The 144,179-nt window shown below is 46.0% G+C and overlaps 1 protein-coding gene and 2 long non-coding RNA genes across 10 annotated transcripts; 2 read left to right on the top strand and 1 right to left on the bottom strand.

Moving 5' to 3' along the window:
* The first annotated feature begins 41,335 nt into the window (after positions 1-41,335).
* On the top strand, positions 41,336-102,730 carry LOC127038623 (uncharacterized). Of its 8 annotated transcripts, XR_007770746.1 has the most exons (7): positions 41,336-44,088; positions 46,981-47,158; positions 54,070-54,173; positions 83,374-83,525; positions 90,364-90,606; positions 92,310-92,407; positions 94,293-95,372. It is a non-coding gene; the product is annotated as an uncharacterized LOC127038623 (long non-coding RNA). The 8 variants fall into 8 exon arrangements; XR_007770749.1 differs by lacking the exons at positions 92,310-92,407; positions 94,293-95,372 and adding an exon at positions 100,689-102,730 and having other exon boundaries at positions 41,337-44,088; XR_007770747.1 differs by lacking the exons at positions 90,364-90,606; positions 92,310-92,407 and having other exon boundaries at positions 41,344-44,088.
* LOC127038647 (uncharacterized) lies at positions 69,135-76,123 on the top strand. The gene is made up of 3 exons (XR_007770756.1): positions 69,135-69,635; positions 69,763-69,866; positions 75,827-76,123. It is a non-coding gene; the product is annotated as an uncharacterized LOC127038647 (long non-coding RNA).
* On the bottom strand, positions 75,577-132,330 carry MAP6 (microtubule associated protein 6). Its single transcript, XM_050930715.1, has 3 exons — positions 130,975-132,330; positions 77,385-77,598; positions 75,577-75,848 (listed from the first exon to the last, which is right to left on the bottom strand). Exons 1-3 carry the CDS (start codon positions 131,739-131,741, stop codon positions 75,648-75,650), a joined length of 1,182 nt encoding a protein of 393 aa, XP_050786672.1. The 5' UTR covers positions 131,742-132,330; the 3' UTR covers positions 75,577-75,647.
* Positions 132,331-144,179: the final 11,849 nt, after the last annotated feature.

The raw sequence follows: 144,179 nt of genomic DNA, 5'->3' as shown, positions 1-144,179 counted from the left end.
AGCATTTTTAACCACCAAATCCCCATGTTACGATTTCTTAAATGTGATGTAGAGTCTTTGAGCTCTGTTGGGGTATAAACCTGAGCATATACACAGAGAAGAAGAGAGTTCTGCAAATGACTAGCAAATAGAGATTGGGGCAGGTACTTGAGGTTTAACTGACAAATGTATACACCTCAGCACGCTCCAGAGGTCGTGTACTGCTCTCAATTCAAGTGCCTTACAGGCAGGTGTGTCCATCCTGAAATTCATAAATTAACCTGAAAGCACACCAGGCCCGATCCTGAACGGCTATAAATTAGTGCGTCTCTGCTGCTGTCCCGCTGAGACTCTGGCAGCTGTTTGCTGTGATATCTTTGTCAATGAATTGACAGATGGGAAGAGGGCGGCAGCTGACAGAATGTTTTCAAGGCTATTTGGTTTTAATGTATTTCTCCTGGAGAAAGAATTTGGTGTTCATTTTCCCCTGCCCCACCCCAGCTCGGCAGGCCCTACTCAGGACTAGCAAATTGAAGTCAACGTGTGGAAATGGAAGAGCCCAACTCCCTTTTAATGATGATTATTCATATTACAGTGGCTCTTAAGAGACCTCCACCTGCGGGGTCCCGTTGTGCTAGGTGCTGTACAGACCTATAGTCAGAGTGTCCTTGCTCTGAAGTGTTTGTCTTGCCTATATATGCTGTAAAGGAAGGCTCATTATCCCCATTTGATTAATGGGAAACTGAGGCACAGAGGAGTTCAGTGATTTGCCCACAGTTATCCTGGAAGGCTGTGATACACCAAGAAATAGAACCTGGCATAGGCACTGACTCCATAGGTACTCTGGGGCTGGAGCACCCACAGAAAAAAATAGTGGGTGCTCAACACCCATCAGCCACCCACCGTAGAGCTGGAGCGGGGGAGGGAAGAGGCAGAGCAGGGGTGGAGCCTTGGGGGAAGGGGCAGAGTGGGGGCAGGGCCTCAGGGCAGGGCGGAGCAGGGGTGGTGCACCCCGGGGAAAGCTGAAAGCCGGTGCCTGTGGAACCCAGCTTTCCTGACTCCCCGCCAGATATCTTACTCACAAGATTATTACTCTCACAAGTCATGCGTGATCATCCAAAATGCAATATTTAGCTGTCATGAGCAGAGACTGGCCTTTAGGGACTTAAACAGAATGCTGTTAAATCCAGGGCTGGAATGGCAGGGGAGCTGTGGAAGAGAGAGATGCCCTTGTGAAGAGAAATTAATTAGTGTCTGTAAAGATTTCGGCCCAAGATAGCGGACATCTTGTCGGCCCCGATTTCCAGCTTGGGTTGGGCTGAAATCATGCAAAAGCAGCTTGTGAAATGTTAGCCTGATTCAGTCTTTATTCCAGCCTAAATGTAATCTGGATCCAAATGCCACCACCTCTGCCCATTTCTTGTGCGGGTGGCTGGGTGGCAACGGGTATAATATGAGAACTGAAGTGAAAGAGCCCTTGCTTTTAAAATATTTACCATCTGAGCTCTGGTTTTATCCCTTTTAGTACAGAAACTAAGAGGTTTTCTGTGCCCTAGAAACAGCTAAACATGTTTCCCCTTGTGTATGTAAAATATTGATCATGGTATGTGCACATGCAGAAGAATTATTTACATTAGGTTAAAATATGGAGGGCACTTTTTGCGCGAGTGTGTGTGTGTGTGTGTGTGTGTGTGTGTGTGTGTGTACACGACTGTTTTCAGGTATTCGTTATCAGGGCCGGCTTTAGGAACTGTGGGACCCTTTTTTGAATACCTGGCAGCGGTCCAGGTCTTTGGCAACACTTTGGCAGTGGAGGGTCCTTCCCTTGCTCCGGGTCTTCTGTGAACCCCCACACCTCCGCTGAAATGCTGCCGAAGACCCGGACCGCCACCGGGTGAGTAAAAAAACCTAAAAAAATTAAAAAGACACCTAAGGTGTGGGGCCCTCTTAGGCTCAGGACCCGATTCTGGGAAATCGGGGGAATTGGCCTAAAGCCTGCCCTGTTCACTATCTGGGCCAGCTCAAGCATTTTTGCCGCCCCGAGCCGCGGAAAAATAAAGAAGCTGCGATCGGCAGCACTTCGGCAGCAGCTCCACTGCCACCGCTTCATTTTTCGGTGGCAATTCAGCAGCAGGTCCTTCCTTCCGAGAGGGACTGAGGGACCCGCCCCCGAATTGCTGCCAAAGAGCTGTAAGTGCTGCCCCTTTCCATTGGCCACCCTAAGCACCTGCTTGCTGAGCTGGTGCCTGGAGCTGGCCCTGTTTGCTATGTGATCCCATGGTTTTGTGCTAACGGAGCATGTCTAGGGAGTCAGGTTAAAGTGCTGTGTGGAACATGCAAGGTCAGCTCTAGGGATTTTGCTGCCCCAAGCACGGCAGGCAGGCTGCCTTAGGCAGCTTGCCTGCAGGAGGCCCCCTGTCCCGCTGATTCGGCAGCTTGCCTGCGGGAGGTCCACCGAAGCCGCGGGACCAGCGGACCCTCCGCAGGCATGCCGCCGAAGACAACCTGCCTGCCGTCCTCATAGCGACCGGCAGAGTGCCCCCCGTGGCTTGCCGCCCCAAGCATGTGCTTGGCGTGCTGGTGCTTGGAGCCGCCCCTGGGAACATGTGCAAAGTTTCATTTTGGAAAGGGGCCACTACACCAATCTCACAACACCCTGCTGAACTCAGCTAAAGGCCCGATCAGGTGACTGTGTAAACCTCTTTCATAAGCAGTCTTTGTGAGCAGACGGATGGCTGTGAATACAAAGGCTGTGCATGTGAGGACTGGGCCATCAGACTTTATTTATGGCTGATTTACACTCAATATTGGTTGTTTTTTTAAAACTAGGGCCCAGTCCTACACCTCCTGAAGCCATTGACTGCTGTGGGAACAGGGCTGAGCCCTGAAATAGTTCTCAGTTCAAACTGTGGCTCCAGAAGCTTGGGTCAATAGGCTGGTTTTTCAGATTTAGGTGCTAGTCCCATTTGTCAGCCTCATGGTGGGGACTGGGACTGGGGAATCCTTAAGAAATAGTCCCTGTGCCCTCCTTATAATCATCCAGTCTCCCACAACAGCTGCAAGAGCAAACTCTCATTCCATCCCTGCCTAGCCACAGCCCACAGAGAAAACCCCCAGTGATGATGGGTCTTCCCCTAGGTCTTTGAACCTCTCCTGCCTTTTCCTTACTCAGAGAAGGTTGCATATCTTCCTTTGCCCCTCCCCAACACTCTCTTCCCTATAGGAGAAGCTAGAGTATGATGCTGCCTTGGGGATAGAAAAAAACCATTTGGTGAGAATTCTTCTATGATATTGACTAAAAATGGTTAATGCCACTGAAAGTCACCAACCACAGCCTTTTCCACACAAGGGCATAGAAATCCATACCACAGAGCCGCAGCCTATCACTATATAAGAACATAAGAGTGGCCAGATCAAAGGTCCATCGAGCCCAGTATCCTGTCTACCGACAATGGCTAATGCCAGGTGCCCCAGAGGGAATGAACAGAACAGGTAATCATCAAGTGATCCCCTGTCACCCATTCCCAGCACCTGGCAAACAGGCTAGGGACACCATTCCTGCCCATCCTGGCTAATAGCTATTGATGGACCTATCATCCATGAACTTATCTAATTCTTGTTTTGCACCTTGTTATAGTTTTGGCCTTCACAACATCCTCTAGCAAAGAGTTCCACTGGTTGACTGTGCGCTGTGTGAGAAAATACTTCCTTTTGTTTGTTTTAAATCTGCTGCCTATTCATTTTATGTGGTGCCCTCTAGTTCTCGTGTTATGAGAAGGAGTAAATAACACTTCCTTATTTACTTTCTCTACACCAGTCGTGATTTTATAGACCTCTATCATGTCCCCCCTTAGTCATCTCTTTTCTAAGCTGCAAAGTCCCAGTCTTATTAATCTCTTCTTATATGGAAACTGTTCCATGCCCCTGATCATTTTTGTTGCCCTTTTCTGAACCTTTTCCAATTCCAATATATCTTTTTTTAGATGGGGTGACCCGATCTGCAAGCAGTATTCAAGATATGGGCATGCCATGGGTTTATATACAGGCAACATGATATTTTCTGTCTTATCCATCCCCTTCTTAATGATTCCCAACATTCTGTTTGCTTTTTTGACAGCCGCTGCACATTGAGCGGATGTTTTCAGACAACTATTCATGACTCCAGGATCTCTTTCTTAAGTGGTAACAGCTAATTTAGACCCCATCATTTTATATGTATAGTTGGGATTATATTTTCCAATGTGCATTACTTTGCATTTATTGACATTGAATTTCATCTGCCATTTTGTTCCCCAGTCACCCATTTTGAAGAGATCCTTTTGTAGCTCTTTGCAGTCTGCCTGGGACTTAACTATCTTGAGAAGTTTTGTATATAAGGAACAATCTTGGTAGGTTCACGTAGGCCAGCAGCTCTTGAGTGTAGGGTGTTTGTCCCACATTGCTGTGCGTTCAGTGGGTTCTAAATGCTGTAATCAATCTTGACAGGCTGCTGTGCGTGTCTGGGTTTGGTGCATGAAAATTAAGAACCTGACAACTCAGGAAAAGGAAGTTATTTATTTATAGTCAGTGGTGTAAATACTCTGCGTGGCCATTTGAGTTTCCTCAAACCAGTCTTCCTGTGGCCTTGCCTGCTACATGCCCCAGAGATCATTCCAATTTTCTGATACAGTATCTGAGCTTTGGCCTTCATCCATGGCAAAAAAAGATGACAAAAGATCGATTTTCTTCAGTTCTGTGTGCATTCCAATGGCACTTTAGCAAGACCTCATCTGCTGTCACTCGTGCCCTTGTTTTCACAGTACTCAGAGCCTCTGAATGTCAGACCCCTTTGTTACTGATTGGACTTCAGCTGAGATTCAGAAGTAAAATAAGTACTTCCCTAAATAGACAGCCACTTTAGCTATCTAGCTGTCCTAACCCAATATTATATCTCCCGATGAATCTAATCTAATCATACAATATGTGGCCCCAGTTCAGGAAAGCATCCCAATGCAGCAAATCACTTAAGCGTGGGCTTTATCCCACTGAAATCAACAGCAAAGCACCCAAGCCCAGATACTCAAAGCATTTAGGTCCCCTGTTGATATCCATGGGAGTCAGGAGTATAAATACCTTAAAGGAACAGAGCCCCTTTCACGATAATAGTGCAGGAACATGTCCTTTACAATTTATTCTGTACTTTCCAGTTTAGCTTTCATCTCTTTTTTTCAGGGAAAGTGCCAGTGTAATAGAAAAGATACTCTATTCCCTACCTCTGCTGCCAAAGAAAAATAAAAATCACTGTGTCTCTCTCCAATAAACAGTTTGTCACGAAGCTTGTTTTGTATGAACATTTGCAGAAAGTGAATTTTAGGCCAGCAGCCAGGTTTTGTTTAATACCAAGAAACAAATTTTCATTTTGTGACAAAACAAAATCCATTTGGGACAAAACCAGAAGTAGCTGAGAAACGTGAGGATGCCAGAGTTCAAACAGCCTTTCTTTCTTTGTTCACTTTGTAGTAGCCAAAAAAACAAAACCAAAAAAATGCCACCAATGGAAAGGAAAGGGTGCAAAAAAACATGAGGGTTACTACTGGAACTGTTTTAAAAAATAGTAATAATAATGAGCATTTTCAATTGGAAAAATTACCGTTTTTAGAAAATTATTTTTTCCCATTAAAATTTGTTGGCATTGTCAAACTTTTCATGGATGTATTTTTTGATTTTTTAAAATAAAATCCCTCCCCAAAATCTTTTAAAAGGGTCAATTTCAAACTAGAACAACTTTGAACTTTTGAATTATTTCCTAAAACTGGCTTTTCCTTTTCCACCATTCTCTCGTTTTAGCAATCGATTGGCAGTCCAGCAGTTAGCCACTTGAGGCCTGTGCACACCTCTGTGGCTTGTTTGCTTGTTCTTAACTGACATCACATTAAGATTAGAGGATAAATTCTTCAGGGCAGAAGAAAGCCTTCCTTTGGGGCTCCTGATTAAGGTCTGTGAACATTACTGCCACATGAATGTTAAATAACACAGTAAGAGGGTTACTATAGGCTGTAATTGATTTATAGCGGAAATAATGGGAGAAATGAGTTTTCCAGCATGAATTAACTGTGGCAAAGGTAGAGGGAATGGATGAACAGGAATGGGGCATCACTGGTGCCTCTTCTATCTTAACAAGGAATTTTCCAAGAAGTCTTTGGAAACAGATGTCACTATTTTGGTATCTCCAGTCAGTGAAGGAGGCTGATGTGTCTCTGTGGAGGATGGCAACTTAATGGAACTTTCAGCAGAAAGCCCAGCTTGGTAGCAGGACTTCACCACTGGAAGTATAGCTAAGGTACATATATATTGGTCCCCTTTACTATCTGGGCACCTCACAATCTATAAAGTTCTTATTCTCATAACATCCCTGAAAAATAGGGCAGTGCAGTTATCCCCATTACACTGTTGGGGAACTGAGGCACAGAGCGACTAAGTGACTTGCCCAAGCTCACACGGGGAAATCTGTTGCAAACCCAGGATTTTAACCCTGGTCCCCTACGTCCCAGTCTAGCACCTTACTCATCCTTCCTCTCTGCATGTGATAATGCCCAAAAGGGTGTGACTATTTGGGATAGCAACAAGTCATAACAAACCACAGAGATGATGGAAACAACTGAAATATGGTCTAAATGGCAGCATGCTAGGCTTTGAGTGGGGAAATATTGGGCTGTCTTCCATGTAGATCCCCAGCCATGAAAGGAATCCATCCCTTCTGTTCCTGGCTTCGCCGCTGGATTGCTCAGTGCTTCAGTTTCCCTGTCAGTAAAATGGGAATAATGGTGCCTACCTCCTTTGAGATCTGTGGATGAAATGTGCTGTGCACAAGTTAGGTATTCCTTATTGTCTATGAACACTCTACTTCCTGACTGCTTGGCTTTCGCTGATTGCTCTTCTTTGGTTTTATTCTGGTCTGTGAAGCTTTCCCAACATGTTTTGCTGGCTGCTGGCCTTCTAAACCTGGAAAAGGCAACTAGCTACAACAACTTTGGCCTGTTGTTGCATCCCATAGCAACTCTCTCCCTTCCAGCTGGTGAGCAACTAGCGTGTGGTGTCGGTTTTCCCCTGTCTTTGTCTCTCTCCTCCCAGAGGGGCTAACACATCTTTATAGATCTTCTCAGCCCCTTTCTAAGGTATTAAAGTTATTTTTGTGTGTGGTTAAACTGTCTGGGCCCGTGAAGGTTATTGGAGGCAAGGGGCGGGCTCTGAGAAGCCTCTCTTACAAGGCTCATGGGGTGGCCATTTGAGGTCATCAGGGGAGCAAGATGTCACCCTACCAAAGCCCTCAGTCCATTCCATAGCAGGAGAGAGAAGGATGGTGCTTTTCAAACCCTAGGACCTCTGCATGGGGTCTGGGGAGCAGCAGCATGGGAACTGGCAAACAAACCTTTGTTAATGGGCCAAAATAAGGCCTTGGCTATGCTTGTCTTTTAAGCCAATTTGTAACCTGATTGGCTCAAAACACACCTTGACCCAAAAGAGTTAATCCTTGGTACTGTATCCATGGCAACGGAGTGTGTTGCGTAGCTGCCAGGCATGCGATTGGCTTCCTTTAGCCTGCTGGCACACTGATTTGTTTGTCTGCAGCTTGTCCTTGGGCACATGCAGATGTCCCAGTGCGTCTGTTATGTGCTCCAGCCCTTCAGTTCTAGGAGCTGTAGTCACGGGGAGAATGACTAGGAGTGAACATGTGACCTGCAGGAAGCCAGATCGAAGGGTTCCTGTCTCTGCGGCAGAGAGGAGTGATTGAGGGCAGGGGGTGCTGGAACCATTTTTATAGTGGGGGGTGCTGATGATGGAAACCATGCATATATTTGGTGTGTGTTGTTACTATTTCAAGCCAGGGGGTGCGGCAGCACCCCTAGTTCCAGCAATGCTGATTGAGGGATGGGAAGGGCCTGAGATGGAATGCTGCATGTATTGGAGGCAGATGGCATCAGAGCCTTAATGTGTGGTACACCAAGGGCTGATGGATTGTAGCGGGGCCTGTGAGACTCTGCTCCAGGGGGTGAGAGAGAGAGAGAGAGGCCCAAGACTAAGGATTTAAAGGGACTTGTGAAGACCTATTTGTCCCTGGAAAGGCCAAAGGACTCTGTGTTGGGGGTTGAATAAACCAGACCCCATGAAGGAGATGTTGCTTGACCCACGCAGACATGTGCATTCGCTGGGGAGCCACGCTGGGGAATCTGAGACAGCGGCTGTGTTCCCTGTCACTGCAGCAGAGAGGGGACCCAGCATAGTTTAGTGATTCTTGCTTCCTATCAGCTCTCTCTGCAGTGAGACAGCTCAGATTGTATTGTCCCTCGTGCTGCTGCAGGTGGGGGGGTTCTCTGCACATGTCCTCTGGGCCCGCTTTCCCCTGCCTCCGGAGGCAGGGCCGGCTTTACTGTTTTCACCACCCCAAGCAGCGTGCCGCATTGCCGCCGTGGACGGTGGGGGGCAGTCCGTGTGCTGTTAGGGCGGCATGCGAGTTTCTGCGGTGGCGGCAATTCGGTGGCAGCTTCTGTCTTCAGCTGGAAGACCGAAGCTGCACCGCTGCGGACAGTTGAACATAGAAACTGCCGCTGAATTGCCACCGCTATGGAAATGCACCTGCTGCCCTAACGGCAGTGGGACTGCCACCGCCGTCCTCAGTGGCAATTTGGCGCACTGCTTGGGGGCAAAAACACAGGGACTGCCGCCCCTTGCAGATTGATGCCCCAAGCACCTGCTTGGAATGCTGGTGCCTGGAGATCTATCGGAGAGCTGCTCAGATTCTCCCTGAATGCCTGGGTAAAACCACCGTTGGGCAGCATGCCAGGCATGGATGCACAATAGGGTTGTGTTGTGAAAAAATGTTGTTTTGTGGAGTCAGGTGCAACAGCACAAGCAATCAGATGAGTGAGAGAATCTGGTGTGGTTACAAAATCACAATTTTACGTTCACTCTGGAAAGTGCCTTACACTTGTAAGCAGGGTCTGAAGGAGTGCTCCCCTGACAGCTAGCTGGCAGGGGGAGAGACTTTGGGTGTGTTTATGTAAATACAGTTTGCTCCTGCTCTGCTTTAGATATTCAGCACATAGAGCGGTGTCAAAGCAATCAGTTTTGTCTGGTGTTGGGTACAAATCACTTTAGTATTGAATGCAGGGGTAGTGAAATGCTGTTACCAAAATTATACCAAATTGTAATTTTTGCAGGAATACAGGGAAGCCGGACTGTGCTTAACCTGTACCAAATGAGAGGGTCACCTTCAGCTGAAAGAACCTCATTAAGCCAGGGGCTCAAATGTCAGGCCCTGTGAAAGTAAGAGGGGTCAAAACAGGTGTCCTAGCTAGGAAACTGCACATCCTCACTAAGGGAACTCCCTGGATTGGTTTAGTCTGTTTAAAGGCAGAGCTAAATGGGCTTTATTGGGAACCTCTTTGTTATTTTAAATGCTCAATCAGAGCTAAAAATCAGTTGTGGTGAGACTGGTTTTGCCCAGAGCTGAAAATCATGGAGAGCTGAAATCACTCAAGATGGGGCAGTGTTTCTCCCCCGCCTGCAAAGAGCTGAAAATCACTAAGAGACTGATGTGCAGAGGTCACAGCAGAGAGGCAGGTGGCAGCAGAAGGTGACTGGCAGCTCAGCAAGCAAAATGAGCAGCTGGTGAGGTGGCACAGCAACTGTGAGTGGGGTGCAGAGAAGGGATGGACACCTTAAAGGGACCTTTGGGTTGCTGGATTTAAGAACCTGAGGGGAAAAGGACACTGCCCAACCTACTTGGGGGTGCTCATAGTTTGTTTCTATACTCTGCGTGTGGTGTGTTCCCAAATTAACACACTTACCTCCCTCCTTTTATTAAAAGTTTCTTTTCTATACTCAGACTCTGTGCTTGCAAGTGGGGAAGTTTTGCCTTTCAGTGGTGCCCCTGGGTGGTGTGTAATTTTCCCAGGTTACTGGGTGGGGGTTCAAGATGGTTCTGTGTTGTATCAATGGAAAGGAACCCCTCGATATTGAACCTGGCCCTGGTTGCTGCTGGCTCTGCCTGGCAGAAGGGTTACACACTCATGAGCTGAGAAAAGAGGTGTCCAAAGTCCAGAGCCTACTACTACAGCATGGATGCATCTATAGCTGGTAGCACTGCTGGTGAGCCCAAGTGCTTGTCTAAAGCTCAAACCAGTGACCTATGGCCAAGGGGAGAGAGACTCTTCAGCTAACCTGTATTGCTTAACCCTTGCTTCTGGAAGAAAATTGGAATTACAAGCGAATGCAGGACCCACTAGAAGCAAGAGGATTCAATCAATTGTCTTTCTGTTCTCTCCCCCTTCTGGAGACAGCAAGCCAGCTACAGATTTGTTCTGACATGGACAAAATGTGACTTGAGTCTGCAGCCAATAATGGCTTTAAGGATTATATCACATCTCCACGCAGCATTTTCCTCTCTTAAGCTTCTTGAGTGGTGCTTGATTTATGGCTTCGCTTTCTCCTGTCAACAATACTAAACCATGTCCAGAGGAGCGGCGGCAGGCTAAGAACAATTAGGTGGCTCGCTGTATGCAGACAGCCAACTGCCTGAGCAGCTGGGGCACTCCAAAGATATCTGTGTTAGTGAAAAAGGGAATGAGGACTGAAATGGCCATATGAGCCACTATCAATATGGAAGACTGAAAAAAGAAAAACATAAACTGGAAAATACTTACGTATGTTTGGCTATTTTATCTCTATACCCAAATCTCCTCAGAGGTCCTTTTGGGAATGGCTCAACTGATTTCCTTCCGATTACACTGCTACCACACTACCTTATTGTTTGGCACATTTAGGGATTCCTATTTGATTTTCTTCTTTGTGGGAGTAGCTCTGCAAAGTGCTGAATGTTTCTGTGAGATGAGTACCCTCAGCTCCCACGGGCTTTGATTGGAGTTGAGGTTGCTTAGCACCACACCGGATCAAGCCCAGGTTCATGAATTCCCTGCTTTGCAGCCAGAAGCAACCGTCTCAGAGCTTTCCCTGTAATTAGTGCACTCTGGTTCCAGGAAATGACAACATTCAGTCAGCCAAAGTGGCAAATATTTTTTCTAAAATTAAATTCCATTTATGGCTACAGTCCAATGACTGAGAGACAGATCCTGCTCTCAGTTACACTGGTGTAAAAGTCTGGAGTAATTCCGTGGACCTCAAGCTATGGATTTACATCAGCCTTATTGATTTCAGAATCTGGCACTATGCATAAAATTCTCCAAAGTTCCTAAGTGACATAGGCTCCTAAATCTTACTGTGGGATTTAGGCACCTAAGGGTATGTCTACACAGCAAGCAGCAGCCAGCAGCTTTGAAGTGGAGTCATCCCTGAACTAGAGCCTGATTAAGCCACAGGTGGTGGTGAGTCATTCTTGTGCTAGGCTCCAGCCAATCTACTAGCCAGGAGCTGGGCTGGTGACTCTCAGGACAGGTATACAAGCCTCACAGGTGAGACAGCAGCTCAGTCTGCCCAGTGTCATGTTGTAACTTGGAACTTTTCCTTGCCTGAGAGTGGTGATGGATTTCACAGGCACTAGCCTGCTTCAGCCCGGCTCTGACTCCAGCCTTGTTCCCAGTCCTGCTCCAGCCTAGCCCCCAACCCAACCCTTGCTTTGTTCCCAACCTGCTCTCGACTCCTGGCCTGGCTTCTGTTGCACTGATCACTAGGCCAACTGCCACTGCTTCAACCACTGGACATGATCCTCCAAGTCTCAGCTTCTGACAGCAGCAGGGAGTCTGAGCCTGGTCCCCCCACCCCAGGCTTCAGAACCCGAGCTCCAGCCAGACAATCTACACAGCTATTTTTGGGGCTATAACATGAGCCCTCAAGCCCTGCTGTGCAGCCCCAGGTTCTGAGACTCACTGCCGCAGGCTGCTGCTTGAAATGTAGACATTTCCTAAGTGACTTAGGAGCTTTTGAAATTTTTCCTGTGTCTGATTATTCTCCTTCATATTTGCAATAGTCCTCAAAGACCCCAGTCAATATTGGGGGCCCTGTTGTGTTCGGTGCTGCATAAACACAAAGGCAGACAGTCCTTCCCTTGAGGATCTTGCAGTCTACAGTCTGAATCCTGCAACCGCTTTCATATGTGAGTTGTCTCTGCCATTGAACTCAATGGGACTATTCCCATGTGTAAAGTTTCTCAAATGCAGAAGAGTCTGGAGGGGGCATTGGGGCCGATGAAATTGATACCTTTCACAATTTGGTTAAAGAATCTTTTTGAGAAACAATCATGATCTCTTCCATTCATGAAAGTGCCAACAACAAATGATGTATGAACAAAGATTTATTGTTATTCCTCAGTCCAACCCGCCCAAAAGGAGCATTCTCTGGTTATTAAAGTAAGGACTGGTTCAGCCCTTAGATTTATTTGTAACTTGAAAGTGGTCAGACTGCAAAAGTCATGAAAATGCCAGCTGTGGTTAATAGCCTTTGAGACTGATTTATGGTTCTCCTTCTGAGACCTGAGGCAAGCGACTTCCAGCTGAAACAAGCTTAGCACAGCAACTTCCGGCTGGGCCAGAAGGTGGCTTACATGATAGGAGTGCTGTCTTGGATGCATCAGTGTCCTAGACGCCGATCATCACACACTGTATTCCATGTGAACAAACTCCTGTGTCCGTACAGGGTATGTCTACATTACAGCTGGGAGTGTGCAGAGTAAATGATAGCAATAGAAAGTCTTTGACAAGATCCCTCACCAAAGGCTCTTCAGCAAAGTAGACAGTCATGGGATAAAAGGAAAGATCCTCTCATGGCTCATTAACTGGTTAAAATATAGGGAACAAAGGGTAGGCATAAATGGTCCATTTTCACAATAGAGGGTCCCTCTCCTCCCTCTCCCTCTCCCTGTCCAGGATCTGTACTGGGACCTGTGCTGTTCAACATATTCATAGATCATCTGGAAAAAGGGGTAAACAGTGAGGTGGCAACATTTGCAGATGATACAAAATTACTCAAGATAGTTAAGTCCAAAGCAGCTTGCAAAGACTTGCAAAGGGATCTCACAAAACTGGGTGACTGGGCAAGAAAATGGCAGATGAAATTCAGTGTTGATAAATTAAAATAATTGGACACAGGTAAACATAATCCCAACTATACCTACAAAATGATGGGGTCTAAATTAGTTGTTACCACACAAGAAAGAGATCTTGAAGGCACCCTGGATAGCTCTCTGAAAACATCTGCACAATGTACATCATCAGTCAGAAAAAGTTAACTGATTGTTAGGAACCATTAGGAAAGGGATAGATAGTAAGATAGAAAAATATCATAATGCTAGTATATAAATCCATGGTACTCTCACAGCTTGAATACAGCATGCCGTTCTGGTTGCCCCATCTCAAAAAAGATATATTAGAACTGGAAAAAGTACAGTAAATGTAGAGGTATGGAACATCTTCCATATGAGAAGTTAAAAGGACGGGGACCGTTCAGCTTGGAAAAGAGATGACTAAGAGTGAATATAATAGAAATGTATAAAATCATGAATGGTGTGGAGAAAGTGAATAAGGAAATGTAATTTACCCCTTCACATAACACATTATTCCCTCGCAAGCATCTGGCACTAGCCACTGGGCTAGATGGACCATTAGTCTGACCCAGTATGGCTGTTCTTAAGTATTTTTATTAACATTACAAAATAATGTATGCCCCATTAGCCTTCTTCTTAGAAGCAGCTGATTTGTTTTGGCTTAAAACATTTCAGAAAAATTCAGCCTGAGCCAAACACCCAGCTTCAAAAATGTCAGCCCAAATGGTTAAAGTTTACCCAAGTTAAAACCACTGAAACAGGGTCTTATAATGGGGAGTGTCGGGCAATCTTAATAAGAGGCAGTGCCAACAGCCTTGCATAAGAACAGAAGAATGGCTGTACTGGATCAGATCAAAGGTCCATCTAGCCCAGTACCTGTCTACCAACAGTGACCAATGCCAGGAGCCCCAGAGGGAGTGAACGTAACAGGTAATGATCAAGTGATCTCTCTCCTGCCATCCATCTCCATCCTCTGACAAACAGAGGCTAGGGACACCATTCCTTACCCATCCTGGCTAATAGCCATTAATGGACTTAACCTCCATGAATTTATCCAGTTCTCTCTTAAATCCTGTTATAGTCCTAGCCTTCACAACCTCCTCAGGCAAGGAGTTCCACAGGTTGACTCTGTGCTGCATGAAGAAGAACTTCCTTTTATTTGTTTTAAACCTGCTGCCCATTAATTTCATTTGGTGACCCCTAGTTCTTACATTATGGGGATAAGTAAATAACTTTTCCTTATCCACTTTCTCCGCATCACTCATGATTTTATATACCTCTATCATATCCCCCCTTAGTCTTCTCTTTTCCAAGCTGAAAACTCCTAGCCTCTTTAATCCCTCCTCATATGGGACCCGTTCCAAACCCCTAATCATTTTAGTTGTCCTTCTCTGAACCTTTTCTAGTGCCAGTATAATAATAATATTATATATATAATAATGGGGTGAACAAAAAAATTCAGGCAACCCTAAATCTTGTGGTGTTTGTGGTCTGGATCCATATTTGGCCGGTTGAGCCTCTTTCTTGTTTATATTATATACGGTTACTAAAAGGAAAAAAGACAAAAATCATTCCAGTCACTTTTGAAATTCAGTGTGTAAGGGACTTGCTAATGGAAATATGTCCTAACAATTGAACTAGGATTCCCCCAAGCCTCAAAGTCGGTCTCCTCCCCAGTAGTAGAAAAATGAATATACTCTTTCCTGCAAGAAGCACACTTGCAGTAAATCAGCGTGTGCTGTTTTTAACCATGTTGAAGAGTTGTTCTCAGACATTTGCTAGCATTTCTGATGTGATTCTTCTATTGAGCTGAAGTCAGAATGAAAATTGGACACAGCAAGCAGCCACGTATTGAAATAAAAAAGCAGGCAGATTACACAGCCCATAGAAATTCATTAGTGAATCACGCTAGGTAGGAAATAGACATAATAAGGAAATGAGTCCTAATTATAATGTCATAGGAACCAATTCTGGTGTAATACATTTTAGCCAGCATCCCTAGGGGACAGACATTTGACTATTGGTTTTTGAATAGCGTCCTTCCTAATGAAGAAATAAACATGAGTGCCAGCTGGAAGTCGCTGCTGCCTTGGAAAGCTCACCATACCCTGGATTTCTGAGCTTCTAGTTGTAAACAGCCTCCTGAACTCTGCTGCATGCTCATCCGCTAGACGCCTGGAAATCTAACATAAGAAGCTCTTCCATTCATACCTCCAGGGTTAGCCCTGGGCACATGGGCCATTGTCCCCCTGCACAAGGTCTTGCACTTTGGAGGGTCCTTCTCTGCTGGATGTTTCCCCATTCAGTGGCTCAGAATGGCCTGGGGGGCCACTCATCTACCACTACTTTCAATCCTTCATGACAAGTGTCCTCAGCCCCACCCTCTATGCCAGGTGCTAGACCCGCCTGCCATGGGGAGCAGCCCCAAAGTGTGTAGGTGTTGAAAGTCTGCACAAGACTGCCCCCCTGCACAGTCCTCTGCAAATGCTCGGGCTGAACTCCTGTACCTCCGTCCAAGAAAGCTAATCCTTCAGCTCCTAGGCGTGCTGCACAAGTACCAGGGCGGGGGAGAGTGATTGCATAAGTAATGGACCTGTCCCGTCATCTCTAGCATCAGGATGAGTCTTTCATATCATCAAACAAAGAGTCTTTGGAAATAGCCTCAACCTTCTCGCGTTCAGATTTCTTGACCCTGGGTTGTGTCTATGACTTCGCTTAAGGCTGAATTGTAACCTAATGCTCTGCCCTGAGCAAGGGGCAACACGTACCTGCACTGCCCTACAAGCAGAGCACAGACCAAAGTCACACTGAGGTCTCTGCTACTCTATGGGGAAAGTAATCTGTGCCAGCCCTTTTCCTGGAATAGCTCACTGCCCTGCTCTGCAGGCTCAGCTGCAGCGGCTGAGGATAGGACTGCAGAGCCAAGATTCCACCCAATCCTTGCCCTGGCCTGTGGAGGAGAAGTCCTGGTCCAGCAGTGGCTGCTCTCCTCAGAAGCTCCTGCCTGCCCTACAGATACCACTGAAGGACAGTAAGGTCGCTCCTTATGGCCTTTCATTTCCCAGTGTTGGTGTGAAGCAAGGTCCATGATCCAGTCACTAACATTTACTGCCAACTGTTAGTTTGTTGGTGTTCCCTAACTGCACAATGTGACACTCTGTACCACAAAGCAGTACCCTAGAACCCTCATATCCACCACTGTCATATAATTGCAATATATTTTGTACAAAGTATGCCTTGTGAGGTATCATTTTAAGTGGCTTGATGTGTTAAAGTCCTGCTAACTACCAACACCACTGTAAAGTGCCAAAAACTAACTGCCTACACCTATAATTCTTACTGCAAAAAGACCCCTCCACATCAAAAGAATTCTCCTACTAATAATTAGCCTATTTCTCCTTCTAGCTCCACTGTGCCTTCTAAATAGCAAAAAAAGTACAAAATAAAGTGCTTGTAACCTCTCCCTTGTCCATTAACAAATTTACTGTGCCTTTAAATTTTTCTAAAAAAATCAAAACTATTGCAGGGTAATGTGCTGGTAACCTCTTCCCTGTAAAACGCTAAACCACAACTGTTTCAGAAACAAAAAGAACACTCACTCCACTAAAATTGCCAAAGTCCAAAAATTCCTAACTAAAAAAAAACATTAAAAACTAACCCTGGTAAAAAAAACAAAAAATCATACACTGGCAGAAAAAAAAATTTGTGAAACCCATGCTTAAAATTGTAATATTAATTAAATTTTGGGGTTTGTTCTACAGGCTGCGCCCTGTGTTTTAAATAAATCCTTCAGTATGTATTGCTCTTAAAATGACAGGTACACAGGCACCTTGTTGCCCCTGCCATCTCCCCTGTTACTCTTTAATACACTCCCTCCTAGGCTATTAATGTCAATGCCTCTTAAAAGTACCTAAAATTAGTTAAAGGTATACAACCAACAAATGTAATATAGTACTACACCAAAGACATATGTATTAAAATATCAATAAACTGTAATTAATACAACACTAGGGGCTGCCATTAAATTAGCACAACAAAGGGCCTGGGTTATTTCCTCTGGAAGAAGAGGAACCTAACCGGATCCCTATAAAATGGGGCCAATAGCGCAGCAGCCATTTAAAATATTATTAAAAGCCAAAAACATAATAAAAAATTGGGCCAACTAAAAAAGGCCACTGGCCTTATTTCTAAAGCTCAACTAACCCAAGTACAGGCTAGAATAGGTAAGTTACATGTTATTTCCACCCTTAGTTCTATAACCCAAAAGTTACTAACAAAAATAGTATTAAATATCACTAAGGCTAAAAAGGCATTGCAGTGGGATCTAGTATGTTTAAAAATTCAAAATTTCCTAAATAACCAGCTGATGGCTATTCAAAGTAATCTTAAGCACCAAACTTGGCCCACTGCCCTTACAAACACATCAAAAGTACCATCTAATCTGTGGTCATAAACACATATTTAAACACTTTCTGAGTGGAAGTGTGAACATCCACAGTGCTTCTTCCAAGCATTTAAACAAGTTGGGGGGGGGGGTGCTTCCACATACTAAATCCTAACGGGTCCATGGAGAGAATGCATGTAAAACTAAATTATTCACCAAAACATCTAAAAAATTAAACCACCTGGTATAGCTAACTAATTTATAGTCAGTGCCCCAATCCCTTAGTTGTCAAACAAACAAAATTCCATTCTTTGTCCGTGCGTTCATTCCTGGGTTGGGGTTAGCTAAACTAAAAAAAGCAGTTGTAAATATTTCTGCAAAGCTTAAAAAAGCGGCTAATGCATTAACAAACGCTTTTCAAAAGTTACAAAAAAAATTCATAAAGTAGCAAAACTGGCTTTGCAAAATAAACGTGTGCTAAATGCTATAAATGCTAAAATAAAAAAAACTTGTGCTTGCATCAGAAAAAAATGCTGTTTTTATGTTAATCATTCTGGCTTAATTAAACAAAATTTATAGGCTATTAAAATGCTGCTGTTATTTTTCATGCTGTATCTCTTAATCACACCTTTAATTTTAAAAACCTTCTCCCAGTCCTTGGGTCATGGCTTACTGGCCATTTCCTTTCAATTGTTAAATAAATTATTTTCTGCCTGTTCTTCCCATGTATTATTTAAATAGTAATACAATGTGCAAAATGTCTGTATAATGCTGTAACCAAAGGTTCTGCTGTCCGTAAAACAACTCAGTACCTGTCTCTTCAGCTTAATCGTAAATTACGTAACAGGCCTGGCAATCTGGGCTTGCCAGGCCCCCCCAAAAAATTGTAAAAGCTGGCTAACCCCCCTTAATAAATTACAAGCGGCCAGTAGGTGGGGGGGAAGTAAGTACTGTTCATAAACACAGTAGCTTGCATTTTTTCACTATCTCTTTTCCTCTGCCTCAAAGCAAAAAAATCCTGCTCCTAAGCAGTTAGTTCTACTTAAATAAAAAAAACATAAAACTTTACACTTACCAATCAAGTATTAACACGCAAGGGTCTTTGTCTAAATGTGTATAAAAGGTTTGTAAAATTTGTGTAAAACAAAGTCTTTTGTACCAAGGTACAGGCTCTCCTTTTTCTGCAAAATAAAGCATTTTTCCTTATCCCTGTCAGGCTGTTAATTGGCTCTCAACTAGGCAAACCCAATATTTCGGTAACATTCCCTAACTGCACACTGTGGCACTCTGTACCACAAAGCAGTACCCTAGAACCCTCATATCCACCACTGTCATATAATTGCGATATATTTTGTACAAAGTATGCCTTGTGAGGTACCATTTTAAGTGGCTTGATGTGTTAAACATTAATGTCCTGTTGAATTGTATGTGCTATTGTTGTATGTGACGTTACAAAGTTTTGCTATGTATGTATTACTGAAACATGCTGTGAGGTTGGGAACACTCACAGCCAGCCTTTCAGGTACAACAGTGGAGCAGCCAGATGTGCTGATGGCCCCCATTGAATGGAATCCATTCTCCCAGCAATCATGTCAGAGAGAGCACATATACAGTGGAGACTGGTTGAATAGCAAAAGATCTTTCCAGCAAGTAGGAAGAATCTATAAAGAAGGGAAGTGACATCATGACTTGGGTTCATTCCCCCCACAACTCAATATTGGGAAACACATCTGGAGAAGGTGGTCCCAGGCTGGAAGGCAGTTCCAGCCTGTGCATTGAAGATCTGTGACCTGTTAGTGCCATCTGCCAGGCTGAGACCCTGCGTGGTTCACATTGTTTAGTTCTTAGAATTTACTTTTATTTCTTAGATAACCAGCTTTGATCTCTATGCTTACTACTTATAATCACTTACTTAATCTGTAATTAATAAATCTGTTTTATATTTTACCTAATGCAGTGTGTTTTGATTGAAGGGCTTGGGATGGGAGTAGCAGACTGGGTAATGAACTTATACTGGTCAGGCTTCTGACCAGGGTAAGATGGTACAATTCTGCATGCAAGACTGGGGAGCTGGGAGGAACTGGCTGGAGCCTCTCTATTATTGGTTCATGAGTGGCTGGCAAAGCAGTCATGTCACTCAGTTGGGTGTGTCCCTGCCTGTGGATGTCTGTGTAAGTGCAGTAGGTCAGCAGCTTCCCAACAGCAGCACAGAATGAGAGGGATATCCCAGGTTGGTGGGACAGAGGGCTCAGTGGTCCCAAAGTCCAGATTGCACCCCTGGGATCCCGTCACACATACCCACTACTCCATCCCCCTCAACACAGGAACTGGTTTTAGACAGGCACGTTATGGAAAAACTGACCCTCATTAAATGAGAAGAAATCACATGATACTGCACCTTCTGGGAAGGCTTTCTGGATTGTACCGAGGAAGGCCAGGAGGCTGAGAAACTTGCCTTTCTCTCCTCTTTTGCACCAATATAAAATTAACCAGAATCAAAGTATCTAACCTCTAATGGTCTTGAATACTGTCGGAAGACAGGATACTTGGCTAAATGGTCTGACCCAGTATGGTCGTTCTTATGTTCCAACCTTCCCCTGGCCTGAACTAATACTTAGGAATCTTCAAAGCACTTTATAAGCACTAGCTGATAGACCCTCACAACATTGCAGTGAGGCTGGCAAGGATTAATATTCCCATTTTGCAGATGGGGAAACTGAAGCAACATGGGTAAGTGACTTTCCTCAGGTCACAAAAGGAGTCAGCATCATAAGAGGAGTTCTTGGCTCCTTGCCCTGTGCTTTAGCCCATGCATCTCCTTTCATTGCCCACAGCGCCCGTTAACTTTATCTGGAGTTGTGGGTGTTTTCCGTACCTCTGAAAAAAAGGCCCTTATAACCCAGCCACAGCCCAGGTCTAAGCTTGTATTTATAGAACAGAAACACAACAAGAGCTGTCCTTTTATAAGGGAGTTGCTAAATACCAAGCAATTCTTTGTGTCAGAGTAGCCTGAAGAGAATGAGGCTCTGCTGTTAAGGACTATATGCTGTTTTCCTGTTGACTGTATGGCATAAGCCTCTGTCTATACCATGCATCTAAGAGTGGCTGGATCAAATTGGGCTGTAACTGGATTGTGACAAGGCTGTGAGATTTGTGCTGTTTAACACTAGACAAACTGAGACTGGAAATAAGGTGTAAATTTTTAACAGTGAGAGTAGTTAACCTCCAGTACGATTTATCAAGGGTGGTGGTGGATTCTCCATCACTCACAATTTTAAAATCGAGATTGGATGTTTTTGTAAAAGAATATGATCTAGGCATTATTTTGGGGACATTCTATGACCTGTGTTATACAGGAGCTCAGCCTAGAGGCATGGCTACACTTGCAGATATAGAGCTCTGTGAGTTAAATCCGCCTTCGGAGAGCACAGTAGGGAAAAGGCAGCAGTCTGTCCATGCTGACAGCACACTGGCTTGGCCACGTTTGTGGCACTTGCAGTGGCATTGGGAGTGGTGCATTATGGGCAGCTATCCCAGCATGCAAGTGACTGCAACATGCTTTTCAAATGAGGGGAGGAGGGTGGAGTGCGACAGAGAGTGTGTTGTGTGTATGTGGGGGGAGAGAGAGTGGGTTTTTGTGGGGCTGAGAGTATGTCAGCATTCTGACTTGTAAGTTCAGACAGCAGCAGACTCCCCTTCCTCCCCTGTGCCCCTCTCTCTCACACAGCATTCCACAGTAATGGTTGCTTTGTCTCGGAGCAGATAAGCAGCTGGCTGTCAGAAACGGAGCTTTGAAAGGGTGGGGGGGACAGATAGCTCAGTGGTTTGAGCATTGGCCTGCTAAACCCAGGGTTGTGAGTTCAATCCTTAAGGGGGCCATTTAGGGATCTGAGACAAAAATCTTTCGGGGGATTTGTCCTGCTTTGACCAGGGGGTTGGACTAGATGACCTCCTGTGGTCCCTTCCAACCCTGATATTCTATGATTCTATATCCACATTCCTGCAGTCATTCAAAAACAATGACAAGAGTGGCCACTTGACTTAAGGGGATTGTGGGACATTTCCAGAGGCCAGTCAGAGCACAGAAATGCAACACCTCATTCACACTGACACCCAGGTGTTGTAGCCCAGGCACAGCAAACATCATTCCAAGGTGGAGTACCACCAGCAGCACTCTTGCTGCAGAGTCAGAGCACTCTACATGCCTTGCCAGTGTGGACAGACAGTGAGCTAGGACACCCAGCACTGCTTTAATATGCTGTAACTCAGGCCTGGTTTACACTACGCTGTTAAACCGATTTTAACAGCGTTAAATTGATTTAACACTGCACCCGTCCACACTACACTGCTCTTTATATCGATTTAAAGGGCTCTTTAAATCGATTTCTGTACTCCTACAAAACGAGAGGAGTAATGCTAAAATCAATATTACTATATCGGATTAGGGTTAGTGTGGACACAAATCGAAGTTATTGGCCTCATTATTTTACAGTAGCTACCCACAGTGCACCACTCCAGAAATCGACGCTAGCCTCGGACCATGGACGCACACCACCGAATTAATGTGCCTAGTGTGGACGCGCACAATCGACTTTATAATATCTGTTTTATAAAATCGGTTTAAGCTAATTCGAATTTATCCTGTAGTGTAGACGTAGCCTCACAAGAGTAGCCAAGCCCTAGATGATCACAATGGTCTATTTTGGCCTTAGAATCTATGTATTTTAGAAGACATCCTGTCTTAAAAGATATCTAGTACTGAAGCTCACTGTTGTAATGATTATTGTTTTGTTTCTGATATTTACAGGGCAGGGATTTGTGAACCTGTTAATATTTACTAAATAGTATTAAAAATATTAAAAATTTTACCTTATTTTCTATTTGATTTTTGCTGATTTCAGCTTCCAGGGATTAGATTTTTGTCTGTGTCACTGGAGAATCCTCTGGTACCAGAAATCTTTCCCTGTGTAGGAACTCAGATTTGGGATTTTAGTTTGTGCTCCTCATGAAAATAACCCAAAGTTTAGATCTCAGCTCTCACAAGGTCTGTTGGCAAAGGATTCAGATTTAGTCCTGCTGCTTGGGCCCATCTCAAATATTTGGCATTTTTTTCAGGTGTCTTATATTCTGAAACTCAACAGCTGATTCCGTCCATTGTTCTGGGAGAGGTGTGTTTCGCATTTCATTTAATTATGTGTCCTATGCAGTGTCTTCACTTCCTGGTTTTCATTATTGTTCAATTAACAGCAATTAGTACATTCAAATAACAGCAATTTACATTCCTACAGCATCATATACACATTTAATTGTTAAATATATTACACAAATGAAATAGATTGTCATAAAGGGCATCTAGTGGCTTTAGCACAGGATTAATTCCAGGGCTGACACCAATTCCTTCTGTGCCCTTGGCCAAGTCACTTTATCTCCTTTATGCCTTGGTTTCCCCACTGATAATATAGAGACAATAATACTTCCCCACATCACAGTAATATAATCAGGATTAATTAATGTCTACGTCTGTAAAGGGCTATATACATACTAAATATTATGTTTTAAAAAATTTCCAAGTGAATGTGTCTACATTTAGTCACTGCACTATATGCACGGAAAGGGAATTATCATGCATCTCAGGGATGGAAAACATCAGAGAATAAAAACAGTGTTCCAAAGAGTGGATCATGAGCCAAAGCAGTTTGTCACAGCCAGCCACAACCTGGTTAAATTCTTCCCATGCTGCCATTCTTCTCAATAGGTCCTTCCCCAACTAGTGCTTCCATCACTGTCATGCTCAAAGCAGAGGTTCACTGCTAGTGACACAGCCATCACTGACCTTATCGGGGCTCACCGCTCAGCAAGCCCTGCCTCTCCCCAGCTGGAGCAAATAGAAGAGCTGTGTCAGCCCACTCTGTGCCAGCCCTTTTTCCATGAAGATGCCCTCTTGGGCTGTGAAAGGTCAGCTCCCCTGTAAAGCTAATAGGGGCTGAAGTGATTAGAACATGTGATCACTCAGAGAGTCCCTGAGCATGTATTATTAACGAGCTCCTTTAGAAAGGAGAGGCAGGCAGCTAGGAGGGGGTGGTCCTAGGGGACATGCTGAGCAAGCCAGCCTGGTAGTATGATGAATGGGGGTCTCTTTCAGACCACACAGTTAAATACACTTTCCTTCTGGGGCTGGGTATGTGAGGGGGGCAGGCAGGAGAGAAAGAGGCATCACAGAATTTGCCATCCATACATTTAGCAATAGGTCCTTTGCCTTTTCAAGGCACGCTGGACAATACACTGAAGGGAGCATTGGCCCTTGAGGCTCCCATGAGCTAACAGACCTTTTCCCTAATTGCTAGGATGTGGCAGACAAGGGTAGGTTCCGTTTCCCTGGGGGGAGGAGGCGGGGTGATAATGGAGCCCCACAGGCTATGAATGTTATACTAGAGGGCTTCTCTTCTAGCTTTTCTATGATGTTGTTGCCTGCTTTGGAGGATTCCTTGCAGTGGCGTGCACGGTAGTGAGCAATCCTCCGGTAGCACATGTGCAAATAATGGAAAAGCCTCCAGAAAACAACTAGAACCAAAAGTCCCTAGCGCTGTTGTTTGTCATACCCCAATCTTAGAGAAATTTGAAGCAGTCTGCCCCCAGGGGGCACTGCTAGAATTCTGAAGGCCCCTGCTCCCCTCCCTTTATTATTTAGATTACATTAGCAGCTACAGGCCACAAATGGAAATGGAGTCCCTTTGAGCGCATAAGACTGCCCATGCTCGGTCAGACCATAGGTCGATCTTGCCCAGTATCCTGTTATTTGACTAGCCGGTGCCAAATACTTCAATACTTTCTTGTGAGTTTAAAGCCTGCTGCCTATTCATTTCATTGGATGACCCGTGGTTTTTGTGTGATGTGAAGGGGTAGTAACACTCCCTTATTTACTTTCTCGACACCACTCGTGATTTTGTAAAGTCTATCATATCCCCCATTAGCCGTCTCTTTTCTAAGCTGAACAGTAATTTTGCCTAAAATAGACCTGCTTCCATATTTCCAATCATTTTTGTTGCTCTTCTCTCTACTTTTTCCAATGCTGATATATCTGTTTTTTCAGATGGGGCAATTTGAACTGCACACAGTATTTATGGGCCTAGGATGGATTTATAAAATAGCATTATGATATTTTATGTCTTATTATCTATCCTTATTCTAATGGTTCCTAACATTGTTAGCTGTTTTGACTGCCATTGCACATTGAGCGGGTGATTTCAGAGAACTATCCAGGATGAGGCGAAGATCTCTTTCCTGAGTGGTGGTAGCTAATTTAGACCCCAGCATTTTGTAGATTTAATTAGGATTATGTTTTCCAATGTGCATTATTTTGGATAGCGATATAGAATTTCATCTGCCATTCATCTGTCACCCACTTTTGTGAGATCCCTTTGTAAGGCCATGTCTACATTTAAAACTCTGCAATGCTTAAATGAAGATGCTCCGATGCCAATGGGAGAGCGCGCTCCTGCCGGTACACAATGTCCTCTTTGGAAACAATAGGTGTACTGATGTACTCTAAAGAAGCTAAGATGGCCCATATATTCAAGAGAGGCTCTTAAGAAATTAGATCTAGAAGGCCTGAGTCTCCACTCTTACACCAGTGTAACTCCATTAACTTTAACTGAATTGTAAAAGCAGCAAAGAGTCCTGTGGCACCTTATAGACTAACAGACGTTTTGGAGCATGAGCTTTCATGGGTGAATACCCACTTCATCGGACACGGCTATCACTCTGATACTTTAATTGAATTATTCCTTATTTATACCTAAGTTAATATTTTATATAAGGATAGCCTAAATAGAAATTTATGAGTACTCTGAGGCCCTGACTGACGTAACCATAGTAATATAAGTCTGACCATTTATTCCTATGCTTTGTTTCCTATCTTTTAACCAGTTACTGATCCATGAGAGGACCTTCCCTCTTACCTACCCCATGACAGCTTATTTTGCTTAAGAGCTTCTGGTGAGGGACCTTGTCAAAGGCTTTCTGAAAATCCAAGTACACTATAGCCACTGGCTCACCTGTGTCCACGTGCTTCCGTGTCCACAGAGTTCTAATAGATTGAGGAGGTATGGTTTCCCTTTACAAAAGCCTCATTGGCTCTTCTTCAGTATATCGTGTTGATTTAGGTGTCTGAAACTGTAGTAAAGAAAGAATTTGCCTAGTACTGAAGTGAGACTTACTGGCCTATAATGGCCAGGATCTCCTCTGGAGCCTTTTAAAAAATATCAGCATTACATTAGCTGTGATCCAGTCATCTGCAATAGAGGTTTATTTAAGCGATAGGTTACTTACCACATTTAGTAGGAGGTTTCATATCTGAATTCCTTCAGAACTCTTGGGTGAATAGTACTGTTTAATTTATCAATTTGTTCCCAAACCTCCACTATCAGGAGAGCCGACAGCCTTTTTGGTGCCCTAGGTGGCAGAAGGTCCCACCCCCGAAATGGTGTCCCTGATGGAGGTGGCAGAAAGTCCCGCCCCCGAAATACCAACAATGACCGCAGCGGCCGAACATCCGGCCACCGTGGTCGCCACCCCCCAAATGTTAGCATCTTAGGCAACCGCCTAGGTCGTCTAATGGGTTGCGCCAGTCCTTTCCGCTATTGATACCTCAATTTAGCACAGGTCCTCACATTTGTCATTCTTTTGTTACATCCTCTGCAATGAAAACTGATGCAAAGAATTAATTTACCTTCTCCACAATGGCCTTGTCTTCCTTGAGTGCTCCTTCAGAATCCTGATTGTCTGGCAGGCTTCCTGGTTTTGATGTACTAAAACAAATTGCTGTTGGTTTTTGTGTCTTTTTCTAGTGGCTCTTCAAATTCTTTTTGTCCTGCTTAAATATACTTTTACACTTGACTTGCCAGAGTTTATGCTCCTTTCTATTTTCCTCAGTAGGATTTGACTTCCAATTCTTAAAGGATGTCTTTTTTCCCCTCTAACTGCCTCTCTTACGCTGTTGTTTAGTGATGGTGGCATTTTTGGGGTCTTCTTACTGCTTTATTTTTGTTTTATTTGGGGTATACACTTAATTTGAGCCTTTATTATGGTGTTTTTAAATACTCTCATGCAGCGTGACGGCATTTCAGTCTTGTGACGGTTCCTTTTAATTTCCATTTAACTAGTTTGCTCATTGTTGCCCCTTTTGTTCTTGGTTATTCCTGTGTTGAGAGAAGCAGGACTTTGTACATTCCTTGTAAATAAACAAGATTGCATCAAAGAAAATACCAGACTCCATCAATTTATATGTCCACTGGAACACTCCTAGGGCTCTGAATTTTGACTAGCTGTTCCGATCGAAAAGGAGCAAGACTGTATTGTTTGCTTGATCCAGACCACTCTCTATCAGCGACCCATCCTGCTGACCACCATTGTCTCACAGTTTCCTCATGCTCCCTCATCTGTCTCCACCTGCTGTGTCTTATTTTATTCTTCAGCTATAAGCTCTGTGGGGTGTTGCCTGATCTATTGATTATGGATTAATTATATTGATTATTTACAAATTCCCACTTGACCCTGTGGTGTTTGATTGGGTCTTGTCCCAAGATCAGGCCCAGTATTATTAGAATTCCTGTTTAATTAGGAACCATGACATGCACGGTTCCAACACTCACGCTTAGGAAAAAGCTTCTGTATCTGTAATACTTTTATTAACACAGTTAGCAAAGTTACAAACACCCCAACCTAACAAGGTAGGTAGAACTAATACAGAATGAGCTTGGCATGCATATACTCAGGCATCTCCCAAAGCACGCAGGCTGGGATACAGCTTTTCTAATGTGTTATGCTGATGGCACATTCATATTCAATGGGGGAGGGGATCAGCCTCTTTTCCTTTTTTGTAGTGCCTCACCTACTAACATTGGGGTGCCTTCTCCGATAGGTTATTCCGGCTTTTATCTCAAGTTCATTAGTGTATGTCCATTAGTTACCAAGGCATTCACATGGTCAGACATCTGCTGATGTCCCTAACTTAAAATATCCCAAGCTGGTATAAACTAGTACCTTGTGGTTAGTTCAGTCATTTCAACATTCTGTTTTGTGGTATCTAATGAGATAGTGTTAATGTTGGTTAGCTACCTGTACTTTTGGGGCCTTATGCTGTGAAGCTAACGATCCAGCCAACAGACCAAATTCGGTGATGAATCCTGGTCATGTGCCATCTGAGGTATGTTGCACACATGTTAAGAAGTTGTTCAGCTCAGCCATTGTCTTACAGGCCTTGAGGCCTGTAGGCATATTGCATTACTACTGTAATTTATACCTATGCATATACCCATGTACCTGTAGGCTATAAGCTACAGGGCAGGGACTGGCTTTTTGTTCTGTGTTTGTATAGCTCCTAGCACAATGGAGTCCTGGTTTGTGACTTGGGGCATCTAGGTGCTATTGTAATACAAATAATAATCATTGTCTTTTTTGCCAATAAAAATCTGTGAAGTTGGGGAAAGTTCGGACCCAGATCAAGAACTGAACCTCTCATCTTGGAGCCCTATCAGAACCCTTAGTCTAATTTTATTTCAGTTCCAAAAAGGAGATGAAACATTTGCTGTGATATAAATTGTTTGTGTATATGCCCTCCCCTGGAACACTGTGTTCGGTCCTGGTTGCCTTGTCTCAAGGCGGAGTAGAGCAGAAATAGAGAGGCAGGAAGGGTGACAAAAATGATTAGAGGTGGGAAAGACTTCTGTAGCAGGAGAGGTGAAAAAGAATGGGACTTTTTAGAGAGGGAGGGGATATAAAATCATGGATGAGAAAGAGCAGGTGAAGTGAGAGCTCCTATATGCTCTCTCTTATAACATAAAACAAAGGGATACTCTAGGAAACCTAGAAGCAATACATGTGTAGCTGTTAAAAAGGAAATATAGTTACGCAATGCATAGCGAGCCTGTGGAATTCATTGCCACAAGATACCACTGGGGCCAGGAATTTGGCAGGATTAAAAAAAGGACTGGTCACTTATCCAGCTCATGAGACCATCCACAGTTAAACTGGAGTGGGTACAAATAAGATAAGGTATTTAAATCCTCATGCTTCAGGGGATGAGCTGACTACTAATTGCTGGGATTCAGGAAGAAATTTATCCCGGGTGCAGGTTATTTCATGACTGTTCACTACAGGGATTCTTCATCTCCTTATGAAGCATTTGTCAGAGACATGAATGGATTAAATAGTCTACTAGTTTGCCTGAATTCGCAAAGGCCTTATGCTGAATGGCATTTGCCTGTCTGTGTGGAGGTAACCTGAATCTTTTGAATGCTCTCTCCGATCAATTCCAGAATTTCAGGGAATGTTCCAGCCCCAGCACCTCTGCAATTGTTTATAGATCAAAGGTCTGGTTGATGGCATCCATTAATGCCTTCACGCATAGCAATACCCTAGCTCATCTCTGCTTATCCTCCCAATAGCTTACCATGTTGACGCACTGTGTGACTTCTTTCCCAGACAGAAAAAAAAATGGAGGAAAGGGGATCACAGAGCCCCTGGCAGGGAGAGATTGGGGGAGGGGGGAATTGCAGAGAGTCTCTGAAAAAGAGAGAGACAGGAGGGTGGCACATGGGGAGCTTGGGGGAGGGGAGAATGGAGGGATGCAAGGAGCCGCAGGTGTGTGCGATGAGCCTGGCTGACAGAAACAAGAAAGCATATGACCCCCACCCCCCAATCTAATTGGCTATCACAGTAACAATGTTCCTGTAATGATGATACCTGCGTAGCACCCATTCGAGGCAGATGGGAATTAGCTCCATTTTACAGATGGATAAACTGAGGCACAGAGCCATTAAGTGATTTGTCAATAGTCCCATGGGACTTCTTTGCCACAGCCAGTAATAACATCCAGATCTCTACCCTAACCACGACATCATCCTTCTGCCACCAGCCCTTGAAGAGGAAAAAGCCTTATCCTTGGCTGAATCCACCTGCCATTTCCCTCTGTATTTCCTTCTCAGTCTGTGCCGCTGGAATGTTTGAGCTGGTGAGAGGTTAGGTGGCTCTGGATCTCACAGCTGTTGGTTTTAAAAACAGGAAGGAAAGCTGAAAAAGGCAGTGACGGGGAAAGTTGCAGGCAGTCACTTCCTCATCTGCCAGTTTCAAGCTCTGCACTATTAAGAAGCTTTAAGGATGTTTTAAAGTGTGTCATGGTTCAGAGCCAGCTCCTAGTTCACAAGGCAGCATAGCCTTGATTTCTGGCAGCTGGTGAGCTACAAGCCATTCATTGTACGGAGATGTTTATTGTGTCAGCCTGTTGCACTGCTATATGAATATGCAGATGTTTCACATAGGACAGTACTTCATAAATGCTCTGCGCAGTGCCGGGAGATGGGAACATGCTGAGCACTGTGACAGCTCTTTGGAATCTATGGTGTATCTTGGCAGTCTTAAAATGGGAAAAGGGGAGGGATGGTCCAATGGTTAGAAACATGAGTTAGTGCCTGGGGCTTGGAAGCTCTGGATTCAATTCTCTGTTCCTGTGTGACCTTGGGCCAGTTGATCTGTTCCCCATTTGCCCAATAAGGATAAGAGCACTTTCCTAGTTCCCTGGAGTGTTAGGTGGAAGAGATTGTGAGGTGCTCATGCTATGGTAACGAGGTCCATATAAGTACATTAGACAGATAGAAACCAGAGCTGTCCTCCCCCATTCCTAGTAGTGGGATCCTGCCTCCCAAGACCCTCAGAGTTCTTCAGCTCATTTGTCTGAGGCCCTCTAGCTTGTCAAAGTAAATCCTCCCACGTGTAGTAGCCTCTCTCTGGTTCAACGCTCTTGCCCCCATTCGGTGAACATGTGTGTGGTTTTCTGAGGGCTGAGAGGTTTAGCGGGTTGAACTCTGAAAGATGCAAGGGGCACTTCCTTAGTTAAATAGAAAGATATTGTCCAGTAAAGTGGGCTAGAAGCCCCTTGGGGCTGGCAGCCTGGCCCCTTTTGCTAGGCACTCAAAGTTGTCTCGTGCAGAAGCTCTAAATATTCTAAGGGTTTGTAGTGGGTTCAGGAGGGTGCGGAGAAAAAGTAAATTCTTTTACTTCAGAATTAAAGCAGAATGAGTCTGTGTAGGGAGGGTGACCTGACTGAAAGGTCATAGCCTATATGTGAACACCTCCAACCTTTGTTTGAGGTAGGAGGTGATCTAGTCCAGTCCCCTGCACCCATGGCAGGACTAAGTATTATCTAGACCCTCCCTGACAGGTGTTTGTCTAACATGCTCTTAAAAATCTCCAATGATGGAGATTTCACAACCTCCCTGGGCAATTTATTACAGTGCTTAACTATCGACAGGAAGTTTTTCCTAATGTCCAACCTAAACCACCCTTGCTGCAATTTAAGACCATTGCTTCTTGCCCTGTCCTCAGAAGTTAACAAGAACAATTTTTCACCCTCCTCCTTGTAACAGCCTTTTATATACTTGAAAACTATCATATCCCTCCTCAGTCTTCTCTTCTGCAGATTAAACAAATGCAATTGTTTCAATCTTCCCTCATAGGTCATGTTTTCTAGACCTTGAATCATTTTTGTTGCTTTTCTCTGGACTTTCTCCACTTTGTCCACATCTTTCCTGAAATGTGGTGCCCAAAACTGGACACAAAACTCCATCTGAGGCCTAATCAGCGCAGAGTAGAGCGGAAGAATTACATCTCGTGTTTGCTTACAACACTCCCACTAATACATCCCAGAATGATTGCTTTTTTTTGCAACAGCGTTACATTGTTGACTCATATTTAGCTTGTGATCCACTATGACCCCCCAGATCCCTTTCTGCAGTACTCCTTCCTAGGCAGTCACTTCCCATTCAGTATGTGTGCAACTGATTGTTCCTTCCTAAGTGGAGTACTCTGCATTTGTCCTTATTGAATTTCATCCTATTTACATCAGCCCATTTCTCCAGTTTGTCCAGATCATATTGAATTTTAATCCTATCCTCGAAAGCACTTGCAACTCCTCCCACCTTGGTATTGTCTGCAAACGTTGTAAGTGTCCTCTCTATGCCATTATTTAAATCATTGATGAAGATGTTGAACAGAAACAGACACAGAACTGATCCCTGCGGGACTCCACTTGATATGCATATTAATTTCCAGCTTCAGCTTTAAATCTTGCACTCCTCTCAGTGTATACTTTAATTCTGATCAATAAATATGTGACTGCAATTCCATCTCAAAGAGCTCCATGACTATGGAGTAGCTACCATCAAACTCCTTCTGCTCTTAATGGGGGTTCAGAGAAGAACAGGCAAATTCTGTGCTAGGAAAGTGTCATTTTCAATCCCTTCTCATACACTGATACTGGCCAGGAGCTGCCCAGCTGGGAGTAATGCTAGGGATAGGCCAACTGATTTTGACAGGAGAGATGGCTGGAAAAACCACAAAACGGCTTTTTGATTTGACTCCCCCTTGTGCCCCTTTTATCTGAACATGGTGCCTCCCAGGCTGTGTTCACACCAGTGCTTGGGAATCGGCTACTCTTCGTACAGATGTCACATGAACAAGATGACAGCATTTGCTATTCACCTTCTCTACTTTTACTGCTTTAAAAAGTTTCACTCTGCCGCTGAGAGGGCAGAAGCAATACCCTGTGATTTCACTGACCTGGCACCCTCTCTGTCTGGTGAACAGCAAATAGCAGCAGTGAAAGGTTTTTTACAGTTGGTGAAAATTCAAGTCTGTTCATGATCAATTCACAAGGAGAAAATGTGTTGGATATTTTACTTTATTGGCTGGGCGTCCATGTAGATTTGGTTTGAGACAAAGGCTCAGGGAAGGGGAATTGAAGCAACGTGCTTTTTTGGCAGGGGATCTGGCAGCAGATCTAGGAGAGGTCAGCACCGGTGTATGAAGGACCTGCTGCATTAGTGTTTGCTGGATTTTGCTTCATGCCTCGGATGTTATGTGTTTCTCAAGGAATAATTCCATTACTTTTAATTAGCACGTTACAAACACTGACTAATCCTCACAACAACTTTCCATGGAGCAGGTCAATAGTTATCCCAGAGCAGTTTTGCATTCCACAAACTGAAGGGGAGAGATTCAATATTTTGCCCAAGGTCACAAGGCGAGTCAGGGGATGGAATTCAGGTGTTTCTGGCTACCAGGCCTTAGACTTTGCGCCAAACTCAAAGTGAATCTGAACAAAACATTTCTGAGTTCTGAAGAAAGTTCCATTAAATTGGTGGGGGAGGGGGAACCCATGAAAATACATTTTGCACTGGTTCTGGCTAGGACGGAAACCAGAAATGGTAAGTATCAGAGGGATAGCCGTGTTACTCTGGATCGGTAAAAGCAACAAAGAAACCTGTGGCACCTTATAGACTAACAGACGTTTTGGAGCATGAGCTTTCGTGGGCGAATACCCACTTCGTCGGATGCATGTAGTGGAAATTTCCAGGGGCAGGTATATATATGCAAGCAACATATATATACTTGCCCCTGGAAATTTCCACTACATGCATCCGACGAAGTGGGTATTCGCCCACGAAAGCTCATGCTCCAAAACGTCTGTTAGTCTATAAGGTGCCACAGGTTTCTTTGCTGCTTTTGCAGAAATGCTAAGATGCCAGGAGACGGAGGCAATTCTTGTGGCATTTTTGGTGTTGCTAGAAGTACTGAACCTCTCGCAAGTGAGTCTGAGTTCTTTCAAGATTCCCAGCAACTTGTTGCAGACCTGAAGGGCTTGGGTCAGGTAAGGATCTGAATAAGGATCCAAGTGGAACTTTATCTTGTCAGAGCCAGGATTAGAACTAAGGAATTCCTGGCTCTCAGTCCTTCGCTCAGACAGAAATAAATTTTAGGAAGAATTTGTATGTGAAGAGGGCAGTGGGTTGGAGAACAGATTTAGGGCGGGCCGTGATGCCATAGCTGGTGTTTTTTCTTAAATCTCCATATCCTGGAGTCACATGAGAATCTCTGCCTTCATTTTTTAATAAAGGAAGGTTCTAGCCCTCTTGGTTGCAAAGAAGAGCTTAGAACCTGCACTGAGTGCACCCTAAAGGTTCCTAAACAAGAAATCAACTAAAAAGAAACCCATATTTTTATTTTTAAAAATCTGTCATGATTCTTTAGGGCAATATTATGATTTGAGGAGTGGGGTCTGACTCATGTTTTAGATTGGTAACACTGTGGGCAGTGTGGGCAGCATGGAAAGCATGCAAGTAGGAGAAATGGGCATTGGCTTTGCATTGCAAGGACAGTAGAGTGGGGAAGAAAACAGTGAAGGTCAGAGAACATATACAAATCACGAGAAATGTAGTAACGTGAGAAAACTCTTACCTTGTCCAGAATTAGGCAGAGCCAGAGCTGGGGCCTGGAATATTATCTCTTTCCACACACACACGCAGACACAGGTGGCAGCTGTCTCTCAGATCCTCACACACTTTCCAAGCAGGCGTTTGAAAGCAAACAGCAGCTGTTTCTAGACTGCCATTGTGATGTCACTCTGTTCTTCTCATGCCGTTACCACATTCTGCCTGTTGCTGTGACATCACGGCTGCCACCATAAGTGAAGCTGCCATCTTGAAATTAACCTTAAACTAGTGCAGGAAAAATACCCGCCTTTTGAAATAAACAGTGTGTACTTTAAACATGCCCTCCTTTTTTTAAACCCAGTTTTTCAGAAGAAAATCCCATCATTTTTAAATACAACGTTGGCAGAAAAGTCTTTTGCTGAGAAGTCAGTATACAGTATACAGCCTCGCTAGAACTGAATGAACACTCAGCGTGATTTTTTTAAATAAAGTTTATCATTTTCAATGGCATGGTATAAAGACCACAGTGCCCTCCGCATTCTAACGACAAAAAATGCTGGCATGAAGTCAAGGGCTCGTTACAGGGACATTTTAATGGTGCCAATGGGAAAACTAAGTTTTTTTAAAACTGTCTCTTCTTAAAGTTCCTAGGAGAAGCAAGCAGGGGCTACACCAGTTGGTATCCACTATTCCCTTGCTTAATAACTAAAATCAAATAGACCAGAAGTTCTCAAACTGTGGTCCGTGAGCTCCATTCAGGTGGTTCGTGGATAGTTCCCTCTAAGGTGCATGCCGGGGTGGCCACACATGAGAGAACAAAGGGCTGCCCACCTAATTAGTGGAGCTGTGCAGGCGTGGCTCCGCTAATTAGGTGCCTGGACCCTGGAGAAGACGCACATGTAAGGTGAGGTGGTGGCCTTGGGGGGAATAGGGGGTAGTTGGGAGGGGGCAATGGGCTGAGAAGAGGGATTGTGGGGAATTTGGGACGTGCAGGGCTGTGGCAGCCAGAGAAAGAGGTGAATTTCCCTAGCTCCAGGGCTGAGGCTGCCGGGGAGACAACCCCTTCCCTTCCCAGCCTCAGCTCGGGGGCTGCTGCGACGTGGGAGAGAGGGCACATCCATTGCATTAGGAAGGCAAGACTACTGATATTAAAATATGAGTTGTGTGCTTTTATTTGTAGAAGAAAAAAAGTAAATTATTATAAAGGGTTTTTTATATAGCACTTTTAGCCAAAGCACTTTTCAATAGTTAGCTAATGGTACAAACAACATTTGGAAAGATCATTAAGTGGTCCACTGAGACCCTCAGCAATTTTCAAGTGATCCATGAAGAAAAAAGTTTGAGAACCACTGAAATAGACATATTGGGGTAGATTTCCAAAAGGGGTCAGCTCCCATTTTTGTCCCTAAATAAGGGCCAGGCTTTCAAAAGGTCCAAGCGCCCATTGTGACCGTGATGGGCACCTGTTCCAAAGAACTCGTGAGTTCTTTTGAAAACCTGGCCACTTAATTTTGAGCTCAGATGGGAGTTGAGTTCTTTCGAAAATTCTCACCATCCAGGATGAATACAAAACATGAAACCCACAATAAATGCTACACATACTATCTGAAATCATTTGAAAAGATATAGTTATGAACCTTAGATCATCTTTAAAAAAAATACTTTTAGGTACCATCACTGCACCCTTCAGATTCAAAGCTAACTAGACTTTGTCTCTCTAAATTAGCAGTTAGTAAAGCAGGCCGATTGCCACTACTGATCATTTCTTCACCAGCGGGGCAGTGTATGTGAATGGTAATTCTGCAAATACTGATCTACATCCTTCACCAAGTTTCAGTGAAATAGGTTGATGAGTCTTGAAGTCAGAACAGTTGTTTGCCAAATTCCTGCTGCTGGGGTCTCTGTCTTACTAGGTCCTTTGACAGGTGATGACGATGCAGGAGAAGGAGGCAGAGATGTGTCCACTGGCCGTGAGATGAAACTTGGTGCCAAATGCTTTCAAAATCAGCATTAGTGTCAGGGGGATTGACGTAGTTTTCATACCAAACCGGCTGTTGTATCATCCCCAGGTGCAAGGGCCAAATGTTCACTCATGTGCAGCCACTTCATGTAGCCTGTGCAGAACTTTGACTAGAGCAGACATGCCACTTATGACCACACACATTCCTTGGGCTGCCCAGAATGCTTTTGGTGTGAGAGCAGCAAGGGCCATGGCAATGAACATGCTATTTCTAAAGGGCTGTTGGGATATGAGAGGGTAACAACATTAACTGCCTTTGCCACTTAGGGCAGGGGAACCACCAGGGGTTAATATAATCATCTGACCAATAGAGATCACTGGGGTGATAATCCACAACAGCATTTCATGCAGTGATTGGCCTTCTGGGTCCAGAGTGTGCAGTTGATAGTTGCCATCTGATGGTGGGTCAGTGACCTTTGTGAAATGAGTTAGAGGGAATCTCAGTTCAGTTCCCACTCCCTGTCATGTTTGCCATCATGTTTGCCTATCATGTTTGCCAAGGGGCTATCTACAGGGCAAGTGAAAGCATATCATGAGGTAGGCATACCTGCATTGGCTTTATCTTAGTTAGCATGGGTAACAATAGTAGTGCTGACATGGGCTAGCAACCAGAGTATGTACCCAGAAGTTCTGGTGGACTTGTATTCATGTGGCCAGGCTGAAACCTGTGCCACCAAGTCTACACTACTATTGTTACCTGTGCTGGCTAGATTAAACCATCACCCCTTCACATGCAGTGTGGTCATACTCTAACTTGTGCCTTGTGAGCTTCCTCAGCATGGCCAAGGATTGACTTGCCATGGAAAGTGGAAGACCCTTGGGATGGTCCTCCCAGGACAGGGTCTCTGTGGGCATAGAGAGGATTTCAGTTGGAAAGGCCGGCCTAGTGGCTAAAGATTCTGCATTGACTCTTAGGACATCTGGGTTAAACCCCAGACTTCGGCACAGGCTTTCTGTGTAGCCTTGGTAACATCACTTTATCTCTATGTGCCTCAATTCCCCAGCTGTAAAACAACGATAATGATATTTCCTTTCTCCCTCCCTTTGGTCTGCCTTATCTAATTAAAGTGTAAATTCCTTGGGGGAGGGACTGTTTCTTTTGCTAGGTGTTTCTACAATACCTAGTGCAAGAGGACCCAGCCTCAACTGGGACCTGTAGATGTTCTGCAATACAAATAATAATAATACTACATTAAATCCGAAACCTTTTACCAGCACTAAATCACAACACAGTCTTTTAAAAAATGGATCACACCCTTTTTAAGCAAAATGGTGGGTTGATGGCCACAGCTTTGAGCTTCAAGAGATTATCAAACCCGGTCCGTTTAAGTATCAAACCCTTCTGCACCTCTCCTGTGGCTGCTGGGCACAGTCTTGTTGGTGCTACTTGACAGCTGCCTTTGCTTTTTTAAAGGTATCATTTGTCCTCTAAAAAGCTTTATGTACAACAGAAAGAAAGACAGACAGACACACACACACACTCATTCCAAGAGGTGCCAAGCACTACTGCCACCTACTGACCACATTGGGAATTGCAGGTGTAACCCACACACTCCTGGGTGTGGTGCTCCGTCCCATCTAGTGGCACCAAGACCACTCAGGGTATGGCTACACTTACAGCTGTACAGCGCTGGGAGTTACAGCTGTCTTCGTACAGCTGTGTAGGGAAAGCGCTGGCCACACTGACAGCTACCAGTGCTGCAGTGTGGCCACATTTGCAGCATTTGCAGCGCTGTTGGGAGTGGTGCATTGTGGGCAGCTATCCCAGCGTTCAAGTGGCTGCAACGTGCTTTTCAAAAGAGGGGAGTGGAGTGGAGTGTGACAGGGAGCGTGGGGGAGACAGAGAGAGTGGATTTTTGGAGCTGACACTGTTCTCAGCTCCCTGCCTTGCAAGTTCTAAGGACTGGAAGATACACAGCACCAACCTTCAATCATTTTAAAAGTTTTGACCCCTTCCCCCACCCCTCTCTTATTCACTAACTGCAAATAGCCTTCAGACCAGATAAGCAGCTGCTTCAAAACAGACTCCGCCCTTCCCCCCCCCCCGCTGTGTTGCTTCTCTGCTCAAGCAAACTGTGAACATTCCAAAGGAATCCCCCTGCCTGCCTCTGCTCAAGCTAACGAGCTGTGTTTGTTTTTTAGATAAGCAGCCCCGGGAGCCCAGAGTTCACAACAAAACAGCAGAGTGGCTGAACAGGCATTCTGGGATACTTCCGAATACCTCGGAGGCCAATTACAGCGCTTTTGGTGGCCACACTTGCGGAGCAGCGCTGCATCACCAGCGCTGCAATCCTTATACCCCAGGCAGAGCAGGAGTACAGCCAGCGCTGCAGCCAGGGAGATGCAGCGTTGTATGTGCCTTGCAAGTGTGGACGGTGAGTAAGTTACAGCGGTGTAAACCCACCACCAGTGCTGCAACTCTCCAGTATAGCCATGGCCTTAGATTAAGGGTATGGCTACGCTTTGAAGTGTGAGTGTGGTCGCAGCGCCAGTGCTGGGAGAGAGCTCTCCCAGCGCTGCACGTAAACCACATCCTCTATGGGTGTAGCTTGCAGCGCTGAGAGCCGCGCTCCCAGCGCTGCAGCATTGATTACACTGAGGCTTTACAGCACTGTATCTTGCAGCGCTCGGGGGGTGTTTTTTCACACCCCTGAGCATGACAGTTGCAGCGCTGTAAAGTGCCAGTGTAGCCAAGGCCTTAAGACAGAGATTAATGAGTCTGCTCTACAGCCTTGAGAAACAGCCAGTTGGGTTTTAGCTCATGCAGTAAAGGCTCATGCATTTAGCTCCAGAAATCCCAGGTTCGATGCCAATGACCAGGGTCTGTTGGTGTTATACAGGCACTCGGTATCATTACGCATTAGACCATGAACACCAAGGAACCTATTTTTGAATTGTACATAACCATGGGAAGCAGAGCGATGCCAATGCGCACGCACCACATCCTGTGATCCAGCGCTTATTTTGATGCAACTGAGCGAAGCAGACGTAGACTCAAGTCACTCCCATTTTATCTTGCTCTGTACCTCTTTCAAAGCCTCATGAGGAACATCAATATATATCCACACACACACACACACACACACACACACACACACACACACACACACACACACACACACACACACACCCACCACCCAATAAAATAAGTCCTTGGAGCTGGTTAACAGCCCCAGAAAACCATCCCTGGAGATCGCTGCACCAAGGTTTTCAAAAGTGGCTAGTAATTTTGGTTGCCCAACTTGATACATCTTAGAGGTGTTTTTTGGAGGATGGGCACTCAGTGCTCTCTGAGGGTCCAGCCCCTTTAGGGTGTCACAGGTTGGGCACTCAGAAATGGTGGCCCACAAAATTCCTGCTTACTTTTGAAAACCTTATCTTATGTGTGGAAGGGGTACGGAATGGGCACCATTAACACCATCTTCCCCCTACTCACCCACTGTAGGATGCCCAGATATGTGAATTGGGAAATAAAACTGGACAAGGATTCTCAGGCAGTGAGTGTTAACTACAAGTAACTAATGAAATGAAAACAGCATCTGAAATCTCTCTCTGTCTATTCAGCTACTGTGGTATCCATGTGCTGTGTATAAAATTAGGTCCTGATTGTACTGCTGGGTCTGCCTGGCTGGCCCTCTGGACCTGCATGGAGCCCATGTGGCATACAGGTAGGCATGGAGGTCTGACAGTGGGGAGCCAATTGAGGGATTGAGAGAGGAGCCTGGGATGTTTTCTGTAAAAGCCACGCCCCCTCTCCCCCGCTGTGGGCCTTCGCTGCTGCGATTTAGAACGTGCTGTTTGACTTCTTTAAAGTGTACATGAACCCTTCTGCTCTGGCCAGGGCACCAATAATTAGAACAACTGCTCTGAAAGTTGCCAGACTGGCAGGGGATCGAATTCCAGAGCCCCGGGGCCTTCCTGGAGAGTGCCCTGCTTCCTGCACCCTGATACTTACAGCTAGGGCTTGGCAGCTTGAACAAGCCCCTGGGTCTCAGCTCCCATGGAATTGTGATGAGGATAGAAGTGGTCTCTACACTGTAGGAATTGCACCTGTTCAGTGTCCTGTCCCTGATGGGGGCCAGTACCCGAGGTGTCTGAGGGAAGGTCTAAGAAGCATTGTAGCAGTTATGGAATAACCCTGGATCACAGGTCCACCACTGGGATGATTTGTGTTTCCAGGGGTGCTAGAAGAGAAATCCTGCTCCCTTGAATGCAGGGACTGCGAATGGGCCAAATCCTCATGCAGGGGCACAGGGGAGGCCCCTAGCACCATGCCCTATCCTGTGCTAAGGCCAGGTACAGTCTTCTCCTAAACAGCCAGCCGCGTGCTCCCCAAGGTGGCGTGTCCCAGGAAGAGTATCCTGCAGCAATCCAGCCACAAGGTGGCAAAGCTCTGGATCACAGCAGAGACAGAGACGGAATGAAAACTGCCTCTTTATGTATTTAACTCTTGACATCAGGGCAATTGTAAGCCAAGTTTTCATCCAATACAATTTTAAACAGCAGAGCGAACCGCTAGCCCTCAGGGTCCAAGTTCTGTAATGGAAACACCAACTCTGCCATAATGATTTCGATAAATAAAACAGTGTATGAGCCTGGTAGAGTGCAAGCTGCTTTCACAAAAGGGATCGATGGATGTGCTTTGACACTGGAGGTACATTTGCAATAATATCACTTGCATTTCTGAAGTGCCTGGAGCACAGATCGGACTTAATCAACGTTCGTAGCAGCCTAAAAGTGTCAGTGAGTTTGGCTTCCCTTCTGAACATGTATAGTCTTCCGCCACGATTGTGTGTGTGCGTGTGTGTGTCTGTTAATGTGAAATGAAGGCAGTGCTTTGAGTGCCTCAGGGCCAGATCCTCAGTTGTTGTAAATCAGCAGAGCTCCACCGAGTTCATGCTGACTCACGCCAGCTGAAGATCTGGCCCTTAAATAGCTAATTATGTGGGGTGACATCAGAATGTCTTACGGACATCTTAAAAAGAGCCTGATGTTCTCCATGCTAACCTAATATGAGGTTACAAAATAAATAAAGAGCAGGGGTGGTTTCAGGCCTTATAAACCATATGAGCACAGGAATTCCCTGCAGGACCAGACCAGCTCTAATACCCTGTCTCTGTTAGTGATCAGTGAGCTGCTTCAGAAGAAGATGCAAAAAAAAACATTATAGTGAACACTTAAGGAATAATATACCTCTGGGACATTTCTTCCTAGATTTTGCCCTGAAGCATGAGCATTTATATCCATTGATTAAAAAGCAATCCTCCTGAATGTATGTAATATTACCGAGCTCGTCTATAATGCCTTCTTTCATCAGTAGATCTTAAAGCGCTTCACAAAGGCAGCCAGGATTCTTCATCATCCCAGTAAATGTAGAATCCTTTTTTAAGCCTAAAGAGCTCTTGGCCCCAATATGAGGTTCAGGGAACCCTAAAGTGGGCAGTTATGGAATACAATCCATAGGGGAAGCGTCTTCCTAAACCTTTCAATTATATCTTGCAGCATGGCTCTCAGTTTCGCCATCACAAATTAAGACATGTTAATCACCAGTGAAGTAATTATTGGGGTGTGTGTGTGAGAGAGAGAGAGAGAAAACAGAATCAGGGACTCCTTTAGTCACCAGATTCCGAGCTGCTTAGACACATTTGCTCCTAGTCTAGGAGGAAGGACTTGGTGATCAAAGGCAGTGTTTTTAGGGCATTTCTTGAGACTGGTCTTCTTGTGGTTAAGGCTAGACTGGCACTCAGGAGATCTGCCACAAACTCATGTGACCCTGGGCAAGTCATCTAGTCTCTCTGTGCCTCAGTTCCCCATCTGAAGAGTTGGAAGTTTTTCATAATATCTAACCAAATCTCCCTTGCAGCAGATTAAGCCCTTTACTTCTTGTCCTTCTCACCATCTTCTTTATAACAGTGCTTAATATATTTGAAGACTGTTATCTGGTTCCCCCCTCAGTCATCTTTCTTTTAGATCCAAGTTTAATATTTAGCTCTCTTTCTATAATAACTATAATCCCTACCACCAGCAAATAAAGGCTTAGGCTGGCATAAATTCCCCCAAGTAAAACATTCATGTTTAATACAAGAACTGCTAATCCTTTGAAAAATTACTGTTATGGGACTTGTGATTGTTGTGCATAGTTTCATGGCTCAGAAATGTATCATAGAATATCAGGGTTGGAAGGGACCTCAGGAGGTCATCTAGCCCAACCCCCTGCTCAAAGCAGGACCAATCCCCAAACATTGTACATTCCCCTTTCTTTCTCCAAGAATGCCAAGTAAGGAATTGCTAACCATAAATGTGTTCCGTCGAGAAACAAGGAAAATCAGTTACATTGATCTATCTGATTTAATGACTTCCATGAAAGATTAATAAAGTCCAGAATGTTATGCACTGTGAATAAAGCAACCAAAAGGTCTGGTAAGATTTCTCCTTTCCATTTGCAGAGTGAAATATCATAGGCAGTTCTTCCAAAAAGCTAGACAATACAAAATATTCAATATACTTTAAGATGGTTTAGGAAAGCACTCATGATTTTAGCTACAGATTTTATCTTGATTCTCATGATATTAGATGTTTCATAAATCCCCAGCTGCTGGAGTCATGTGATCAGGTGAAAATCTCAGCTTTTCATTTAAGAAAAGAGTAAAAAAGACTTAAAAATGTGACCTATGAGTGACCTGAGGGCTGGGGAAAAAAAGCCAAAGTTAAAAGCACCCAACATTTATTTATTTTGCTCATGTTTTTTAATCCAATTACAGGATTTTGGGGGGGGGGGGACTGTCTCATTATTTTTAAATGCTTGCAGTTGGCAGTGCTGGAACTTGCAAACTGGTTCTTTTCATCCAGCCCCAAGAAGCAATGGGCAAAGGATGAATCCAAGCCCAAACAGCTCCAAAGCTTTTGAGTGTTTGGATGTGGGATTTTAGTTCTGCTCAGCAAGGTGATAGTGGCTCAGCAACGTCACTTGGCTCTTGGATCTGATCGTCCCAGGTCTTTGGCTACTGTACAAAGTAACATATCAGTGCTGTTTTACACCAGCAGGGCATCTAGCTCTTTTCTGTTTATGGTTTAGCTCCTTGTGACTATGGAGGATTCCCACTCTAGAGTGCTTGGGATAAGGGTGCAAAATCGGGAATAACTGGCTAGGCAGTAGTACTTCAGAAAAGGGTCTGGGAGTGATAGTGGCTCACAAACAGAATGAACCAGCAGTTTGATTACTCACTTACTTAGCACTTAGTTCTGCCTGTGTCGCTGACACATTGGGCAGTCCAGTTCCTCCATACATTATGGTCACGCATTATATGTGATACTTTTTCCCAGATAATGCCAGTGCATTCAATATCCTTTGTCACTGTCTTCTGCCAGTTCTTCCATGGCCTTCCTCATTTTCTCTTTCCTCCCTCGGGTACCTAATTCAATGCTTGCTTAGCATGTCTCTCATCTTCTATATGGAGTACATGTCCCAACCACTGAGCTTCTTTCTTTGATGACATTGTCTGACATGTCCTGCTCTGTCAGCTCCCCTACTCTCACATTTTATATTTTGTCTTTCCCTGAAATGTGTAGTATCTTCCTCTGCCATCTGTGATGGGCGGCCTCCAATTTCTTTTTGTTAGTCACTGTCATCGGCCACGTCTCTGCTCTATAAGGTAGCATGCTCAATTCAGTCGCATGGCATAAACTGTCCTGGAGTTTGTTGTGGTGGGTGACCTTGTTTGACCAGATATTGTTCATGATTCCAAAAGTGGTATTTGCTTTTCCTATTTTCATATCTTTATCGCAGCCACCTTCAAAGGTCATCACCCTCCTTAGGTAGCAGAACTCTTCTACCTGTTCAATTTCTTTTCCAGCCATGTACACCTTTCGCTCTGTTGTCCTCTTTCTTATCTTCATAATCTAGGTGTTCGCTGCATTTACTTTGAATCCATTTTTTGCTGCTTTCTGTTCTCCCTCTGATGAAAGGGCAATCATTCCTGTTCCATGTCACGCTTCAACGTCATTGGCAAAGTCTAGGTCGTGTAACTTATCTCCGCTATCCCATTTTCCACCATCCACCAGGCCTTTTGTTGCCTGCTTCCTCACCCATGCTACTGGTAGCATAAAAAGAATTGGGGATAACCCACATCCTTGCCTAAACGCCAGTCATAATGTTGAACTTCTCCACCCAGGCCTGTATCTGATCTTACTGCCTATCTGCTTCCATGATATAAATTCATTATGTTAATCATTTTGGCTGATAGCCCATCGTTTCTAGCATGTGAAAGCTCCGGGGGGTGACAGAATTCCAGCAGAGGTACTCAAGGTGCAAGGTGAAATTCTAAATGAACAGTTAACAAAATATAGAAGAAAGAAGAAGTGCCACTAGCAGGAAAAGATGGTATCATCATGGCATTGCCAAAAAAGGGTGAGCTTACTCAGTGCACGGACAGAAGTGGTATTGTACTGCTATCCATCCCAGGCAAAGTATTGGATACTGTTATGCTGAACTGAATGAAGAAGGTGGTGCATGAAGTTATTACAAGAAGATTCTGGGTTCCATGCTGGTAGATCAGTTCGTGAACAGATATTCACTCTTTGTCAGATCATCAAATAAGCTCCTGCCATTTTAATTAACTTTATTGACTTCCGGAAAGCATTCAGTAGTGTCCACAGGGAATATTGGAGCTATTGCTAGAAGAACAATATGATGCTGCAGCGAAAAAGGCTAATATCATCCTGGGAGGCTAACAGGATGGTCATATATAAGAAGAGGGAAATAATTTTTCCACTCTGATTGGCGCTGATGAGGCCTCAGCTGGAGTATCCAGCTTGGGGCACCACATGTAAATGTGGAGAAATTGGAGAGTCCAGAGGAGAGCAACAAAAATGATAAGAGGTTTAGAGAACACGAGAGATGAGGAAAGGTTGAAAGAACTGGCCAGGGATAGTCTAGAGATGAGATGGCTGAGGGGGGACATGGTAACAGTCTTCAAATAATTAAAAGTTTGGCATAAAGAGACTGTACTCCATCAACTGTACTCCACCTCCAGTGAAGGTAGGACAAGAAGTAATGGGCTTAGTCTGCAATAAGGGAGATCTGGGTTACAAATTAAGAAAAACTTATTTAACTATAAGCCCAGTTAAACTGGAACAGGCTGAGTAGGGAACTTGTGAAATCCTTGTCACTGGAGGTTTTTAAGAGCTCGTTAGACCATCTCAGAAAGATGTTTATACTTGGTCCTGCTTCAGTGCAGGGGCCTGGACTAGGTGAGCTATTGAGGTCTCTTCCATCCTTACATTTCTATGATTCTGTAAAGGTACATTTTGTTTTTCACATCACATATATGAAGCACCCAAACATGCACTTACGTCCTTAAACTAACCCTTGACCATCCCATGGCGTTGTATTAATCTGGGCTCACAGCCCTGGCTGAGTAGCAGCAGCGTTCCCCCTCCATCCCCCCCAAAAAAAGGGCAGTGAAGCAGCACCAGTGAGGAGGAAGCTGCATGCAAGACCCCAGGGCTCCTATTAAAGAGAATGGCTCCTTCACTTTGAGTTACAGCAGTACAATTTTGTCTGACAGCATAGCGTTACCCAGGCTGATGGTTAGGTATGATAGACAGGGACTTCCAGGCATGAGATTCAGCATCAAATTTATGTCTCTCTGGGGGGGCGTGGAAATTAATCTCATGTTGGCAAGGCAGAAGCTGACAGACTGTAAACACAGTCAAAGCTGTCCTTTGACTTACAGTGAGTGTTAAGGATGCTGGTTCAGAGTTTCATTAAAAACTCCTTCAGCCACTAAGGGTAGAATCCACAAAGGTATTTTGCTGCCTAACTCCCATTGCAATAGCTGGTGCTTCAGAACCTGGCAGTTGTGACATCAGCACATGTTTGTCAAGGTTCCTTCCCCACTCTGAACTTTAGGGTACAAATGTGGGGACCTGCATGGACACTTCTAAGCTTAATTACTAGCTTAGATCTGGTAACACTGCCACCATCCAGAATTCCAGTGTCTGGAGCACTCTCTGTCCCCCCAAAACTTTCCCCTCCCTGGGTTGCCTTGAGGGACTTCACCAATTCCCTGGTGAACACAGATCCAAATCCCTTGGATCTTAAAACAAGGAGAAATTAACCCTCCCCCCTTCTTTCTCCCCCACCAATCCCTGGTGAGTCCAGATCCAATCCCCTTGGATCTTAAAACAAGGAAAAATCAATCAGGTTCTTAAAAAGAAAGCTTTTAATTAAAGAAAGAAAGGTAAAAATCATCTCTGTAAAATCAGGATGGAAAATACTTTACAGGGTAATCAGATTCATATAGCCCAGAGGAACCCCCTCTAGCCTTAGGTTCAAAGTTACAGCAAACAGAGGTAAAATCCTCTCAGCAAAAAAGGAACATTTACAAGTTGAGAAAACAAAAATAAGACTAACACGCCTTGCCTGGCTGTTACTTACAAGTTTGAAACATGAGAGACTGATTCAGAAAGATTTGGAGAGCCTGGATTGACGTCTGGTCCCTCTTAGTCCCAAGAGCAAACAACCCCCAAAACAAAGAGCACAAACAAAAGACTTCCCTCCACCAAGATTTGAAAGTATCTTGTCCCTCCATTGGTCCTCTGGTCAGGTGTCAGCCAGGTTAACTGAGCTTCTTAACCTTTTACAGGTAAAAGAGACATTAACCCTTAACTATCTGTTTATGACAGTGTTATTTAATCAGTGCCTGTTTGTCTTTTGTATGAGTATTTCACAACTATAGAAAATATCACCGCAAACATGTCCTGCTTTTTGCGCTCGGAAATCTGGTCACCGTAGCCTCCTCCCCCCACACCCCAGATCCTTGAGCCTTAGCTCCCATTATGTGCTCCAAACAGCTGGACTCTAAACCTCCCCCTCCCCACCACTTCTTGTGTTCCAGTGAACTGGGGACCTTGCAGCTGGCGTCTGCCATGCATTGCCCCACCATGACTGCCTATAGCACTGTTCTCCAAGCAGCCCAGCTGGCCAGTCTACATTTTAACAGTCTGACAAGCCATTCAATCAGTTCTGATTCCGCTAGTTGGGGGCATGGACATATACACACCGTCCAGTTCATGACTAGCACGGCAATTGCCTGGCCAGGGTTGGAACATGGCATTGAGGAGCCGGTTATTTTAGCCTGGCTCTAGCACTCCCAAGGCTGACGTTATGGACTCCCTGGCTTTGGCAGGCTGTGGAATGTGGTTGGATGCCTGTTGACTAGGAGCCATTGAATGCCCATCAGAAAGTAATGACTTTTACTCATGTCTTGTGATTTCTGCATTATGGGGCTACATCCAGAACTGAAGCCAGAAAACAAGCCATTTCCATTGTGATTCTGACCCAGACTCCAAACTACAGGGACAGGTTTTGGATCCAGGCATTAGAATTCAACCCACTCTCACTCCCAAAATTCCAATCAATGGGATCCAATTTGAGCTTCTCTTCTCGGCCTCTCACATGGAAACACTGTCCACAGGTAACCCCTCCCCTCCCAGCCCATCCCCACTGAAACATCTCAACAGACAAAAGCCATGTCCAAGATGGAAACTTCATCCTACATCATTAATAAACGCTAAATTATTGAGCAGCTTCATAAAAAATGAGATACATTTTACTTCACTAGAAACCCACATATGTTGCACAGACTGATTGTTACCAAATGAGAAGGCCTGCCCCTCATTAAATATATAGCAAAGTGGGGTAGAACATGAAAGATGCACGGCGATGGGAAGAGAAATAAGTGCTTTCACTCACAGCTGAGGGAGAGAAGTATAGAATAAGGAAAGGCAAAGAGATAAATTGGTCAAAGAAAGAAAGGGGAAATGAGAGGTAAAGAACTCAGGTTGGGCTTAAAGACATTAAAGTGACCAGGAGCATAAGTCCCATTGAAAGTCTTAGTTCACTTAGATAAGAAACATTTCCATTCTTTTGATTTTTTTAGACATTAGGGCCAGATTCTCAGTTGATGTAAATCAGCATTGGTGAAAATGGAGCAACATGTATTTACACCAGCTGGTTATCTGGCCCATAAGATGGCACTAAGGGGTGTAGTGAAAGTTGAGACCTACTCCAATTGAAAGATTCTTGGAGCAGCTAATCCTGGAATACACAAAGGGAGAGGCAATTATTGAGTTAGCCCTAAGTGGAGCACAGGATCTGGTCCAAGAGGTGAATACAGCTGAGCTCCTCGGCCATAATGACCTTAACGTAATTATATTTAACATCTTTGTGGGGGAATCCTGAAGATGCCCACCATAGTAGTAGTTAACTTCAGAAAGGGGAACTATGAAAAATGAGGATGCTTGTTAAACAAAAATTAAAAGAAACAGTCAAAAAAGTAAAATGCCTGCAAGCAGCATGGAAAATTTTTAAAAATACTATATTAGAGGCTCAAATTAAATGTATACTCAAATTAAAGAGAATAGTAAGAGGACCAAAAAGAGAAATGCCACCATGGTGAAACAACAGAGTAAAAGAGGCAGTTAGAGGAAAAAAGGCATCCTTTAAATAGTCCTACTGAGGAAAATAGAAAGGAGCCTAAACTCTGGCAAGTCAAATATAGAAGTATAATTAGGCAGGCCAAAAAATAATTTGAAGAGCAACTAACAAAAACTAACAGCAAAAAAAATGTTAAGCACATCAGAAGCAGGAAGCCTGCCAAACAGTCAGTGGGGACACTGGCCATACGATTTGCTAAAGGAGCACGCAAGGAAGACAAGGCCATTGCAGTGATGCTAAATGAAATCTTTGCATCAGTCTTCACTGCAGAGCATGTGAGAGAAATTCCCACACGTGAACCATTCTTACTGGGTGACAATCTGAGGAGCTGTCCCAGAGTGACGTGTCAGTAGAGGAGGTTTTGGAACAAATGGATAAATCAAACAGTAATAAGTCATCAGGACCAGATGGAATTCACCCAAGAGGTCTGAAGGATCTCAGATATGGAATTGCAGAGCTGTTAACTGTAGTATGCAACCTATCACTTAAATCAGATTCTGTACCAGATGACTGGAGGATAGCTAATGTGACACCTATTTTTAGAAAAGGCTCCAGAGGTGACTCTGGCAGTTACAGGCCAGTAAGCCTAACTTTAATGCCAGGCAAATTGATTGAAACCATAGTAAAGAACAGAATTATCAGACACTCTTAGATTAATACAATATATTCGGGGAGAGTCAACATAGTTTTTGTAAAGGGAAATCACACCTCACTAATCTACTAGAATTCTTTGAGAATGTCAACAAACATGTGGACAAGGGTGATCCAGAGGATATAGTGTACTTAGATTTTTCAGAAAGCCTTTGAAAAGGTCCATCACCAAATGCTCTTAAGCAAAGTAAGGTGCAATCGGATAAGAAAGAGGGTCCTCTCATGGATCAACTGGATAAAAGATAGGAAACAAAAAAATAGGAAAAACTGGTCAATTTTCACAGTGCAGAGTGGTAAATAGCAAGGTGTCTGAAGGATCTATACTGGGACCAGTGCTGCTCAAAATATTCATCAGTGATCTGGAAAAAGGGGTAAACAGAAAGGTGGCAAAGTTTGCAGATGATACAAATTACTGAAGATCGTTATGTCTGAAGAAGACTGCGAAGAATTACAAAGGGATTTCACAAAAGTGGATGAGTTGTCTTTTAACTTAGCTGTTACCACTCAAGAAACAGCTCTTGGAGTTATCCTGGATAGCTCTGTGAAAACATCCATTCAGTGTGGCACACAAGCAAAGTAATGACAGTAAATAACATAATACCACTATATAAATCCATGGTACAGCCCACACCTTGAATACTGCATGCAGTTCTAGTTGCCTCATCTAAAAAAAAACATATATTAGAATTTGAAAAGATACAGAGAAAGGCAACAAAAATGATTAAGGGTATGGAACAGTTTTTGTATAAGAGGAGCGTTAAGGTGTCACACCCCACTTTGAATTTCAGGGTACAGATGTGAGGACCTGCATGAGATAATACCTAAATTTGTTTACCAGCTTAGGTTAACAGTAAGCTGCCACCACCAAGCATGTTCCAAATCTTAGGGGAGAGCCACTTGGAACTCTGCCTTCCCCCAAATTATTTCCCCAGTCTTTATCCCTCTTTTTCTGGCAGGATTGAAACTGATTCACCTCCCACCAATTTCTGGAGAGCCCAGATCCAAAAAACCCTTGGATCTAAAAACAAGGAAAAATTAATCAGGTTCTTTAAAAGAATACTTTTAATTAAAGAAAAGAAAAAGGTGAAAGGAATACCTCTCTGAGATTAGCCTGCAAGTTACTCTCACAGACAACAGATTTAAAACACAGAGGATGTCCCTTTGGGCACCCTTAGTTCCACAAAGACATCCAATTTGATTCTCCCACTATGCAAAAACGAAGTTACAAAAGAAAATAAACATAATCTAATACATTTCTTCTCTAAACACTTATTACTTTTAAGAAATGTTAGATGGCTGATTCCTGGATCCTTTACTCTGGCACAAACTTTTCTGAACAAAGACTGATTTCCCTCCTCCTGCTTTGAAAACATCTTGTCCCCCGCCATTGTTTCCTCTAGTCAGGTGTCAGCTAGGCTATGTAAATGTCTTAACCCTTTACAGGTAAAAGAGGAATTAACTCTTAACTGTTTGTTTATAACAGAGAGATTAAAAACACTGGGACTACTCAGCTTGTAAAAGAGACAACCAAGAAGGGATATGGTAGAAGTCTATAAAAATCATGACTGGTGTGGAGAAAGTGAATAAGGAAGTGTTAATTGCCCCTTCACATAACACAAGAACCAGGGCTCACCTAATGAAATTATCAGGCATCAGGTTAAAACCAACATAAGGAAATATTTCTTCACACAATGCACAGTCAGCTTGTGGAACTCATTGCTAGGGGGTGGCATGAAGGCCAAAATTATAACTGGGTTCAAAAAAGAATTAGGTATGTTCATGGAGGATAGGTTCATCAATGGCTATTAGCCAAGATGGTCAGGGAGGCAACTGTATGTAGGGTGACCAGATGTCCCGATTTTATAGGGACAGTCCTGATTTTGGGGGCTTTTTCTTACATAGGCACCTATTAGCCTCCACCTCCTGTCCTGGTTTTTCACACTTGCTGTCTGGTCATCCTAACTGTATGCCTCTGACTGCCAGATGCTGGTATTGGACCACAGGGGATTGATCGCTTGAAGATTGCCTTGTTCTGTTTGTACAGCTGGCTATAGTTTAAAGAATCCTTATTGGGGTTGCAGGAAAAAAACATCCTGATGTATAAGAAGAATAGTAAATATGGCAGGCGACCAGCTTGGCTTAACAGTGAAATCCTTTCTGATCTTAAACGCAAAAAAGAAGCTTACAAGAAGTGGAAGATTGGACAAATGACCAGGGAAGAGTATAAAAATATTGCTCAGGCACGCAGGAGTGAAATCAGGAAGGCCAAATTACACTTGGAATTGCAGCTAGCAAGAGGTGTTAAGAGTAGCAAGAAGGGTTTCTTCAGGTATGTTAGCAACAAGAAGAAAGTCAAGGAAAGTGTGGGCCCCTTACTGAATGAGGAAGGCAACCTAGTGTCAGAGGATGTGGAAAAAGCTAATGTACTCAATGATTTTTTTTGCCTCCGTCTTCACAAACAAGGTCAGCTCCCAGACTGCTGCACTGGGCAGCACAGTATGGGGAGGAGGTGACCAGCCCTCTGTGGAGAAAGAAGTGGTTTGAGACTATTTAGAAAAACTGGAAGAGCCACAAGTCCATGGGGCCGGATGCTCTGCATCCAAGTGTGCTAAAGGAGTTGGCGGATATGATTGCAGAGCCATTGGCCATTATCTTTGAAAACTCATGGCGAACAGGGGAGGTCCCGGATGACTGGAAAAAGGCTAATGTAGTGCCCATCTTTGAAAAAGGGAAAGAGGAGGACCCGGGGAACTACAGGCCAGTCAGCCTCACCTCAGTCCCTGGAAAAATCATGGAGCAGGTCCTCAAGGAATAAATTCTGAAGAACTTAGAGGATAGGAAAGTGATCAGGAACAGTCAGCATGGATTCACCAAGGGCAAGTCATGCCTGACTAACCTAATTGTCTTCTATGACAAGATAACTGGCTCTGTGGATGAGGGGAAAGCAGTGGATGTGTTATTCCTTGACTTTAGCAAAGCTTTTGTTACGGTCTCCCACAGTATTCTTGCCAGCAAGTTAAAGAAGTATGGGCTGGATGATTGGACTATGAGGTGGATAGAAAGCTGGCTAGATCGTCGGGCTCAATGGGTAGTGATCAACGGCTCCATGTCTAGATGGCAGCCGGTTTCAAGTGGAGTGCCCCAAGGGTTGGTCCTGGGGCCAGTTTTGTTCAGTATGTTCATTAATGATCTGGAGGATGGTGTGGACTGCACTCTCAGCAAGTTTGCAGATGACACTAAACTGGGAGGACTGGTAGATATGCTTGAGGGTAGGGATAGGATACAGAGGGACCTAGACAAATTAGAGGATTGGGCCAAAAGAAACCTGATGAGGTTCAACAAGGACAAGTGCAGAGTCCTGCACTTAGGACGGAAGAATCCCATTCACTGTTACAGACTAGGGACTGAATGGCTAGGAAGCAGTTCTGCAGAAAAGGACCGAGGGGTTACAGTGGACGAGAAGCTGGATATGAGTCGACAGTGTGTCCTTGTTGCCAAGAAGGCTAACGGCATTTTGGGCTGTATAAGTAGGGGCATTGCCAGCAGATCGAGGGATGTGATTATTCTCCTCTATTCGACATCAGTGAGGCCTCATCTGGAGTACTGTGTCCAGTTTTGGGCCCCACACTACAAGAAGGATGTGGAAAAAATTGGAAAGAGTCCAGCGGAGGGATATTAGGAAAAACTTTTTCACTCAGAGAATGGTGAAGCACTGGAACGGGTTACCTAGTGAGGTGGTGGAATCTCCTTCCTTAGAGGTTTTTAAGGTCAGGCTTGATAAAGCCCTGGCTGGGATGATTTAGTTGGGAATTGGTCCTGCTTTGAGCAGGGGGTTGGACTAGATGACCTCCTGAGGTCCCTTTCAACCCTGATATTCTATGATTCTCTTTGAAACATCTGGCATTGGCCACTGTTGGAAGACAGGATACTGGGCTAGATAGACCATTGGTCTGACCCAGTATGGCCGTTCTTATGTTTTTATATAAAGCCTAACTATGGGAAAGTGGACAATAAACTATACCAATAAATAGTGATGGGAAAAGGTTCAAAAGAGAGATAGGCAGACTGAATTAGTCCAAACGAAATGTCCTATTGATAACTCAAGATATGTTTTAAGGTCATGTCTGGTAAACAAAAGAAGTGTGGGACTAGTAATCAATGAACAAAAATTGCTGTATCAGAAATTAGGCCTAACTGGTAGACAAAACAGCAAAGAGATGGGCTAGTCCACCTGTCACTCTCTTTTAGGTCCTTTAAAAAAAAAAGATCTTGAGGGAAGCTAATGCAACAATTGCTGACTGAAAGCAGGGGAAGGAGTGAGCTTGCTGCCATCCTCACTATCTTCTGGGACCCTAGGAGCCACCATGACATCCTTGGGCCTTCATTAGCCTGATTTTGAGGTATGTCTTGATCTGACTGGGACAAGAGCAGGCCCCAGATGACTTTGTCATCTCTCTCTGTTTCTCTCTCTCTCACACACACACACACCAGGGCTGCCCGCAGGGGGGAAGGGCAAGTGGGGCAATTTGCCCCCGGCCCCGGGCCCTGCAGAGGCCCTGCGAGCCCTGGCCTGGCAGCAGTCCGGGTCTTCAGTGGCGGGGGGGCCCTTCAGTGCTGCCAAAGACGTGAAGCGACTGAAGGGCCCCCCACCACCGAAATGCCCCGTGAGCCCTGGTCCAGTAGTGGTCTGGGTCTCTGGCAGGATTTCGGTGGCAGGGGGCTGTTCAGTCACTCCAGGTCTTTGGTGGCATTTCGGCAGCGGGAGGCCCTTCAGTGCTGCCAAAGATGCAAAGCAACTGAAGGGCCACCCGCTGCCAAAGACCCGGACCACCGGTTGAGTACAAGCGCCACAGCTCCTCTGCTTTGCCCCAGGCCCCCTGAATCCTCTGGGCGGCCCTGACACACACACACTCTTTCTCTCTCCTTTTCCTTCCCCACTTTATTTCTTCTCTTTCCTATTCTCCTCTTGCCGTCTGTCTAAGAGTCTGAAGACAGGATATCATGCAACATTGGTATAAACCTCTGACTAGAAAGAAGCAGCTAAAACCAATGCCCTAAACAGCCCAATGCTGGTACAAGTTTGCCAGATCTCAGGGTGACTGATAAAACTGTGTGCTGTGTTTTTCCCATAGTCACTTTGCAAGTAAAACTAAACAGCAGAGACAGAAGGTGCATTTTCTATATTTGCTGTTCTTTTCTTTACCCTTTTGTGTGTGTTTGTCATGTTTTGTCTTCTAGGAAACAGGATTGGACTGCAACAACAGCCCATCTTCACTACCTTCTCTTTCCTGTGAAAAGGCCAGTTATTACCATCTTTAATACCACCGCCAGTATTAAAACAGGTAAAAACAGGAGGGTTTGTTAGTTAGTTTGTTTGTTTTAAACCCTCTCTGCAGGGGAACAAGGGATCATAATGGTCCCTTCTGACCTATGAGTCTATGTTGTAAAAATGAAGGCCTTACAGAATACTTTATATTTCGTAGGCTCTAGCTCCTTTGCTTTCTTTTGTTTCTTTTAATAAAAGTTTGAAACGGTTTTAAATGATGTGTTTGCCATGGTATTACGCAGGATGAGGTCTCTGTATACCAAACCCTGTTAAAAACTGCTTAATGTTGGGTGGTTTATGGGTCATGTTAACACCTTTGACTCTTTGGCCCCATTTATTCCATCAAAATTAATACCACAGGGGCAAATTCAACTGATTTCAGTGGAGTTGCATCAGGGATGCCTTTCTCCCTGGACTCATAAGTGTGTCCGCCTTGACTCTGACTGAGAGGAAGATTTGTAGATGGTTGAAGGCTTTGTCTGTACTGTTTCCCCAGTCCCCAAGCTCTTTCAGTCATTAACACATTACATGGAAATAACCCAGAAGATTAGGCTTTTTACAACGCTAATCCCTCTTAATGCAGTTAGTACCTTTGGGGTGCAGCGAATTTACACTTCTCTGCAATGCCCTGTATGTGCCACTCACTGAAAACCAGTACGAAGCCTGAGAACTGCGGTAGCCCTGGGCCTGCCATAAAACCAGACGATAATCCAAGTTCAGAAATGGCCTTCCTTGTTTTCAGTCTGGCCATAGCTTTGTGCCATCCTATTGCTCCTCTTCACTGATCTATGACAGCTCTCCTTTCTGGTCCATTCCCATTACCCAGCCAGCATGAGCCCAAGAATCTTCACCCCTGCAGCCCATGCGTCTCTGTCGCTCTTCATCTGATTTCAGCTCTCAGCTGGAAAGATTTCTTTTTCTCTCTTTCCTCTAGCTTTTTCTTTTTTTAAACTCCCATTGTCTCTTCCTCTTCTAGGCTTGGCCATGTATGGGTTTTTTGTATTTTTCCCACCCTACAAAAGCTTTGACACTGCTATGTGTAAATAAATACCGCTGGTGTGTTGTAACACGCAGAAAGCATTTTGGGTATGAACGACACTGTGGAAAATAAAGTCCCATTGAATTGCTATTGCTGCTGAGAGTATGATTCTGGATCACTTGCTGGGATCATCTGGCTATATCTAACCCAATCAGCTTTGGCCCTCAGTGACACAGGCACTGGCATCCTCCTTTCCCCAGGGCTGCTCAACTCCTGCTCAGCCCCAGACCTCGCCCCTACTCCACCCTACCCCCAAGGCCCTGCCCCACCTCTTCCCAAATAGTTCTGCCCCCTCCCCCAGCACCTCCTGTACTCCCCGGAACAGCTGGTCGCAGCGGGTGGGAGGCACTGGGAGAGAGCAGGAGGAGTTGATTGGGGCCTATGCTCAGTGGCATCTCGGTCTCTCCTGTTCAAAAGCATACTCTTTAGTTTCCTAAGGGCTGACATCTTTTGGTCTAACTAAAGTCTTTGGGCTTAATGCAGAGGCAATTGGGTGAAATTTACCAGCCTATGTTGTACAGGAGGGCAGACCAGCTGATCCGATGGTCTCTTCTGGCCTTCAGTTAATCATGTTTATTATGGTCGTGCCTAAACACACCAGGAATGGGGCTGCATTGTGCTAGGGCCTGTAAAAACAATGTAACAGACAGTCCCTGACCAAAGAGTTTACAATCAGAATACTCGCAGCGGACCCAGGGTAGGGGAATGGAGCGTAACACACAAGCAGAATGAACAATATGATGGTGGCAAATGTCAGGTTAGTTCCATGATTTTGGGGTGGAGGGAGGGGACTCGGGAAGCAGGGAGTAGTTAGGAGGGGATAAGCTAAACAGAAAGAAATATGAAGCGAGCACAGCCAATACCAGTAGCAATAAGGAGACCAGAAACCAGTGCAACACAGAAATCATTAGCTGCTGTCTAACTAACCCAGGCTATTACATGTTTTTTTTTTTAAATGTGCACACCTCTGCACTAGCTAGAAGCCATGATGCCTTTACCGGAACTCTGATGCCGATTTTGCCTTTGTGAGTGGTTGGTGATCATTGATATCAATAGAGATGGGCTGGTTTGCACCAGGTGAGGCCTTGCCTTATCTCTTGGGTGATTTTCCCCACTGCTGTCCAAAGGTCTTACAAACTATTGAAAACATACTCTGTGATCACAGAGAAATGCATACGTGGTTTGTGGTTTTTTAAACACAGCAAAAAGCATCCTCAGTTCCTTTTCCTTGCATGATCCCATTTCACCTTCTTTGTATTTAATGACTCTTGATGGGTCTGAGGTGACAAATTGGGAGCGAGACCTGAATGGTGCCAGAACTCAGTGTGGTTCAGATCCAGGGTTTTGGCTTAGTCCTGTATAGAAACAGCTGCAATGATCTAGACTGAGATTTCCTCGAAGCTCCAAGGGTGTTTGCAGCTGGAGCTTTGCTGTGTGCCTATCTCTAGTAATTGTGTGATTATGGTAATTACACACAAAAAGATAATTTCTTAATCACGTGTAATGAACACCCTTCAGCTAGCAAGCTATGCACACGCTCATTCCTGCTATTAACAGGCTTTGAATCCACCTCCTTTTGTACTGACTCTGTCCTTCGTTACCGTACGCAGTTTCTCTGAGATGTTTTGTAATGGTTTGATGACTGGATTTAGTCTAATTTCTTCTTGGTTGTTACCTGACAAACCCTGTCATTACTAATCCTATGCTGTATTTTATCGTCTTAACAGGTGCTGGAATTTCCTAACATCCATTCCATTCCCTGTAACGAGAGTCACCAGATACCAAAAGCTTAAGGTTTATATTTAGCAAGTTCTGTAGCGCCAAGGCCATCTTTTTGTTCTGTGTCTGTACAGCGCAGAGCACCATGGGGTCTTGGTGCAGGAATAGGGCTTCTAGATATTATCACAGCACAAATAATAAACAATAGCAATAACTAAGGGTTTCCTCTTTAAAGGTCAAAAGGTCTGAATCTCTTATCGCATACACTGGTTTTATACTGGTGTGAAACTATTAACTACATGGGCGTTACTCCAGATTTACATTGGTGTGAAAGAGCAGAGGATCAGGCCCACAATCTTCCAAATCCACTTAGAAATATTTGGGACTTTCTTCAATGCTTTATCTTGGGCCACTTTTGAATCAGGTTCCTTCTGGTTTTGTACTCAGTCCACTGTAGGGGGGACATTGTTTTTGGGCTCCAGGAATGACTGCCCAGCTCTCTTCCTACCTTGCTAGAAATGGCTGCTTCATCTAATAGAGTCAGAAAAGAGAAGCAGGCCACCCTGGCCCAGAGTCTCAAAGCTAGTTAAGTGCCTAAATGCTTCTGAGGATCTGGTCCTTTATGCTTATAGTGACGACTCATTAAAGGTGAAATTCACCCCATGCACAGGGTCAGCCTAAGGCATAGGCACCGCTTAAGTCTTACCTGAAGGCTTAAAGGAGTAAAGTACAGCAGTCAAAAGTTTGTGTTAAAACAATGAATATTAGGTTTTTGCCTGAACAAAGTTTTTTGGGAAAAGTATCTGATCTTTGTGAAAAGTTGTGCTGTTTCATCAAATTAAAAAAAAAAAAAAAGACTACTGAAAGCAGAAAACTTCAGCCCAAACCCTATTTTTAGAAATTAGACAATTCCACTGCAATGCATCATGGGAGTTGTAGTTCATGTGCCTTATGTCCTCATTCATCTCTATGGGCTGGGGTTTCCAACTGGATGCATCTCCCATGATGCCCCAAAGTTATTTGACTCCTCTGATGTATTGTAGTATCTCACCAAGAGGGGACACTGTGGTGCATTATGGGAGATGTAGTCCCACCAAGATACATAGCCAATAGGGGAGAACTGGGGCATGGAACACCTGAACTACAACTCCCCTGAAGCACTATGGCAGCATTTCTCAAGTGAAATTTTTGGGTGTCACTTTTCTACTAAAAAAGGTTCACACTGCTTTAGTGTTTACGACTTGTGTTGGCCTTAAAAAGTATAAGATGCTCTTGACTGCAAAATAAAGGCAAGGGATTCTATCTTCCGACTGAATATTGTATACAGCAGGGATTCTCAAACCAAGGGTTGGGACTCCTCAGGGGGTCGCGCGTTATTATATGGGGAGGTCGAGAGCTGTTACCCTCCACCCCAAATCCTGCTTTGCTGCCAGCATTTGTAATGGAGTTAAATATATAAAAAAGTGTTTTTAATGCATAAGTGGGGGTCGCACTCAGAGGCTTGCTGTGTCACCAGTACAAAAGTCTGAGAACCCCTGGTATAGGGCCTGCTTAATCAAATGGCATCCAAATGTGGGTTTTTAAACATCAGTTAATAAATTATATTGCATCAATCCTCTGAGGATTTCAAAAAGAACTGCTGACCTTGTAAATTAGGCTCCTAGGATAAGCCTTAAAATCCAATGCACAAGTCTGTCTCTCACCAGCCAATATCAGCCACCGTACCTCAGTTGAAATCAGTGGCATTTCACTGGTGTAAGCGAAGGGAGCATCAGACCCGTGGGCTTTCCCTGCTCAACCAAATATAAATCCATCATGATCAAGTAAAATAAATGACGCTGACAGAAGTAATGTTTCAGTGACTGACGGGCAACAGAAGATCCCATTCCAAGTAGTTCACCATTTTTATTGTACGCCATAGGACTATACACGTTTCATGCAGGCTATGTGTTTGTCCCAGCTGCCACTCAGAATGAAGTGCTTCACTTCATGTGGGTGGGTCCTGGGCTAAGGTACTTGGTTCCTGGTCCGTAGTACCGGTGGCTTTATCGAGGGTCCTGCAAGCAGAAAAAGAGAGTCATTCCACAGCTGCTAGACTGAATCGGTGATCAAAGACCACAGAACATGCCCCCTCCCCTTGCCAATTGATATTGGCCTAGCAGTGAATCACTGCCTGGAGTGCATTCATTTATTATAAACACAATAAATAGTTTATACGTTCACTGTATTGATAATGGGCCTGATTCTGCTCTCATTTAGGGACTGATCTAAAGCTCATTGAAGTCAATGGGTGTCTTTCCATATACTTCACTGGGCTTTGGGTCAGGTCTGTGCCCTGGTTTTATTATACCTGTGCAGCTTGAATGACTTCAGCAGACTTGCCTTGGGTTTGGGCACAAACAGGATCAGGCCCAATGGGAAGCCACAAAACGGCTATGAAAAATGTTTGCCAATTGATTATAACCTGCATAGGAAGTCAAAGGGTGTCTCACTGTAAAATTGTATAACAGATAAGCAGTGTGTTTCCCTCAAAGCAAGCAATGAATGCTGGTGAATGCCCTGTAAAGTAAGGGAGCTGTGTGCAATAAATTAAGGGGTGACTCATCTGCCCTGAGCTTCTTAGGGACCCCTGAAGTGCTCAGATCCTGCCGTGTCAGTAAAATGATTGGCTTTACCAAACAGCAGCTGCCTGAAAAATACAGGCCAGGGTTTAGAGTGAGCAGATAGCAATGTGAAAAAGCGGGACACTTTCTTTTGGAGGTGGGGAAATGGGGGTATAGTTGCGTGTATAAGACAAAGTCCCTAATATCGGGACAGTCCCAATAGTATTGGGACGTCTGCTCATCCTCCCAGGATTCCACTCTGCCAACACCTTTCATGTGTAAATTCAGTGATCCAAGGGAGCTGATGCCACGTGGGTGGTGGGTGAAGCGTCCTCTGGGGGCTAGCTCTGTCCCCCGCTCTGCCCCAGGCCCCTCCCCATCCCCACTCAGCCCCCGCGCTGCTGCTCGCCACATCCCTCCTCTCCGCTAGCCCCCTCCTTGTGAGGGCTCCCCCTGCCTGCCTGCCACTGGCCACAACCCTCCTCACCCCCCCACCTCCCTTAAGACCCCCCTCCCCTGCCACCACTCGCTGCTTCCCTTCTCACCTCCCTGCTCCTGCATGACCCCCCTGCCCACCACATCCCTCCTCACCCCGGTGACACCCACCACTGTCCACCACTCATCACGTTCCCTCCTCATCCCCCTGCCACTGCGAGACCCCCTCTGCCCTCCATGTCCCTCCTCACCCCCCACCCCATCAAGACCCCCACCATGCAGCGCTTGTCTTGTCCCTGCCTCACCCCCCCACACACACACTCACCATTCGCTGTGTCCCTCCTCACCCCCCAGTTCCCACAGGGGAAGAGGTGGAGGAGAGGAGAGATGCAGCAAGCAACGGTAGCTGTGGGTGGTGGGGGCTTCGGAGAAGGGCGGAGCAGGGAGGGGAAGAGGCAGAGCGCAGGCAGGGCCACCATGGGCCAAGCGTCTAGCAGCGGGCCAGAGGTGGCTGTGCCAGGGGAGGTTTAGCCTCCCTGGCCTATTCTATCTGTCGTCCATGATGACAGATCCTGTTGGGGGTGGGACCCAGATGTTGGGCATTGGTATTAATTAGCACTCCACGGGGCTAGCTCCTCAGCTGGTGGAAATCGGCGTCATGAGACGCTGGGCCCATGTGCCAAGGAGGACAGTCCATGGAGACCATAGTCGGAGGTGCTACATGCCTGGGGTCAGTGCAGGTAGGGGATCCTGGAATCAGGGAGGATGGTGGGGGAACAACCTGAGGGAGATCAGGGCAGGAGTGGGGAAAGGAGGAGATCTGCGGGGTTGGCTTACAGCAGGTGAGAGCTGGAAGGAAAGGATTGATGGGGTCAGGAAGAGCAGTGGATGTGCTCCATGTTGATCAGTAAGGAAATGGAAAGGGGATTTCTGGGGCAGGGGAGGCGCATGAAAAGGGAGAGATGCAGTGGGTGGGAAGGGCTCTCTGAGGTCACAGAGGCAGAACGGAGATGCAGGTGGAATCCTGGCCAGATTTAAAATGGCTGCCGTCACATGGCGGTGGCGATTTAAAATATCTGGGAACTGCATTGCTCTTTTCAATGAGATTTATACGCAGGGTCTGGCCATATGTACAGACTGATGACAGTTGGGGCTTAAACGGCAGGGCCAATTTTGTGGCCAGCACCCTGTCCATGTGAGTCTAGGTACAGTAGTGTCTGCCCATCTGATCGAATCCAGTGCAATCCTGGTTTGCAGCCTGTGAGCGTGACTTTCCCTACAAGAGGCTATATGTGAGCTCAGCCTAGAGCCTGGACTGGGAGCTGCTCAGCTCGGGACAATCTCACTCATGTGTCCAGGGTTTATCTGACCTCCACACTGCCAGACTGGATTTTTCTCCCAGAACATATTGGCAGGGGCTTGTGGATACTTCCCCACCCCACGGAGCAGTCATGGTGCAGGGAGTGAGCTGGTAACACAACTGGCTTTCTGCAGAGGCAGGGGGTGCACAGTGAGAGAGATGGCCATAATTTGGGAGGAGGGTAGCCAAGAAGGAGGTGAGCCCAACACCTAAGGACAATGGAGTCAGTGCGAGTGTCAGGCCTACAGCAGCACTCCACCTGACCTAGTCACGTTAGGGCGCTGCACTGAGTGCCTTGGGGCATGTTTACACTGCAGCTAGGAGCCAGCCTCGGTCCACAGACTCCTGTTAACATGCTAAAAATTGCTGTGTAGACACATTGGCTTGTGCTGGGGCTCTGAAGCCAGGATTGAGGTTCAGAGCCTGAGCTCCAGTCCAAGGTGCACCATCAAAGCAATGTCTACACAGCAATGTTGAAGGTGCTCGCATGAGTCTGTGAACCCGGGCTGTGAGGCTTTCACCCAGACGCAGTGTAGACATACCACTGGAGGCCAAAGTCCTCTTGGCATAGAACAAGAACAGCAACGTAAGGTTCCCTGCATCGCCCTGTGCAAATATGCCTCAACCAGCAACACATAGGCAGGCTATTCATCTGTATTTAAACTGGACAGTCCTCTTTTTGGGTGATTTGTTCCTTGTCCAGTACTGAGATAAAACCAGACCTGGTTTTGTCCAGTATCAGATGGGGATGCCATTTTGAACAGGCCACGTCAATGGGGGGTGGAGTGGCGCACGCTTCAAAATGGTTCCTCTCTGTGTGGCATGACCTTGTCCACACTGTGCTTGTGAAAGCAGGCCAGCAGGGGCAAGGGTGTGCCGATGGGGCAGGCCTCTGCCATTCCCCAAAGTACCAGAATGCTCAGTATTCTGGGAATGTGTCAGCGGACACCCTAGCAATCCACACTAGGGATGAGAGGGCCTTTCAGTCTCCATGCTCCCATGCAGCACTCGTGCTGTGAACAGTTCTCCCCTAGGAGCTGAGCTGAGATCACCAGCTTCTTTCATGTAAGCCACTGAATGACCATGAGATGGGAATGTCCCAGCAGGCTATGCAGCAGCCTCCTGGAGGAGAAAAGGTCCACCACGCTCCTCATTGGCATCCTTCGTAAGAAACTGAAATAAGAATAATGGTGTGATAGTCATTTCAAATAAAGCTCATTCACAATGGGTGTTAAAATGGGGGAGGGAGACTGCATTAATTCCCCGTGAATTCCCTACTCAAGGAAGGACACAAGAAACAAAACATTCCCCCCCGCCATCCCCCATCTTCCAGCACACACAAAAAACCAACTGGATCATGTATAGTGGAATTGGGCAAAGTGAGTCAGGAAGGTGAAAGATCTACAGTCAGAACAAAGGGTGGTTTGAAAGAAAAGCCAGCTCCTGAAATAAAATTGTCTCAATTTATAGACTGTGTGTTAAAAATTCCTGTTGTCTCAGCCAGGCAAGGCACTTATCTGAAGTTCTTTGCACTCTCACGGCCTGTCTGTGACAACATATCGTCCAACAAAACTGGGGTCACGCCAAGTTTGCGGCAGAAATTAATGATGTGCTATGACAAGGTGACAGATCGGTGCTCTAAGGACGGGATGGATGCTACGCAGCAGCTCATAACTGGTTGCAGGTAGCTTGGGAAAGAGATCTGGCAAGAAATACAGGGGTTTAGTAGTGAATTAGCAGACGTCTTAACAACCGGCCAGCATTTAACAATAGACTGAGATACTGTATGTCACATACATAACCCCTAGCATGCTAACAGGAGGCTGTGGCCCCAGGCGGGGAGGCTGGTGCCCAGCTGCAGTATAGACATGGCCCAGGGCACTCAGTGCAGCGTCCTAAATTGACTGGGCTGGAGGGAGAGGTGCTGTGGGCCCACTGACTCCACTGTCCATAGGCGTAGGGCTCCCCCAGGGCCAGTGCAAGGATGTTTCGCGCCCTAGGCAAAACTTCCACCTTGCGCCCCCCACACGCCCCCACCCTGAGGCACCCCTCCCCTGCGGCAGCTCCCCACCTCCGCCCTGAGGTGGCCCCCCCCCGCCCCAGCTCACCCCTGCTCTGAGCTCGAGCACCCCGAGCACGCCATCGATGCGTCACTTCTCCCGCCTCCCGGGCTTGTAGCACCTAAGCTGATTGGCATCGCAAGCCTGGGAGGCGGGAGAAGTGAAGCAGCTCACCTCTGCCCCGCCTCCTCCCCGAGCACGCCATGGCTGCTTCACTGCTCTCGTCTCCCAGGCTTGCAGCGCCAATCAGCTTAGGTGCCGCAAGCCTGGGAGGTGGGAGAAGTGAAGCAGCGATGGCGTGCTTGGGGAGGAGGCGGGACAGGGGTGAGCTGGGGCGGGGAGTTCCCCTGCGTGCCACCCCCACCGCTTACTTGCTGCAGGCGGCCCTCCCCGCGCTTCCCTGCCCCAGCTCCCTCCACCTAAATGCCGGCAGCGACCGGGGCGGCCGAAGATCCAGGTGCCATGGTCGCTGCTGAAGAAAATGGCGCCTCCCAAATCCTGGTGTCCTAGGCAACCGCCTAGGTTGCCTAAATGGTTGCACCAGCCCTGGGCTCCCCTCCTTCCAAGTTATGGAACCCAGAGATAGGAGCCCACCTCCTGATTCTTACCCCTTATATCACCACTACGCTGGTGTCACACCAGTGGCGCTCCTCATCCTGGTTCGCACTGGTGTAAATGTGTTTAGAATGGGCCAGCTTGTCTGCTGGTGTATATGGGCATAGCTCCATTAAAGACAGTGGGCCAGATCCAGCGCTACGGGTTGGGCATGAACCTAGGAGGCAAAGGACCTCGCTTCTCATCCTAGCTCTGATGCTGACTCACTTTGGACAAGTCACTTAACCATTTGGTGCCTCAGTGTATTAGGGATATGAGATTTCGCCACCTTTGTGAAGTACTTTGAGATCTTCAGATGAAAAAAAGCTAGCTGCAAACTGCTATGATTTGTAACTAAGGTTTATCTTTGGTAAACAAGGACTCAGCTGCTAAGAATTCGTAATAAGGAGAAGTGCTGGTACCCAGCGCTTGCCAGAAAAAGAACCAGGGTGCATGAATGTTCTTGCTCCATTTGGGCACTGGAGTTTTTGTTCCTGGCGACTTCATCTCTGTGCATTCGTTTAACCTAAGGGCCTGAGCCTCAGCTGGTGCCAGTGGGCATAACTCCACTCCATTTACACCAGATGAAGATCTGCCCCTGAATTGCATATCATTAATTTGCCTAGACACCTGCTCTGTTCATGTCATCATGAACCTGGGGCGAGATTCACAACGTGGACTTAGCCATCTAATGCCTAGGCATCCTGCTGCCCAATGGAATCCTCAGCCCCAAGTTATGCACCCAGGCTCCCCATGGGCACAGTTAGGCACCTAAGAAAGGGATTCACAGAAAGCAGGATGCTGAGTGGGGAGCCACCTACGCTAGGCAGTAGGAAATGCCAAAGAGAGGAGCTGGGAGGCAGCACGCATGCAAGCCAGCCCATTATAGCCACCACCCTGTGGTTAGTCACTCACCGGGGAGGCAGAAAACTCGGGTTTAAGTCCCAGAACTAAATCAGGCATTCAAACCTGGATCTCCCACATTCCAGATGAGTCCCCTCACGATAGGGCATTGGGTAGCCTGGGACAGGCACATACTCCAGCCAGCCCCCTACGTGCCTGCTCCTGGCCCTTTGTGCAGGTGAGGAATGCTCTGAGCACCCCGACCGGGTCATGGCCCGCGGACGAGGTAAGTGGGGGAATGCCTAATCCGATCATTCTTTCAGGGCTCAGGCCTGACCCAGGGCTCGCAGCAGCATTGCGACAGCAGGACTGTCCTGGGCGGCTTTGTGGTTGCTCACCGGCAGAACTTTAGGCGCCTAGGGCCTACGGGGTTAGGTGTCAGCTGAGCGGTGGTTTTGTAAATGTCAGTGACACCTAAATGTTGGCCTCAGGTGCCTTAAGAGGCAGTTAGGTGCCCACGTCCCTTTGTGAATCTAGCCCTTGGTCACCTTTCTACTCCTCAATGAAAGATCCAGTGTTGTGGCATCTGCCGTGTTAGTCACTTCCCTGCATGTGTGTTCTCTTTTCTGAGACGCTGAGAGATAGAGGCAGTGTGGTCTGGTGGACTGAGCATGAAGATGGGCACTCTTAAGTTCCTAGTTTCAGCCAGAAGGGACCAGTATGGTCATCACGTCTGAGCTCCTGCCTGGCACAGACCCAAGAACCTCACCTGGGAAACTCTGCCTCAGGCCCATATCTTCTGGTTGAGCTAAATTCTAATTAAGTTAAATTGTAATCCCAGGTCGCCAAATGTCTTGCTGTGAGGCCTCACGTGCGTCACTTAGGCCTAGATCCTCAGGGTATTTAGATGCTTACCCCCCGTTAATTTCAGTGGGAGCTAGACAGCTAGATAGGTTCGAGGGGCTAGGCCTTAGCCTCTCTGTGGCTCACATGTAGAGTGGGGAGAGTAAAACCCTGCTTCCCTTGCCTCTTCTGAGAAGCGTGAGCATTAACTAGGTAATATTTCCAAGTGCTTTGTAAATACAGGGCCTCATGCCTTTGAGTCGCACCGATGGACTGAGCGCAGCTACAGACTGGTAAAGCACGAGGCGTGGGGGTGTTAGATCCTGACTCGCAGGGGATAGTCCACTACTCTGCTAGCAATCCCGTTGATTTCAATGCAGAGTCATTTAGTACTCAGTGCGAGGACAGCCCTGTATGAGCACTAACTAAGGGGAACAGATCTGTCCTTCATAGTGGCATGCCCCTCGCCACACATCCCTGCCTTCTCTCCCCTTCCAGCCTTCCAGCTCCCTGATGCACCTCATGCCATACATTATCTCTGGCTTGCTCCCATGGCTGCAGCTGGCACTGTATTATGATGTCACACAATAGTACAGTTCCTGAAGGAAACCTTTTCACTGGTGTCCCTCATCTGGTCATTTACTAACATGTTGCTCTTGCTCCATAGCTAACTGTGCCCAGTGATCCCACTGTATGCAATGGCAGGTCTCCAGCTGGAGATCATTAGGAGCAGAGTGTGGTGATGGGTAGCGAGTGCATATAAGCATTGCCACCCCCACCCTCTTTATAGAATATTTTGTTGTGGGATGCTGTAGGAACTGAGAAGCAAGGATTGAGCTGTGACTGTCAGTCTCAATGCAGTCCCGGTTCTGCCCCTCAAAAGGGCAGGCCAAAGATGAGTGGTGCAAACCAGAACAATCAGGCTGTCTTCCAGACAGACTGCAAACAGCCCTGTTGAAATCCACCCTTGAAATGTCTTCTGCTGCTGATCCAGCCTCTGCAGCTTCTTCTGGGAAAGAGGTCTGTTTTGATGTCCACTGATGCAGCTTTAGATGTGGCTTCTGCTGCTTTCTCTGTTCTGCTAGGAAAGGCTGTTGCATTGACATCTGCTGCTGTTGTGGCTTCTGCAGCATTCTCTGCCCTTCTGGGCTATGTGAGCTCTTTCCCAGCCTCCACAGCTCACGTGGCTGCAGTTTCATGAAAATCCAGGAGACCCCACGAATTCCTCTGCACAGAGCCCCATGTTCTGCCAGCAGCACCAGCGCTGCAAAGGCAGAAGATCACATTACAGCGCTGAAGAGGGAGGATGCCTGGGCAGAAGGCACAGGGCTGAGTGGGGTTCCCCACTGCTGTAAGAGAGAGGTGTGGGAAGGAGCAGAAACACAAGCACAGCAATCCTCAAAGGCTGCTATGATAGACATAGCAGTGAGGCCAACTGCTGCCCAGGCAACCAGGCCAGGCAGAAAGTGCTCTGGCAGACTGGAGACAAAGTGCTGAAGCTGTATCACAGACAGAGAGGGAAGCGGGGCCCTTGAGGGGTGAGGTATCATTGTTTATTCTCACCAGTTACATCGTGACGGACCTATCATCTCAGAGACGCCCCGATGAGCTCAACACTGCACACGAGATGGGCGCTCGGGGAGGGCGTAGGGACGCTGGAGAGATTCCTGTCAGAGGCAGGTTTTCAGAAGGGCTTTGAAGGAGAAGGCACTTAATGGATGGGAAGTGGGAGAGGTTTAAGGGTGAGGGAGGGGCTGCACGACAGCACCCCGCAAAACTGAGGGTGAGGGAAGAATGTGGAGGGGAATGAGAGAGGAGCAGAGAGAGCAAAGGGGGAAGCAATGTGCGATGACAGAGGGAGAGGAGATGGTGGTGACCTTTCACTTCTCTGAAGGGTGGCTGAGCCACACTCTGTCCTGAGAGGGTCCCAGGGTACCTACGCTTGTCTCAGTGAGAGGAGGTCACCACAGTCAGCTAGCAGGACTGGGGATTCAGGTGCAGTGTGACCAGCAGCTCCCCACTCAGCAGACGGTAGCACTGAAAGGCATCTTCAAAACAGCACATGCGCTGCCCTGTTCTGATCTGCAGCTGCCTCTCCCTGCCCTACCGGCCACACGGAAACACCTATTTCTGAGATGGAAAAGCACAGTGCAAAGCCCAGCCTTTTGGGATAATGTCAGCTCCCAGGACTTACATGGCCCTTTCAGCTCCACAGGGAACCCAGTGAATTTCAGTGTATGGGCAAGGGACCTACCCTAGTAGAATGGAGCAGGGCAACACACACATCCCATGCAATGGTGTCTTGCTGGCCATGGGCGATGTGAAGAAAGGCCACTACTACACAACAAGACACTCAGACAATTTGCTTTAAAAGCCGATGTGGGTGGGAGATCATGAGGTATCATGATGACAGCAAAGTAATTTCAAATCTCAACCAATGTTTATTGGAAATGCATCTTCTCTTTGCTGGCAAACATTCCTTCCAGCTGTTGCTTATGTTTACTTTGCCTTCGCCACTGTCTTCTGAGAGAGTACGGATATCTCCATCCTGTAGCTCACTCTATGCAGCAGCCTCTCCATAGAGCGAGCTGGCATTCGAGACACCCAAAGGTCCTTTCATTCTATGCACAGATTTGTCATGAGTCTCACGTGTCCTCCATCCTGGCATTCATTGGGTAGGTAGCTTTTCAAAAGGTAGCCTGCAACAGAAATCCATGTTGCTTACAAGGAATCTCCACACGTCACAATGAGCCACCAGTCATCAAATACCAGAGGTTTATTACCCCTTCCTGCAAACCTTTACTCGTGTGAGTAGTCCTAGTAATTTCAATAGATTTACTCACATGAGTAAGGATTTGTTTGATTGGGCCCTTAAACCCACAGTTAAATCAGACTTACCAAGTAGCTAGGTGACCAAGATCTGGCTGAGGTCTGACAGCTGGAAGCACCAGGGCATTTTGCTCCAGCACTGGGGATAATATTCTTAGCACTGAACACTAGCATATGTTCAAGTCCACACTTAGAAAAACATTTCTTGTTCCTGTATAGTTCTTTAGTTTCTGATGCTGCAGTTATTGAAAGAACACAATTATTTTTAGGACACTGGGAAACACCAGCAATGACAGAGACATGTGCCTTAACATTCCTGTTCTCTTTGACAGTCCACTGACCCAATATATCCTAATGCCTACAATATCGAGACACAAAAGACAGGACTCATCTCTGCAGGTGGCACGTCAGCCAGAGAGATATATTCTTGACTTACTTTGACTTTAACAGTCAGGAATTGTGACTTAATAGTTTAATTAATTTGACATTTTCAAAGATGATCTGGAGATTTAGACACGCAACTTGGAATATTTCAATCCAAAGCCATGTCTTAGCCAACCAGGGAATCTAAAAGTAGCCAATTGTGAAGGAAAATCTAGTGTATTTTGTCAGATTTTACCATTTTCTGACTGGCTAGCTACTGGTAGCTGAAGCCAACCTCAAACATTCGGTTTCTGATGATGTAATGAAGTAAAGTTGATCTTTGGTAGTTTTAATTTATACATTTCAATTTTTTTTAATCTTTTCTCCCCTAAATTCATATCCAACACTGTGCTCATTCTAGTGAGCATCTCCATCTTTTAAGTGATCTACAAAGTGTGACATCCCTTTTTAAATAACGCTTGTTCTCAAAGCTTTGTACCGACCGTCCCACAACACCCCTGTGAGACAGATCAATTGTGTCAGTAAGTGACTTGCTCCATGCTACACAGTGAGTCAGAGGCAGAACGAGGATTAGCCTCCCAAGAGTTCCTGGTGTCTAAGTCTATCTTCGATTCATTAGACCACACAGTCTCTTCAAAACGTATCATTCACGTGTATGTAGCGCTTGAAATTCGCAGCTAATTCTAAATCCTGTTTTCCAGCACTGAGCATGGTGGGTTCCTCCACGTTCTTGTTGGAATGCTAAGCAGAGGTGCTTAGTGATTGCATGGTAGGTCAGATCCAGTGCATAAATACGGGATGTATGAAAACAATTCTGATTAGCTCTCACAATTACCCACAAACACATCCAAATTGCATATGCTTAATGACACACGTTTTCCCTGTCTATCTACCAGATCTAGCTGGGTGCAAACGCCTCTGGAAATTAGAGCTGTGGCTGTGACACCCTCAGAGCAATTGAAATGTTTTACGACTGTATGGTTGTCATGCTTGACTACAGGTTGGTATGTGCATGTCTGTAAGAAGTCGCTGAGGCTAGAACAGGGTGTTGTTTTCAGCACTTGATGGAAATGGAATATATTTAGCAGATTGTTTGTAGACTAGGCATAGGTGTGAAATCTGGTAGGACATATGGTAGGTATAATGTCAATTTTTTTAACATGGGCCAGTTTCTCAGCTGATATGAATGAGCATAGCTCCACTGAAATCAATGGTGCTATGCCAAAAGACAAGAGCCAGAAATCTGGCCCAAGGATAGATGATTATCTCCAGTTGAGGATCTGGCCCAGTGTGTTAACGTAGCATTCATTAAATGAGAAATAGAGGTAATATTCAAGGCAGAAGCTTGCAGATCTGGATGAAAAAAGCTGCATTAAATTCTCTGGCTGTTCATAACTTGAAGTCAAAATATCACCCCTTCCCCTCGACCCTTCATCTTTTTTTCCCAGGTGGTAATCACATTTACATTACTATACACACCAATACTTTGCACTTACACAGAAAGTGTCATCCAAGGTGCTCAAAGTGCTTCATACTCAGTTAATCAAGCCCCTGAAGAACATCTTGGTGGTTGGGTATTATTAGCTTTAGATGAGTAAATTGAGGCACAAATAAATTAATCTGTGACTTGCCTGCAGTCTTACAGAGACAATCAGTGGCACGCAGAAACAGAACCCAGGAGTCTTGGATTCCTATCCACTGTTCAAAATAAGACCGCTCTTCCTCCCTCATGTATCCAATATAGTACATGTTCCAACATGGATTTTTAACCCTTTGTAGATTACCACTGAAAAATAGTCAGGCAAAACAAATGCACTATTTCCCCAGCAAGGATTCTATGGACTCTGGTCAAAAAATTGTTTGGCTTCATATAGACTGCCTGTGTAAGCCCCCTGTTGCTGGACATCTATGCATATGGGCCAGCTTGTGAATGAGCACCAACCCTACCCAACACATGGACATGATTGTTGGCAAGATATGATGCCAGCGCTGGTGTTGAGAGTAGGATTCTGAGTTTCCAGGCTTGTGGTTGAAGATGTGCCATTGCCAGTTCACCGCTGAGTAGCTTTCTTTTGATATGATCATGTCAGAGGACCCAGACTGTAAGTTTCTGCACTCAGGGCCTGATCTAAAATCCATTGATGGCAATGGAAAGACTACCAATTGACTTCAATGGGCTTTAAGTGGCTTTGTTGGAATGCCAGGTACAAGTGCCAATAACTCAGACATCATACTCTTGGCAGGCGCTCCTCTCCTCCTCTGCATTGGGCCATGTTTCTGCGGCCTGGCTGACTGTGATTCGAACAGCAGCAAGGAGCAGAGAATCTTGCCCAGTAGCCTCCTGCACGCAGGGGCATGGAGCAGGAGACCTTTGTTCAACACGGCACCGATTAGAAATAAAACCCAAACCACTTGCTCCATTCACATGCCTTCACTGTCCATCTTCATCTCTGCCAATGTTTAGCTCTCAGTTCATGCCTATGTGACTGCAGCAGACATCTGAAGAGAGCCAGAGTGCAGCATCTCACTGTTATCTTTGCAATATGAAACTCAGCACGGCTCTCCCAGTGTAAAACGCTGGAAAGGGTGCTTCCTTCACTTACTCAGCTATGCTTCTTAGCGAGAAAACAAGATCAAGAAGATGGTATTCGTCTTCAGCATTTATTTATCATTGAAAAAAAAACCCTTTGAGCAAGCAAAGATCACAAGCACGTCACAATCAATTGGCTATACATTAATCTGTTTGTTTTGTCATTCTCATACTAACAGCAAGAATGAAGTAGCACCAAGAGGTGGTGTGCTCAACACATTACAGAGACAATTTGTGATATGCAACCAAAGCCAGGCCACAAAATAGTAATTAGACACTTCTGATCTGCCTCCAAAAGGCAAGAGTACATGGGAGTCATGTATTTACAACAGAAACATTGCAGATGAGGAAGCGGATGATGGATTTTGCAAAGCAGTCAGAAAAAGAAGCCCGTTGGCATTTAGCACCATCTTGCAAAAGGGAGTGACAGCACAATAAGAAGACACAGTGAAAATAAGAAAGCAGGCAGTCAAAGCCATAGGAATTCTCACAAGGATAAAGCAAACACTTTTTAACCAGGAGAGCAAAACATATAGTAAGTTGGTAATGAAGTATAACTGCTTTTGTGGCAGTTGGAAACCCAAAATTACAGAATAAGTTCTTGCCAAATTAAAGCAACAAGCTTAGCATCCAACGTGGACTTGAATCAGCAAAGATCTCATCTCCTTTCTGATCAATGTTAAATTCACTATGTGGGTATAAGTCTGAGCAACGAGAAAGCAGGCAGAGGGCTATACACTGTCCTGAATCCACGCACACAGCTGACATCGGTAGGAGTTCCATCACAAACTAAGACAAGATGAGGCCCTTAGGACCAAATTCTGTGCTGATACACACCGCATGTAACCCAGCTGATGTCAGCAGGCTAGCATGGAGCGCAACTCACTGAAGAATTTGACCTTAAGACCTGATTTTATTATATCTCCTAATATTAATCCCCGGGCCAATCTATGCACTTCGATGCATGCCTGGGGCCCTCACTAGTGTGCACATCTAGAGACAAAATTGGGCCTATCCAAGGGACTTACTGCTAAATCTCCTAGGGCCCCATTTTAGTCCCATTGACTTCCAGTGGACTTGGCACTTAGTGAAGCATTAATATGGGTGCTAATGGGCAAAAATGTACGATGCTCTGCAATGAATGGGTACAATCTCTCTCGTGTGAAGGAGCCAGCGTTTCTGGCTATTGTAAACTATTTTCATGCTTCAGCTGCTCTGATGCTTCATCATCGTAACTGTTGCTATCCTCTACCTGAGATAAGAAGGTATGGTACGGAGGCGATGTCTACACTAGTACTTACGTCGGCAAACTTTTGTCGCTCAAGGGTGTGAAAAAAACACCTCCTGGAGTGAAATACGTTTTGCCAGCATAAGTGCTCGTATGCACAGCGCTGTGTCCGCAGGAGACACTCTCCCACCGACATAGCTACTGCCGCTCGTTGAGCTGGTTTTATTGTGTTGACAGGAGAGCGCTTTTCTATTGGTATCAGCTGTTCCAGTGGTTACAGCTGTGCCACTGTAAGCTTGTCAGTGTAGACATGGCCGGAGAAATGTAAAGGTGAATGGAGGCATCAGGTCAACAGGTCAAGAATCACAGAGTCTCTGAGGCTCAGCTCTCTGCGAAAAGTTAACAAACATCCGTTTTCATGCAAGGAACAGCGAGCTGCGTTATCTTTCATGAGTTCAATGAAACGCTTTGCTGAGCTACTCTGCACTTACAGAATGAACTGAGGTTTGCAGTTGCGCAACATCCATTCAATTTCTGAGCACTCGGAATAGCGATGACCATTATAGACAGTTTAGTGAGGTTCTCCATGAAGCATGCATGTCAAAAATGCATTACATTCGCAAACAGTTCCACAGTTTTACTTCCTGGAGGATTTCCCTGGTTTCCTCCTAAATATTGGAGGTATATGTATATATATATATATATTTTTTTTTTCCACATAAACATCCTGGTTAGTTCATACTACACAGTTCTAACACAGCTAAACTTGGAAATACACCACTGAATTCAGAACATGACACTTATTTATACTTAAAAGCTTTAGGCTGTTAGCACAAGGCAAACAGGACACATTACACAACACACTAAACTTTGTATGTATTCATTACTCAGGCCAGCAAAGTTTGCTATTTCCGTAGCATAGAACTTCCTTAATCTTTAGAAACCTTCTCTTACCCTTCCATTGTGGCATCCCTTTTAATTTTTCAGACATACCAAATGACAAACATTTAGATTCTGAAAACTGAAATCGCCACCTCCAGAAAAAAAAACAACAACAAACATCGTTGCAAGTATTTAATTGAAATCTAATATATTCTAGAAGCAAGATATTCCTTTTTCCAATACCACTACAGCAATATGGTTCTGGAGCTCTCGGCTTACATTTCCCCCAGTTGCTTTTGCCCAGTGAAATTTGCAACTTTAGCTATAGCAAAAAAGATCAACCAAGGCCAAACAGGCGTGATTCCTACAGCTGCTCTAGGGGTTTATTACCCAGGTGGTTCAATGTCTCAGGGTACGTCTAGACTACCCGCTGTATCGATTTCTCGGGGATTGATATATCGCATCTCATCTAGACACGATATATCGATCCCCGAAAGTGCTCTCGTCGACTCCGGAACTCTATCAACGCGAACGGCGGTAGCGGAGTTGAGAGGTGCAGCCATGGACGTCGATCTCGTGCCGTGAGGACGAGAGGTAAATCAATCTAAGATACTTCGACTTCAGCTATGCTGTTTACGTAGCTGAAGTTGCGTATCTTAGATCGACCCCCCCCAAGTGTAGACCAGCCCTCAGTTTCGTCAAGCAGAAACGAATCCTACAAGGTATTTAGCTCTCTTATCTCCTGCTGAATCTGTGAGCCAAATGCTGAGATCAGCACTCTGGGCCAGACCCGCAGCTGGTGTAAATCAATATAGCTCCATCAAGCTCAACTGAGCAATGCAATTGATGCCAGTTGGGAAACAGGCCTTCTGTGTTTACTGAGTCATGCTGACATTGGTGGGAATTTACTAGAGTAAGGACACAATAAACACTGAGTTGAGAGCTTGAGGATTTGGCCAAGTTGAAGGTTAGGGCTCCCAATAACTGTGTCATGGCTCCATTCGCACAATTATGAGCAACCATGACTTAACGTGCAGGTATATTTAAAACTATTGTGCTTGTGATAATTTCCTAGCAGCGTGTATGAAAATGCAATCAGAGCTAACAATGGTGACTTGCTCCATGCTACCTATAAAAAAGCCATGTCTGCAAATTGAATCCATTCCTGAAACCTCCTCCTACTCCTGTTGCACACAATATCCATCTGTATCTGAAAAACGAAGGAATCAGACCAAGATCCAAAACAAATCAGAAACCATAAAAAAGATGCAGATCCTGGAAAACGACAGGGAGGAACAACCTGCAGCGTCTGACCTGAAGCCCATTCAGGAAATCTTTGCAACCAGCTGGACTCTCTCTGCGCCTTACTTCACTTTCCATTCTGCTGCACCACAGGGCCAGATCCTGAGCTGGTGTAAATGGGCCTGGCCCATCTATACCAGCTGACAATCTAGCCCAAAATCTTTCCTTACAAGGGATCTGAGCCTTCATCACTTCTTTGGGCCAAACACCTACTGATGTCTCTGAGAACAATTCTGCTCTCAGTCACAGTAGTGAGAGTCTGGAGTGACTCCACTGAGTTATACCAGGTTTACAGAGCCTGTTCCTGCAAGATATTGAGCACCTCTCCTATACTGTTGATCCCAGTGAGAGAAAACAGAGCTCAGCGCCCCCAAAGGACACACAGCCTCACGGAATCAGCTCTTAGGAACAGAACTGCACCAGTGGAACAAATGCCAGCTTTATGTAATCAAAGCACTGGAGGATCAGGCCCAAGGAAAGAGACAAGCCTCTTAATACATTCGCAGCACACAATTAATTGAAAACCTTTGTAATCCTACAATCCTCTGTGCATTCCACCCTCCTTATCTTCCCCCCATCAGTCTGTGTAGATCTGTGTCATGCAGGCAAAGCTGAAAACCTGACCTCTGAAATGAGTATTCCTAATCCTCCTTGGAAATAAAACATAAAAGCTTCTAATACAATCAGAACAAAAGCAGATTAGAAGCCTCTAATTAATTTTGTGGCCTTTATTTAATAAAAGAAAAAAGAAAGAAAGAGAGAGAAAAGTGCAATGAAATTTACTCTTTAGCCTCAGCCAATTTATTGTTCATCTCTTTACTTTTCCCCTTGTCCTCTGGCTTTGTCCCGCTGGAGCTCTCGGCACTCTTTTTCTTGGCAGCCCGGCCAGATGCGATCTGCTTGTCTTTGGCCTTTTTCAGTGGTTTATGGCTCGTTGTTGTCTTTTTTGGTTTGGAAGGCTGAACACTACGCTTCTCCGCCTGGATGGATGTAACATACAAACCGCCAACACAGAAACACACAGGAAAAGGTAGAAGAACAGGATTTAGAGAGAGACATCATCAATGAGACGGCAATATGTGTTTATTTATGTTCCGCATTTAAGAGCTTGTCTACACGGAGACTTTGATTTATACCCCAGCTTGCTGCACATTAAGACCTAGTCTACAATGAAATCGATCTAAGTTATGCAACTTCAGCCTGAATAACATAACTGAAGTCGATGTACTTAGATCTACTTACCGTGGTGTTTTCCCTCTAGTATGTCGACGGCCTACACTCACCCATTGACTCCGCCTGTGCCTCTCACCCTGGTGGAGTACCGGAGTCGATGGGAGAGCGCTCAGCAGTTGATTTATCGCGTCTAGACTAGACGCGATAAATCGACTCCCTCTGGATTGATCACTGCCCATCGATCCACCAGGTAATGTAGACAAACCCTAAGTCTCTCTGTAGACAAGCCCTAAGTCAAGTGTTGGGGCTAATGCTATGTAAGGACAAAGGCCAGACCCTCCTGCACATTTTGTCACCCCCTTGACTGGCTGATTTGGGGAGTGGCTTTGCAATCTCATTGGGCGTTGCCTTTCTTTGGGATCAGACAAGGGAAATGATGGCCCATAACAAAGGGGAGGGGAAGAATCTCAGGATCCTTTGTTGGACGCTCTATAAGTTCCATACTGTCACCATTGTTTAGGGGGCTGCGGACTGGGAGTGGGGGGAGGGCGTGCTCCTTATTCTGCTCCTTTCTCAGGTTGATACAACGGAGGAAAAACACATTGGGATGCCTGGGGTTCATCTGCTGCCAAAAGAAATAGCAGCACCAAGCGTGGAATTGGAATGATATCAGGGGAAGGTGTGAAGCAAACTCCTGGATCCAGCCCGTTCTCACTCCCAAACTTGGGAGGGGGGTTCAGAATCCCACTGAAAGCAGAATTTCTCATCTGACCTCCTCTCTCTTTATATCGGAACCAAACAATATCTCGAAGAACTGCATAACTCCAAACTCTGAGATGAAGGAAAAAATCCAGACCCCAAATTGTACAGATCGGATCCATTAAAAAACCCATCCTTGGCTGCTGTAAATCAGTGTAACTCTACTTAAGTCAATGGAGCCACCTCCATTTACACCAACTGAGGGTCTGGCCCTTAGCATGTTACTGGTGTGAAATAAAAGAAGGTAACGCATTTGTAGCTTTGTGTTTACCAAGTAATAATAGTCTACCTTAGAGATCAGGGAAATGTGAATTGAAAGAGATTGTCCTGGGGCCAGATCTTGCACCTGTTGTAATCCAGCATCCCACCACTGACTTCAGTGCAGTTATATTGCTCTACACCAGCTTAGGATTCAGCCCCACGCTTCTGACTAGGGTGTCAGAATGATTCCTAATAGGGTCCCTGGCCAGAAATGACTAAGCCATGGGAAGGGGCGTGAAACTAAGTGGTGCTATGAAGTCTTCATAGCCATGCGCTGCTGCAGGCACCTGCTGGCCCTTGTCCCCTTACGCTGTATTTCTCACCTTTGAAGATTCTTGGAAGGGCTCACTGTACAGGCTGCGTATCCTCCTGCGATCGATGAATTTGTTATCGGCTAGTACAGGCTTGTTGGGCTCCCCCTTGAACTGAGAACTGTAACTGGTTTCGTGGCTCACTTTCTCGTCCGGGGGTTTGTACTGGGACTTAGCTTTTATAAGCTTAACCCTGTTGACGTCTATCCAAGGTCTGAATTCATTTCTAGGGTTCAAAAAGAAACAAGAGGCAGAAATTAAAACAACGGGAAAATGGGTGGCTTGTGGAAACTAAGCCGACCCCCTTTCTTAGCGGACATCTCATTGGATGGCCCTTCCCCTGCTGTATATTTTGCATGCTGAAAACCCCGTGCCATAAACATATGGGGCCAGATTTGCCAGAACTCAGCATCCAACAGCTCCCGTTGGGCTTGATCCATTGCCCATTGAAGTCAATCGGAAAACTCCTACTTGGATCTGGGCCTGCTGAAACAAAAGTCGCCACTGGGAGGCTGAAAATCTGATCACTGTGGATGCTGAGCCCTTTTGAAAATCTGGCCTGACCTCAGTGCCTCTTAAATCTATATTGCTTCACCTATGCTCTCGAAAGTCCAAGCAGAGATTCCTGACTCTTACATGCAATTATTCTTATGATGAAAATTCATATGTAAAGAGAGAGAGGAATGTGCAGGTTTACTGGATGTCACAATAAACTTTTGGTTTTCCATTGCAGCACGCAAGCGTTGTTGTCAGCGAGTTTACCTGTATGAGAAGCAGCTAGGTGAGCATCAAATGTAAAGAGTCCAATGTTTTCTACAATCGCCACTCATCTCGGGATTGCGTTGTGCCATTTGCTCTATATTGCACCACAATGTATACATTAAAACCCTTGTTTGACACATCCCTTCTACTGTACAGCTATCAATTATGTGAGGGTTTTTTAGGATTCACCCAGATTGCAATGTGTACCAAGCACTGGTAGCTACTCTTCTGCTTCTCCTCTTCATTAGCCCCTGAAGGCAAATACTAGAGCTAGTGGAAAATTTCCCATCAAAACTTTTAGTGGTGGGGAAATGGCTTTTTGATCAATCAGAAATTTTTTAAAGACTCCATTTTTGTTACAAAATTTGCAGGGATTTTGGGAGAAAAAAAGCAAGCAAACCTTTGTTTTGTTTTCACCAACCAAAAAAATCCAACAGTTGTAAACCCAACATTTTCCATTCAAAATAAAATCCACAACCAGGAAAATTTTCAAACAAACTTTTGACAAAATTTTTTTTTCATCACAATTGTATTCAGGAGAAAAGGAGAATCATTTCCTGACCAGCTGCAGGAAACACAAAATCTGAATCCCAGGCTACGACATTTCCTCGCCTACGAGTGAAATTCACCTGTGCTCAGGGAGCCACCACAAGATCTGTACATCAGTTATGTCCTAAGGGTTCGAGTAGGGCGCCAGCGATGCCAAAGGCTTCTGCACAGGGGTGAATTTCATCTACATAGCACAGCACTTGTCTGTTTTTACGACTCTTGAAGAAAATTAACCCCTGGATCAACTCCTGTCCCTCCTGCTGTTGGTGCTACGTCTCTGTGGGTGCTATCAACCGTCTTTGACTTTAGTAAAAGCTTCCAGTGATTAGTAATTTAATTTTTAACAATACCTTTCACTTGAGGATCCATTTATTTTTGTATTTACAAGCCTCTTGCTTCTGCTTCCTCACGGAATGTTCCCCTCTCTGCTTCCCCGCCTCTTCTCTCTGCCCATCTAGCATTTTTTTTTACCTTTACATAGTCACTGTTGGTGAAAGAGCCTTCTCCTTTGCAACTCTTACCAGTTGGAACAGCCTCCTTGTATCTCTACACCACCTCAACTCCCTATTTTATGGCAGATCTCAGCTAAAACCAAATTTATGTCCTTTGCCTCTACTTCTTCATTTCTCTCCCCAGATGTAATTATTTAACCCTTTCATTGTCTGGTGGATTAACTATGCCGACGGGAGAAGCTCTCTCCTTTTGGCTTAGAGTGTCTTCATTAAAGTGCTACAGTGCGCCGATGCAGCATTTTAAGTGTAGACCTGCCCTCAGTAACACACTCTGCTGCCTGATAACCTCTGCAGTGGTGTTGATTGCCCACTTCATTTTAAGTGGTCTCCTACAGCATATATGACCCCCTTAGGCTTAACAATCTGTCCTACTTTGTATTTACCTTCTCCACATCTGATGCAGTGCTCTGTGTAGCTCAAAAGCTTGTCCCTTCCACCAAAAGATGTGACGTCACCTACTTTGTCTCCTGGGAACAACACAGCTCCCACAACACCGCAACCAAGCTTGCAGTGTCAAGACTTAAAGCATAACAAGGTGAAAGTCTGTTTGTGGCCAGCACTGAACAAATTAAAATGAAGCTCTTATTTGACAGTGTTTGTAGGGCCAAGAGATGCTGCTTTCAAACAAAAACTGAGGCCTGGGCTACACTACAACTTTAGGTCGAATTTAGCAGCATTACCTCTTTTTAACCCTGGACCCGTCCACACGACGAAGCCTTTTTTTTTTCAACTTAAAGGGCTCTTTAAATTGATTTCTTTACTCCACATCCGACGAGGGGATTAGCTCTGAAATCGGCCTTGCCGGGTCGAGTTTGGGGTAGTGTGGACGCAATTCGACGGTATTGGCCTCCGGGAGCTATCCCAGAGTGCTCCATTGTGACCGCTCTGGACAGCGCTCTCAAATCAGATGCACTGGCCAGGCAGACAGGAAAAGGCCCATGAACTTTTGAATTTCATTTCTGTTTGGCAAGCGTGGTGTGCTGATCAGCACAGGTGACCATGCGGAGCTCATGCAGAGCTCACCAGCATGATGTGCACATTGCCGAGGCACATTGCTCGGCCTGTACTTTGTGAGAAGTCTATAACCATGTCTATGTCCTCATCGCTCCTCGCCTGGTTTTGTGCTAAACAATTGTTTGCCTTTGCTCTGACGGAGGTAGGGGTGACTGACGACATGGCTTACAGGGAATTAAAATCAACAAAAGGGGTGGCTTTGCATCAAGGAGAAACACAAACAACTGTCACACAGAATGGCCCCCTCAAGGATTGAACTCCAAACCCTGGGTTTAGCAGGCTGTTGATTTCACAAAACAAATCAGGTCAATTTCTTGTTTTGATACATCTATCTTTTACATCTTAGGCTGGCAGCAGACGGTGCAGTACGACAGCAAGCCATCATCATCTCCTGGGTGCTCGCCAGAAGATGGTGCAGTACGATTGCTGGCCATCATCATCTCCTGGGTGCTCGCCAGAAGACGGTGCAGTACGATTGCTAGCCATTGTCATCTCCTGGGTGCTCGCCAGAAGACGGTGCAGTACGATTGCTAGCCATTGTCATCTCCTGGGTGCTGGCAGACGTGGGACTGCATTGCTACTCAGTAGTAGCTCACTGCCTTTTAGCAGCAAACGGTGCATTACAATTCGTAGCCATCATCGTCGTATTCCTGGGTGCTCTTTTAGCTGACCTCAGTAAGGTCAGTCAGGGGCACCTGTGCAGACATGAGAGTGACTTAGGCCAGTGGCATAGCCAGTTTTTCAGTGTAGGGGGAGCAAACATAAAAAAGGCGCCCTCTCTTGGCTTCTCCGTTCCCCCCCCAGATTAACCCTGGGACTGGCTCAGGACTCCTGCGGGCTTCCTGGGGGTGCGGATACCCTCCCATCCCCCCACGGTCCCAGGAGAGTCTCTCCTGCCCAGCGTGCTCTGCAGGTATCCCCCACTGGGCTGTGCCGCCCTGCCCCACCCACGGGGTCCCATTGCCCCCCCGCCCCAGACTCCAGGCTCCTGCACCGCGCCAGAGCCCCACCCCGTCCAGACAGCACAGCCTGCACCCCTGCCCTGCAGGCCCAACCCCGGGGAGCCACTCACCTGGACCCCCAGGGCAAGGCACCGGACCACCCCCCCATTCACCTTCCATCCTACACCGCCGCCTGTCCCCGGCCTGCTCCCGGTGCTCGGCACACTCCATGTGGGGCTCGCCCCATGGAGGGGGCGGCAGAGACAGCTGGAGGAGCGAGGGGGCTGGCTCCTCGGCTCAAGGCTCAGCAGCCAAGCGCTCCCCGCTCCCCCCCCTTGCTAATGCAGCGGGCAGGGGGAGGCAAAAAGGCCCCTGTGCCTTTAAGGCCGCCTGGCTGGCGAGCCCCACATGGAGTGTGCCGAGCACCGGGAGCAGGCCGGGGACAGGCGGCGGTGTAGGATGGAAGGTGAATGGGGGGGTGGTCCGGTGCCTTGCCCTGGGGGTCCAGGTGAGTGGCTCCCCGGGGTTGGGCCTGCAGGGCAGGGGTGCAGGCTGTGCTGTCTGGACGGTGATGGTGAGCTGAGCAGGCTCCATGCTTGCCGTGGTATGGTGTCTGCTCAGGTAACCCAGGAAAAAAGGCGCGAAACGATTGTCTGCCATGGCTTTCATGGAGGGAGGGAGGGAGAGGGGCCTGACGACATGTACCCAGAACCACCCGTGACACTGTTTTTGCCCCATCAGGCATTGAGATCTCAACCCAGAATTCCAATGGGCAGCGGAGACTGCGGGAACTGTGGGATAGCTACTCACAGCTACCCACAGCGCAACACTCCGGAAGTCGATGCTAGCCTCGGTACTGAGGACACAGTCTGCCGACTTAATGCACTTAGAGCATTTTGTGTGGGGACACACACAATTGACTGTATAAAAACGATTTCTAAAAAATCAACTTCTATAAATTCGACCTAATTTTGTAGTGTAGACATACCCTGAGGCTTTGCTCAGAACGCGCCCCCTTGTGGTATACTATGGATGCATGGCATCTTTGTTGTGCCGTGTCAGCTGATCCTGGAACAATGAAACAGATTCAGCCTGGCGACAAGTGGTTGAGAGTCTGAATGCTCCCCCATTACTATTTAATATTTGTATTGCCCCAGAAAGGTGGGAGGCACCTTGCAAACAGGTAGGAGCATAAGTTTCCTGTCTTGAGGAACTTACAGGCTAACAGCATGATGGAACCCACGTTATGCTTCCACGCAGAGGAGACAAAGACATAAGATGCCTCCTCGCTCCCCAGCACCAGCTGCAAGTATCACTGGAGTGAGACAACAATCTCCACAAAGCAGCACAGGCAGGTGGAAATTGGGCAAGCAGGGCTGGGAAGTTGTCGGAGCCTTGACTCCACCCCCTCTCCCACAACCAGCACAGATGAGCCGGCAGTATGGTAAAGTGCTAGTGCAGATGACTTCCCCCTTGGACCATGTGGGAGAGAGGAGGCAGCCTAATAACCACACACGGCCCTTTATACAGGGCTTGTGGCAAAGCCGCCTCCTAGCCCCAGACAGGCAATATGAAAGAAAGGCCGGGGGTGGACTGCCGCAGTGAGCATGTGCAAGAGAAAATGGGCACGGTACACACAGCCTCAGTTAGCCCTACAGTTTTTGTTTTAGATTTTTTCCCTCCTTTAATTTTGCTGAGTTTGTTTTTAAGGAGCTTTTTCTTTTGGTGAAAGGGAGGCGGGAGGCTGCCAAGGAGCTAGCTCCTGATTCGCCATCTAGCCCCGGGCACAGGCAAGGAAGATCTGAAAAAAACTAATTGAAAATCACTGAAATCCCCAGTAGAAAAGCAGTGTCTGTGGAACTAGATGATTACTAACAGGCCAAATCCCACAATCCTGCCTTCAGCAAAACTCCCACTGCCATTAACAGGAGTTTGACCAAGTAAGGACTGACCCAAAATATGCACCTGAGGACAACGACCAGCACGTCATTGCATCAAATCATACAGTTCCTCTGACCCTGGGTAGTAATCCACATAGTGGTTAGTGAGCTATCTGACTTGGCTATAGGATACACTGGGCCTGAGTCAACATCCATGAAAGCCAATGGCAGTCTTTTTACTGTCTTCAGTGAACTTTGGATAAAGCCCCCCATCCTGCAGGGAGACAGAGACTCTACTGTTGGCCAGCTGGATTCATAGTGGTTATTTTCATTCGTATGTCAGATTTGATTCCCCCTCGGTCCAGGAGGATTAATGGAGACTGCAGGTGAAGATGAACCGAATACCCTACACGCACACGCCTGCGAGACACTGGCTGAACCTGAACTCAGCTCTATGGCTGGCAGCCACCTCAGGAGATGCCCACTAAAAGTCAGGTAAGCATTGATTTCTTCCATCTCTGTCAGTTTTTGAAGCCAGCACCTTCAGGGGTCAGGTTTAACTGGTTCAGAGTGATACCATTTCAAGCTACAACCCACAGGGCTTTCAGACAGGTTTATGTTTGCTCATAGTGAGCTTAGGATGTCCAATTAAATCTGCACCCAAAGGGAGAGATCCTACTATCCGTTACGCTAGTGTTAATCTGGAGTGACTCCACTGACATGCAAGGTGTCAGCATCTCCCCAGATTTATATCAGTATAACTGAGATAAGAACCTGGTGCTCCTTGGGTTTGATCACTTCAAACGTATCCGTAAGCAGATGCTACAAAAAGAGCATTCACATGTAACCCGTGGTTCACTGAATGTTACGGGTCCCGTCCTAGTGGCTGGTCCACAGGAGATAGGAGTTACCAGTGAGAGGAATTACTCCTTGGGTACATCTGCACAGCAGCTGGGAGTGGGATTCTCAGCTTGAGCAGACACACATGTGCTAGCTCTGCTTGAGCTGGCACCTAAAAGTTGCAGTGTAGCCCTGACAGGTTGGGTGGTGGGTTGGGCACGCCACCCAACTACAAAGCCATCCAAATCTCGGGGTACGTCCTTGAGAGGCTAGCCCAAGCTGCCGCCCACATCACCACGTCCACACAGCTATTTTTATGCACTAGTTTGAGCAAAGCTAGGATGTGTATTTCTACCCAAGCTGGGGCTCACACCTCCCAGACGGTGGGGAGACATTAAGGCAACTCCCATCTTTTAATGTACTGCTATATATATCAAGTATCAGGGGGTAGCCGTGTTAGTCTGCATCCACAAAAACAACAAGGAGTCCGGTGGCACCTTAAAGACTAACAGATTTATTTAGGCATAAGCTTTCGTGGGTAAAAAACCCACTTCTTCAGATGCATGGAGTGAAAGTTACAGATGCAGGCATTATATAATGACACATGAAGGCTTTTTGTAAGCCAGTAGGTGAACACTTCAACCTCCCTGGACATTCTTTAACAGATTTAAAAGTAGCTATAGTTGAACAAAAAAATTTCAGAAACAAACTTCAAAGAGAAACAGCAGAACTAAAATTCATTTGCAAATTTAACACCATTAATTTGGGCTTGAATAGGGACTGGGAGAGGCTGGCTCACTACCAAAGAAGCTTTGCCTCTCCTGGAATTGACACTTCCTCATCAATTATTGGGAGTGGACCACATCCACCCTGATCGAATTGGCCGTCAGCACTGGTTCTCCACTTGTGACGTAACTCCCTTCTCTTCATGTGTCAGTATATAATGCCTGCATCTCTAATTTAACTCCATGCCTCTGAAGAAGTGAGTTTTTACCCACAAAAGCTTATGCCCAAATAAATCTGTTAGTCTTTAAGGTGCCACCGGACTCCTTGTTGTTTTTGCTATATATATCTTCCTATTGTATTTTCCACTCCATGCATCTGATGAAATGGGTTTTAGCCCACGAAATCTTATGCCTAAATAAATTAGTTAGTCTATAAGGTGCCACAAGGACACCTTGTTGTTTCTGCTGATACAGACTAACATAGCTACGCCTCTGAAACCTGCTCTTAGTATGTCCCATTTTCAGTCCCTGGTGATTAGTACACCCTGTACATGTTTCCAATCTATCCACTTTCTAGGGCTTCCTGACAGCATCTCCTCTATCACAGCCCATGGCTCTCTGCTCTAGAGAAATGCTTCAATTTCGCTTATACTCTGGTTGATGCAAACAAGATCCAGCATGAATCAACAGTGTTTATTCTGCATCTTTATTCAGGGTTGTAAAAAAGTCTTTACATCTGGAGCTTAGGCTGGCATAAAAGAGGAGCCCTGAATTCATCTGCAGGAGCCTAGAAACTCTGACCCTGTTACAAACCTTTTGCCCCCAAAATGTTAGCTTTGAGCAGACCCGGCCAACCTGAGTTTGAGAAATAAAAACTGGATGTCATGCGATCCACCTTGTGTTGGGGAGTTAGAAAAATATGTTCATGACTACACAACAATGCACGAAATTATTTTTAGCAAAGATTTAGAACATTTGCTGCCCACTCCTGTGTTCTGCCTGTCAGTAAACGGTTATTGTGTTTTTAAATTCCTGACTGATGAAGGATGGCTATGACAATGCAGCACTTTTACTTATCACCTCGGCTTAGAAAACAGCGAACAGGATAGAATCCCAGTCTCCTTCTCTATCCACCCAAAAATACGTCTTCCAGATTCCTTCCTTATTGTGATAAGACACTGTAGGGTAACCTGCTTCTAACACTGAATTTACCTGGACAGCGGTGTTTTGGCTGTGAAGGTACCAAAGTGGTGGAACAGATTTAGGAGCCTGGGTGCTGAAATAAGATGATGGGAGCTGTACACAAATCGTTAGATAGATTAGATAGGTTGATAACTCACTTATTAAGAGAAACATTTTGGTTAGGAAAATATTAAGTAGAACTAGTCAGTTACTAAAAAGAAACCGCTGATCATAGGTTAAACGCTATGGATAAAATTAGAGGAAAGGTGTGCAGAAGGGAACATAATAAATCAAAGGAGAAATTAAACCCACATTTGAGAATGCGCTGATAAAATTTGCAGTCCCTTACTTCCATCACATCCATGTCTGCCTTGGATTCAGGTTAAAAAGAAAGCACCTTAAATTGTCTCCTTTTAACACAGAAACTGGAAGATGTTTCCTGGAGACCAACACTGATGGCTGCAGACTGCACTGGTGCAGCATGTTGGGCAAGTCTATTAGTGCAAATTTAAGAAACATTTGCAAAATCCACTTAGCACCAACGAGACATGATAAATGTTTCTTCAGAAAAGACTGGCTGGCCCAAATTAAGGGCTATGTCCTGCCGCTCGTACTCATAGTGAGTAGCTCCTTACTATTTGGGTAGCTCCATTCAGCTCAGTGCAACTAGTTGAGAAGCAAGGTACTACTCTATGTGAGTAAGGGTGGCAGAATCTGGCCCTAGACTCCTGATTTTACACATCAGATAAACTATAGAGGACAATACCACAATCATCTTAGTACGAGGGGACATAAAGAAAGTATTTAAAATAATGAGTGTGGAGAAGGTAGATTGGGAACTTCAGTTCTCCCGTAACATAAGGCATCGTTCAATTAAATTCAACAGTGGGAAATTCAAAACCCATGATGAGAAATATGTTTTCACACAACATGTGATTGAACCTGTGGAACTTTCTGCCACAAGAAGTCACTGAGGCCAAGAACGTAACAGGATTCAAAAAGGGACTGAACATTTCTATGGACATCAAGTATGTCCAGAGTTATTATAATTAATGACAACTATAATTTTGGAAGGGATAATAAACCTCATGCTGCATTGTGTGCTTTGGATCTTAGCTAATCTCTGACTAGAGACCAGGATCAGAGCTATGTATAGGGGCAGATTACCCCACAACTCCCCACTGTCGGGTTCTTGCACCTTCCTCTGGGCATCTGGTGGTGGACACTGTCAGTGACTGGATAGGATGGACTATGGGTTTGATCTAATCAGGTGATCCTACTCATACAAATCCAGTAGGACTGCTCAGGTGGGTCAGATAGGAGCTTTAGGACCAAAATGTGGTTAAGCTCAACTTTAGTGGCAAACATCCCCTGGACATTAACAGCAACAAAAACAGGCCCCTGCGCATGCCTGCAAGCCAGTACGTGCTCCGTTAACGTTAAAAATAACGAACCTCCTGGACTGGGGGGTTTTACAAAATCAAATTTCTACATGCAGCCATACAAATGTCACTGATACTTTTAAAAATTGTATTATTGTTATTCGTATTACTTGGAGAAGCATTTGGCCCAGGGACTTGGTAATGAGTTATGGAGTCTTTCGCCCTTCAGTCATTGATGGGAATGCAGTCAAGGTCAGTATTGGGCAATATTTTTCAGTGACTAGTGTAATCACCAAAAAATATTTTTCATTGACACTATTTGTGAATTCGGGACTAATTTGGCGAATAGTTTTGACTCCCCCAAAATAGGAAAAATTTTCAAAAAAGTTGACACTGTTCATTTCAGCCATTTAGAAATACAATGTTTGGATTTTTCATTTCAAAATGGCATTTCATTTACAAATTTAGCTAATTAAAAAAGTGGGAAAACACCCCAAAATGACCCAAAACAAAATGAAGAAGCCCCCCAAAATTAGTTTTGGGTTGAACAAAATGTTTTGTTTGATCTGCAATTATTTTTTTTTTCATTTTGGTGAGAAGAAAAATCAAAGATTTCAGTTTTGGTTCAAACTGAACTCAATTATTTTTCAGATGTTGCGGTTCCGCCCGTGAACCAAAACATCAATTATTTGCTCAGAGCTATAATTTACTGACCCCAAATGGTTCCCATGTAGTAAATCCTTGGTCGTCTGTGTGAAATAGGGGAGGTGGCCTAGACAGAAGTTAGATCACATGGGAGCAATAGCTAACCCAGTTTATATCCCTGCCCCACGCAGAACCGATCCCTACTGGGCATTTTCTAAAGTGCTTTGTCTCAATCCAGTTCCTAATGGACAAGAGCCCAGATCATAAAACTACCAGCAGAGCCAGTACTAATTGACACCCTCGTTAGCCAGCTCAGCAGAAAGGCCTAGTTGCAAATGGACCATGGAGTTCCAACTACCTCTCCACTTATATCAATGGCCCTAAGGACCAATGGCATAAAGATATTGGGACCTAAGGTTCAACCCACCTAGCCCTCCAAGCATAACAATGGATCGAACCCTGAGATGAGGTGCTGAGCCCTAAAGGAACTGCAGGTGCTTCACATCTTTCAGGATTTCCAGTGACTGGGAAGATCCCATCTGAGAATGAGAAGGAAGCTGAAATACCCTGGAACAGCTGATCAGTCAAGGGAAAGTTAACATCTCTGTGACAGTCACTGGTGCAACCGCTGCCTACAGTTACACCTATGTAAAAAGCTGAGTAGCTCTGTTGAAGTTAATGGGGAAACTGCGCACTTAAGGCCTGCTCCAACTTCACTGGAAGTGAATGGGAGTTTTTCCCTTAGCATCACTGAGATTTGGCTCAGGGCCATATGCCAGCAGGATGGAGAGCAGAATTTGAACTGCACAAAATATCTGCAGTATCGTGGTATGAGTAAAACTCTTTAGGGGCAACTTCTGCCCTGATCTACTGCAGCCTGTGCAATCCCCAGGGCTTCAGGGTTTGTAAAATAGAGCAAATCTGAATTTCATTTACAGTCTTAAGAACAGGTGAGGTTGCTTTAGGGGAACACTGACCTATACAAACCCCTGAAAGCAAGGAAATGTCCAAGTAGCCATCCAAGATTTTCAAAAGAGACTCGTCATTTAGGAGTACCATAATTTTTAGATGCCCAACCAGACACCTTTAAAGGGCCTGATTTTCAACAAGCTCTGAGCACCCACCCTCTCAAAAATGAAGCCTCTTTAAAGTGTCTCAAATAGGCAGCCAACAACTGTGATGCCTTAAACAAGTTGGCCGCCTTCTTTAAAGTCCCAAAAGCCCCTCACAGCATTGGCAGACTCTACCTTCTAAGTAACCCCCAAAGTATACAGTAAGACAATGCATGTACCACGTTCCTCACGCTCACCCAAGCACTAAAATCCTTAACCTTGACCTCAGCAACCACAGGTTCCATGACAGTTAGGCACAACTGTTACACTCGCAATCGGGATCGGCTTTAGGAGGTGCGGGGCCCAATTCAAACAGTTTCGATGGGGCCCCAGCAGGGATGACTAAAAAAAACCCAAAACCCCATAAAAAAACACATGGGGCTTGTACTCACCGGGCGGTGCTCCAAGTCTTTGGCGGCACTTTGCCGGCGCGTCCTTCACTCACTCCAGGTCATCAGTGGCACTGAAGGACCCACCGCCGAAGACCCAGAGCAAGTGAAGGACCCACCGCCGAAGTGCCGCTGAAGACCCGGCGCGCCGCCAGGTGAGTAAAAATTAAAAAGGCGCCTCCAGCCAGGGAAGCGATTCTCACTGGGCGCAGGGCCCTCTTAGGCACAGAGCCTGATTCAGGGGAATTGGTGGAATAGGCCTAAAGCCGGCCCTGCTCGCAATCTGCAGGAGGTGTTATTTCTCATGGCGAAGTCTGAGGCTTGCGTCCTGATGATTTCCTGCTGCCAGAAATCCCCATCGGGGCCAGAGCAGCAGGGGGCTGACATTAAGGCACCCTCCCGTTAGTGTATAACTCTGGCTCTCACCATTAGCCCACACGTATTTCAGCTTCTTTTGATCAGAAGAGCAATTCCGAGTGATTGCAAGTGAGCAACTGCAAGTGAGCGAGTGAGATTTGCCAATAAAATCGTAAGAGCTATCCCATCTGCTCCCCTACACACAACATCAGGTCTCAGATTCCCTCTGGGTGCTAAAAGGCAGCATTTTCCTTTGGTGCATCTATTATTATTTTGTGCATAGTAATTTCCTGTAACATCTCTCCGGGACTGTAAATAGCGTAAGGCAGCTACTTGTGTGTGTGAGATGATTTTTTCCAAACATGAATATTCCAGCTTCACACACACACACACACACACACCCGCCCGCCCACCAGCGCACTATGGTTGGCCCAATATAAAGTCAGTTATGTACAAATATCCTGAGTTAATTTGATGTATTAATGTGTGAGTGGGAAACATCAATCAAATAAAGGAGCAAGTATCATGGAGAAATAAAACCTGTGGCTATGCGTTGCTTGGTCCTAACCTGTGCTGAACTGGAACACAAGATGGGGAAAGAGTCTGTAGGGATCCTCTCTCACTGTGCAAGAGGCATGCGTTCAAGAAGGCTGTAAGAGGGACCAGGATAACATGCTGTCCATGTACCATATCTTCCACAGGATGTGGTCAATTCAGCTAGCAGAGGAGTCCATCCTTCCATCTGGTTATGAAGGATGATAGAGTCAGTAGCTCAAGACAGCACGAGAATGAGGACCCCAAGTTAATGTGCCAGCCATGCATTGTGGCCCCCATACAGTGCAACACAGAAGTTGCACCCACTCTTATCCTTGCTCCACTGCAAAACAACATGGTGCAGAAGAGTGACATCATGAATACACTAGAGAACCTCAGAAAACCAGCAGGTAAGATAGCAATGCATCCTTGAGGGCATGACCGCAAACTAGACCTGCTTGATGAACAGATTTGCCATGTGCCCATGCTTCAGGATCTGCTGGACCAACATGGGGAGTAGTTCTAGAACTGAGGGCTTCCACTGAGAACAGCCACACATCGTGTTCAGACCCAGTTGATCTCTACTGCTGCGATGGTGCCTGGGGAGGAGAGACGGTCTATAGGGTACGCAGAACCCAAACAATACGACGCTTTAAATGTTGATACTAACACACTGAGTGTTGCTGAAAGCAAGTAGGAAAGTGATGCAGTCTTTAGCCCATGGGGACAAGATGCTCCCTACCACCATCCCCAGTGAGCAAGTGGGCTAAGCCCTTCTGCTCTGGTTGTAGCCTCAGAGCGGTCTTCAGAAGTAGCTCCATGGACTATGCTGCAGTAGTCCAGTCCAGACCCATCTATCACTGTCCAGACTCTATTAAAGCAGCACAGACCAGATTTATATCTTGGGCTTCTGAAGTTAGGTGACTGAAACCCTCATGGACATGCCTGGTGGGTGACCTTCTGGCTCAGGGAGGCTAGTCCCCCACTGGAATCCAGAGCCTCCCCCTCCAATGCACCAAGTGGGCAGCGTGCGGCCCTCCCCAACCCAAGCACCAGGCAGACAACATGTGACTCCCAGACCCAGAGCCCCCAGCCCCCCCAGAGCTCAGTGGGGGCTGCCCCAGTGCCAGCAGCCTCCCCCCAGCGCTGGGCGGTCACAGCCACCCCAAGTCCCAGCCGCAGACCGACCACAGTAGCCCTAGCCCTAACCCTAGCCGCAAGCACCAGCCCCAGCATGCTTCCCTAAAGAGGAGCAGCCAGCCCGCCTGGGCTGGGGACGATGTGGCAATCTGGAGGGAGCATATGTGGGGCCATGCAGGACTGTTTGGAGAGGCACAGCCTCTCCCAGCTTATGATATGCATCACCCAGGATCATGGAACTGTTCATAGGTCTGACCCCAAGCCCACTGACACAGTCAAATGTCCTAGTGTAAATGCAGCCCGATGTAAATGCTAAAACAACAGTACTGGTCAGCCCTGAGCAGAGGGCCAGTCAGAGGCTTAGCAACATTTAGGTGCCCTGCAAGCCCCCCCAATTCCCTCCCAGTGGTGTCAGAATGGAAGCCACAGCATGGATTCTCTTCTCCGCGCCCTCCAAAAGCGGTGGGGAGGGGGCTGCAGAAGGCGAGTGGGAGAATTTGCAAGCGTCTCTCTCCAAATGCGGGTGAGCCGATCACCCTGTAACACGCTAAAACAAAACTCATTACACATGAAAATCTTTATTGTTGACAGATTAATGCAGCAGGATTAGAATCCAGTACAGGAGTTGTCAGAAGCAAATCTTGGCAAGCCTTGGTATTTAAACAGAGCTAGAAGAGTGCAAATGCTGCTGTAAACATTTCTTGGACCACAGATCACTGTGTGTCTGATTTATCCTGTGAACACATGCAGTGCTATCACATTGGGAGGATACAGGCATACCAAATACTGAGACTAACATAGCAATATGCTCTATATCTTCCTAAATTCAGGAAGGAAAGTTCAGGGAGGAAGGGAAATGAAATAACCTGCAAAGACAACAGCACTTAGCACAGTCCTGTAAATTCTGCTTGTCTTTGAAGATGCAAATATACTTTCAGCAATTAATATCACGTGTAATTCATTCACATATCAGGGTACTGGTAGACTGGCTCCAGGATACCACAGTGACTGTATGTGCTCTCTCCTTCTCCAGCCTAAGTTCTTCTACAGTGCCCATCACCTTATGTATCTGTGAGTCAGGTTTGTATATGTTGGATGGTGCCTTCCCCCACCCCCCAAGTAGTTCTATTGATAACACCGAGCTGAGAGGGGCTGCAAGTGCTTTGGAGGACAGGATTAAAATTTAGTATGATCTGGACAAACTGGAGAAATGGGCTGAAGTAAATAGGATGAAATTCAATAAGGACAAATGCAAAGTACTCCATTTAGGAGGGAACAATCACTTGCACACCTACAAAATGGGAAATGACTATCTAGGAAGGAGTACCGCAGAAAGGCTCTGCGGGTTGTGGTGGATCACAAGCTAAATATGAGTCAACAGTGTAACATTGTTGCAAAAAAAGCGAACATCATTTTGGGCTGTATTAGCAGGAGTGTTGTAAGCAAGACACAACAAGTAATACTTCTGCTCTGCTCCGTGCTGATTAGGCCTCAACTGGAGTATTGTGTCTAGTTCTGGGTGCCACATTTCAGGAAGGATGTGGACAAATTGGGGAAGGTCCAGAGAAGATCAACAAAAATGATTAAAGGCCTAGAAAACATGACCTCTGAGGAAAGATTGAAAAAATTGGGTTTGTTTAGTCTGGAGAGGAGAAGACTGAGATGGGACATGATAACAGTTTTCAAGTATATAAAAGGTTGTTACAAGGAGGAGGGAGAATGATTATTCTCCTAAACATCTGAGGATAGGACAAGAAGCAGTGGGCTTAACTTGCAGCAAGAGAAGTTTAAGTGGGGCATTAGGGAAAACTTTCTGTCCGAGTAGTTAAGCACTGGAACAAATTGTGTAGGGAGGTTGTGAATCTGTCATTGGAGATTTTTAAGAACAGGTTTTACAAACTCCTGCCAGGAATAGTCTAGTTATTACATAGTCCTGCCCTGAGTGCAGGGCACTGGACGAGATGATCTCTTGAGGTCCCTTCAAGTCCTACAATTCTATGGTTCTATGATTCTATGACTTCAGTGGGACTATTTGTGGAGTGAGGTACTATTCCCTTGAGCAAAATTATCAGAATTTGGTCTTAAGTGTCTGTAGATAGATATTCAAAATATTACTCCCCAGAACTCAGTGAGGTACTTAATCACATGCTTAATTTTAAGTATGTGCTTATGTCCATCCCTATTCAGCAAAGCACTCAAGCACACATTTAACAGTACAGAAGGAAACACATTTAAATGTACTTAAATGTTTTGCCAAATCAGAGCCTATGTTACTGCAGTGAAGAACCTAAATTCAATCTACATTTCAATTTAAAATGGAAATCTGACACAGCTGGGTGATTTGGTGGAGGCTGGGAAAGACAAATGTGCTTTGGATCAAATGTATAAATTCAGGTGTGGTAGAATCAAGGTTCTGTTGGACCATGTAACAGCTCTAAAACCTGGTCCTGGGTAGAACACTGAAAGGAACCAAATGCAATGCTTTTTAGGAAAGAATGGTCTGAAAGTTCAAAAAATATGAAATGAAAACTGCCCAATCAGACTGATAATAATGCAACCCTCTGAGCTGACCTACTGCTGCAGGAGTTGGGGAGAGGGAGAGTCTCTTGTTCTGAACTCTTTGCCCAAATAAATTTGTTAGTCTCCAAGGTGCCACATGTATCATAGAATATCAGGGTTGAAAGAGACCTCAGGAGGTCATCTAATCCCACTCCCTGCTCAAAACAGGGCCAATTCCCAGATTTTTACCCAGTTCCCTAAATGGCTAGCTCAAGGACTGAACTTACAACCCTGGGTTTAGCAAGCCAATGCTCAAACCACTGAGCTATCCCTCCCCCTCAAAAGTGCTGACTGGATCAGGTAATGGGGGGGATAAAACTTGAGGAAGGTTTACAGCCACAAATTGTTCTTCTGCTTTACCTTTATTAAAGTATGCCTCGTTCTTTTTTCTTTGGAGGGAGTGATTCATGCCACCATGCCATGGAACTGGTATTTGCCCTTGCAGGGGAGGAGTTCCACTGTGGAAGAACCCCTGCAGTTTTGACCTTCCTGGAAGCTCAGTTGTGAGGCAATTTCAACACACTGCCTGCTCCTGTTATCTAGACTCTGCCCCTGATCCAGCAGCGGGACTCGATTCCAACTGAGGTGCAGGACCAAGACCTCAGAGCAAAGCCTGGACACTTGTGGTGGTGGAGCTGATGGAGCAGGGCAGCTGTTGCTCAGATCATGGCAGGAGGTTATTGGGCTGGATGCAGGAATTACAGGGTGAAATTCTCTCACCTGTGTTATACAGGAGGTCACACTAGACAATCACAGTGGTCTTAAAAAATCTGTGAATCTAGGAGTACGTCTTCACTGCAGGGGCAAGAGCAGCCCGGCTACAGTGCAGCCGCTGTGCCACTGGAGCGCCCTAGTGTAAACGCTTCCTACATTGACGGAAGGGGGTTTTCGATCTATGCAGTTAGTGGAACTGCAATTCCCAGAGAGGCAGTAGTTAGGCCAAAAGAAGACTTCTTCTGTCGGCCTAGCTGTGTCTATAGTGGGGGTGAGGTCGATCTAACTATGTTGCACAAGGCATGACATTTTACAGAGCTCTGAGCAATGCAGATAATGGATGTCTGTTTCCCCCCGCATTTAATATTATTGGCCAAAATATTCTTTCCAGTTCCATTTAGTAACTACTGCTCCTCCCTCCCCCACTCTGGTGTTTCTAATGGAGCCTGAAATGAGTATGGCTTTCTGATATCCTTTCTTATCTGTGCATCAGCATCATCAACCATGTCAATTCAGCTGTGGGAATAGAACTGAACCGACTGCCTTTGACCAGGCAACAAAGGAGACACAGGATGAGAAACACTGTTGCTGTCTAGGTCCCACATAAACAGCAGCTATTGTCTTGCTGTTCTGTGGCTCCAGCTGTGTATTCATACTGCGTGCATCATCGTAGCATCCTTTATACGAAATCATCTGGAGTATCACTTAAAATGTATACGAGACACAGTGTACTGTGAGACGTAAATAAGATATTGTTCTCAGCCATGGAAAGTTACTGGTTATCCAAGTTGGAAAACACAGCCCGTGTCACGTTAATATGAGGATGTGATAATGATACAGGCGTTACTGTGAGACACAGGAACCCAGCTTCTAATGCTCTTCATGTTCAAGACACTAACAAGACAAAATAAAGACCCAAGCTTCTACTGTTGGGAAAGGGTGCACAGCAATCTAACTCTCCTTGTTCATTCACGCAGGAGCATTCAAAGAACAGGGACCCCGCCTGTGCACTAGCCGAATGGTGCTGTGTAGCTCTAGGAGGGTGTGGCCATGCTCCCCAGCCTTCTGTTCAGATGCAGCTTTTAGCAAAGGGTGCTGGAGGAGGGGGAGAGGCTGCTACTGTTTGGGAGAACTCAAATTTTACACCTCTGTGCCAGCCTGCTCGACACAAGCAGGTGGAATCAGGGTCCCTCTCTCCCCCAACCCCCTTTGTAAGAGTCTGTCCGGAATCCGTCTGGGAGCCTCTCCAAGAGTGACAAGTGTCATCCCAAGACATTTACAAAAATAAAGACCTAGGCAACCGAAGAACATTTTATAACAATGTTCAACTGAGCTCCGTGCTGGATACCACTTGCAGTTCAGAAAGCGTCATGGAGCATGAGCCTCCTCTTCCTTACGCTGGTGTAACATGGGTGACTTCAGTGAAGTCACTCTCGGTTTACAATAGTGTGAGAGGAGAACTAGGACCATAATGCTTTGCAAATACAACTAGGGCCTGTTCTCACTCCTGCTGAAATCAATGGAAAAACTCCCATTGATCTCAGGAGGAGCTGGATCATGTCCTTAAATATTGACAAGATAGGCATTTCAGGCCTTTGTCTGGTCAGATCAATCCACTTAGTATTCTGCATCTGCAGGGATGTCCAGGCAGCCTTCCCTTGGGCAGCACTGCAGCCATTTCAGCATTGTCAAATTCTAATTAACAGCAAACATTTTGTGCTGTTAACAGTCCAGTGCAAAGAAAACCCAGCTCTGGCAGCCCACAGAGCACTGCATATGCGTTCAGCACATATTGCTAATTACTACCAAAGGTAGAGGGTCTGATACAAAAATCCTTAAACTGACAACGCTTCCTTCGACTTCAAGGTCCCATCAAATTCATCAAGAGCGTTGACGCAAGATCATGCCCTAAACTGCCATGAATGCCTATGAATAACATTTTTCAGAAGTATCTAAGTAGACTATACTACCTACATCTTACATAGCACTTTTCATCAGCAGATTTCAAAGCACTGTGCAAGGAGATCGGTATAATTATCCCCATTTTATAGAGGAGGAAACAGGCACACAAAGGTGCAGTGACTCATCCAAGATCAGCTAGCAGAGTCAAGATTAAAATCCAGGTCGCCTGGTTCTTTGTCCAGTGCATTATACATTAGGTCACACTGGTTTCCCAGTGTCTTCTGACAGTGGCCAGATGCTTCAAAGAGGGAGGGGTGAACAGAAAAAGGCACTTTATTGAGTGATGCATCCCCTGTCATCCAGACCCAGCATCTAGCAGTCTAATGTTTAGGGACACACAAAACATGGGTTTGTGTCCCTGACCATCCTGGCTAATAGGGCCACCAGTGGCTATCCTCCATGAACTTATCTAATTCTTTTGTTAACCCAGTTATACTTTTGGCCTTCACAATGTTCCCTGGCAACAAGTTCCACAGGTTGACTGTGCACTGTGTGAAGAAGTACTTCCTTATGAAAAAACAACGAGCAGTCCTTGTGGCACCTTAGAGACTAACAAATGTATTTGGGCATAAGGTTTCGTGGGCTAGAACCCACTTCATCAGGTTGCATTTGTTAGTCTCTAAGGTGCCACAAGGACTTCTCATTGTTTTTGCTGTTACAGACTAACATGGCTACCCCTCTGAAACCTACTTCCTTATGGTTGTTTTAAATTAGTAAACCTGCTGCCTATTAATTTCATTGGGTGGCCCCAGCTTCTTGTGTTATGTGAAGGGGTAAATAACACTTCCTTATTTCACTTTCTCCACACCGTTCATGATTTCATCGATCTCTATCATATCCCCCCTCGGTCATCTCTATTCCAAGCTGAACAGGTCCTGTCTTTTTTAATCTTTTATCATATGGAAGCTGTTCCAACCCCCTAATCATTATTTTTTTGCTTATCTCTGTACTTTTTCCAATTCTAATGTATCTTTTTTGAAATGAAGCAACCATATTTGTCACCTAAAAAGAATGGCTTGGGGGTGGGAATCTCCCTCACATCCTCTGCAGTGAAGACCGATGCAAACAATTCATTTAACTTCCTCGTAATGGCCTTGTTTTCCTTGAGTGCTTCTCCAGTGACCCACTGACTGTTTGGCAGGCTTCCTGCTCCTGATGTATGTTAACAAATTGCTATTAGTTTTTGTGTCTTTCAGTAGTTACTCTTTGAATTCTTTTTTATGGCCTAATTATACTTTTACCCTTGATTTGCCAGACTTTATGCTTCTTTCTATTTTCCTCAGTAGGATCTGACTTGCAATTTTTTAAAGGATGTCTTTTTGACTGTAACAGCCTCTTTTACTGTGTTTAGCTATGATGGCATTTTTTGTTGTCCTCTTACTGTTTTGTTTTTATTTGGGGTATGTGTGTGTGTATATATATACACATACCCCAAATAAAAAAAACCCAGTAAGTATATATATATATAGTTTCCATGCAACTTGCAGGCATTTCACTCGTGACTGTTCCTTTTAACCTCCCTTTAATATTTTATGTAGTTTCCATTTTTGAAGTTAAATGCTACTGTGGTGGGTTTCTTTAGTATTTTCTGACCTACAAGGGTGTCAAATTTAATTACATTATGGTTGCATACCAGGTACATTCACGGTTTGCACCAGATACTGTGCACCACTGAGGACTCAATGAAGAATTGCCTCTCCTCTTGTGGGTTCTTGGACTAGCTGCTCTAAGAAGCAGACATTAATCCAAGAGCAACATGGCACCTTTAGTTAAACTAGTGAAGCTTCTGTGCTTAGAAAAGCTTGTTGATTTTCAATGGACTTGAGCTAGTTAATCACCTAGACACTTTTTTTACCTAGAATTTTACCCTATATTAAGTATCAGAGGGGTGTTAGTCTGGATCTGTAAAAGCAGCAAAGAATCCTGTGGCACCTTATAGACTAACAGATGTTTTGGAGCATGAGCTTTTGTGGGTGAATACCCACTTCGTCGGATGCCGACGAAGTGGGTATTCACCCACAAAAGCTCACGCTCCAAACTATAAGGTGCCATAGGATTCTTTGCTACCTTATATTATTATTTTTATTCATATAATTAATTATAATATATATGCATTATTTTCTATATCGTTCCTCAAATGCTTTGTATTATGTGAAATGATAGTTTCAGAATTGTACAGCTGATTTAAAACAATGATGTTGTACATTTCATCGTACCATAGAACATGTTCGTGTTTTAATATAGTGGAGGGACCACCGAGAGCCACTCCTAAAAGGCCAGATGATGTTCGTAGCAGGGCTTATTCCACTTGTATGAGGTCAGAATCCAGACCTCTACTCTTAACAAAATTTGATGAAGACTGGAAGAATCATTGACCATATGAGGCTTCAGATATGAGAGTCCTGAGTACAACCAACATGCTGGCCATGTTACTTAAACTTCAGCAGTAAAATTGAATGCAGTTTACGCTCCTATCAACTAAAAAGTGCTGGCCAACTTCAGTGCTGTTTGCAATAAATAATACTAATTAGAGATACACCAATCTCCTAGAACTAGAAGGGACCCTAAAGTCATTGAGTCCAGCCCTCTGCCTTCACTAGCAGGACCAATTTTTGCCCCAGATCCCTAAGTGTCCCCTTTAAGGATTAGGGCTCACAACCCTGGGTTTAGCATACCAATGCTCAAACCACTGAGCTATCCCTCCCCATTAATGTTACTCCATCTGGTTCTGCAGCCTTGTTTGGGTTACCTAATGTCCTATGTCATTTTCTTGAGACTTACGATAATGGGCTCACCAGCTGGTAGCACAGAGTTCCGTATTGACCCACTATGAATATTTCATAGCACACATTTCTGCAATTCAACAAGCCACCTTTCCACTGCGCCCTGAGAGTGTAATGCCAGTGAGTGAAATCAGGCATAGAGACATGCAATATGCAACATGTGTATCTTCATTAGAACTCCATCATGCGTGCATTACGACAACAGCAGAAATATGAATAATGTAACATGGAACCTGAAGGGCAGCCAAGATTAATCCAGAGCAGAGCCGATTCCACTGCTGGAATTGGTGTATGTCTGAGTCTTTTTACAAGGCCATTTATAGTGAAATTAAGGTAATTTTTAGCTAGCAAAAATTACTGTATAGCTGCTGGCTTTAACGTATTAGGCTGAATTCTGCCCTCCATTACTCCCATGCAACGTATTCATGAAGGTTTCCTATACTGAAATAAATGTATTTATTTTTAACTGGGAATAAAGTCAATAATAAAGATAGATCAGAACCAAAATCCTAGCTCCAAATACCACTGAATTTTTTGTGGGTGGGTGGGAATCTGAAGCAGGATCCTAATCTTAAATGTTCACAGTTCATTATCTCTATAAACGGGCCAACCTTTGCCCCAAATCTGAACCTTTAACTTTGGGGTGAGCAAAACCTGCCTCCAGATTTGAACAATGCATCTCTAGCATGTCACTCTTCACAGCAGAGTGCATCAAGCTGACAAGTGAGATGACTTTCTGCATGATCCCTGAGCCCAGACCTTAAATTTTAAGTAGAGGCTTTGGGAAGAAATGTAGGGACACAGATTTTAAGTCCACTTGAATACACTGGGCTGGTGCCTAGACCACATGGTACTGAGTGCTTTAAAAGTAAAATAGACAAATAGATTAGACTGGTCTGGACAGACAGTCAGATGGGTATTTTGGAGGGACAGAGTGGAAAAATGAGGATGTTCCTTTTAAATAAGGCCAGTCAGCATGTGACTATGGTACAAAGTCTCACAGTGTGTCTATAATCTGTGTAGTTCTCTTGGAAGCCACAAAAGCCCCCACAAAATTACAAGTCACAGGGGCTGCATGGGGATCACTGAGGGTAGAGTTAGGCCCATGGAGTGCATAGCACACGTAACACAATAGAGTAATACTCGGCCCATTCCTTTTTCAGTTGACTCTTCCTTCATTAGTAGTTATTCAGCCCTGTGGAGGGCACAAGAGATTGGATCAATGGTAGAAGGTGACACAGTAAGACACTCCTTTCTCTCCCCGCCCCAGGAAAAGCAGGCTGAAAGCTTTTGAAAATGTAAACACCATTTGCATGTCAATCATTATTTTACAGGGAAGAACGATTCAATCTGGTTCCCAAACAACTGTCTTAACCCCCAGTGGATCAGTAAGCGCCAGGGCCATCAGCAGCATCTCAGGGGAGTCTGGGGAAGAAACTGCTCGAGACAGTGCAGCAGATGGCTACATTGTAAGACCTCTTGCTAATTAGGTGAAACAAGGAACGATAGAAATGGATGAAACAATTATTGGTCAGAGCTGGTGCTGATACCACAGACGTTGTTTATATGACAACTGCACTAGAAAACCAGAAATGCTGAAAGTCTCGCTTGGTAGGTTATGTGAAGCCAAGCTTCAGACGAATTTTATTTTATAATTAATTTGCTTTGAGGTGTTCTCCAAAGGTTACACAGATTCAAAGCCTTTATGTTGAACAATGAGCAAAACTGGTGGCACCTTTATATACCAACGGATTTTACAGTAACACGAGCAACTTTATACAGTCCACTGAAGGTTTTGTTCTAAACAGCTGATCTAGGACTATGTATATCACAATGATCACAGAAATTGTGTTGTTATTATTTGCATTACAGTAGTAAGACTGAGGTCTCATTGTGTAAGGCGCTGTACAAATACATAGTAAGAGACAATCCTTGCCCTGAAGAGTTTGCAGCCTAAATACACAAGACAAACAAAGGAAGAATTATTGTCCCCATTCCACAGAAAGGGAACTGAGGCACAGAGAAGAAGTGAATTCTGCAAGATATCACGGAGAATCTGCAGTAGACCCAGAAATTGGACCCAGATATCCTCATTCTCTAGTGCCTTAATCACAAGACCATCCTTCCCCTTTTACCTAACACTTGGCAAACAAGAAAGTAAATTCGGAGGTGACAGGTGTTTTTCCAGCCACACAGAGCAGACCTATAAGGTGAATAAGAATGGCTTTCATTTCAAACAAAAGGAAAACTTCCATGAGAGAGTACAGTGTGCGTGTCTCCTCTGTAACTGTCTGCACTGAACTAAACAGAAAATGGCCACCAGTCTCTGTAAACCACATTGATAGAGATTTAAAAAAAAAAAAGTGCAGTACACAGAAAACAAAGACATAACAGTTGCACAGATTAGGGGTAAAAATTTCAGAAACACCTATATGATTTAGGAGCATAGGTCCCATGTTCAGAAGTGACTGAGGCACATATGTCTCACTGAAAGGCATTATGTTCCTAAGCGCCAGATTTTCAAAGGTATTTGGGCACCTAAAGATGCAGGTAGGTACCTATCTGACTAAGGCGCATTTGAAAATACCATTAGGTGCCCAACTCCCATTGAAATCAAGTGAAGGTAGGCTCTTAAGTACATTGGATGATCTGGGTTGTATGCACCTAAGTCCCATTGACTTTCAATAACATGTAGGCTCTTAAGTGCCTACATCACTTCTGAAAATGTTTCCCGAGATGATCACAGCCGTTCCACATGGCCTTAAAATCTACAAACGATGCTCCTCTTCTGTTCCTGAGGGGTTACAGTTCATTTAGCACGGTGTAACAATACTTCCAGTTATTCCTTGCAACGTGCACCACCCTGCATTTGTCAGCATTTCACCTACCTCTGCTCCGCTCCCTCTGTACCCGCTAATCGTTGCAGGTTCTCCAAAGATGTTCTGCAATCACACAGCTACCCACTAAGGCTTTGAGATGTGGCTTGGATGGCAGTGCTCTTAACGTTTAGACAACTGAATTTAAAAAATAATAAAACGGCCAAGATATTAAACACCTGTAACTTATCTGCAAAGATATTCCGTAAGTATATTTTGCATAATTCTGAGAGTAAATACTGCATACATTTACACTCCCTCTGAGCCCCTGGGATCCACTGGGTAAATAATCTGCATTTGGAAACAAGGTCTGTAAATACTTATTTCTTTGGAGCTGTTCCAAGTTTAATTGAGCAACTAAAACTTGCTAGGCACAAATGTATTAAATGGGTACTTAATTGAGAGACCAGAGCAAGGAAGAAAATTCCTTTCCGGCAAAACATGCATGGTTTAAACACACCCGTACACTGATACTTATTGCAACTGACAGAGCAGAAACTGTGGAGCCGCGCCTTCCTCTCCCGTAAATAATTTACAGTTTGTAACATTTCATAAATGTTTATATTTAAAAAAAAGAAAAGTAAATGTTAAAAGAATGCCATAAACTCAGATTGAAGCTGGCGAGAAATCAACAGCTCTGCGGGTGGTGAAAGTGAAGGTCCTTAAATGACAGTGTTGGGTCTTTTCTTTGTCACCAGCACACCACAACCCACAGCAAAAGCAATTGAGAGAGAGACTATTTTGCTCAATAGGAATCAGACAGCTAGTCCCTCCCTCTTCTGCACAGGATCAGATCCTTCTCCTGTCTACACCAGTGGGAGTTTTCCCACTGATCTCGTTGGCATTTGGATTGAGCCTCTTTTCATCAATGTTAACTCATCCAGCTTTCCCCCTCCCCCACCCCTACCCCCAAATATGGAATGCCCCTTAGGGGAGATCCTGAGGCAGCAGCTGCTAGAGAGGCAGGGCAAGGCTAGGAGGACTCTGGCCTCACTGCTAATGCAATGCCTCCTGGCCCTTGTCACATGGATAATGTCAGTGGAGTCCCAGAGATCCTCATGGACCTCAGGGGATTCGTAGGCTTGCTTCCTTTTCTGGGGTGGAGCATAGTCTCATCTGTGCTTTCTAGGTGGGAGGGTGGCCATACCTGCATACAGCAACACCATGCATCTACTGTGCACAGTCTTCCCTTTGTTTTTCAATGCACATTCGCATGTCTTTCCAGCTGCATTTTGTACCAGCGCTCAGTGCCACATTCACTACCCCATGCTGACACGTCTGTGCCTACAGCGCTCACTGACAGAGGGGCAGGGCAAAAGTTTCTGACAGCTCAAAATCCCACTGAGGCTTCTCCATAGGCCCTCTGCTGCTAGCTGTAGAGGACAACAAGGATGTGGTGAAGGGCGCTGGGGGCACAGCCTGCAAGTTTTTATGCACCTGGTTATGTGCAGCCCTGACTGGCATTTGCAGACCCAACCTGCGCAGCTTGTTTGGGCACTTTGGCATGTGATGTTCAGTAGGTGGCCCCAGACTGAGCTAATGTCCCAGCCTGGGGCTGGGAGGCACTGTGCCACTAGAAGGGCTGTTCGGTGACATTGGGTGCCTCCTTTCGTGGGTGCTCAACTTGATACTGCTTAAAGCTTCCTGATTCTCAGAAACAGCTGAGCCCTTGCCTGATGAAAAGCAGACCTTTTAAAAGCTGGGCACCCCAAAATGGAGGGACCCCAAATCACTTGCCACTTCTGAAAATTTCAGCCACCTTGTCCCTTATGGCCAATAAATCTCCCATGAACATAGAGGTGGTAGATATGATGGCTCAGACAAATTAACATGTATGTTAAACAAGTGCTATGGAATGCACCGGGACATCCAGTCACATACCAACTGCCTCAGAGCACCTGCTGGGCTGGAGGAATCAGGGGCAGGGGGAAATGTGTGTCAGGGGAGGGGTAATGATTAAGGACCAACAAAGCCATAAAAAGTAATTTGAATCACAAGTGACCTCACATATGTCAAAATACTTTTTATTACAACTGCCATTGCTTGATCCGGTGCTCTCCTTGTGGAGCACAAAGGAAGGCAAGGAACACCAAGGGCATCGCCAAATGGAAATCAATGGAGAGAATGATCTTGCATGTGTTGGGCCAAGAAGGGGGTGACCGAAACACTGGGGATGTAGTGGGGGAGGTTATAGCCTTCAGTTGGTGCACAACGTATGTTGGACCTATGCCCTGATGCAGCAAAGCCTGTAATCACCTGCTACACTTTGTGTATGTGAGCGACCCCACTGACCTCCCTGGGGGTGCCATCAACGTGTTTAACGATATTCACAAGTTGAACGATAACATGCTCTTAAGTGTTTCGCTGGATCAAGGGCCTAGGGAGACTTTAAATCTGGGTTTGCAAAGTAATTTGTGGGCTCAATGAGTTAAATATTGAGATCTGAAATTTCAAATCCAAATTAGACAAACACAAACACAAATTAGTAAGAGTGAGAGGAGATTAAGAAATGGCACAAATTACTAGGGAAGTGGTGGATTCTCCCTCTCTTGAAGTCTTCAGCTCAAGACTGGGTGCCTTTCTGGAGGCTATGCTTTAGCCAAACACAAGTTACTGGGCTCCATAAGGGAGTCACCCTGCAATCCTGTACTAGGCAGGCAAGCAGGCAGACTAGATCATCTGATGGATCATTCTGGCCTTCAAATCTATGAATTGCAATAGGTTCCAGGTCAGGCTAGGAGCACAGAACCTTCACCAGACGTAGTGCCGTGAAGTCAGCCCCTTTTGGGGGCTCCTGAGTAGATTATTTCCTAGACGGAAGGGAAGGAACCACTTTTTCTTCTCCAGAGAGCTGTGATAGGGAGACGCTGTGTTGACCTCTTCTCATCCAGCGGAACATCCTTGCTGAAGTGTGTGTGAAGGCTAAACAGTGGGTATTTGCTCAATGAGTAGGATAGCTGGGCAGCAGCAACTCTACTCACTTAGGGTATGTCTACATCTACAATTTTGCAGCGCTGGTTGTTACAGCTGTATTAGTACAGCTGTATAGGGCCAGCGCTGCAGAGTGGCCACACTTACAGCAACCAGCGCTGCAAGTGGTGTTAGATGTGGCCACGCTGCAGCGCTGTTGCACACCGCGGGGAAGGAGACCTGCTTGGAGCGGGGGTCGGGGAACGCCAGAGCAAACCGCGGGGAAGGAGACCTGCTTGGAGGGGGGGTCGGGGAACGCCAGAGCAAACCGCGGGGAAGGAGACCTGCTTGGAGGGGGGGTCGGGGAATGCCAGAGCACACCGCGGGGAAGGAGACCTGCTTGGAGGGGGGGTCGGGGAACGCCAGAGCACACCGCGGGGCTGGATACCTGCTTGGAGGGGGGGGTCGGGGAACGCCAGAGCACACCGCGGCGAAGGAGACCTGCCTGGAGGGGGGGTCGGGGAACGCCAGAGCACACCGCGGGGCTGGATACCTGCTTGGAGGGGGGGGGGTCGGGGAACGCCAGAGCAAACCGCGGGGAAGGAGACCTGCTTGGAGGGGGGGTCGGGGAACGCCAGAGCAAACCGCGGGGAAGGAGACCTGCTTGGAGGGGGGGTTGGGGAACGCCAGAGCAAACCGTGGGGAAGGAGACCTGCTTGGAAGGGGGGTTGGGGAACGCCAGAGCACACCGCGGGGATACCTGCTTATTCCACGGAGGTCAACAAAAACGCTGGTGAGTGTCTACACCTGATGACCAGCGCTGGTGATCCAGCGCTGGATCCTCTACACCCGAGGCACGACCGGGTGTACGGCCAGCGCTGCAAACAGGGAGTTGCAGCGCTGGTAATGCCCTGCAGGTGTGTACACATCCTAAGTTGCAGCGCTGTAACCCCCTCACCAGTGCTGCAACTTTGTAGTGTAGACAAGGCCTTAGTGACAGATGCAAGGCTCCAAGCCAACTGCAATCTTTTCACTGATTTCACTGGGCAATGGAGCAAGCCCTAGGCACTTGGCTTTAGCGCCTAAAACTGGCCCCGGTGGTAGGGTAACAGCGATTACTCGATAGCCACATGCAGCTTGGCTATCCTGGCATATTTGAAGCCTTGCAAATACAGCATTCTGGCGCTGCTTCTGCTCTCCTCTGCCTCTGGAGCTATACCCTTATTGCTGTAATGGCTCTGAAAATATACTCACTACAGCATTTTTGGCAGTGGGACTTTTCACATTCCCCGTCTCACTACCAACAATGGGGACCCAGGATATATCACCAAACTGGGACCGATTCTATGTGCCAAGCAATTTCCAGATTACAGAGAGAAAGTCTAACTCGCCAGCATTAATATGTGCAAGAATTGGGCCAGAAGACAGACTTCTGCAAATCAAAGACCGGACCACAGTTAAATTAATTGAAAGTGAGGCACAAAGGATGCGTTTGGCTGCATTTGGGGGGCTTTGAACAAAATAAGCAAGCTTGCATTTAAAATCACAGTAACCTGCTGCTTATAACTCTCCCTTGCTGCTATCAGGCTACTATTGAGCCCAGTGCCTTCCCTAGCCATTTTGGTACCCTACGCAGCCTCGCCCCTCCCTGTGGGGAGTGGGGTAGCCCCAGGCCTCCACAGGGGAGGCAGAAGCAGGTCTGGGGGGAAGGGGGAAAGCTGTCCCCCAGTGCAAGCTGCTGGAGTGGAGCAGGTTGGGACCGGGTCGCTCCACTTCCCGCCACCCGGTGAGTGCAGGGCACCCGACCCCTGCTGCAGTCCTCAGGGGAAGGGGTGGAGTGGGGGCAGGGCTAGGGTGGGAAGACGTGGGGTTAGGGTGGAGCAGGGGTGGGAGCCATGTGGAAGAGGCGGAGCAGGGACTGGAGCAGCATGCAGCTGCATAGGGCACCAGGAAATTTGGTGCCCCAAATTTCCTGGGGTCCTACATAACTGCGTACAGGTAGGGACAGCCCTGATTGAGCCTATGCAAAGAGTCAGGCTATGAGAGCAGACAACCCTGCCAAGTGCTCCTTCTGTGCAGAGTGTGGGATCCCTCATTTCCTCCCCAAAACATATTAGCTCTCACCATCCTGTGTCACAGGAGACACCTACTCACCCCCTTCTCCTCCATGGGTCACTTTCACACACCCCTCTGGGAGACTCCTAAAGGACATCACCAATTCCGCCCATCGACATAAAAGAGGATTAATAGATTTTACAGCCAGTTTTATGACAATTGTCTGGTCTGACCACCTGCATCCAGAGTAAATGTGGCACTATGTATTAACCCACCAAGTCTCAGGTGAGTCAGTGACAGAGCTGTGGTAAGAACCCAAGTCTCCTGATTTCCATGTCCATCGTTAAATCACGAGAACAGCCTCCCTTGCCAGTGTGGGTGTGAAGAGGATGCAATTGTTATGTGAGGTTATGGGGGTGTGGCTGCAGAGACATCCTCCAGGCTGGATGCCAGAGCTCTGACCTGGAAGGAACAAAACAGATTGGGACTTGCTGCAGCTCATGGTTCTGATCACTGTGTTGTGTCATGTTTAAAGGAAAATCATTGAGTTGTTAAATACAAACTCCCCCTGCGTTAATGAGCACACCACCACACCTGTAGCATTGCCAGTCCCAAGTGTTCAAAATTCAGGAGTCAGCCCGCTACACATCCTGGGGCTGGCTTAAAAGCCTTGAGTGTTTTTTTTGTTTTTTAGAAATAATAGATCTAGGGTTCTTTTTCTTGGCATTCTAGTTTCTGAGCCTCATGTCCCTTCTTCAAGCATTTCTCTGCAACCATGAGGCTGTAAACTAACTTTTATTTTAAATGAAAGCTGAGGCCCTCACATAATCAGCTGACTCCAGGAGCTGGGGCTTTAAGAAAAACACCAAATATCATGAGAACTGGCAACACTGCAGATCGCACCCTCCTTTCTTACCCCCAAGTGAGGGTGATTAACCACTGGACCAAACTACCAAGGGAAGTGGTGGATTCTCCATCTCTTGAGGTCTTCAAATCAAGATGGGATGACTTTCTGGAAGAGATGCTTTAGTCAGACACAAGATTTTGGACTCAGTACAGGGGTAACTGGGTGAAATTCTATGGCTTGTGTTGTACAAGAGGTCAGGTTAGCCAACCTAATGGTCCCTTTGACCTTAAAACATATGTAGTGTCATGGGTAGACTTCCCCAACCCCTCCTATCCAGGAAACACATTCCCCTTAAATCTTAAGAAGTCCCCCAGAATCCCCCTCCCCCCCCATGTTTCCTCTCCTGATAAATGTCAAATCCCTGGGCTGGGACTGCAGCCTCCAACTCCACTCCAGCTCCAGTCACAGACCGACTGGGACCAGCCACACCAGCTCTTTTGTGTGACTGCTACAGAGCCACACATGGAGATTACTGAGTAGCAGCAGACAGCACCTCCTCCAGAGCCGCCCAGGCCCTGCCTCGTGCATAAGCAAAGCTTCAGGCGTTTGTTCGAGGAAGGGAAGCCCAGCCCGCCTTAAAGCCCCAAAGAAAGCAGCCTTCAAATAAAACAAGCTCCCAACCCCGGCAACTCGTGGGGGAATGAAAGCAACTTTTAGAAGAGACAAGCCCAGTTCCATGGAAAGCGCGGCAGAGGTGCGCAGTGTGAGCATCTCACGCAGTAGACAGGTTTTGACGCTGCCTTCAGTACAGTGCATTGGGAGGGGCTCATTATTACTCAGTGCTCTGTATATTTATGCCAGTGGTTGGGGAGAGGGCACTGCATGTACTTAGTGTAACAGACCATTCCACTGATGTCCCTGACCTCATCGATGGCTGGGAGCTGGGCAGCTGGCCAGGCGGGTTATTCGGACTGGTTGATCGGCTCTCCACATTACCACCCCACAGCCGCAGCAGCGCCATCGCATAAATGGGGCACGTGGTTCCCCTTCCGTGCACTCCACTGTTCCATCTCGCCCCTCTGGCTGCCTGCCAGCAAACCCTCTCGGAAACCTCAGGGCCCGTTACCATAGATACTTGCGGACTCTGTGACAAGCTCCGCTGCTTTGCTCAGACAGGCTCATTTATCCACTGGACACATGGCATCCCTGGCTCGCTATGCAGCCTCCCAGCAATCCACTAGGCAGCCACATGCAACCAGAGCTAAGTCCTTTATAATGAGAGGGGCTGCCTCCTGCATGCAACCTGCTCAGCTCTCTTGTTGTGTAAAGATCCAGGGATATTTCCTTGGCACTTGTGCCAGGTGCTTTATCATCCTGATTCAAAAGTCTCCTTTTCTCTAAGCTTCCCAGGACCCCCAATACAGGACCCCCAGCTGACTTGTCAGTCTCTTTAGGGTGGACAAGGATTCCCAGACTGCATGAATGGGAATTCAGATGACCCTGTTCACTCATTATTATCTTACATCCCTTGGGAAGCTATTCACGCGTGGGCAAAGGGAGGGTGAAGTGCTGAGAGCAGAATGGTAAGGTGTTACCCAGGTGTAAACGAGTCCCCAAGGCAGTGGGAAATCAGCTCCTCAATCTCTGGGGCCTGACTCTTCTGTTATACTAGTTTTACTCCAGCATAACTCCACTGATTTCAAGAGAGAGTCACTCCTGATTTACACCAGCAACAGTGAGAGGGGAATCGGGCCTGCAGGAGAGTTTAGGACATGCTGAACCCAGTTCTGGTCTCACACCAGGGCAAATCAGATCCATGGGGCACCACATTCACAGCTGCCATGAGAAGAAGGCTCATTATCTACCATACAGTGCATGAGATTTAAGGTTGGGTGGCTACCCATTCCAGGGCTTTCGCAAATAAATCACCGGCCCCATCTATTTCTCCCTGAGCTACACAAGGGCTAGCTGTGTTTTCAGTTCTCCCTGTGCTTCCAAAGAGAGCTGTTACACGGATTTCTTTGAAAAGTCCCATTTGCCCTTAAATACAGCAATATGATAGTCAAGTGCAGGAGATGCAAAGTGGATATTGACTTAAGCCTAGGATTCTGAATTCTGTCTCTTCACTAAGCAGCTGGCAGGCACTGGTTCTGAATGGGTCCATAGGGATTTCAGTATGGTTTAGATAGCACGGTGCAGGGCTTGATGAAAGAACCATAATAGACAGAATTTGTACATTCTGTTCTCTGTCCTGTGAAGAATTCCTGGTTCACTGAAGTGTGACATCACAGCTACAAGCAGTCTCATTCTGTCCATGCAATTTGTGGCATTTGCCATATCCAAGAGACCTTCAGCATGCTAGGAAAAAATACCTTAAGATTTCTGAACAAAGGAGAATTCAGACCAAGTTTCCTAAATTAAGCTAAACCAGTTTAAATGAAGCGTAAACTGATTTATGTGCATCAACATTAGGGGTTGCATACGTTCGGAATGTGGGTAGAGGCCATGGCTGGGGCAAGGGATTTCTGGTGTCAGGGACCCAGGAGTCTGGGGCATTGTCTTCTCCCCTTGCTGATTTTATTTGAAGGACCTGCTGAGGCTGTGAGTTTTTGAGTGCAGGTTTTCTGGCAGGCATCTACGCACAGTGGCACCTGCTACATTATGGCATCCTTCCTTAAGAATGTTTTCAGGTGCTTAGTTACCCCTGATCCCTGTACCATAACGGAAGGCTGCTCATCTGCTGAGAAATAATGTGTACCCCTGACCCAAAGTGATTAACTCACAGTCCATCTCCCCCTCCATGCCTCTGATTGCAGTAGGCTCTGTGGCCTGGTTAATGGGAAGGAATGAGAAGAAAATGGATAGAGAGGAAGAAAGCATTAAATTCACTCCCTGAATAATTAATCACAGAGAATTCCTCATATTCAACCACACTCTTCCTTTCTCTATTAACCATCACGACCGGCATTCCCATAATGGGCTTAACTACCTACCCCATCTGCAAGGGGTTACAGAACCAGGGCCAGTATGGGTGACTCGTTCTATAAGTAGGGAAAAGGCAAAAGAAGGAAACTGGTATATACTAATGATACTGTGATGTTTCTGCATAGCACCCCTCCTTAGGTTCAGACTGGGAGCAGACTCTTCAGACACCTTCCCCTCCTGCTGTGACCCACTGCACCAGCATGAGAGCAGGTGTCATGAACATACAGCTAAGGGTAGCATACAATCCCTCCTTTACCTGTAAAGGATTAAGAATCTCAGATAACCTGGTTGGCACCTGACCAAAAGGACCAATAAGGTGAGAAGATACTTTCAGATCTGTGGGGGAAGGTTTTGTTTTGTGTTCCTTTGTTCTCTCGGGCCAGGGAGGAATCAGGGCAGGGAAAATACATCTCCTAAAGCCATACCTGAACTAAGCATCTAAGATTACAAATTGTAAGTAACAGGAAGGAAATGCCTTAGATTATATTTGGTTTAAGCTTGTGAGTTTTCCCTGTGCTTAGGAGGAAGGTTTATCCCTGTTTTTTGTAATTTTGAAGTTTTGCCTAAAGGGAAATCCTCTGTATTTTAAACCTTATTACTCTGTAAAATTACCTTCCATTCTGATTTTACAGAGGTGCTTCTTTTACTTTATTATAAAGTTCTGTTTAAGAATCTGATTGGGTTTTCAGTGTCCTGGTTCCTCTTAAGCCTCCCCAGGAAAGGGAGTGAAGGGGTTTGGGGGGATATTTTGGGGAAACAGGAACTCCAAGTGGTCCTTTTCCTGAATCTTTGTCTAACTCACTTGGTGGTGGCAGCCAGGGCCAGCTCTAGGTTTTTTGCTGCCCCAAGCAAAAAAATTTTTGGCTGCCCCCTCCCCGGCTTTTTTTTTTGCTTTTACATTTTTGCACTTTGCAGTTTTGTTTTGACTATTTAAAATTTTTTAAAAAAAATGAAAACAGAGGATTTGTAGTTAGTGAAATAAAACAATTTCCTACTAGTGCAATTTTAACATTTAATTTTAACAAAACCCTCCCGCCTGGCCCAACTCTTACCTTGCTGTGGGTCTGGTCTGAGGTGGATTCAGCACCCGTTACCACCACTCCCACGGCCAGGGGTTGGGGCTGCTGCTGGATCCCAGACCCGCTCATCCTTGGTCTTCGCCTTGGCCCTGGCACGAGCTGGGCTCAGCCTGGGCTGCCAGTCTGCTCCCCTCTCCCCTCCCCTGGCAGGAGGCGGCACAGAGGGGAGGGGTAGGAGGAGTCAGAGGCGGGCACAAGCCAAGGAGGAGCGGCCCGCCCAGGCGCCATGTTCCCCCCATCCTCTGCAGCCAGAGCAGGGCCGCGCTACTGGCTCCCGCCTGGGAGGTGGCCGCTGACCACAGGAGAGCGATGGGGACAAGCCGAGGAGGAGCAGCCCATCCTCTGCAGCTGGGGCAGGGCCGCGCTACCAGCTCTCGCCGCTCTTCCATGGTCAGGGGCCACCCCTGCACCCTCCCAAGCAGGAGCCAGTAGCGCAGCCCTGCCCTGGCTGCAGAGGACGGGCCGCTCCTCGGCTTGCAGCGGCAGGGACTAGCTGAGGAGGAGCGGCCCGTCCTCTGCAGCTGGGGAAGGGCCGTGCTACCAGCTCCCGCCTGAAGGGTCGGGGGTGGCCGCTGCCTGCGGGAAAGCGGCAGGTACATGTTCCCCACTTAGCCGGCTCCCTGCCCCGCTACACCCAGCGTCAGAACAACAGGCTGGTTACTGCCCCCCGGGCCGTCAGGATCCAGCCTGGGACGCCGCTTCACGTATGAGCTGGGGCCCCAGCATTATGCCGCCCCATATATTTTGCCGCCCTAGGCACCTGCTTGTTTAGCTGGTGCCTAGAGACGCCCCTGGTGGCACCATACTGTCCAACGGCACAGAAGAATTTGTGCCTTGGGGAAGTTTTTAACCTAAGCCGGTAGAAATAAGCTTAGGGGGTCTTTCATGCAGGTCCCCACTTTTGTACCCTCGAGTTTAGAGTAGGGAGGGAACCCTGACAGCAGGGCTCAGTGGACCTGCTAGCACTCTGCAGCCCCATGGAGGTTGCCTCTCTTGGCCAGATCCCCAGCTGGTGCGAGTCAGAATAGCTCCATTTATTTAGCTCCATCAAATTACACCAGCTGAGGACCTAGCCCCTTTGCATAGATGCTGTGATTGGCAGGAGGGGTATTCACACTACTGCACCACAGCGTATCTCACCCTCTGCAATCAGGATGGCTCCAGAACTGCTCCGCTCCCCAGAAGGCGCCTCTGGTGAGGAAAGAACGTTCTTCACCCTTTATATCTTATAAGTTAGACAAGCAGCAAGAATCAAAACAGGTCAACTTCTAAGACCTACCTTTAAAGCAAACGAAAAGCAGCAGCAAAACAATATTTGCAAACCAAAATACGTTACGTCATTTATAACAGAATATCCGGCCATTCTCCAGCAAACACACTTGCGAGACTGGATGGATAAATAACATTCTAGTTTTCATTTGCACGGAGGGGGGTGATCTTGCAGTGCCATGCATGCAAAGTTCCACTGCAGTTCAGCCCTATATTTGTACAGTACACACAGAAGAGACAACACAGCCTTCCTTGCTCTCGTTAGCAGCATAGTAACAGATGCTGAAACAGATCATCTGACTCGCAGCTCCACTATGTCTCTGTGCTGATATTTTTGAAGTTAAGGGAGAAATGATAAAGGCTTTGCACGAAGCGATTGCCAGTCACTCAAATCACAGATCTTCTGGCAGCAACAGACAAACAGTTCTATCCAGTGCAAAACTGCAATGACAAGCTTTTATTCTTATAATACAGTAAAGAGGGGCAGTGGGCTCAAAGGGTCTGAATTTAAAAAACTGGGAGCCTGAAACATCTGAGTTCTAATCTCTACCACCGACTCCCATGCATGACCTGAGGTAAATTATTTGAAATCCCTGCCTCAGTTTCCCCACCTGTCATGGTATATTTCCCCAATCTGAACCTTAAGAGTCCAAAAAATGGGGTACCAGCATGAATTCCCCTAAGCTTAATTACCAGCTTAGATCTGAAAGCTGCCACCAATCAGGACTTGGAGTGCCTGATACACTCTGGTCCCCCCAAAACCTTCCCTGGGGACCCCAAAGACCCAGACCTCCTGGATCTTAACACAAGGAAAGTAAACTCTTTCCCTCACCAGTGCCTCTCCTAGGCTTTCCCTCCCTGGGTTACCCTGGAAGATCACTGTGATTCAAACCCCTTCTCTCTCCTTCTCAGGCTTTCCCTCCCTGGGCTATCCTGGAGAGAGAGTCAGATTCAAGCTCCGTGAATCTAAAACAAAGGGATTCCACCCTTCTCCCCTCCCTTCTCCTTCCCTGTTAAGTACAGACTCAATTCCCTTGAGCCTCAACAAGGGGAAAAAATCAAACAGGTCTTAAAAAGCAAAACTTTTAATAAAAAGAAAGAAAAAAGTAAAAGTTATCTCTGTAATTTAGATGGTAAAAGTTACAGGGTCTTTCAGCTTACAGACACTAGAAAAAAGCCTTCCCCCAGCAAAAATACAATTTAAAATACTTCCAGCAAACTACACATTTGCAAATACAGAAAAACAATCAAAAGACTATAACTGCCTTTCCTACTTAATACTCACTATTCTGGATATATAAGAGACTGTAGCAGGGAGATTGGCAAGAAACCTAGTTGCACGTCTAGTCCCCTTCAGGACCCAGAGAGAACAAAGCAAACCCCCCAAAAAACAAACAAAGGCTTCCCTCCACCAAGATTTGAAAATATCTTGTTTCCTGATTGGTCCTCTGGTCAGGTGTTTTTGGTTCCCTGTTTGTTAACCCTTTACAGGTAAAAGAGACATTAACCCTTAACTATCTGTTTATGACACCACCTATAGCAATAATTATATTTTGCCTCACCAGAGTACCTTCCATCTGAGACTCTCAAAGCACCCTATACATGGGGACACTGATGACTGCTTCACAGCGGCGTTGTGAGGGCGAATTAGGTGTGGTCTGAAACTTGTCACGTTTTATCATCTCACAACAACTGATGCTCAGAGAGTGTATTGTGCTGACTCAGTGCCTTGCCAAGCGAAGGGCTCGGTCCTGCGTGTTAGGCTCTGGCCCTGGCTGGGGTGGAACACATCGGCCCTGCCCCCGAGGAAGGTCCAGGAGGCCTGGTGACCAGCTCCAATAAACCCTGCCACACTCAGGGATACAGTATGTGCTCCACTCTGAGACCATTCAATTCTTCCAGCCAATGCTGAGGATCCTGGCGCCACTGTCTCCTCTCACTACCCTTTATGGGGTGGCTAGGGCACTCAGTCCTATGGGGTCACAGTCGTTCGGCCAGATACTTTGCAAGTGTAAATCAGTGTCGCCCCATCGAAGTCAATGGAATGACACGGATTTATACCAGCTGAGGATCTGGCTCCTTGTGTTTGGTGTGACAGCCACTGTGAGTGAATGGTTGTAGGATTGGGCCCTTATGGCCCACCATGATGTCAGCAGGCACTTGACTATAGATAGTCAGAGCATCTCCAAGAGCCATGAGTGATCACATGGCATTTTCTGGCAAGAGGCAGGGATGTGAACTACAGTGTCCTGTTCAAATGGCAACCCCAGTAATTACATGTGCCACCTAAAATCCTCCCTAGGACTGGGTTACTTCCTCTGCCACAAACAAACAGTCTCCCCACCAGACAACACCCTGGCTACATCATCTCACCGGCACAGGCTGTGTGCTGCGTTTCACCTCGGAGGTAGCAGTTTTCCACTGGTGGCCAAGTTATTCCTACTGTATATACTGCTCACAAAGTGCTTTGGGACTCTGCTGGGTGAATGGCCCCATATAAATAGACATAGGTATCATTAGATAGCAATATACGTCAGATAATGTTCTACTTGAGGACAGGAGAAACACTTGGGGACCGAAATTAGGAGCCTCGTATATGGAAGTGTGTAAAAGGTGAAGCAAGCACAGGAAGTTATAAATCGAAAGATCAGTTGTTCCATTAGATAAAACACTCTAAGATCACTGTCTCCCAGTTGGGCTGGCTGGCTAAAGGAGGGGTGTTTGAATTCCTGAAATGGTACAAAGAGGGCTAACAGGTGGATCTGGAGATTAGACAGTCAGCATAACGAATAAATGAATACCTTCAGCGAGGGATAAAGTAAAGCAAGACGTGGCGCTTGACTAGAGTATTAGTATTTCCAAGGCAAAGACTTGTTCTGATGGCAGGGAGACAGGAAAACCAGAAGTCATGATCCGAAGGTGTTAGAAGAGAAACAAGCCATGGAACACTCAATCTAAATGTAAGCATAAGGCAAGGGAAAGTCCTGCTCTCTAAATTAGCGGCTCCTTACCTTTAGAAACAAAGACCCTCCTCCAAGTCTGATGGGCTGTGACTCTAAATGAGCAAGTAGAACGGAACATGCTTAAAACAGAGCCAAAAATTTCAAGCTCCCACAGCTCTGACTCTCACATGGATTTGGCATCACTACTCTCTGCTTAGCGAGCGATGTTACACCTAGGCCTGGTCTACACTATGAGTTTATCTTGAATTTAGCAGCGTTAAACCGAATTAACTTGCATCCATCCACACAACGAAGCCCTTTATTTCGATATAAAGGGCTCTTAATACCAATGTCTGTACTCCTCTTCGACGAGGGGAGTAGCACTGAAATCAGTATTGCCATTTTGAATAAGGATTAGTGTGGCCACAATTCAATGGTATTGGCCTCTGGGAGCTATCCCACAGTGCACCATTGTGACCGCTCTGGACAGCAATCTGAACTCGGATGCACTGGCCAGGTAGACAGGAAAAGCCCCACGGACTTTTGAATTTAACGTCCTGTTTGTCCAGCGTGGAGTGCCGATCAGCACAGGTGACCATGCAGTCCCAGAATCAAAAAATAGCTCCTTACCTTTATTTCCATTCTTTATTACTGTTATTACAGGAGCACATTGAGGACCCAACACAGGTCAAGGCCCCATTGCTTTAGGACTATACACAGGGAAATCTTATAGTCCAACTAGACAAGACAGACAAAGGGTAGAAGGGGAAACAGAGAAGTGAAGTAACTCGACAACACATCAGAGCTGAGACTAGAACCCAGATCTCCTGAGGCCCAGTCCAGTAGTCCATTTCACGCCTTCCGAAGAGCCCTCTGTAAGTTCAAGCACAAGGTGCTGGGCTCAGTGCAGGAATGTGTGGTGAAAATCTTTTGTCTGTGGTGTGCAAGAGGGCACATTGGATGGACATCATGAATCCTGTATCCTTCTCCCACTTCTGTTTTCTTGCCTTCTGCCATGGCAGCGCTATGCACCCCTCTGTGCTGTCACACAGGCCCTCATTCAAATCCTTCCCTAGAAGAGGTTAGCCATTCTTGGGGTTAATGCACTGGACTGGGACTCAGGACATCTGGGTTCAATATCCCTCAGATTCATTCATAGAGAGCAATCATATCTCCCCTCAGCCTTCGTGTGGTTTTGCTAAACTAGCGAAGCTCTTTGAATCTCCTCTCATAAGGTAGAGTTTTCCATTCCTCTTATCCTAGCACCTGTTCCAGTTTGAATTCATCTTCCTTAAATATGGGATACCAGAACTGCACACAGTATTCCAGATGAGGTCTCGCCAGTGCCTTGTAAAATGGTACTAACACGACCTTATCTGTACTGCATCCTAAGACTGAATTAGCCTTTTTCACAACTGCATCACATTGCTGGCTCATAGTCATCCTGTGATCAGCTAATACACCCAGGTCTTTCTCCTCCTCTGTCACTTCCAAAACGTAAGTCCTGAGCTTATAGCAAAAATTCTTATTGTTAGTCCCTAAGTGCATAATCTTGCACTTTGCACTGTTAAATTTCATCCTATTTCGCTTACTCCAGTTTTCAAGGTCATACAGATATAAAGATGGAGGAGGCCTGGAACTACTTTAAGTCGCAGCTGCAGAAACTATCAGAAGCATGCATCCCAAGAAAGGGGAAAAAAATCATAGGCAGGAGTTGCAGACCAAGTTGGATGAGCAAGCATCTCAGAGAGGTGAATCAGAAAAAGCAGAAAGCCTACAAGGAGTGGAAGATGGGCGGGATTAGCAAGGAAAGCTACCTTAGTGAGGTCAGAACATGTAGGGATAAAGTGAGAAAGGCCAAAAGCCATGTAGAGTTGGACTTTGCAAAGGGATTTAAAACGAATAGTAAAAGGTTGTACAGCCATATAAATAAAAAGAAAACAAAGAAAGAAGAAGTGGGACCGCTAAACACCGAGAATGGAGTGGAGGTTAAGGATAATCTAGGCATGGCCCAATATCTAAACAAATACTTTGCCTCAGTTTTTAATGAGGAGCTTAGGGATAATGGTAGGATGACAAATGGGAATGAGGATCCGGACGTAGATATTACCACATCCGAGGTAGAAGCCAAACTCGAATACCTTAACGGGACTAAATCGGGGGGCTCAGATAATCTTCATCCAAGAATATTAAAGAAACTGGCACATGAAATTGCAAGCCCATTAGAAAGAATTTTTAATGAATCTGTAAACTCGGGGTTGTACTGTATGACTGGAGAATTGCTAACATAGTTCCTATCTTTAAGAAGGGGGAAAAAAGTGATCCGGGAAACTACAGGTCTGTCAGTTTGACATCTGTAGTATGTAAGGTCTTGGAAAAAAATTTGAAGGAGAAAGTAGTTAAGGACATTGAGGTCAACGGTAATTGGGACAAATTACAACATGGTTTTGCAAAAGGTAGATCGTGCCAAACCAACCTGATCTCCTTCTTGAGAAGGTAACAGATTTTTTAGACAAAGGAAACACAGTGGATCTAATTTGCCCTGATTTTAGTAAGGCATTTGACATGGTTCCACATGGGGAATTATTAGCTAAATTGGAAAAGATGGGGATCAATATGAAAATTGAAAGGTGGACAAGGAACTGGTTAAAGGGGAGACTCCAGCGGGTCATACTGAAAGGTGAACTGTCAGGCTGGAAGGAAGTTACTAGTGGAGATCCTCAGGTATCGGTTTTGGGACCAATCTTATTTAACCTTTTTATTACTGACCTTGGCATAAAAAGTGGGAATGTGCTAATAAAGTTTGCGGATGACACAAAGTTGGGAGGTATTGCTAACACAGAGAAGGACAGGGATATCATACAGGAAGATCTGGATGACCTCGTAAACTGGAATAACATAATAGGATGAAATTTAATAGTGAAAAGTGCAACATCATGCATTTATGGATTAATAACAAGAATTATTGTTATAAACTTGGGACGCATCAGTTGGAAGTAACACAGGAGGAGAAGGACCTCAGAGTATTGGTTGATCACAGGATGACTATGAGCTGCCAATGTGATATGGCCGTGAAAAAAGCTAATGCTGTCTTGGGATGCATCAGGCGAGGTATTTCCAGTAGAGAAGGAGGTGTTAGTACCATTATACAAGGCACTCATCTGGAATACTGTGTGCAGTTCTGGTGTCTCCTGTTTAAGAAGGATGGATTCAAACTGGAACAGGTGCAAAGAAGGGCTACTAGGATGATTCGAGGAATGGAAAACCTGTTTTATGAAACGAGACTCAAAGAGCTTGGATTGTTTAGCCTGATCAAAAGAAGGCTGAGGGGAGATATGATTGCTCTCTATAAATATATCAGAGGAATAAATAACAGGGAGGGAGAGGAATTATTTAAGCTCAGTACCAATGTGGACACAAGAACAAATGGATATAAACTGGCTACCAGGAAGTTTAGACTTGAAATTAGATGAAGGTTTCTAACCATCAGAGGAGTGAAGTTCTGGAACAGCCTTCCAAGGGAAGCAGTGGGGGCAAAAGACATATCTGGCTTCAAGACTAAGCTTAATAAGTATACAGAGGGGATGGTATAATTAGATTGGTCTTTGACTTTTAGCAGTAAATATGCCCAATGGCTTGTGATGGGATGTTAGATGGGGTGGGATCCAAGTTACTACAGAGAATTCTCTCCTGGGTTTCTGGCTTGTGAGTCTTGTCCACATGCTTAGGGTTTAACTGATCGCCATATTTGGGGTCGGGAAGGAATTTTCCTCCGGGGCAGATTGGCAGAGGCCCTGGGGGGTTATCGCCCTCCTCTGCGGCGTGGGGCACGGGTCACTTGCTGGAAGATTCTCTGCACCTTGAAGTCTTTAAACCATGATTTGAAGACTTCAAAGGCTCACACACAGGTTTGATACAGGAGTAGTGAGTGAGATTCTGTAGCCTGCGTTGTGCAGGAGGTCAGACTAGATGATCACAATGGTCCCTTCTGACCTTAAAGTCTATGATTCTAGTATGATATTCTGGTCCTCCTCTGTACTGGATATATCTACCACCTTTGTGTCATCTGCAAATTATTAGCACACTCCCACTTTGTGCCAAGGTTATTAATGAAATGACATCTTCTGCAAGGTCCGCAGCCATGAATCCACCTCAGTCAGCTGCCTTCTTCATCCCAGGAATAGAAGAGGGAGGAAAGCAAAGTAGTCAGGGAGAAGAAATCAAGAGGGAAAAGAAAACCTGCAAATTGTACCACTGCAGAATCAGGGCCCTAGTTTATAAACACAGATTTTACATAAATAAGTCCATTAAAATACAGTCACACAGCAAAGCCACTAAGACACATACACAGACCTGAGCCACCATGTCTGATTATTACTCTTGTCCTCCCTTTCCCCGGTTCCTCTCCTTTGTTTATTGCTCTCTTATTGCATCAGGCCTAAAATCAGGTTGTAAGGCCCCTTGTGACTTCTGTTCTGCAAAGCACCAAGGCCCTGAACAAAAAAAGAAACATTCAAATATGCAGTGGCTCACAGGATCAAAGACCAGCACAGCTGGGAATCTTCACAAATAAGTCACTGCTGATATTGGGGGGGAGCGGGAACAAGAGAGGTTCTTCTGTGTGAAGTTGATCAGTACGGGTAACTGACTAGACAGACAGACGATTGGAACAGGTGGAATAGATAGATTTAAGAAAAGATGGACATACACCTCACATCTAATAACAACTTACTGGGTGTGCAGGCTGAAAAGTAGCAAGCAGCAGGAGAACCAGATGTTCTCTGCATCTTCATCATGGGAGATGCTGAGTGACTTAGTCCAAGGTCGCACAGTGAATAAGGGGCTACACAAAGACTGGAGCACCAAATCATTCTGTCCCCCAGTTATATAGGTTGGGTGACCCCAGTCTGCAGAGCCCTGATTGGCTGGGAATGGGCAGATTAGAAGCTGGCCTCTCCATCCCCTAGAGATGATTATGTTGACTCTCGTTTTTATCTGTGCAGCTACCTTCTCAACATGATCATGGAAGGAGAAGGTGCAGTCGAGTTTCACTCTGAGATATATTGGAGTGTAATCATGTTGCACATTTAATCACAGAATGTTACTTTTAGAGTGTTTTTGGCACCCCTATTATCAAGATGAAACACGCTTACTATTGTTTTTCCAGGGTTTGGTTTGAGCCTCTATTTCCAGAAATATTGTTCCATATTTTGGATGTCCTCAGTTAAGCTTTCTCAATGTCATGGAGATTTGATGCTTGGATTATCATGGTAAGATCATGTCCAAATTTTTGTGATTTAGTTGGAGGCATGTCACTTATATAAATATTAAAAAGGGTTGATGCAAGTACAGAGCCTTGTGGTAACCCATTGTTTCTGATACAGGGTGAGCAGGTCTTATTACCCAGGTATACCATACGCATCTTACTCAGCATGGTCCACAGCAGGCCAAGTGTTTGGTAGCAAGGTATAATTTTAGCACGTTTCAGCATCAGGCCCTTAATCCAGCCAGTATCATGCGCAGATGACAGGTCAACAAATATTCCACCAGTCTTTAGGGAGTTTTTTTGTTGGTTTTTTTGGTTGTTTTTTTTTTTGTTTTGTTTATTTTTTGACAGCCAGCCTCAATGTGAGTTGTGAGTGCCAGAACTTGATCACAACAAGTATGTTTTGGCCGGAAGCCTGCCTGTTCGACAAGGATAACTGGCTCAGTAAAAGGGCGTATTCTTTTGAGGATGATACATACAAGAAGTTTATAGGTCGCACATAGTAGAGAAATAAGCCTATAGATTCCCACTTCTTCAGGGGGCTTTCCAGGCTTTGGAATGGCAATTACTATTGCCTCATGCCATATTTCAGGGATCCGTTCTGTCCTTAAGGTAGCAGAGTAAAATGTTGCTAGCTATTGGGGTCCTTTGGGGACCAGATGGTGGTCTGACAGAATACTGTCAGAGCCTGCAGCCTTCCCTTTTTTCATCATGGAAAGTCCTTCTTTTACTTCCTCAACACTGACAGTGGAAGGTTCTCCTCGGGGGATTGATGTAAGTGTTCTGTAGAGTTGTTAATAAATTTCTCTTCTTGTGTGTTTACTAAATGATCCTTGTGTTCTCCACCAGTTTGGAGGCTATTGAGCTTGGCCTGTGCTCAGATGATGTAATTGCAGCGATCCTAATGAATCAGTGGCCTTTGTGGCCACTATACAGGTGGGGGATCATCAGCGTGCAAGACGGTCCTTATGCATGGTGGGCAGCTAGAGTGAACAGCACAGAGCTTGTTACCCTGCCTGAGTATTCTCTATGCCTCTGAAATCCCTAACTGCCCCCTGTGCTCCTGGTAGTTTTGGGGCACAAAAGGGCTGGAATGGGGAACTCCTTGCCAAGCCACAGACCCCCTGTGTGGGCAGACTCCCTTGGGCATGCGGGCTTAGCCTACACTGTGACTCACTTCTCCATATGTAAAGAAAAAAGTACTTTTCTGCTTCACAGGGGCATTGTGAGAATAAAATCTACATATGACCCTGAGATGTTCTGACACTACAGAGGAGCCCGTAGACAGAAGAGACAATTACTGGTATCCACTTAGTGCAGACATCTGAGTCAAATTGTGCTCCCTACGACAATGTGTGCAGTCCCCTTGAAGCCAGTGGAGCTGCACGTGGGAGTGAGATAAGCAAGACTGCCCCTAAAGCAGTCAGTGATGTGCTGCCATGTGTGGTTTGTACAGCACCTAGCACAATTGGGCCCTGGTCCAGGCTCCTAGGTGCTACCGTAATACAGAGAAACGTGAATAATTAATACATCACGCCAACATGTGTTGTTATTTATTGTTTGTATTTCCACAGTCTCCTGGAGCCCCCGTCCATTGTGCAAGGGGCTGAACACACAGAACAAAAAGCCGGTCCTGGCTCCAAAGAGCTCTCAATCTCAGTGTTTGTGGGAGCAATTATGGGCTTGTCTACACAGGCAAAAGAGGGAGAACTTTTCAGTGGTGAGCTACATCTACTCAGCTAACACAACTGTAGGGAGACCCCTTTCTGCTCGTTTAGATGAGCCCTGTAAGGGAAGGTTGGAGGTGAAGGGGTGTACACAGGAGGGGGGGGCAAGCAGGGGCACGGGCTGCCCAATAATCATCCAGGGCAGAGAACTCTCCAGTCCTCCCCAGAGCTGCAAGGAGGAAAGTGAGCTCCAGCCAGAGCCAGGGCAGGGGGGAGAGAGAGGGAGGGGAGAGCGAGCTCCTGCCAGAACCGGAGGAGGGGAGCACAGAATGTGCCCCCGTAAGCGGGTCAAAGTTAAATTTCTGCACACGTCCCTGAATTAAGACGATGTAGGCTAATGAGAAGTGTCCTCCACATCAATTTGTCTTATAGATCTACCCGTTGATTCAGTCTTGTCCATTTGTACATTCGAAACAATTTTTGTGAGTAAGTCAATGCTGGCAGAAATGATTATCTAGCCATAACCTGGGGGAAGGGAGTGGGGAACAACTCCAACACGGGCTGGGAAACTAGGCCCCAAGCCTCACTTTAATTAGGTGTCAGAATTTTTATGACTAGCTCTCACGAATCCCCTCTAGCAGCCCCCCAAATAGCGTGTCACCTTCCTGGGCTTGATCCTGGTGAAATCCTCACTGAGTGCTGTGGGAGTTGCGTTAGAGAAAGCAGTGCAGAATCCAGCCCTATTCCCATTGCACCCCTCTAACCAGAATATCATCTACTACTGAATTTGTCATTTGCTTTTGGTTGGAGACCGGTTTCATGGCCTTAAAGCATCACATTACGCTGATCTTCAGCAGCAACAAGGGCTGTAAGAAAATCTCTTAGGTCATCTGTTCTCTGAATACTGGCTGCCAGCCCCTACCTGTGCATTAGCGCAGCTAAGGACAAAGAGGACAGGCACCAATATGAAATGTTCTTTCTGACCTGAACATAATAGTATTATGTTGAGCTTATGGTCTGGCCTCTGGCTGCCACTACTTAGCTTTGCTGGAGGAGGATGGAAAGAGAACACAAGAAGCCACTTTCCTCCCCATTACACCCATGCAGACCCCAGGCATAACAGTGACCCTAGCACTCTTCAGGCATTGATGGAGAAGGGGCTAGTACTGCTACTGCTGCTTGGTCTGAAGGAGGCGTAGCCAACTGTTTGAAGGCGTGATCAGTCCTTGTACCATTGGCTATCCAGTGGTACAATGGGAAGGGGGCATTTCACCTTTATCTGCCCTGTGCAAGCAATGTCCCCAAGCACCTCTGCTCAGCTGCTAAAGATCTGGTTCCACCCAGCCTCCCCTTCTCTACCTACAATTTGCATTTGTGGGCCCGAGCCTGAAAGATGCTGAGTAAAAGTTTTGTGCTGATGTCACTGGGGGCAGAGAGAGCCCGGCACCTGACAGGATTAGGGTTTAACTCCTTAAATTCAGGTGACTGGAATTCAGCCATCAATATTTCCTTAATGCCTGAAGCCCTCGCAGCTCATTTTAAAAACACTTTTCAGACACATTCACCAGATTTTTTTAATAAAGTCAAACATGAAACAAAGAAGAGTAGCTCAGCCATTCCCTTAATTTTTACACTAGTGCAAGTCAAAAGTGGCTTTCGCATCAGACACAACATGACATTTAATGAGCGCATGGAGGCAAATTTTAAAATGTAGGGACCAGAGGGCAGGCACCTAAATCTGGATTTTATATACTTATCTAGGTGGTTGCATCATGAACAGGTGAAATTCACACACCTGTGTAGGGAAATTCACATGCCATGAGGTCCTAAGTGCCTAAATCAGCAGTTTGGTGCCTGAAACAGGTATTTACAGTATGTGACTTACTGTATATTGAGTTGTCTAAAGCTCTGGCATTCAAGTTTGCAAACTGTGCCCTTAGTCTCTGGCACACACTTATTTGATGTCTTGGCGGGAAGGGGGAAATTTAAGAGCACGAGAGACTATACGCACAGCACGCTGCTTATGAGCAGAAAGCTTTTCAATAATTAAAGGGATTTCTAGAATTTGGCATTTTTTAAACAAGGAGTAACTCTAAAATATTTCCATATTCAACAGAGAACTAGAAATCATCTGGCAACTAGCACAAGCGTAACTTCAGTATAAACCAAGAGGCAAGTGCAGAGAGAGAGAGACCATTTTATAGCCCACGCCCTTCTTGTGACACACTCCAAGGAGTAACAGAATTAAAATGAAAGCACAAAGAAGAGGAATACTGGGTGAATACGTGATACCAAAAAGGCATAATATACTACAGACCTAAGGCTCAATCCTTCCTGCCGCTGAGGCCCTTCAATCAGCATTGATTCCAACACCTCCAGGGCTTTAAAGCTAGAGCCTATATAGCATATGCTGGACACCCAGACTGATAAAGGAATTAGGACTCGACTGGTAAAGATTCACTTTGCAAAACACCAAACAACAGGTTCTGTAGCAGATTGCAGACTCACTGCCATAGCGCCTCCTGCTGGTCCTCCAGGAATTAGCTTGATTCCAGCACTCAGAGCACCTCCTGCTGGCTGGTGTCTCTCCTGCTTCAGGCCCTGTGTCCCTCCTGGACCCCGGTGTCCCTTTTCCTTGGGGTTCTGCCCACAGCAGTACCCCACGCTCTGGGTCTCCGCTCTCAGGGAAATCCCCAACCCTCTAAGCCCACCTTCCCTCAGCAGCTACAGCCAGTTATCATCTAGCCCCCTCTCTCTGGGGCAGACTGCAGTCTGTAATGGCCACTCATCACTGGTAAGAGGGTTGGAGCAGCTGCCTCTGCCTATCACCGGGCTGTGCCTCTGCAGCACCAGTACCTCCTTAGGCCTTTGACAAGGCCTCAGCCTGAGGAGTTGCCAGGCTGGAGCTCCCCAGCTGCCCTTGCCCTGCTTGGCTCTAGGTACTCTGTGCTCCAAGGCAGCTAAGCCCTTCCCACTCCAAGGCTAGAGAGAGTAACTCTGCTCCTCTCTTAGCACTTATATCAGGGCCAGATGTGGCCTGATCAGATGTGGCCACAGCTGTGGCCCCTTCCCCATTCAGCCTACTTTTTCCCCCAGGAGCAGGCTAACTGCCCCGCTACAGGCTTATATGACAGATGGCAGCAAACAGGCTCCAAAGCAGCTTTTAGCATTTTGATGGTAAATAACTTCTTTCCAAAGGTAGAAGAACTCTACTATGGCTCAAGGATCTTGCCCTGTGTTCAAGAGGACGCACCACCTGCCGGGTAGCAGCTGGAGGCATTCCCCCTGCACAAGGCAAGAGCAGGCATGATGCCTTTACAAGAACAAGGGGGAAGTACAATCACTTGCAGAAGTTACTTCACCTGTAGAGGGAAGGTATCGCTTGTGCTACCCTAGTGATGCCTCCTGGCGCTAGCTAGTGTGAAGATGGGGCCATGGCTAGCCCCATTTGCAGCGGTGATCACTCGTGTTAGCACTGGGCAATGCCTCCTGCTGAAGGGAGTGCAATCAGCTAAATTATGACTGCTCCCTGCATGAAGGGAGGGGGGCGAAGGGTGTTATCCTACCCCCTTCCAACAGTCTCAGAGAGCAGACATACACCTCCCTTTATTAAGCATACCAAACAGAAATGACCTGCTCAGACTTGTTACATTATATCCACTGCATCCTCAGAATTAGTCATGGCATCAAAATATTGACTGATCCGATTGAAAGATGCTACAATCAATTGCATTAACCAGTGCACCCGGGCTGTGATTCTCTGTATGTAAATAATCTAAATATCCATTTACTCGACGTGGTAGAACAGAGAAGAGTTTGGCACTTTATCATGTCAGCTCTCACATGATTCAAGGACACCGTTTACCTTTTATTCCTACCATTAAAAAACAAGCAAGGAATGTCAAAGGCAAAAGCTATTTCTGCTTGACCTAAACAAAAAATAAATAAATAAAAAAGTCAAGAAAATCCGTAATTAAAAGGGACTAGTGATTTTTGGGAGCATCTTAAAGAAGCCTGATTTTTAGAGGGCAGGTGCTCAGCACTTTCTGAAAAATCAAACCACTTTAGGGCATCTCCAGATGAGCCCCCTTAAATATTGAGGCACTCCAAACGACTAGTCACTTTGGCAAATCTTGCCAAATACCATAGTTCCTTTGTCCTTCAAACTTCCTACTAGATATTTCACAATATAAAGGTCCTTAGTGTCACGTGCAGAGCTTTAACATCAGCCAATAACAACTGGAGCCCTGATTCAATCCAACATGAATCCCAATTCCAAAACAAATCCGAGGGGTCTTACTAATCTCCTTCCCCCACCAAAAAAAAACCTGCTTAATTCTCAGACATTTCCTACAGGGATGTGACAGATACACATTAATTTCTGATTTTTGCAAATACTAGCCATAAACAGACATTTCAGATATCCATTTTTCTATTTAAACTTTTTAGGTTAAAATTTTGTTCGCAAGGGTGAGCTAATTTGCATGTGGCGTGTTCGTATCAGATTCTTTGGGCCTGTTCTGCTCTCACACTAGTACATTTCCATTGACTTTGAAAGGTGGCACTGCTGCTTTATACGAATGTGAAATCAGAATGAGGCTCGTAGACATCATCGTTCTTCATGGCAGGGTATCATTTACACTAGTGCAAAGTGAGGGTGAAAACATTGTCAGATAGGAGTGGCACTGTTTTACACCCACGTTTACTCCTGGGGGAATTCTGTGCCACTTCGCATGTGCAGAGTTCATGTCCCAGGCAGATTATTTTTCTCCATAGAAAATACATTCTGCTGGAGAGGCGCTACAGTTATGCCTTTCTAGGGTGACCAGATGTCTTGATTTTATAGGGACAGTCCCGATTTTTGGGTCTTTTTCTTATATAGGCTCCTATTACCCCTCTACCCCCATCCTGATTTTTCACATTTGCTGTCTGGTCACCCCTACACCTTTCTCCCACCAGAGACTTGTGGTGCCAGAACAGAGTGCACCTGGCTCACCGGCCAGAGCAGCCAAATGCAGAGAGAGAAGAGGAGAGCCTGCTTTCCTCACAGGGCCTTGCCCGTGGGGCCTGGTGAAGAGGCCTGGGATTTTTGTGGGGGGACAGACAGAGCAGGGCATATGGGAATGCTGGGGGGTGAAAGACTGGGGATCAGAAAGGCTATGGGGGGACAGACTGGGACGGGAGCTGAATGGGAGTGCAGGACCACATGGGGATAGGGGGCGGCTGAGTTGGGATGCAAGGACACATGTGGGAGATGGAGGGGTGGCTGACTGGGGATGTAGGGAAACATGGGGATGGGGGGAGATGCATGGCTGACTGAGAGTGCAGGGACACATGGAGACAGAGGGAGGGGGTGTAAGGACACATGGGGACAGGCGAAGGAAGGGTGGCTGAGTGGGGGTGCAGGGACACATGGGGACAGGAGCACATGTGCCTGACTGAATGGGAGAGACTAGGGCTCAGCCAGGGTCTGCAAGGGGGAGGCTCCCCAATTCACTAACAATCCCTCCCCTCCCAAAAATACTTGCATACTTCTTCCACCCACACCCAACAACCGTCCAAGTTCACTCCCAGCATTTACTTCCCTCTGCCTCAGCTCCTCCATTATCCCTGACTTCCCCAAGCCTCTGTATTACTTGTAAGGGGTGCTGGAAATACGGTTCTGTATCGTAGTTTAAATGAATTATTACTTAAAGTTCTGTATGAATATGCCTAGTAAAGAATCTGTTTGTCAAGAAAACATTTCCTGAATCCTTTTTAGTTGTCTGCATTGTTACAGACAACTTGCTGACAGCTACTTTGAAATAAATCTCCAAAATAATTGAAATGAGTGTGATTACATTGTGTTATTTTGACAAATAAAATATGCAGAATTCTGCAGAATGTTTAATTTTTTGGCGCAGAATTCCCACAGGAGTATGCTTTGCACATGGCTACATGGCTGCCAAGGTGCAAGGCAATGAAGAATCAGGCCCAGAATTTTTAGCCTTAGTTCATAAGAAGGAAAAATCTACCTCGTCCATGATTTTCAAGCCGAATGCCAACTGCGCCTTTCCCCACTGCAAGCAGAAAAATGGAGAAGCTAAATTATGTATACATTTTAGATTCACATGAATTGTTTCTCATGCTGCTATGTGACAGGTTTCATCTGCAGAACCCATGAGATGGGCTAATAAGTCACATTCCCTTTGCTAGAAACACCAACCATTCCTAATGGGGGCTGAGGGGACAGAAGAATTGCAACATTTATTTTGTCACTAAAAAGCCACCAGTTCTGCTCTCAGGACTATAGAGCCCTAGTTTCCTCTGTCAAGGAAAGATCTGGAAAGCAGCATCAAGGAAAAGCTCTGATTTCAAAAGGAAATCAACGCTCTAGTTGGGCCTAGACAATGCATGTATACTTCCAGCCTGCCACCTCTTTGTTACAGTTTGTTTTTTATTTACAATACATCATACTTTTTCAGCCAGAAACAAACACCTTACAGCAGCTACATTTCATTCTGAACCACAGGGAGGTCTATTTTCATGTGAAATCAGGCATCATTTGCCTTCTGAGAATCAAAAGAGAAAACCAAGAAGAGATGTTACTGGGGAAAACCTGCAGCTTATATGTGCTGAAACGTGTGATTCCCCCAGCAGCCAGCACGCTACTTCAACCAAATGCATTTAACACGGCAGTGACAAAACTTTGCCCCACCCACCAACTGCAGGATCCTGCAGGACACACCTAATCTGCATCAAATGAAGCCCATTGTGGAGGTCTGTTTTCATCCCAGATACCTCCTGCTCTTATGAACCTGGACCAATGCATGCTCCCACCTGTAGGCACCTTTGGATTAAAGGCATGGTGCAGGCTTTAAACTCCACAAGTTGCCTTCAGCTCACAGGCCATGCTTCAGCCCAGCTGATTTTATCCTGGGCTCCTATGAAGCCTCCAGCCCAAAGCCTCACTGGTTCATAATGGCTTGCAGACATAGTGCAAAAGTGGCCAGCAGGCTTATTAGCCCAACATGTGAACACATACAGTTACAAACAGAGAGGAGGTGGAAATCAAAGGGAGATTTATTGGTGAGACTGCATTGGTGGGAGGAGCCCCCAGAAAGTTCTTGAAGCTGCAGACCCAGTGATTCTTATTGTGTTTAGCTAATAGGAAATGGTCACGCACACCACAGGGAGATATATCTGGGGTGAGGTTGGGGGAGGATGGAAGAAGATTTCCTTGGCTTCCCCTCGGAGAGGACACAGAGGGTGGAGGAGGGACATTGGGCGGATACACAGAGGATTGAGGAGGGGCGTTGGGCAAGTGGACAGAGGTTGGGGAGGGCACTGGGTGGACACAGAGACGATGGAAGAGGGGTGCTGGGCAGCTGGAGAGGGCTGGGGCAGGGGGTTGGGCGGACACAGAGAGGATGGAGGAGGGGCTTTGGGCAGGTGGACAGGGGTTAGGGGAGGGCACTGGGCAGACAAAGAGAGGATGGAGGAGGGGCGCTGGGCACGTGGACAGAGTTGGGGGAAGGTGCGGGGCGGACACAGAGAGGATGGAGGAGGGGCGTTGGGCAAGTGGACAGGGGTTGGGGGAGGGCGCTGGGCGGACACAGAGAGGATGGAGGAGGGGCATTGAGCAGATGGATGTGGGTTGGGGGTGGCCCAGAGACACTAGCTTCTGGGCAGAGGCGCACAGAAGATGGGGTGCTGGGTAGGGGTATGATGTATCCGCCTCTCACCTGTAGGAGCTGCTCACCCCGGCTGCCGTTTCCTCTCTGATCTGCTTGTTGAGGGCATCCACTGCTGCTCGCCCTTTGGCTGCCTCCTGGGATGCCGAGAGCACGGGCTGCTGCTGCCCCCCATCCTCGACCACCTGGACCCTCTTCTTCCGCCCTTCCTCTGCCTTGGGCTCCTCCTCCTTTGCCCTTTGCTCTGCCTCCTCCTCCTTCTTCTCCTGCCCTGGCTGCAGCTTCCTCCTCTTCTCCTGGCTGGGAGGTTTCTCCTGGGGGCCCTTGTCCGGGGCTGGCCCAGGGGACGGGGCTGGCTTGGGGATCCAGGGGTGGTCCCCTCTCTTGGGGATGGGCCAGGCCCGGAAATCCTTCTGGTACTGGCTCTCCTTCTCAAAGGGGGTTTCCGAGGGCTGGTACTCGCTCTTGGGTTTGCAGCTGGGCTCCGGCCGCTGCACCTTCCAGTGCTTGTAGTCCTGGCGCATCACCGAGTCGGCCAGCGGCTGCTGCCCCGGCCCAGCCTTGTGGTCCCCCCCAGCCGCAGTCGCCCTGGCAACTGCATCCAGGTCGCCCCCCAGGATGGAGGGCTGGGTCTCGATGGCAGAGGAAGGGCGTGGCGGCGGCGGCGGCTGCTGCTGCTGCAAACCCCCCTGGGCCGCGGGGCTCTCGGTGGCCTCGGAGTATTTGGTGAAGACCAAAGGGACCGCGATGTCCGCCTTGTCCAGCTGGTTCCAGAAGCGGGCGATGCAGCACGCCCGGGTGATGCAGGGCCAAGCCATGGTGGCGCCTCAACCTCTCCCCGGCTAGGCAGCTTGGCCTGTCCCCGCACACCCTGCAAAGAGCACCGCGAAGTAATCCACTCGCTCGCTTACTCCCCCGCCAGAAAGAGCCCCCGGCCGAGGGGCTGCAAAAGGAAATTCGGTGCCAGTTCAAGATCGGGGGAGGGGTTAATCCGGGCTGCGGCGGTGCACGCAGCACTTTGGAGGGGAAAGCGGTGCAAAGCCTTAGCACAGTCCCTAGCTGCAAGCAGAAGGCTCGGTGCTAATCGCAAGGGGCCAGGACTCTGGCAGAGCCCAGCCCAAACGCAAGGCAAAGGAAATGCTGCCCCCAGCCCGCAAGCAATGGTCGGTCAAAGCTGCGGATTCCCCCCACGTCCTTGGCGACCTGAGGCAAGTGCAATCGCGCGGCAGCCCGGTCGGGTTTCAGCCCTGGTGCACGGCGGAGAAGAGCCCTGCTGCAAGGTCCTGCCTCCCCCCCGCACCGCGCCTCTCCCGGCGGGTGCTGCTGCGGCTCTCACGGCCGCGGCTAGAGGAGCAGCCGCCCCACAGCCATCATCTGAGCGGAGACCGGAGCATCGCCGCCGCTGCGGCTGCAGAGAAAAAAGCCCCACCCCGCCCCGCTGCCAGCAGCGCCGCGCAGCGAAGGATGCTGGAGAAGGGCGGGGGGGATGCAGAGAGATCACCTGCCTGCGCCAGCGCCTGCGGAGTGGGCTGGCCGCCTGTTAACTCTTCCAGCCCTGACCCCTGGGGCGGGAGGCGGGGTAGCCCGCCTCGGATGGGTGTGTGGCTGGACAAGCAGCAGGGAGATGTGATGGTCCCACCCATTTTCAGTACTAAAAAGCTTTGGACAGAGCCCCGCCTCCATGCAGAAGAGCGGTGCAGAGCATGAAGCAGCAAACAATACATTCATCCTCTTTAATCCACCGTGGCATGCCCAGCTGTAGAGCCCGCGGGGAGGGGGAGAGAAAAGGAAGATGACCGGCTATTAAAGCCTGAGGGTCTTTAAGAAAATCCAAATGTCTAGAGCCACTTGCTTGCTGGGGAGATTGTTCCAGTGTCCTATTGCTGGGTGTGGATTTCAGCGATCAAAATGGTTTCCCTCATGGAAAGTAGGGGGGAAAATCACAACAAACCTACCTAGATCACAGCGCCACCTTAAAGCAAACACTGTCTAGACGGGAGTTTTCAAACACACACACACACACACACACACACACACACACACACACACACACACACACACACACACACACACACACACACACACACACACACACACACACACACACACACACACACACACACACACACACACACACACACACACACAAAACTCAGATCCTTGTTCTGTTTCCCTTAGGGAGTCTGCTTCCCTGCTTCCCCTTCCTCCGCCCTCATTCAGTCTCCTCCTGCTTTTACAGGCACTTCTCGATATGGGCTACTTCGACCACAGCAAATCCTGTTATGCCACAATTTTGAGCCTGTGGGTATTTAGGCCCAGAGCTAAACACACGAATAAACGTACACGACTGAGCTAAACCTTGGCAGGCTGGGGGCCTTGATCTGTATTGCTGTCCCTTCAATCTTCTTAGTCCCTGCTGGGTAAAATTCCAAGAAATATACAATGGGAGAGAAAAAATAGCTAGGTTCATCCAAATGTCTTGCAATTAATGAGCAAAATATGATAAAAAAAATGATTCTCCCCAGATAAGGTAAGTGTCTGAAATTTGTGGGGCTGCAGCAAAGCATAACGTTAGCTGCTATTTGGTTACATTATTAATAGAAATGCTAACAATATTTTGAGATTGTAGGATTGACGTGCTATAGTAGCAGAAAGTAATGTAGACATTCACAATATAGGCCCAGATACTCCAAGGTATGTAAGTACCTAACTACCATTTATTTCAATGGAGGATAGGCACATAAATACCTTTAAAGATCTGCGCCTTCGTCCTCACCCCTCTGTAAAGTTGGATGACTGGTTTAAACAGATGTGTATGTATAAATCCAACAGCTGTCCCTTTATCTACAGTGACTACCCTGTTTCTGCTTTTATATAAAGCACAGTTTAAAAGGGGGTGAGAAAGGAGTTTCCTCTTTGCTATGAATGAAATAGGAGGTTTTTCACCCTCTCTCATACTGCAATCAAGATAATTCCAAACCAGCCACAGGTCTCCACTACCTGGGTCTGATGAGTGTATCTCTTTTATTATGGCTTTTAAAAAATAATAGCTAGAGACATATTGCCCGGCCCATTGCAGCCAGATGAAAGCAGTCCTGTAGTTAAGGCTAATTTTTGCACTTGAAGCAGGGATTGTAAAGACAAGAGCCTCGGGGCAGACGGTATCTTTTAATTTGAAATTAGATGGAAAACACACTAGAAAGACAACAGACGATGGAAGGTGAAGTGGTCTGGGAAGAGTATTCATGGGGAGAGCACGAGGTAAATGCTGTTATTTGGATATACTCTGCACAAGCATAGCACTTTGTACCCAACTCCTACCATGTTTTATAGAGGTGGCTGGGTTACTCTTGTTTTATAGATGTAGAAACTGGGGCACAGAGACAGAAGTTGATGTGTGTGAGATCACACAGTAAACATAGTGGCAAAGTGAGAACCAGAACTCAAAGCCTTTGTTGCACAATCTCCCACTCTAATCTCTAGTGTGCTTTGCTTTCTGCAAAGGCACGATAGTAGGTACCAGTTATACCAGATAATATTAATTCTGATGGCACCACCAATGATCACAAGTCAAGAAAATGCTACTTAATATCTCAGAAAAACCGTAAAGTCACAAGGTTCTCTGGGAAAAAAAATCCTGCTGTTTGAACTTCTAGAATGCTTTTTAATAATATACTTATAGGCAAACAAATAATTCAATTTATCTAAGTCCTGCTACAATCATGTACTACAGCATAAAACCAATATGGATTTGAGATCTGCTATTCTTGGAGATCCCACATACGTGCGCACACACATAAAATCATAGAAGTGTAGAAATGGAAGGGATGTCACTAGGTCATCTAGTCTAGTCCGCTGCACTAAACCATCCCTGACAGGTGTTGGTCTAACCTGCTGTCATAAACAGATAGCTAAGGGTTAATGTCTCTTTCACCTGAAGCACCTGACCAGAGGACCAATCAGGAAACCGGATTTTTTCAACTCTGGGTGGAGGGAAGTTTGTGTCTGAGTCTTTGTTTTCTGTCTGCCTGCTTTCTCTGAGCTTTGGAGAAGTATTTCTGCTTTCTAATCTTCTGTTTCCAAGTTGTGAGTACCAAAGAGTTTGTTTCTTTTGTATTTACATGAATATAGTGCTGGAGTGCTTTGATTTGTATTCTTTTTGAATAAGGCTGTTTATTCAATATTCTTTTAAGCAATTGACCCTGTATTTGTCACCTTAATGCAGAGAGACTATTTGTATGTATTTTTCTTTCTTTCTTATATAAAACTTTCTTTTAAGACCTGTTGAAGTTTTCTTTACTGGGAAACTTCAGGGAAGTTGAGTCTGTACTCACCAGGGAATTGGTGGGAGGAAGGAGTCAGAGGGAGATCTGTGTGTTGGATTTGTTTGCCTGACTTTGCATACCCTCTGGGTTGGGAGGGGGGAAAGGGAGATTGACTCGGTGATTCTGGTTTCCAGGACTGGGAACGGAGAGGGGGAGTCACTCTGTTTGGATTCGCAGAGCTTGTGTCTGTGTATCTCTCCAGGAGCACCTGGAGGGGGGAAGGGGAAAAGGATTATTTCCCTTTGTTGTGAGACTCAAGGGATTTGGGTCTTGGGGTCCCCAGGGAAGGTTTTTCAGGGGGACCAGAGTGCCCCAAAACACTCTAATTTTTTGGGTGGTGGCAGCAGTACCAACTCCAAGCTGGTAACTAAGCTTGGAGGTTTTCATGCTAACCCCCATATTTTGGACGCTAAGGTCCAAATCTGGGACTAAAGTTATGACATGAGTGGCAGCGGTTACGGGATAGACAGAATTCAGAAGCCAGTAGGAATATTTTATTTTTCTTTTCTCTGCTAGGGGCTTTTTAGCAGAGAGAAACAGTTTGGTTTTAAAAGGGAACCAAAAAGAATTTTTTTTCTGCTCTCTCTGGCAGTTTGTGGCTTGCATATTAAGCAAGAACCCATTAAGGGGCTATTAAGAGTCTTTTGTGACAATAGCACTCCCATTGAGAGTCATTACCAGCACTATATACATGCAAATAAAGTGGTTTTTCTGGTTTGCTTTACATTGAAAACAAAGGGCAAAAGCACTGTTGCTAGGCAGACCCCAGGAGGCAACAGAGCCTGCAGTTCAGAAGATAAACACCGGAGGGTACCCCAACACAAGAAAACAGGAACCATGACTTCTAAGGCAAAAATTGAGGCCGAAAAACAATTCAAAGAAGCTGAACACAGGCGACAACTGGAAAAAAGACAAAAAGAGGTGGAGCTGAAAGAAAAGGAAGAGAGCATCAAACTGGCAGCCTACCAAAGAGAACAGGCAGCCAAAGAGGCAGCACACAAAAGAAAACTAGAAGAAGAAGAGGTGGCCCACCGAAGGAAACAAGCAGAAGAAGAGGTGGCCCACAGAAGGAAACAAGAAGAAGAAGAGGCGGCCCACCGCCGAGACATGGAAAAACAACAAAAAGAAATGGAAAAACAACAAAAAGAAAATGAAGAGAAGGAAAAACAGAGAAAACATGAACTGGACTTAGCGCAAGCTGGGCTGCATGTGCCAGCCAATCCTAACAACCCTTCGCCAATTATGGTTCCACATCACAGGAAATTTCCCACCTACAAGGCAGGTGATGACACCGAGGCCTTCTTGGAAAATTTTGAAAGAGCCTGTCTTGGGTACAGCATCCCTGAAGACCAGTACATGGTAGAATTGAGGCCACAACTCAGTGGACCTTTAGCAGAGGTGGCAGCTGAAATGCCTAAGCAGCAAATGAATGACTATAAACTTTTTCAAACCAAGGCCAGATACAGAATGGGGATAACCCCGGATCATGCCCGTCGGCGCTTCAGAACCCAAAAGTGGAAACCAGATGTGTCATTTCCCAAACATGCCTACTACGTTGGGAAAAATTATGAGGCCTGGATATCAGGACACAATGTTAAAACCTTGGAAGAACTGCACCTCCTCATACAAATGGAGCAGTTCTTGGATGGTGTTCCTGAGGACATAACACGGTACATACAAGATGGAAAACCCAAAAATCTCGCTGAGGCGGGGGAGATTGGAGCCAGATGGATGGAAGTGGCAGAAAGCAAGAAAGCTATGGTCAAGGGGAACGAATACCCCAAGGGGCACACCGACCATAAACCCTACAACCGAGGACAGCCAAAGACCCCACATACAACCCAAGTCAAGCCACAGACGCCCTATTCGTCCACCTCACCAGTCTCCAGTAACTCACCTCGGCCCAGTGACCCATCAGATGGAAGATGCTTTAAGTGTAATGAACTGGGACATATCAAGGCCAACTGTCCAAAGAACACCATGCGAGTGCAATTCATTACACCACCATCACACCAAAGATCCCCAGGCCCGGATGCCTCTCAACTACCCTTGGAGCGAAGGGAAAATTTGAGAGTGGGCGGAAAGAAGGTTACTGCGTGGAGAGACACGGGGGCACAAGTGTCAGCTATCCACCAATCCTTCGTAGACCCCAAATTAATCAACCCAAAGGCCAAAGTTACAATTTACTCCTTCATGTCACAAGCTGTAGACTTGCCTACAGCTCAACTGCCTGTCCAGTACAAAGGCTGGTCAGGAATGTGGACTTTTGCAGTCTATGACAATTATCCTATCCCCATGCTACTGGGGGAAGACTTGGCCAACCAGGTGAAGCGGGCCAAGCGAGTGGGAATGGTTACACGTAGCCAAACCAGGCAAGCTTCCAGACCCATTCCTGTTCCTGAGCCGTCCACAGACGCCCCGTCTGGGTTACCAGAGACCCAGACAGAGGTAGTGGACCCGGATTCCATGCCAACCACTGAAACAGCCACAACACCTCCAGTCCCAGGCACGGAACTGGAACAGCAACCAGCACCAACAAGTGCAACCACATCTTCAAACTCAATGCCAGAGGGCGCCAGCGAGCCAAAACTGGCAGAAGCAACAGACAGCCATACCCAAAAGGCTCAGCCAGAGCCTGAAATAACCTCAGGTGCACCAGCGGAGAGCGGTTCACCAGCAACGGAAACAATCCCATCACCTACATCGCTTCCAGAGGGACCAAGCCCAAGTCCACAGTCTGAGGAAGAACTGGTGACCCCAGCCTCAAGGGAACAGTTCCAGACCGAGCAGGAAGCAGATGACAGCCTTCAGAAAGCTTGGGTGGTGGCACGGAGCACCCCACCGCCTCTCAGCTCTTCTAATCGATCCCGGTTTGTTATAGACCAAGGACTTTTATACAAGGAGATTCTTTCTGGTGGACACCGGGAAGAATGGCAGCCACAAAAACAGTTGGTGGTTCCAACTAAGTACCGGGGGAAGCTCTTAAGCTTAGCCCATGATCATCCCAGTGGCCATGCTGGGGTGAACAGAACCAAGGACCGGTTGGGGAAGTCCTTCCACTGGGAGGGGATGGGCAAGGACGTTGCCAAGTATGTCCGGTCTTGTGAGGTCTGCCAAAGAGTGGGAAAACCCCAAGACCAGGTCAAGGCCCCTCTCCAGCCACTCCCCATAATTGAGGTCCCATTTCAGCGAGTAGTTGTGGATATTCTGGGTCCTTTCCCAAAAAAGACACCCAGAGGAAAGCAGTACGTACTGACTTTAGTGGACTTTGCTACCCGATGGCCGGAAGCAGCAGCTCTAGGCAACACCAGGGCTAACACTGTGTGCCTGGCCCTAACAGACATCTTTGCCAGGGTAGGTTGGCCCTCCGACATCCTTACAGATTCAGGGTCTAATTTCCTGGCAGGGACCATGGAAAAACTGTGGGAAACGCATGGGGTGAATCACTTGGTTGCCACCCCGTACCACCATCAAACCAATGGCCTGGTGGAAAGGTTCAATGGAACTTTGGGGGCCATGATACAAAAATTCATCAACGAATTCTCCAATAATTGGGATCTAGTGTTGCAGCAGTTGCTGTTTGCCTACAGGGCTGTACCACATCCCAGTTTAGGGTTTTCACCATTTGAACTTGTGTATGGTCACGAGGTTAAGGGACCATTACAGTTGGTGAAGCAGCAATGGGAGGGGTTTATATGACACCTCCTCTTAAAAACTTCCAGTAACAGAGATTCTACAACGTCCCTAGACAATTAATTCCAGTGCTTAACTACCTTGACAGCTAAGAAGTTTTTCCAAATGTCCAACCTAAACCACCCTTGCTGCAATTTAAGCCCATTGCTTCTTGTCCTATCCTCAGGAGTTAACAACAAATTTTCATTCTCCTCCTTGTAACAACCTTTTATGTACTTGAAAACTGTTGTGTGCCCTCTCAGTGTCCTCTTGTCCAGACTAAACAAACTAATTTTTTTCAATCTTCCCGCATAGGTCATGTTTTGTAGACCTTTAATCATTTTTGTTGCACTTCTCTGGACTTTCTCCAATTTGTCCACATCCTTCCTGAAATGTGGTGCCCAGAACTGGACACAACACTGCAGCTGAGGCCTAATTGGCCTGGATCAGAGAAGAATTTCTTCTGGTGTCTTGCTTACCACACTCCTGTTGATACAGCCCAGAATGATGATCTCTGTTTTTGCAACAGTGTTACACTGTTGACTCATATTTAGCCTGTGATCCATTATGACCCCTAGATCCCTTTCCGCAGTACTCCTTCCTAGGCAGTCATTTCCCATTTTGTATGTGTGCAACTGATTGTTCCTTCCTAAGTGGGGTACTTTGCATTTGTCCAGATTGTATTTCATCCCTTATTTACTTCAGACCATTTCTTGAGTTTGTCCAGATCATTTTTAATTTTAATCCTATCCTCCAAAGCACTTGCAACCCCTCCCAGTTTGGTATTGTCCGCAAACTTTGTAAGTGTAGTGTCTATGCCATTCTTTAAATCATTGATGAAGATATTGAACAGAACCAGACCCAGAACTGATCTGAGTGGGACCCCACTTGACATTCCCTTCCAGCTCAACTGTGAACCACTGGTGACAACTCTCTGGGAACGGTTTTCCAACCAGTTATGCACCCACCTTACAATAGCTCCATCTAGGCTGCATTTTCCTGGATTGTTTATGAGAAGGTCATGTGAGACAGTATCAAAAGCATTACTAAAGTCAAAATATACCACATCCACTGCTTCCTCCCAACCACAAGGCTTGTTACCCTTATCACCTTATTATCTTGTAGGTGTTTGTAAAATGATTGCTTGATTATTTGCTCCATTATCTTTCCAGGTATTGAAGTTAAGCTAACTGGTCTGTAATTCCCCTGGGTTGTCCTTATTTCCCTTTTTATAGCTTGACACTGTATTTGCCCTTTTCCAGTCTTCTGGAATCTCTCATCTTTCATGACTTTTCAAAGATATTCACTAATGGCTTGGATAACTCCTCAGCCAGCTCCTTATGTATTCTAGGAGGTATTTAATGAGGCTCTGGTGACTTGAAGACATCTAACTTGTCTACATAATTTTTAACCTGTTCTTTCCCTATTTTAGTCTCTTATTCCACTGGCATTCACTATGTTAGACGTCCAAGCGCTACTAACCTTTTTGGGTGAAAACTGAAACCAAAAAGTCATATCCAACCTAAACCTCCCCACTGCAACTTGAGACCATTACTCCTTGTTCTGTCATCTGCTACCACTGAGAACAGTCTAGATCCATCCTTTCTGGAACCCTCTTTCAGGTAATTGAAAGCAGCTATCAAATCCACCCTCATTCTTCTCTTCTGCAGACTAAACAGTCCAAGTTCCCTCAGCCTCTCCTCATAAATCATGTATTCCTGCCCCCTAATCATGTTTGTTGCCCTCTGCTGGACTCTTTGCAATTTTTCCACATCCTTCTTGTAGTGTGGGGCCCAAAACTGGACACAGTACTCCAGATGAGGCCTCACCAAAGTCGAATAAAGGGGAATGATCACATCCCTCAGTCTGTCTCTTATTTCCATCTCAGACTCGATCCAAGTGTATACATCTTTAATACACAAGGCAACACCTGCTCCCTTTTTCCCATCTTGTCCTTCCTGAGCAAGCTGTACCCTTCTATACCAATATTCTAGTCATGGATATTAACCTGCCAAGTCTCTGTGATGCCAACTGTGTCATACTTATGACTATTCACTAGTATTTCTAGTTCTTCCTATGCCCATGCTCCCTCCAGGTTCCAACCCTTCTCCCAGGTCTCCATGTTTTTAACTGATCTGTGGGCTTTTGTCTCCTGCCCCCATTGAACTTAATTTAAAGCCCTCCTCACTAAGTTATCCAATCTGTATGCAAATATGCTGTCCCCCATCTTTGATAGGTGGACCCCATCTCTGCTTAACAGTCCTTCTTCCCGGAACAGCATCCCATGGTCAAGGAAGCCAACGCTCTCCCGGTGGCGCTATCCCCGCAGCCAGCCATCCACCTCCAAGATGCATCTGTCTCTGGCTGGGCTCCTACCCTTGACTGAAATAATCAAAGAGAACATCACTTGCACCCCCAACTCCTTACTCCTTACTCCCAGACCCCGGTAGTCACTTCTGATCTGCTCAGGGTCAGATCTCACAGTATCTTTAATGCCCACCTGGAGGACTGGCATTGGGTAGTAGTCACGGGGCTAGATGATCCTCGACAATCCTTCCATTTAGTTATAGATATTATTGCTCTGTTGTTTCATATTTGCTGCCTTAAAAACTATTGGTGTGATTAATTGCTATAAGTATAACAGAGATAGCGTGGTCCAGCTGATAGGTTACTTGACTGGGAGTTAGGGCTTGTCTACACTACTGCACAGGGTCGATCTAAAGATACACAACTTCAGTTACGTGAATAGCGTAGCTGAACTCATGTACTTAGATCTACTTACTGCAGTGTCTTCACTGGTGGAGTACCAGAGTCAACAGGAGAGCATTCAGCAGTTGATTTATCACGTCTATACTAGACACGATAAATCGACCCCCGCTGGATCGATCGGTGCCCGCCGATAAAACAGGAAGTGTAGACAAGCCCTTAGGAACCCTTTGTTCTGCCTCCACTCCTGCCACTGATCTTGACCAAATCATATATCTTCTCACCCCTCCGATCCTTCATCTATTTAGACTGCAAAGTCTTCAGGTCAGGGACTGTGTCTCACTGTGTGTTTGTCCAGCACCTCGCACCATGGGGATTTGACCTCATTTGGGGACTCCAGATGTTACTTTAATACAAATAACTTTTGCTACAATATTTGAAAGAAGCTTTAAAATATCTGTTGATCTTGCATTTCACATGTGTACAGCTAGCATCATGTCACTTTACTTCTTAATAGGTCTGTTTAAAAAAAGAAGAAATAAAATGCTTTGTGGTATACAGCTAACCTTATCCTACATGAGATGTGGCACGACCACATACGCTGCAGTATTTGCAGACAGAGGATGTCATAAATTCACAGCTGTGCAGACACCAGTTAGAGCAAGAGGCTTTAATAAGCCCCATAATGAGACAATATCATAATGCCTTTGGTAAAGGCTGTTTGGTTTTGCAGTTCACCCCGCCCCCGAAATATAGCTGCTGATTCATTTTCAGACATAAGCTACAGAAAATAATTTAATCTCTTTCTGCAAGTAAAGTACATTAGCACCAATCAGTTGAATTGATTTGCTAGCTTTAAACCTCGCTCAGAAAGGACAGAAGTTTAAATAAATAAAATGCCTTATGTTTAAATAGCAGTGGTGGCAATATACAGGAAGAGCTTTTATCTTACGCAGATGGTTGTGTAATGATGGGAAAATACCAACAGTGGAAACAATTGTTCTCTGTAAATCATCTGAGTGGAATCTCGACCCCAACTGACTTCAGAGAGGCCAGGATTTCACGCTTTACCTTTAGCTCTGTCTCCAACCTACTTAGGACCTACTGCTGCACCCACTGAAGGTTGTTATGGATTTGGATGGTGCAGCGAGGAAGGATGGTCCTGTGATTTGTGGAGCAGGAACTTGAGCCAAGATCCCCCAAGTCCTAGACTAAGGAGATCTGGGTTTAATTCCTGGCTCTGACACAGACTTCCTGTGTCACTTTAGTCATTTAGTTGCCCCCAGTTCCCCATCTGTAAAATAGGGATGTAATAGCATTTTCCTACTTCACGTGGGTTCTGTGATAAATATGTTAAAAGATCATGAGCTGCTCAGGCACTATGGTAATACAGGCAATATAAGTACCCAAGATAGATAGGGTTAGGTTTTTACAACATATGTAGAATACAGCATGGTTTAGTGGATAAAGCAGAGGACTGGGAGGACCTGAGTTTTATTCAAGACTGTCACTGATTTTTTGTGTGACCTCAGGTACTTCACAATTTTTCTATGGCAATTCTAGGCTACACTCACCATCATAATATCGAGGTGACTTTGCCCATGCCTCAGTTTCCCCACCCTTAAAATGGACGTAATAAACGTATGCCTACTTGTCATGAACTTAGAGCTCTTCAGATGAAAGAAACCATATCCATTAGGGTATTATTTAACAGCAAACAGATGAATGTAGTCACTGAATGGAAGACTGGTGACATCTGACTGGCTGATGTACTGTGCATTAGTTCTCAAGAAATCCCAGGAACAGCTAAATGTTGCCTAGCTCAGCTCTGGACGTTCCTCACTACCACAGCCAAGTCTTCATGTCACAGAGCTGCTCATACCTAGCTGGCGGGGGGTAATCCACTGCACCACTCCCTCCTGTCACCAAGCATCAGGGAAATCTGCTCCAGCTGAAGCTCTTGGAGAAGACAAAGCGCAGCAAAGTGGCCTCAGAACCTCCTGCACTCTCTCATCAATTTTAGACACTCCTTCCCCAGCACACTGAGGCCGTGCATTAGGCAGAGTTACTGTGGAACATGACCATCATGCACTGCCTGACTCACATTATAGCTCTCTGAAGACATGAGCCTGGGAAAGGGAGAAGACATTCAGCCATTCTCCCATGGCAGCACCCAGTTCCTCCAATACACTGCTGACCAGGTGTTAGAACATAAGAATGACCATACTGGGTCAGACAAAAGGTCCATCTAGCCCAGTATCCTGTCTTCCAACAGTGACCAATGCCAGGTGCCCCAGAGGGAATGAACAGAACAGGGAATCACCAAGTGATCCATCCCATCGCCCATTCCCAGCTTCTGACAAACACAGGTTAGGGACACCATCCCTGCCCATCCTGGCTAGTAGCCATTGATGGACCTATCCTCCATGAATTCATCTAGTTCTTTTTTGAAACCTATTATAGCTACTGCTTGGAAAGGCTCCAGCAAGGGTACTGCCCAGCTACTCAGGCACGCACCCCCTCTGGAGTGTAAATCCATAATTATACTGTCTT

This window comes from Gopherus flavomarginatus, chromosome 1 (assembly GCF_025201925.1).
Source record: "Gopherus flavomarginatus isolate rGopFla2 chromosome 1, rGopFla2.mat.asm, whole genome shotgun sequence".
In the NCBI taxonomy this organism is placed as follows: Eukaryota; Metazoa; Chordata; order Testudines; family Testudinidae; genus Gopherus; species Gopherus flavomarginatus.
Note: the sequence above shows the minus strand (reverse complement) of the source record. Positions and strands in the feature narration are given on the sequence as shown.

Excerpts from the sequence above, each read along its gene's own strand:
- MAP6 (XM_050930715.1), bottom strand. The coding sequence starts at position 131,741 with ATGGCTTGGCCCTGCATCACCCGGGCGTGCTGCATCGCCCGCTTCTGG. Across the intron at positions 77,599-130,974 it reads GGGGTGAGCAGCTCCTACAG|AAATGAATTCAGACCTTGGA; the intron begins GTGAGAGGCGGA and ends TTTGAACCCTAG. Across the intron at positions 75,849-77,384 it reads CCTTCCAAGAATCTTCAAAG|GCGGAGAAGCGTAGTGTTCA; the intron begins GTGAGAAATACA and ends ACATCCATCCAG.